This window comes from Fundulus heteroclitus, chromosome 13, assembly GCF_011125445.2.
Source record: "Fundulus heteroclitus isolate FHET01 chromosome 13, MU-UCD_Fhet_4.1, whole genome shotgun sequence".
NCBI classification, from domain to species: Eukaryota; Metazoa; Chordata; class Actinopteri; order Cyprinodontiformes; family Fundulidae; genus Fundulus; species Fundulus heteroclitus.
Window position 1 is genome coordinate 11290657 of NC_046373.1, and position 128804 is coordinate 11419460.

At 41.9% G+C, this 128804-nt stretch overlaps 4 protein-coding genes across 7 annotated transcripts; 2 read left to right on the forward strand and 2 right to left on the reverse strand.

The window, feature by feature from the left end:
• Positions 1-377: 377 nt before the first annotated feature.
• cpne4b (copine IVb) lies at positions 378-51607 on the reverse strand. The gene is made up of 16 exons (XM_012878907.3): positions 51216-51607; positions 42806-42996; positions 36677-36856; positions 31821-31892; positions 31492-31566; positions 30893-30976; positions 29652-29741; positions 24173-24274; positions 23898-23984; positions 19321-19380; positions 19092-19225; positions 17472-17526; positions 17174-17225; positions 16510-16643; positions 15867-16103; positions 378-2259 (listed from the first exon to the last, which is right to left on the reverse strand). Exons 2-16 carry the CDS (start codon positions 42974-42976, stop codon positions 2128-2130), a joined length of 1665 nt encoding a protein of 554 aa, XP_012734361.1. The 5' UTR covers positions 42977-42996; positions 51216-51607; the 3' UTR covers positions 378-2127.
• A 12712-nt stretch (positions 51608-64319) lies between these two features.
• Positions 64320-79646, forward strand: dync1li1 (dynein, cytoplasmic 1, light intermediate chain 1). 2 transcript variants are annotated; one of them, XM_021324707.2, is made up of 13 exons: positions 64320-64462; positions 64721-64794; positions 68099-68215; positions 68313-68543; positions 68984-69138; positions 71877-71970; positions 72739-72874; positions 72955-73066; positions 74295-74354; positions 74491-74535; positions 74648-74735; positions 74831-74914; positions 78945-79646. In XM_021324707.2, exons 1-13 carry the CDS (start codon positions 64359-64361, stop codon positions 79058-79060), a joined length of 1416 nt encoding a protein of 471 aa, XP_021180382.1. In that variant the 5' UTR covers positions 64320-64358; the 3' UTR covers positions 79061-79646. The 2 variants fall into 2 exon arrangements, with proteins under 2 accessions (XP_021180382.1, XP_012734370.1); XM_012878916.3 differs by having other exon boundaries at positions 64321-64462; positions 74831-74950.
• Positions 79647-83920: 4274 nt separating this feature from the next.
• LOC105937542 (catenin beta-1) lies at positions 83921-95160 on the forward strand. 3 transcript variants are annotated; one of them, XM_012878899.3, is made up of 17 exons: positions 83921-84090; positions 85167-85216; positions 87430-87639; positions 87734-87984; positions 88090-88328; positions 89852-90053; positions 90142-90286; positions 90403-90506; positions 91479-91613; positions 91714-91917; positions 92011-92169; positions 92265-92384; positions 92480-92630; positions 92722-92843; positions 93605-93665; positions 93886-94081; positions 94165-95160. In XM_012878899.3, the coding sequence occupies exons 2-16, from the start codon at positions 85204-85206 to the stop codon at positions 94074-94076; spliced, it is 2307 nt and encodes a 768-aa protein (XP_012734353.2). In that variant the 5' UTR covers positions 83921-84090; positions 85167-85203; the 3' UTR covers positions 94077-94081; positions 94165-95160. The 3 variants fall into 3 exon arrangements, with proteins under 3 accessions (XP_012734353.2, XP_012734354.2, XP_012734355.2); XM_012878900.3 differs by lacking the exon at positions 83921-84090 and adding an exon at positions 84205-84281; XM_012878901.3 differs by lacking the exon at positions 83921-84090 and adding an exon at positions 84952-84975.
• An 8752-nt stretch (positions 95161-103912) lies between these two features.
• LOC105937554 (forkhead box protein H1) lies at positions 103913-113676 on the reverse strand. Its single transcript, XM_021324699.2, has 4 exons — positions 113077-113676; positions 104849-105099; positions 104638-104736; positions 103913-104523 (listed from the first exon to the last, which is right to left on the reverse strand). The coding sequence occupies exons 2-4, from the start codon at positions 104990-104992 to the stop codon at positions 103930-103932; spliced, it is 837 nt and encodes a 278-aa protein (XP_021180374.2). The 5' UTR covers positions 104993-105099; positions 113077-113676; the 3' UTR covers positions 103913-103929.
• Positions 113677-128804: the final 15128 nt, after the last annotated feature.

The following is a 128804-nucleotide window of genomic DNA, read 5'->3' on the forward strand; positions in this document are numbered from 1 at the left end:
GGCTCTTGTTCAGGCTTTCCCACAGCAAATGTTGGGTATTGTTTTTTCGCTTTCTGTACTTGCTAGTTATCTTAATAAGGTAGAAGTGTCATTCCTTTCAGTGGGATATGGTCAGACTACGCATGCCGGTTCTGAAGACTGTTAATATTTCTAGAAATACATTTTCAATATACAGTATATAGCCATAATTTCCCAGGAGATGCCATTGTGGCCAAACATGCAATAGTTATCAATGGAGTAGTTCAAACTGCTTTACCATAACAAGCTAATTCTCTGAGCTAGACTACTGTTTGTTGTATTGTTGTGTATATATGTATTTGTTTATGTTTTGTGCTTTTAGACATGTGTATATATATATATATATATATATATATATATATATATATATATATATATATATATATATATATATATATATATATATATATATATATATATATATATTACACAGTATTTGGATGTAGTTTACATAACTTATAGGGGGTTTAACAAGATCTTGTCACGGGTTCTCACAATATTAAAACACTTTGATTTTGATTTTACTTTAGTCCTTTTGGTTGATGTAAGGTTTGTGTTTAGTCATTTTCCTATGTTTATATGTGCAGTTACTCTTTTGCTCCTTGCTTTACTTAATACCTTCCCTCAATGCCTTTTTTTACACATTCCCACAGTCGTACCTTATCTGTTAATTTACTTAAATTCATAGCATTCAGTTACCAAATACAACAGTATAAACACTCCTTGGTTCAGGTACTCAGTTGTGAGATCCTCTGTTGTCCTCAGCTTGCAGTGGACTGTCCGTTCTTGTCTCCTGAGTTGTGTTATTCAAATCCTTTTGGGTCATCAGAAAAACCAATACATGACACATATTTTTCTGCCGTTATCCAGTTGGAGTCGGTAGATAACTTTCTTGTGGTTGAGTAAATGTAAGCCATTATCGCGAGGCCTGGATATGACTGCGAGTGCTTTAAGTTTGAAACCCTGTGATGTCCATATTTGAGACTTAGAAGTAAGAGAAGGAAGTAGTTCATGAAATAATATTATGTGTTGACAAATAATAAAGACTCCTTGTTAGACTTGGCATTTGGTTACAGAAGCAGTGAAAATGCCTTAGCGTCTTGGTTACTCAAAAGAGAGGAACGGCGAGAGACAGGGTCTGAACAACTTCTATAACCACTGAGTATACTGTGCCTGGTTAACCGCCAGTTGTGATGCTAAAGTCGGAGCCTACTTTACAGGCTCCCAGTGGAGCTAAGCCTAAAACCCCAGTCACACTATTGCTTAAATGCCTTGTATTCCAATGGCACAGGATGGTGCACTGCCCAAGGTAAATAACTCTCCAGCATTGCCTTCTTACACATGTAACTCTGCAGTATACATATTTTATTACCAGCTAAGCCAGGCTGCCGCAGATCTATATAATAATAACAACCCAATAATGACGTTACTAAATCTCACACAACAACCACTTTCTGATTGATGCGGCTGATATTTATCTGGCCACCTGGGGGCACTTAAAGAGCATTAAAATGGAATTCCCAGAGGGTCAATTTATATAAAAACACCCCACACCTCCACAGGATGTCACGTCAAAAGTAACGGACCGCGTCGTATTGCAGATGAACGCTGTAAGTTCCACACTCTTGATCCCAGTGCACATGCTTTATTCGAACCAGAAGTGCATCAAACATGCATACTAATGCAATGTTAATATTCCACAAAGAACTAATTTTCTCACCTTCAGACCTGCATAAGACGCATATTTCAATACCTAAACATACGCATCGAGATAGGAAACTGTGAGACTAGCAGCTAAAGGATCGTTTCGGCATTTTGAGGAAAACACAGACTACAGTTCAGCATCTCTAGTTTAAAATCAAAAACACTTGAGTATTCAAACCTCAGTTGGATATCTCTACACTCAATGGAGATCCTTTAAAACATAATTTGGATTAAATAAACTTTTATTCAAATGTAAAAACGCAAAAAAAATTGCCATTCTTTGGAACCCATCATTATGTATTGTCTGGCCTTGTAAACTGGATGTATCATTACAGCCCCGTGACTTATATACGTATATAAGAGTGTTTGTTTAGAAATATATCCATGTGTGCATGTTGTACGTTGTCAGGGGCTGAAGGTTCTTGAGGACTCATAGTCCGATATACACTTGGGTTTGATTCCTTTCGCGTTGTAGTAATCCACCACTTGGTTAGGGACTTCTGCCAGTACGCTCTTAGCCAAAGCAGCTGGAGAGGCCTAAAAAAAAACAGAGACAAAGAGGAGATAGTTCAGAAACACGCTTAGACACACACACACACACGCCGAGATGCCCCCACACACGCACACATCACTATCCAGCCCCAGTTCTTGGAGGGAAGAATGTAAGCTTCACTGTGTGTATACCGCTGAGACTGATGTGATCCGACAAGATCGTCTGACAGCCTCTAAAATATTCTTGCTTTCCTTTTTTTCTTCTCTGGTGTCATCACTTGATTTTTGTGCATAACATGTGTGCAGGAAAGTGGCCTGGCAAAATAAATAAATAAATAAATAAATAAATAAATAAAAACTAAAAATTGCATCACACTCTTTTAGTTCCTGTCATGATTCTGCATAAAAGTGCCGTCTAAACACACAGCATGAAAGTAAAGGACTACACACTTTAATACCACGCTGCAGACTCCGCTGCAATATAAAGCATGCAGTTAATATTGCACAGTGCTGTGATTACGTTCGTTCCTGTTTGCTCAGGAGATATTATTGTTTGATCTTCAGTTTGAGTGGGCTGACACAGGTAGGTTTTTGAAGAAGGTTATTTTGAAATAGCGTGTTTTCCACAAAAACGAAAACCGAAAGCTGCTACTTTGTTTGACCTTAAGTCGTGTCAGTGTTTCGCTGGGATGAGCGATGTAGAATGAAGCAAATCCAGTGTTGTCGTCGGCATCATGATCTCAGCTATGCTAACTTTATTATTTTATGCGTTATGATTTATTAAGATCTGTGAGCTACTTAACTGAAAGTCTGTGTGTTTAACGGAAGCAAGGGACAAGTAAACCAAATACTACCTCTCATTGAACGGCATATTCGCCGTCCTAATTAATGATAAACCAGGCATGCAGAAAATGGATACGTCTTCAAGTATTTTTGATGTGGTTTGGTTTGTTGGTGGAAACTTGGTGAGTGATTCAGGACCAACATTATAACACTATTTTGGCATTAGCCCTGAACTAAACCCAAATATGTAATGTCTTCCTTTTTTGTAGCATCTACAATAAAATCCATTGCATGTCATAATATTTTGGTAGAATTGACTTTCCTTTTATGTGCTCACACACTTCTCTACGTCTGCAAAGGCATGCTGCTTTGATCTTGCTGGCAACCACAGGCTCATATTCCTCCTAATTTTGTTGTAGACAAGCGGTTTTGACTACACCCTCACACAGAGCAATAACGTGTAATTTCTCAACTCTCTATTCAGAAAAGATGGAAAGAACAGAGAAAAGGCTGGTGTCTCGCCAGCGGATCACTGCAGTTTTTGTTTTCTTTATTGTCCCACAGGGATAAATTGTCCCAATAGGAAAAAAACAGCAAATCTCTCACTACATTATTTATTGAAAACTAGCATCATTGTTGTGTTTCTGCTCCTAATCTGAGTAGTGATTTTTTTTTTATCTGGCATGTATTTATTGCCATCGTTTGAATGCGAGGTTTATTGATGCTGTTGGTGCGCAGAGTGTGTGTGTTGCAAGAATTGGATGTCTATGGTGAGTCCTAGAGAGAAAACCTGAGCAGGATGGTTGACAAAATGTACATATCATGTCATCTTTGCAGCCAAGCAAACAGTGGTGCAGAGTGTAAGGTTAGGTATGAGTTTGTACTGATAAAAGCATATTTCCTTTTTTGATCATATATAATGTAAGCCACAGGATATTTGGCTTCAAGCTGCCCAATCTTTCTTGTAATATTTTTGTAGAAGTGGTGTTTAATAGTGTTGCAGCGAAATATCAGCTGGTGACTGGAACTGGGTTATTTTCACCTTGACCAGCCCTGACCGGTGGCTGGCTGAGTGGAAGCTCAAAAACCTGATATTTTTCCCGATCGGTGAATCCGTTACGACAAGTTGCTAAAAGGTCATGGCTAAAACAACACTTTTCAGTGTGGACACTGTTACTGAGAGACATTCATCTGTCATGCACTGTAGAAACAAATGCAGAGTCGAAGCACAAAAGCAGTAAGCGGCTATTTAAAAGGAAACAGTTTATTTCTATGAAAAGATTTCAGCTTCTGGTTCTGTAGATTTGAACTTTTGCATCTGAGCTTTTTAGCTATGAAAAGGAACTGTGTGCCACAGGATGCCATTTTTTTTTTGTTTAAACCTTTATCTTAAGATCCCATTGAGGTTAAAAAAAACTCTTTTTCAAAGGAGTCCTAGCCACCAGCAGTATACTTAAGTTAAATATTTACACACAAAACCCCATAAGCATTAAAAGTATATGAGATGCAACTAACAGACAAAATTAGGTAAAGCATGTACCTATAATAGAATTAAGCCTGAATCTCCTAAATTTCAGCTCTCGAATATATTGTCTCGTAATTTCCAGTCATTCTGCAATATAGTGCATGCAAAAGGTTCAAAATAAAAATAAAACTTTTTACCTATTTCAGTAAGGGTAAATTTAAGTCATGAATGGAAAGAGTAAGGAACTTTTCTGTGCAATAATGTTACACATGGAGGAAGGCAGTAGTCTAAATATTATATTAAATAGTATAAAAACAAGCATATAGAAAAACAATATTCCTCCTAATGGCCAGAGCTGATCATCCCACAATTTGTACAGGTATTTGGGACATTTTGTTGAATTGGCAAAGGAGCAAAATGACCAGCAGCTGACTTCAGCAGATACCAGGAAGGCTTAACACATTTTAGCAAAGTTGCTTTGTTTTATTCTTTTGAACTTTTATCCTCCTGTCTGTTTGTGGAACATGCTGAATTAGGAAATTCTAGCAGCCTTTTGAAGATCAGAGTTAAGACAATGGTCTAATTATTCTTAAGCTAAATAACAAATTAAACAGTTTTGTGGTGGATAACTGTGGAGCAGAAACAAACGTGTGTTGGCTTCTCTGTTTCATTTACCTTTGAAGTTAGAACCTGGATCTGGGAATCACATAAAAGAAAACAGAAACATATTCTAGTTTCAGCTTCAAAATGCAGATGGATTTGCTAATTGATACGCTGAATGCCCACGCTAACTAAAATTAGTAATAGAAGGTAAAACTATGCATTTCTCTGCATTTTCTACAATAAAGCTCTGCAGCACCATATTCACTGGAATGGTGTTGTGTGGTGATGTGTAAAGTAATCAGTTTTAGAGGCAATGCTGCCATGTAGGCTGTTAAGGTTGTGGTTGTGCTTGCTCCATAAAACATTTGAGAACCATTGCTCTAGGTCAGGGGTCTGCAAGCTGTGGTGCCTTTTAGCCCCCCCCAATATGTGGCTCTGAATGTATTTAATCAAACATGACAAATAAACATGCCCACATTTTTTATTAGTTTTAAATGACTGAAACCTAATTTTGTAGGAATTCACCCCTATTTTATTAATGGATTTCCCATGCTTCCTTGATGCCTTTTTAAGATTTCTTTGGAATTTTACTACCTATCTTTTTACATGTATCAATTCATATTCAAGTGTCTATGAAAAATGGTTCAGACAGCACTCATAACATCAGACTTTACCACTAACAAAATGATTATTAAAAAGGACTTTGCTGAAAACTATAAAGATTAGTGTTTTTTTCTGGATTTTCTGGACATGACGTCCATATATGGTTCATCTGCTCTGAAATGTTCTCTTCAACCTTCTCCCGTCAGCTCATTTACACACTGCACAATATACTCTGATAGTAAGGTACTTGGACTGGACAGAAAATGAGTTAAAAGCTGCAAAAGTCTAAGAAAATCTTTTAAAATACCTTCAGAGGGTATAAAAAAAATCGTATTTAAGGCCAAGTTAAAACATTACAACAAAGCCTGTGTCCTTGTAAGCCAGTGCTGTATTAAGAAATGAAAAAGGCTTTAAAACTTGTTCAAGTAACTGTCAATTGAAATTAAAAGCAAATTTTAATCAAAGCTGAAGTCTTATAAATCTTTAAAGATGTGACAAAAACTCTGAAAACAGAGATTGAGAATTCAAGCCATTGGCCCTTTCTTCAGTGCTTTCAGGAACACACACACCAGCCACTACACTCAAATAGACAGACACACGACTTCTGAATCCTCAAAGTCAGAGAGACCGTCGTACTCCGTCTCACATAATTCCATGAGACAATGCATCATCAAAGTGCCTCCACCTCAGCCTTGTCACCCTCCTTCTCCTCCTCCTTTCCTCTCCTCTCCTTTCCAGCCTCTCTCCTCCTCTCTCTCCTATCCTCCTGCCTACCTGTTATCCCCCACTCCGCCTGTCACCAAGCAGCTCCGTCCTCTTAATCCCTTCTGAAAAGAGACGACGGAGCAGAAAATCACCTCTCCACCTCTGTCACACACTCCCTCGCTCTCTTTTGTCTTTAGCGCTGGTCTCCCGCTGACCCCCTCGAATGCCATCTCCAGTGAGCTGCCTCCCTCCCTCATCTCCCTCCACTATATTCATCACCTCTCCTCTCCGGCCAATTCCCTCTCCTCAAACACTCGGCACGTGTCCCCTCTCCTTAACTTACTGATGCGATGGGATATAATTGCTTAATTTCCTAGCTTGTCACAGGCCAAACTCACCATAACGGACCCCGCCAAATCCATCTGGTCAGAGCCAAACAAAATTAATGCCAGCGGAGAGGAAACGACGTACACACAAATTAACATGAGCACACAAACACTCAAGGGAGCAGAGACCTGATGTGTTTTGAAAAGCACAGTAAGTATATTACGCCCCTTTTGGGAAAAGAATCCCTGTCATTTCCATGTGTGAGCGCAACAATTGTCCTCAAAGATATATATACTATGCACACAAACAATACCAACAAGAATAACAAATGTATACAGTAATGTATACGGCACTGCTTTTGAGTTGACACTAATTGAAACAGAAGAATAAAACATAACTTTTATGTCTTTTCTGAACCTAATCATGTACTGATTCTTTCATGTTTGAGTAGTTCTGGTTCCTACATTGATGACTAAGAAAATAAATGCCCAAGCACTGCCAACATATACATGTGCAAGACTACTACATTCAACAAAAGAGCCGGCTTGTGTGTATTCACACACTTATGCACCTGAGTGACATCCCATTCTTAATCCACAGCGTTTAATATGATGCCATCCCACCTTTCCTGGCTAAAACAGCTTTGACTCTTCTGGAAAGGCTTTTTACAAGGTTTAAGTGTTTAACTGAGCTCTTGACCATTCATTCTAGTTATGAAACTATTCAATATGATGAAAATTGCGATGGGAATATCAATAACTCCCATTTTCCAGACAATTCTCTTTCCTAATGATTCTACAATGTCTTATTTGCTCTCCTTGAGTTTTAGCTTCTCGACAGGTAAATATATACATCAGGTGTGGGGATAAAGGCCAGTTAGTGTCCTTCTGACTGACCAAATATCTTAACAGGATGCAGACAGCGAATGAATGAGGTTTGAACTTTAATATGCAACTAACATCCAAAAAGCCCTTTGCGAATGTGATCTTGGGCACTTTGGAGCATCTTCTCCCACAGAAGAACTATCAGCCCCCAAGGGGTGTGTTCTCCCTCCACTCCTCTTCTCTCTGTGAAACTCCCAAAGGTCACAAGTGACATCACTGTTCTTGGTCTTATCCAGGACAATGAAGAGTCTGCGTACGGACAGGATGTGGATCACTTGGTCCACTGGTACGGTCAGAAGCTCCAGGATCTACACCCTGATCAAGACAGTAGTGGAGATGATAGTGGACTTCTGGTGAACAACGCCCACATTCCCTTCCCTCACCATACACAACAACACTGTGTCTTCTGTGGATCACCTCCGGTTTCTTGGAACTACCTCTTTTTGGTTAGCCTCAGATGTGCTCACACATAGACGCTACTTGGAAGAAGGCACAGCAGAGGCTGTAGGTACTGCGGAAACTCAAAAAGTACAACCTTCCACATGACCTGCTGGTCATCTTCGACACAGCTCTTATTCAGTATTTACTGTGCACATCCTTCTCTGTGTGGATTGGCTTGTCCACAAAACAGGACAGGTCCAGACTACAATGAACAATTAGGTCTGCAGAGAAGGTCATCAGGGCTGACCTTCTTTCCATCAAGGACTTGTACGGGTCTAGGGTCAAGAAAAGGAAAGCTAACATCTCTGCAGAACTCACACATCCTGCATACAAAATGTTTTAAAGCTTTAACTTCAGGTTGACAGCACAGGGCTTTTTGCTAAATCCAGCCACCACTAAGACATTTTAAATAAGAAAATATAAAATTATTGATGGGAAATAAAAACTGTAAAATCTGCATATGATAGATAGATAGATAGATAGATAGATAGATAGATAGATAGATAGATAGATAGATAGATAGATAGATAGATAGATAGATAGATAGATAGATAGATAGATAGATAGATAGATAGATAGATAGATAGATAGAATATGCATATTTATTTTTATTTCCCATCAGTTATTTTATATTTTCATATTTAAAATGTCTTCATTCAGATAAAGTGAAACCCAATCTTGGCAAGAGAAGTTGATTCTGATTCCAATTCAAATTCTGATCGATTGCACAGACTAAACATTGCTATTTAATACACACAGCTCCAATTCTTTCAGATCACATTTGTAGGGTCAGAGACTGAGCAAAGGGACCTGGCTTGTTGTCTTCCTCTAATTCATCTCAAAAGTCTTCAGTCACGTTGTGTTTAGGACTCTGTGTTAGCCAGTCAAATTCTTGCCACATCAAATTTCCTCAGTCATGTCTTTGAAAACCCACCTGAGGTGTTTGGCCAATTTAAAACAAACTCTGGTCCATTTCCCCCCTCAGTGTGGTTTCTTTTGTGCACATAGATGTGAACAAAGCAGTCACACTAGCGTGCCTGACCAAAACAACCCTACCGAGACCGTTTGGAGGAGAAGCTCTCGGATCGGTTCCCAACAAGCTCTAGAGCAGTTCATTTATGGTGTGAATGTGATCTAACCTCACAACGACACAGATACCACGGGAAAGCTGCAAGCTCAAGCCACACGCCTTCCAGCATTGCAGGATCTGGTCAAGCGAACAAACTAAACAATGGCAAGGCGTTTTTGTCATAAAGCATAAAGCCCCATGCAACTTCTAAGACATCTCCTCAAAATCATTTGCTATATTGGTCAGATAATTTAGCATGAAATAGTAACAAGAAACAATGTGTTTTCTACTAACTCATAACACAGTATCTGCTTCATGCCTTTACATTTGGTTCTCCCACCTCAGAGACATCTAACCAATAAACAGACTGAAAGTTGTTGCACGGTTTGTAGTTACAGATTTTTGCTCATTTTGGTGACGACATTGATATTAAGGACCACTATTGCAAACCATGAACCACGCCTGAAGGTTAAAAAGAAAAAGGACACATCAGCTTTCTATACCCAGACGCGTTGCATCAGATCTGTGGATTTATCAAAGCTTTCTCTAATTTTACACCGAAAGTTGTTACGTTTTGTCTCTGAAGCGTCTATCCATCCACCTCTTGCAAGGCAAGGCAAGGCAAGGCAAATGTATTTGTATAGCACAATTCAGTACAGAAACAATGCAAAGTGCTTTACATGATTAAAATTTAGGAAAATAAAACAGAATAGGAGCAAGTAAGAATAAAGTGTAGAAACAAAAATAGAACATCAAAAACAGTTGGACTAAAAAAGTTGAACTAGTGATGTTTCAGTAGAACAGTTTAACCAGAACAGTCGAAGGCAGTCCTAAACAAATGTGTTTTTAATCTTGATTTAAAGGAAATCAGGCTTTCCGTACTTTTATAGTTTTCTGGAAGTTTGTTCCAGATAATTAGAGCATCAGCTTATTTAAAAAAATCTGTTTAGGAGGTTCCTCTCCTCCTCCTCCTCCTTAGGTTCCTCTCTATAACACATGCCAAAGTAGCCAAAGTCTGGGTTTTCAGTTCTCTACAAAAGTTGTAGAATCGTAAAATTGTCTGTCAAACGCGTCCACTGATTTTCTGCCAGCAAAGGCTTGACGGAGTACTATATAACCTATCCAACCTCCCTCCCCTGATCTTTATCCTTGTGACTAATTCTCTTCTCAAACAGGCTACACACAGAGAAGAAAGGAAATTTATCTTTTGAACAGTCTTTAGGGATTTATTTTTGCTTGATTGTGATCAGATCACTGAACTCTGGATTCCATTAATGTAGGGCACCGCAAAGGTAAAAAAAAAAAAAAAAGAGGGAGATAGCTAATTGAATTAGTTCAACAACATGATTAATTCAGTGGAATCAGTTTTAAAGAACCACTCTGCCTGTTTCAGTATTAGACAAATTACACAAAAAGCCATTATTGTTCAAGTGATAATTTACCAGAGTTTCTGTTAATAACTAACCAATTCTACGTTTTTAGCACAATGTGCATGTTTGGCATATTTTTTAATTATGAGCAGAACATTATCGCAATCAACACAAATAAAACATCAGTCTGTGTCTAATTGATCTACATTTATAATGGATTTCAATAATTGAAATAGGTTACTAAAGTAAATGAACTTTGCAGTGACATTCAATTTTTCAATATTGCACTCTTCACCAACCTTTGAAGGCATGGAGCTCCACTGGTACCATCATTAGACACACATCAACTTGCAAAATATTACACCCCATGAATCTTTAGGTATTTTGACACATACAACAACAATGCATTTTATTACGATTTTATGAGATACAGACATAGTAGCCTTTAATTGTGAAGTAGAAGGAATATGATACATTTTCAACATTTTTCACAAATGGAAATCCGAAAACTCACAGGCCAGGAAAGAAGTGCAAGATAGAAAAAATAGGAAGTCCCAATTTGCAACTATCATGGTGTCATGACTTCTATTAGACATTATTGAACTAAAACTATTGTCTAGAGAACAATTGGCTCAAAAATCCAGTCTGATGAGCAGAGCTGGTCATACCCAAGGCATGTCCAAAAAAGATTGGCAGGAAAAGGTGGTTTTACACATGTTCTATTTTCTTTCTATGTCGCATAAGTACACTATTTAGAGTTAACCAATCATATAAAAATTTTAAAGCAGAGATTCAAGTTTGTGGTTGTAATGTGACTAAATGTGGAAAAGGTTCATGGGGTATGAATACTTCTGGTATTTTATTAATTTATATCCACAATTCTCATAAAAGTTATATGCCAATGGCACATCTGAAAACTCTCTTAACAATACAACTCACACATTTAGTTTACTTTAACAATTATTAGGGAGGCTTGCTCCCCACCAGTAGTAGCTTATACTGACACACAGAAAAAATAACGTACAGGCTGTGATCAAGTCCCCTGATCACTGCTGTTATAAATAATTCCCTTCAATCTGGTCATGTTCCCCATGTCTTAAAAAATGCCATTATCACACCATTGCTTAAAAAACCCATTCTTGATCCGGAAGTCCTATCCAACTAGAGGCCCATCTCAAATCTCCCTTTCATATCAAAAGTACTTGAGAAAGCAGTTGCCACTCACCTTCAGGACCACCTCAAACATAATAACCTCTTTGAAAAATTCCAGTCAGGCTTCCACTTTGCCCACAGCACAGAGACAGCCCTAGTCACAAACGACCTCCTCATATCATCCGATGCTGGCTCTTCATCCCTCCTCATCCTCCTTGACCTTTCTGCTGCATTTGATACTGTCGACCATGGCATTCTCTTAAACCGGCTCCACTTCACTACTGGACTAAATGACACTGCTCTCAGTTGGTTCAGATCATATTGTCACAAACCAGACAGAATACATCTCCCTAGGACACTCCAAATCAAATCAAATCAAATACACACACAGTTACGTGTGGTGTCCCCCAAGGGTCAGTCCTTGGCCCCATCCTCTTCATCCTTTACCTTACCCCCCTTGGCCAAATCATCAGCTGCCACAATATTTCATTCCACTGCTATGCTGATGACATACAGCTCTATGTTAACGTCACAGCTGACAACCCACCCTCACAGTCATCCCCATCAAAACTCACCACCTTTCTGGAGGAGATAAAGGTATGGATGGAGCAAATCTTTCTTCAATTAAATAGCTCCAAAACCGAAGCCATCCTGGTTGGAACTCCTCATCAAACCAAATCATTATCCATAACCAGCATCACCTTTTCTGGCACTAACATCCCGCTCTCATCAACAGTTAGTAATCTTGGTGTAAAAATGGACTCCCAACTCACTTTTGAAGCCCATATAAATCACCTATGCAAGACCTCTTTCTACCACCTCCGTAACATCTCCAAACTCCGTCCCATTCTTTCCCTCCCAGATGCAGAATCAGAATCAGAAATACTTTAATAATCCCAGAGGGAAATTGTTGTTTCAGTACAATCGCCATATTCAGGGGGAGACGATTTACTGAGGCCTTGCTGCCAAGGTCACCACACGGTGCCCACATGGCGCTGCCATTACTCTGTGAAAAGATAGAGGCCACAAAAAAAAAGGAAGGTGGGAGGGAAAAAAACATAACTCAAACTATATCCTATAACAGGATACAGTTTGAGATATAAAAAAAAACCTCTTGCACAAAAAGCACAAATAAGACGAGACACATATAGCAGAAGGTAAACATTTGAGACCAGTCGCGTGTAATTTCATCAGTTTATATGAGCATCAGTTATGTGTTTCTGTTTGGGTGAAAGTGTTTATATTTCCATGAACACTCTCCAGAGGCCATTGTCCTTGATGTTATCAGCCGGCCAACAGTTCACAAAGCATCCGCATGTGTCAGAGGGTGAGGGGGGGTAGCAGGGTACAGTTCTGAGCTCTCTCGCCATAACAATCCAGGAGTTTGGCTGATATGAAGAAAGTGCTCAGAAAGACAAGACATAGCAGCAGGAGAGGGGGATGGGGGGGGATGAAAGCTGGAGAGGAGAGAAAGACACGGCCGACCTCGAAGAGAGACAGAACAAGAAAAGCTGGTTCATGCCTTTGTCTCCTCCAGACTGGACTATTGCAACGCACTTCTCTGTGGGATCCCTAGAAAGAGTCTGCAGAGGCTTCAGTACATTCAAAACTCTGCAGCTAGGATCCTGATGAGAGTGCGGAAACATGAGCACAGTACCCCCATCCTTCATTCACTACACTGGCTTCCCATCTCCACCAGGATTGAGTACAAGGTTTTCCCTCCTCACATATCAGTGCATCCATGGACATGCCCCTCGCCTACCTCAAATAACTTATCAACCCACAAAAGACAACCCGCTCCCTTCGCTCCACTCAATCAAACCTCCTCCACATTCCCAGAACCAGACTCAGGACAATGGGAGATAGGGCATTTTGTGCTGCTGCCCCACATCTGTGGAATGCCCTCCCTGAGACCTTGAGGGCACCTCAATCCACTGAGTGTTTTTAAAAAGGCCTTAAAACATTTATTTTTAGCAAAGCTTTTGGTCCCCTTTAGATGTTTATCTCTCTTCTAAAATAGCTTTTCTTTTATTTATAAATGTATTATTATTATTATTACACCAGTTATCACACCAGAGAGCATTGTGTACAAGCCAAGAGAATTGTGAACTTGTACCACTACAATCATAAATAGTGCCATTTTAGGCTACACAGCAGCCTTTTCCTAATTCCAAACTCATGTCATGATTTAAGCTTTTCTTTGTTTAATTTGGACTTGAATCAGCCACCATAATATCAGCCTGTCGCCTCTCAGCCACCAGCCACTATCCAATCAGCTCAGTCAGCAGTCAATTACACCAGATCAACTCCACCTGCTGCCAGTAATTACTGTCAACTCTGCTCACCTGTTCACCTGCCTGCATATGGCAAGGCAAATTTATTTGTATAGCACATTTCAGTACAAAGACAGCGCAAAGTTTTTACATGATTAAAATATAGGAACAATAAAAACAGAATAAAAGCAAGTTGGAATAAAATGTAGAAAAAAAATTAAACAAAATAAAATATGGGAAAATGGAAACTAAAAACAAATATTCAAAACATTTGGACAACAAACTTCAGGCAATCCTAAACAAATGTGTTTTTAATCTTGATTGAAAAGAACTCAGGCTTTCAGCACTTTTACAGTTTTCTAGAAGTTTGTTCCAGATAAGTGGAGCATAGGAACTAAATGCTGCTTCTCCATGTTTAGTTCTGATTCTAGGTATGCAGAGTAGACAGGAGCCAGAAGACCTGAGTGGTCTGGATGGTTGATACACTGATAACAAGTCTGTGATGTATTTAGGTGCTAAGCCATTCAGGGATTTATAGACTAACAGAAGTATTTTAAAGTCTATTCTCTGAGATACGGGGAGCCAGTGTAAGGACTTTAGAACTGGGGTGATGTGCTCTACTTTCTTAGTCTTAGTGAGGACGCGGGCAGCAGCGTTCTGGATCAGCTGCAGCTGTCTTATCCACTTTTTAGGCAGACCTGTGAAAACACCGTTGCAGTAATTAATTTGACTAAACATAAAGGCATGGATTAGTTTTTCCAGATCCTGCTGAGACATTAGTCCTTTAATCCTGGAAATGTTCTTCAGGTGATAGAAAGCCGACTTTGTAATTGTCTTTAGATGTTTTTTGAGGTTCAGGTCTGAGTCCATCACTACACCAAGGTTTCGGGCCTGATCAGTGGTTTTTAGCTGAAGCGACTGAAGCTGTGTGCTAACTTTTGATCTCTCCTCTATTGGTCCAAAAATTATTACTTCAGTTTTGTTTTTCTTCAATTGAAGAGAATTTTGGCACAACCATGCATTGATTTCTTCTAAGCATTTACTCAGTGGCTGAACTGGTTCATAGTGACCTGATGACATGGTGATGTAAAGCTGTGTGTCGTCTGCATAGTTATGGTAGCTGATGATGTTGTTTTGTATTATCTGAGCTAGAGGGAGCATGTAGATATTGAATAGGAGGGGACCCAGGATGGACCCTTGGGGAACCCCACATGTGATTTTTGTCGTCTTTGATGTAAAGTTACCTACTGATACAGAAAAGTCCCTGCCTCAGTCATCAACTCACTGCCAGAACATCTCATCTCATCTCATCTCGTGTGATGTGCTTTGACTCTACCAGTTCCTGTGTGCTCAGCCAGCTTGACTCTTCTGTTCCCTTCTCGGATGAGAGTTGCCTGTGTCTGCATGCTGCGCAAGTCAGTCTGAGTTCCAGTTTCTCGCTCTGCCTGTTCTGGGGGTTCCCCGGTCCACATCACCCGTTCTGGTCTGTCACTACCTGCATCTTCTGGTCTCCTGCTCATCCCTGCCTGCCTGCACCTTCAGCCATCCTGCATCTGGTCAAGTCTGGTCCTGCTTGCCTGCCTCGTCATCCACTACTCATCATTTCAATGAACTTTTTTAAAAACGTAACTCTGTGTCCGGCTGAATATTGGATTCACCAGCATTAATCATTACACCTCATGAGTAAAAACGTAATTGAACCTAAACTAAATCATCTTTAAGGGTTGTGGGTTCATGCCAAAAACTGAAAGGCCTTGTCTTTGCAGAGAAGTTTGCAAATGCATTGCTACAAGCAGAGACATGGTAGCTATGACTTTAAAAATTATCCAGTAGTAGTACTGCAGCATTTGATCTTTGAGTTACATGTATCACCTAACAATGGCACGTTTATGCGCTAGACCCCAGCTGTTAGATAAAACAGCAGTGTTTGATGCGCTCGGCAGGAGTGCGTTAAATGTGTTAACAGCGTACACCTACGTGTTTGAAGTCCTTGAAGGGGACAAACTGGACGATGTCCCGGAGGACCGGCTCGCCCTTGGGGGAGCGCAGGATGCCGTCGTCGCCGTCGAGGATCTGCATGTCGGTGAAGTCGGCGTTGCCCACGCCGACGATGATGACGGACATGGGCAGGTGGGAGGCGTGCACGATGGCCTCCCGCGTGTCCGCCATGTCGGTGATGACTCCGTCTGTCAGGATCAGCAGGATGAAGTATTCCTGGTGTGACGGGTTAAAAAGGGAGGGAGAGATGTTTAGTGAAACTGATGTTTTAAAAAGTGGCCCCGCTGACAGGGACTGATTTAAATAAAACTCATTCTAATCCACTGGAGAGACAGAGAGAAGCAGAGGGCATTACTGCAGAGAAAAGTCATGCTCTAAAATTTATGACTGGAATTTAATTAATATCAGTAAACCCTCTTCGAACACACACACACACACATAGGCATCTCCTTTTCCCGTCTATTACATTTAACTCATCCCCGTCTGATCTATCACTTTTATACTTTTTCTTACTTCTAGTACCTTCCATCCCTCCTTGTCTGTCTGCAGACAACAGTCACAGTAATAACAAGAAACTACTTTTTCTTTTTTATTATGTCCTCTTTTCCATTCTCTCTCTCACCATGGCCTCTTTGGTGTGCATCTCCTCGGAGGCAGAGGAGGCCACTTTGTGGATAATTGGGGCGATGTTGGTGGGCCCGTACAGCTGGATTTTAGGAAGGCAATTCTGGTAGGCCTCCACCACGCCTTGGATCCCTGCAACACAGACATACGTGGGTATCTTGCCGCTTGTTTATTTGTTTCTACCGGTGTGTACGTTGCACCGCACCGGCCTCACGGAGTCGAAGTTCGCCTACTTGCAAACGTGTTTGCTAGAATAAATCAGGCTCTCCGTGTGCGATTGTGCTGCAAGGTGACTGAGCATTTTTCGAAAAGCGTTCCCTTATGGTCCGCACGAACACACGAGGATACACGCAAACACACCTTCGCAGCGGGGACTGCAGCTATGTGCGGAGAGGAGCACAGAAGCCCATTTCACACATACAGATTAGTGTTGTTTCTCTCTGTGTCGTGGAGCCTGAAATACATCCTGCAGCATTGTGACAAATCTCTCAGCTGCATTCGTCTGTGCGCGCTAATGCGTGCACGTGTGGCCGTATGCATGTGTGCGTGAGGGGGGGGGGGGAGATGAGAAGGACGGTAAGAGAGGAGAGGCATGCTTCTTCTGTCGCTCTGTATTGGTGCATTCGAAGTAAGTTGTGTGCGTTTGAGGCGCGTTAGCTCACCAGCGCATTCTGGATTTTCCTCATCAAAGTTCACAGCAAAGTCATGTGAAACCTGCAGGCAGGACAGAGAACAGAGAGAATGGGGGTGGGGGGGGGATGTCTTTAGCAGCTTCGACAAACTGATCGCTCAGCACAACGGTCCAAGACCAGTTTACAGGTTTGACGCACATGTTTCTGCTTTCATGCTGATCAAAAGCAAGTGGCATCTCCAAAAGATGTTTAAAATTTAATCTGAACCATCCGGAGCTCCCTTTGCTTTCCCCCCCGAGCACGCATGTGAGCGACTCGGGTTTCTTACCTTGAAGTCCGGAGGTATCAAAGCCCCGAAGCCAAACGCAGGGAACATTTTATCACTGTAGAAAAGAGGAGAGACAGTGGTCACTGAAAACCATGGCAGGGAGATATGCTTGTATGTGTCCAAGCTTTTCATATACAACATTTTCTGAAAGAATTCATACTTTTTGAATGTGTTCATATTAGCATTTATTGAGCTACAAACTTACAAACTGTTATTGCCGTTTTATGTGGTGGACCGACACAAAGTAGCGCATTTGTTTTTTTAAATTTGTTGCAAACGAAAATCAGAAGAATGAAAAGTGCATCTGTATTCAGCCCCATGCACTCTGATACCCCCATGATAACCAACCTTCATTGCTCAAATAAATACTAAATCCAGAGGTTTGTTATAAAACATTAGTGAACAAACAGCATCAGGAAGAATAAGGTACACAGGTCAGACAGGTCAGAGATAATATTGTAGTTCAATGCTGGTGAAGATTCTCTGTCATCCAGGTCATGGTCATTCCAAAAAAAGTAAAAAACAAAGCAACTCGACTTGTTTTCCGTAGTTGAAGACGTTTCGCTTCCTCTCCAGGAAGCTTTTTTCAATTCAAAAGCGTGTTATCTAAGCCATTACAAGGCCTTTGTTTGGGCAGTAGTATAAAGCTTGATACTCATCATTACTCTAGACCTTTTGAATTGAGAAAGCTTCCTGGAGAGGAAACGAAACGTCTTCAACTACGGAAAACAAGTCCAGTTGCTTTGTTTTTTTTACTTTTTTTGGAACTGTAGTTCAATCCATCATCCAAAAATTACAGAAATTAAGAGCACGGCACACCTGCAAAGCAACCACAATATGGCCATCCAATTAAACCGACAAGCCAGGCAAGGAGAACCTGAACCAGGAAAGCACGCAGCAGGTGCATGGTGCCTCTGTCAGAGCTGCAAAGATCTACAGCTCATGTGGGAAAATCCTGTTTGTGTTTGTGTGCCCTCCTTTTATCATGCCACCCTACAGAAGAGCCCATGTGGCCCATATCACAAACCACCACTAATCCCTACAGTGAAACTTGGTCATAATGACTTGATCATGTGTGGGGATGCGTTTTTTTTAGCAGGGACAGAGAAGCTGGTCAGAGTTTATTGAAATGTAAGTGAAGCCAAATACAAGGCAATCCTGGAAGTCAATCTGTCAGAGGCTTAAGAGTGAGCCGGAGGTTTACCTTGCAGCTGGACAATCGACTCTAAACCTACAGCCAGATCAGCAATGAAACGGCTGACCAAACCATGCTCATGTGTTGGGAAGTGTAGACCCAAATCTAATGGAAAATATGTGATAGTCCTATAAAGCTGATACCCTCTATCCAATCTGAAGAAGCTAGAGCTAATTTACACAAAACAGTGGACAGTCGGGCTGTTGAAGCTTGTCGGCACATTCCTCAAAAGGCTGGCTGCCGTTATTGCAGCGAAAGGTGGTTATATAAATTATTAATGGAAAACAAATACACCCCACACCTTTTGGATTCATGTTTTTTTAATGTATAATTTTTATGCTACTTCATAGCTATGCACTTCTTTTTGTCGGTCTATCACAGGAACCGTAAAAAACTCTTGTGTGAGACTGATGGAGGTAGTCTACCTGTCATAGTCCTGGCAGATCTCCCCTACAGCCACCAGCGCTTTGAGGTACTCATTGGGTTGGTAGGGATGGATGTAGTGGAGAGAGCAGCTATTTCTCGGGTCCCCGTTGGATGCGGTGAAGTCTATGGCCACCTGGGACAAGAAATCCACACCCGCGTCACAAAGCAGCGATGGCACACACAATGCAAACATCAATGACTTTATCCAGTAGGTGGGAGCGATCTTACCGTGAACTGAATCTGGCAGCCTCCCATGATGTAATCCAGGAAGGAGTACATTTTGATGGTCTGCCGAGAGAGATCGCTTTAATTAAGGCTGTGGGTCATGAATTGTTCGTGGCTTATGAAAAGACAGATAAGATAGCGGTCGCTGTTTCGGCGGGAGATGGGCTCCCATAACTGGCTCAGACTGGCTTTCTGCATGAGTCGTGATAATGAAATACGCACAGTACAATGAACACATGGTCAAGCACAAAAGTCTATGCCATTAAATTCATTATTAGGAGTGTCTGGCTCAAACAACGAAATTGTGTTTTATCAAAACTGACAAATAAGCAGGCTTAGTTTCTGCTGACTGGAACGAGATGGAGATATGTGTGGAAGAGGGGAATCAGCCCCTTTAACAGTGCCAGCCACAATTACTGGTACTGCTGGCAAAGATGTGTAACGGCCTTGAAACAAAATTCATCTTGTATTGTAGTAGCACAACGACACTGCAAAATGTAGAGCGATCTAACACAGATAAAGGCGTGTTAAGAACAAATGTTTTTTTTAACAAAATCACTAGTTCCTTTTTGCCAATAGAACAGCACTGAATCTTCTTCTATAAGATTTTACAAGGTTGGAGCATAGAGCGAGAGGGATCTCTGGCCATTCCTCTGTGCAGAAGGAATAGCTAGAGAATATCTCTAGATGGTCCTAGAGAGTCCTGGGCATGCTCTTATGCTCTCTTCTCTTCAGCTCACCCCGTAGGTTTTCTAAACGTTCAGACCTGGGGACTGAGAAGGGCATAGCTGAAGGTTTAATTTATGTATGACAAACCCTATGTATGCTGATATTTAGGGTCTGGACAATTATTCTGCTAAATGACCAAATGTTGACACCTTTTTGAGTTTTCTGGCTGAGGCCTTCAGAAGCTCATGCACCCTAAAAAGGTTCCCAAAGAGGTTGAAAGAGAAGCAGCCCCACAGCATCAAGGCTCCTCCGACATACTTAACAGTGGGCCTGAGATGCTTTTGTTAATATTAATCTTTTGTTTCACACCAAACACAGCTGAAACTTCTGTTGCCATTCGATCACAACAGACACCGTTTTAAAGCACCAGGAGAGGTAAGGTAATTCTTCATGCTCACGTTTGTAATGGTAGGGCAGATTGTGAGAGAATTCTTAGTTTCTGCTCAACAATTCGCTCTGTTTCCCTCAGTTATCTCAGTTTTCTGGTTTCCCGCTCAGCCGGTGGAGAAATTAAAGTGTATCAACAGCAAGTAAGGAAAAACATTCACAAAGAAAAAAAAATACTCTTCAGTTATTAAAAATGGCATTCAAACTAAATGAAATCTACAACGGATTGGGGTGATATTGAAAGTGTACAAAATGTGCACGTATACTTGAGCATTAAATAAAACAGGCTATTTACAAAAAAAAAAAAAAAAGAGAAACTGCAGCTAGCAGCAGGAATGTAAACAACGTATTGAGTCTGTTGGGAACATTGATGGCTATAAAGTCTACGGCTTCTGGGCGGAAAGATCTGCGATAACGCTGCTTGGTGCACCAGGGGTGCAACAGTCTGTCACCAAAGGTGCAAAGTTGTTTTTTGCTACAGTCCTTCTGTCTCTCTAGGACATCCTAGGACAGAGCTCGCCATCCTGATCAGTTTACGCTTCCTGTCAGCTGAAGATAACCTGCTGCTCCAGCAAGCTACACCACAGAAGATGGCATGGTGCCACCACCGAATCAAAAAAAGGTCTCAGGGAGTGTCCCTTGTTCTCCTTTCTGCCACCAAGTAATAATAAACACATCACTTAATGCTACATCTTCTTTTGCTGTCTATGCCTTCTCCACGTTCCAGAGCCTGTTTTTTTTACTTCATTGTTTTTGGCTAGTTTTTACTACTCATGTCTTATATTTGCACTTTCACTCTGTTTTCAATAAGTTTGAATTTTGTTTTATTGAACCCTACGTTTCTATCAACATGCCTTTCTCCACTTTTGCAACTTCCATGTAGTTAATGCCTAAATAATGACAGGGTCGGATTGTGCTTCAGCAACAACAGTTCAATTGAAAACGTTTCACACATCTTTAACAAGGGTGCTATAAAACATGTATGTATGTTTTTCTCATGTAGGCAAGATCTGTTATGTTCTGTATGACATGATTGAAGACCTCCAAACTTCAAGCCGTCCAGACCCCACATACCTTTCAGATTTAGTTTGCAGTGAACATTTACGGAAACCAAACCATTGCAAGCTGACACAATGCACCAAGCTAGCTGACCTAAAGTTGATTTTGGGAACAGATACATGTTGGTGCTGCGTGCACAAATCTCATGTGAACAGCTAAATACCAGAAAAGGACCCTGAGGCTATTACTGGCCTAAACATGCTGCAAAAGAAACACATCCTTTCTTAGAAGCTAGCGACCGGAACATAATATTGACACTTAGCAGGTGCAGTGGTAATTTCCAAATGTTATCACGAGCTTGCGTCAGCCAAAGCAACCGCTCATTCTAGCAGCTCTACGCTAACAAGCACACACACACAAAAAAAAAAAAAAAAGAAGAAGAAGAAGAAAAAACGTGTTTGGATCGGAGAGCACTAGCATGTCGCTCCAAGGGAACATTTGGAGATCTCCAACTCTGCTGACATGCCCTCAGGCTCCAATGCCTAAGCAGTCCAGATGGGACCCCATGCCGGATGGCTGCATTCGCAAGACCAGAACACACGGAGAACAGTCAAGGGATTCAAAGGTGTCTGCTGGGTTTACAACACTGGCATAAAATGTGCTTTTTTTTTTTTTATTTAGCCTCCTTACAGTATATTACAAAACACTCGCACATAAATTATCATCTCTAATTATTATCTTTCTATTCAAAAGGATGGGATAACAAATAACATGTACAACAGATGATGTTAGAAAATGACGGGATTTCCGGAAGCAAAGAATAAACATCCGAGCTCAAAAATAGAAAACCAACTTAGATCCCTTTGAGTGTCGTGTAGATTATCTCAACATCCCAGAGCATGCTTGGCTGTGGTCACTCTCTTTATATGAGCCAAAAATGCAGGAAAAATCTGCTTGTTTGCCTAATCTGGACCGCTCACTCCTGCATTAATATGCAGTGGTGTGCCTGAAATTCTGTTTAGTACACGTTGCAGAAAGGACATGATCCTCCCGAAGTGGCATAAGATTATACAGTAAAATGTGCTGTGGAGTGAGGATGCTTTAAGCCAATGGTGTATACCGTGCCTTGGAAAAGTATTCACACCAGCTGAACTTTATTACATTCTAACACATCACAACCCCAAAATTTAGGGTGTTTTATCAGGATTGTGTGTGTAAGACCAACACAAAGTAGTTCATAACAGTGAAGTGGAAGAAAAAGCATATGTGGTTTTAGAAAATTCTTACAGGTAAAAACCTAAAGAGGTGTTGGTTCCCTCAGTCACCTTTGTCGAGCTAGCTTTCTCTTCTTTCGCTGTGTGCCTCAACCAGCTTTGGATATCTAGAGAGTTATTCCCTGTTTCTCTCTGCGAAATAGCTCTGTCTCAGTCAAAGGGGATGCAGAACACCAGTAAACAAGGATTGTCAGGCTCTTACATGCTGGATTCGATTTAGCTCTGGACTTCGCAACACTTCTGACCAGCTTTCCTGTTCCTGTTAAAGGGTTAAAGGAAAGCGTCCCCATAGCATGATGCTGCCACCACCATGTTTCATAAAGGGGAGGGTGTGCTAAGGGTGATGTTTATCACAAAGAACATTTAACTTGTAAGCCAAAATGTCCAGATTTGCTGAGTGGATGACTAAGAGTTTTGCTTTAAGCAAATGCTCCTCTGTAAGCTATAGATCTATGCAACTTCTGCAGAGTTGCAGTGTTTCTTTTGGCTGCTTTTCTAACTAATGTGTCCAGTCTGAGTTCAGGGAGAAGACATGTCTTGGCAGATTTCCAACGTACCGTACTGTCCATTTGTGCACGATGGAATGACAAATGCTTTGTGAGTTCATTGTTCCTGAGATTATTTTATCACCTAACCCTGTTTTTAACTTCTCTACAAATGAATTCCCTGACTTGTCTGCTGTGTTTATGGGTTTTCATGATGCTGTTTATTTTGAAATGTTCTCTATCACGGCTCGGTGGTCTGTGTTTGGCTAGAGCTTAAATTATACACAGGTGGGCTCTGTTCATTAATTTAATATATATAAGGCAGTCGATAGCACTGGATTTTATTTAGGGACATTAAAATAATAGAGGCTAAATCAAAATGAAAGGCCACTCTTTTTGGATTTTTATTCATTGGCAAAGAAAATTTCTAAGCCAATTCTTAAGTCAATTTTCTTCCACTTTATAATTTTACACTCGTCTGTGTAAGTCTATCACATAAAATCCCAACAAAATACTGTATAATAAGTTTGTGGTTGCAATGTGAAAAAATGTGAAAATATACATATTTTTGCAAGGAAATTTGGATTACATGGTATTTTAGAAGCACAACTAATCAGAAAAACAAATCTATAAAGATTTGCTCTTGTTGTGTCTTTCCATTATGACTAAAGGGAACGGATCAATGGATCATGCTGTGTAACGTTACCTTGAAGTGGTTGAGGATGACAGTGCCCGAGTTTCTGTAATTCTTCTTCTTCATCTGATATTTAGGATTAATGCATTCCCACTGGATCTGAGAAAAGACAAGAAGGCGGCGGAGGTGGTGGGCGCTTTGCACTTGAGGGCGTTTTAAGGCACTTTCTGTATATTGTTGCACAAGAAATTATTTAAATATGGACGAGCACAGAGGAAGCTGCGCTCCCAATTAGACACAGAGCGCAGACGAGCCGAGGCATAGAGTGCGAGCGTGCATCTTCTTACCTGCTTGCCCTCCTGCTCTGCCCTCATCATCTCCTTAAACGTGGTCTGGAACGCTCCAATAAAGTCGTGTTTGCCGTTGGAGTCCCAGTCCCACACCGTGGACTAGGGCGGAACAGAAACACACACAGGAGCACATGGTGAGATGAGCTACCTGAACGCGCGCGCACACATGCAACCCACAGGCCCGCAAAGAAATGCCATGCTGAATGATTGATGGGGCGGTGTTGGTGGGGGGGCCATGGAGTGGTGAAATATTAATCTCAGGATGCTGAGAGGCTTAAGAGACAGCTTTATGAGAGTCAGAGTTTAAACGTAATAGTTATTCTCTCTCTCTCAGAGGAGCCATTTTGCAACATAAATATCTACAATCAAAAAAACGGGTCGGAGGACAAATCATCAACGCGTCACAAAGAAGCAGTCTCATCATTTCGGAATATGAGAAAAGGCGTTTATGTATAAATGCACACAGGCCACTCTATTAGGTACAGATTGTTTACTGTTGCATCAAACAGGCGACTGTAGCACGGTTTGGAGGAGTGGTTGTCTTACAACGCAAAAGCTGCGGGTTTGATTCCAGCTGCCCCTTGCTAATATGTTCCCCTGGTTTTTCAGGGAGCACCTTGCCTTATGCCCAAAACTTGCAAGAGATTGGCAAAAAAAAAAAAAAAAAAAAAAGAGTGCGGCCCATGTCCTTCCCTTTATTAGCACAAAAACGGACTTGTTTCTTCTGATGCCTACTTCCAGTGGTATAACGTCAGAGCTCAAATCGTCTAAAACTGGTTTCTTGAACAGAACAACGAGTTCACCGCTGACCTCTACAGGCAAGAGATCTCGTGCTGGAACCCGAGATCTCCATCATGGGTGTGCGGCCCAAAATCTCCTGCAACCGTGTGACGTAATCATGTCAGTATTGATCAAACTATGCAACCGGGAATAAAGTCACCTCTGAGAGCAAAAATGGAGTCCAAGCCTGCACTGGCAAGGTGTCCCTAAAAAACGCTGCCTTTGAATGTGTGCATGTGGGCTTTTCCATTGAGCCACTGTGCTCAAAAAAACATCTAAGAGGGTAGAATTATGATTTAACACTTATATCCGGATGAATCTCATGTCTGTTCTGGCGTAGTGGGCTAATTTACTCTAAATCCCGTGACCCTCTTGCCTTTAGGTCAAACCGTCCACCGGCAATCTGAACCGGTCCAACAGCGGTGATTAAAAACAAAGACCAGCATTAATCCTCTTATTTCCTGTCTCCCACTTAAGCAGCAGAGAGCCAGCTCCTGAAGTGTGTGTGTGTGTGTCCTTTTTTCGTCTTTACATGTGTCTTAAAATTTCTATATAGAAGGGAAAAGAGTGCTTGCCATTGGAGCCCCGCTACCACTTCAAGAGGCAGAGAGCCTGTGCAAAGGACTAATGAAAGAATGAAGAAGCTCTGTTCCATTCACTGAATACTAACCGGCAGTGAGAGCGAGAGACCAATGAGAGGGAGACAGAGAAGGAAGAGTAGGGAGGTGAAAAAAACAAAAAAAAAAAAGCCAGTAAGGAGAAGTACAAAGGAAGAGGCAGCCAGACTCCGCAGAGGAGGGTTATGCATTAATGCATTGGTCAGTTAAAGACCCCGGTGAAAGCAAAGTCCTGGACTGAATAGGAATCTCTGCCCTGCCATTTCTAACTATCTATCACTCTGATGCTTCAAACAGGTAGCCCAGGAAACCGTGGCCGGTGGCGTCCATGTGCGTTTGTGAGTGCGCGAGCCCTTTCTCCTGCTGTCAGGAGCCACGCGGCGTTAAGAAGTCTTTGAATAATTAATGAACAAGTTCATGTTTATTCATGAGGCGAATAAATGTTCACAGCTGATGTGCAGCTCGGCACACACACACACAGAAGCACAGGCAAGGGAAGGTGAGAGTTTAAGATGACCACTGAGCCCTTTAAATAACATAGTCGCATCACGAGGCTCTCGGCTCATAGCTCTGGAGAGAAAGTGGAAAGAGCAGCTTGACGACTTGCAAGCATCATTATACTCAGTTATTATAGTGGCTTGCAGAGGTTTGTACACCGTTGTTTAATATATAGACACACTGTATGACAAATTGGTATGAGATAAAAAATGTATCTCCTTTTTTTTTACAATCACTAGATGAAAAGAGGAAACAATAAAACAGAAAAAGGAGCTTAGTTTGCGCTTCATAAGACAAGTATGACAGCTCGTGAACCCCTTTTAAAGACATCTAAGCTTCTTTAGGTTTTTGCTCAGATTATTTTGTCCCTGTAAGTGGCTTCAAGAATAAAAACTCTTCTTTTGAGATGTGTCTACAAATTAGAGGTAAAACATAGTTGAGGGCGAGGGAAAAGATCTTTAGGAAAAGGTTTGACTCCTGTCTTACGATTGGGGGATAGTCTAGGCCTCAAGCGAAGGAGATCAAATATCTTAGCATCTTGGGATATCATCACTTGATCACAAGCGGCGGTATGATGGATAGGGAGATTGATAGAAGGCTGCAGCAGGCAGTCGATAATAACCTGAGCCAAAAAGCAAACCTCTAGAGCTACCGCTCTGTCTCTGCTCCAACCCTCAAATATACCCATGAGGATCAGGACAGAAAGAACGAGACCCCGGACACAGGCAGCGGAAATGAGCTGCCTTTGCTGGGTGACTGAGCTCCTACAGAGATACGGGGAAGAGCTGCATCATCCGGGGAGGCTGCTGCTCCTTTGCAATGAAAGGAGCGAGATGAGATGGTTCTGGCATCTGATCAGGATACCTCCTGGGTGCCTCCCCTTGGAAGCATTCCAGTTATGTCTTACTGGATAGACCCAGAACTCACAGGAGGGACTGTATGTCCCTTCAAGCCTGGGAATGCCTTGAGATCCCCTAGAATGAAGTGGATCATCACCCGGGTTTCCCTGCTAGACCTGTTAGCCCAACAACTCAATCTTGGATCAATGGATGGATGCAAAACCTTGTGACTCCATACTGAGAAGGTATATACCTATGTCAATGGCTATGACCCTGTTCTGGGGGCTTTTTATTAGTGTTGCACCGATACCGATACCAGTATGGGACAAGGCTCCGATCCAGCACTAAAATGGTGTTATCGGTATCGGCGAGTACCAACAAATAGGGCACGATACCATTTTGATGTTTGTATGTCACTTGAACGCAGCCTTCTCTCTCCCGACTAGTATTATACATGTTATAATTTTACAAATGTTGCACTATTTTGGCCTTTGAGAACCAAAAGTTTATTCAACTATTGTCACCCATTCCAGGTAGGCAATAAAAAGTTCCACTACCCTAAGTAGTATTTAGTTCTTCATATATACGCACAAATCAATTTGATAATCCATAACAGATGGTATCGGTATCGGCCAATACTGCACAGCCAGGTATCGGGTATCGGTATCGGATCCAAAAAATGGCATCAGTACAACACTACTTTTTATTTTATGTGTTGACGTCTGCTGTTAGCCTCACTACTTTGGAGTACCATCGACCTTTTTTCCCCACAACAGCATCAAAAAAATGACTAGGTAATTCAACGAAAATGATCTGTATTTCAAAGGTGATGAAGTTGTTTGCCGTGTGATCCATGGAAAGTGGTTACAAACTGGCAGCAGGGTAGTTTCTATGGAGCATGTGTCCCTCCCACATGGCACAGCTGAGCTGTGAAAAGCCCCCACTACAGCGTGCATGTGCAAGCTTGGTGAAGCTGCAGACTGAGCAGAAATTCTTATTCAGAATCCGAAACGCCTTTATAAATGCCCATAGGGAAATTCATCTTTGCAACAATGCTCCAGAATGGAGAAGAAAACAGCATTTCAACAGGTTTAACAGAAAATCTACTGAAATTAAATATAGAGGGACTAAAATATGACTAAAAAATAAGCAACTTAGGCGACTGTTACAGTGAAATTAAAACTGAGAGCTAGTATTGTTTATACATTAATTGCAATAGGTGGAATCATAGGTGTCATGAATCTCTACAGATAAATTTGAACTTAGGATCCTGTTTTTGCCTACATTGAACAGAGCTCCTGGGGTTCGTCAACAGTTCTTAATTTGAGAGGGGCTGAAAGCTATAAACTGAGAAAGCTTTTGGGTAAACTTTAAATACTTAATGCAGATAACAGTTGCAATATTTTTTCTCAAAGGCAACAGCCTTTGAGAAAAAAGCACGGAAGCATGCTGGCGTAGTTCAATCCAATGCTAACAAATCCAGCCTGTCCCTCTTTTCAGGCGCCTGTTATGGATTATCCATGCATCTTCCCTTGATTTAAACTTAGAAATATATAATGAAGCCTAATACTTTAACTACTGTTAAATAGACTGTGGTAAATTCTGCTCCTAATTCTGTTGTTACTCTGCAGAGCCTGCTGAAGCAGGGAATGAGATCGGCTGTGGGTTTGCAGGTTGCAGAGGATGGAGCTGCAGTTTAATGGTATTTTTGCAATTCCTGGTTTGTTATTAGACCATAGAAGAGAGAAATATAACATAAGCAAATATTGGCAAAGATTTTGTCCTTTGGGGTGAGATGTTTATACAGAATCAATAATTTACTAAAAATGTCACAGTTTGCAACTGGTGTACTGTGCATTGATAGTTCCTGCAAATATAGATGTAATGGAGCCCTTTTGACATATTGCTTCCTGTTAATTAAAGTAGGGAAAAAAGTGATTGAGCGCAGCTTTATTTTTTGATTTAGCCTTATTAAGATATAGCCAGCATTATTAGTAAACAAATGACTAGTTCCTGTTGGAGCTGTGAATTTAGTTAAGAAGTTACTTAAGAACATTTGAAACTCAGTATGAAAATAAATTAATTCAGTTTTAACCCTTCCGAACTGAACTTGCACCACACTGTTAGGGGTGGATGCTGCCCACGGGCCCAGAGTTCAAAGCACACAACTTTAAAAGTTATCTCGATCTTCAGGAAATATGACCTCCTCTATTTTTGTTGACTGGAAATTCTTGATTACATTTCATACTTGCAAAACAACAGCCTGAAACAGTCTTTCTCACATTCATTTGCAATCAACTTACACAGTTTCCTGATTTCCGAGAGAATAAATAACTTATGCACTGCTGATTGGCGGCACAGGCTATTAGGAGTGAGCTCGTTTATTAAGCTTTGAGTTTTGCATTACTTGAACAAGCCATGGCCAAAAATATCTAACTGAGTTCTAAACTCCTTGTATGGACGCACAGGCTTGTGCATGCCATTTTATGTGCTATGTTTCTTAATAAGAATTCAACGTTGCAAGGAAAGAAGATCGCATTAAAAGGAAACTTCAAGACCTATTCAAGTGCTGTTTGGCCTCGCTCTTCTAAACAAGCCTTGTGTCTCACTAAGTCAACTTACGTTATGAGAGGCTGTGTCCAAGGTTTTCCACACAGAGTATGGCAGATTGTATTTAAGATGAAATAAAAATTTTCTCCTACGATTTTCCCTTTGCTCAAACAGCGGGACTTTCCAACTCACCTTGAGCTCCCTGTCATGGTCTCCACTGCAGAGAGTGTTCAAGGAAACTTTAAAGGATTTCCAGACTGGGCTCAGGTTGTTCATCACTGTCTGTAAAAAACATAAAAAAAAGGAAACGACATTTTTCTTAAATAGAGCTATACCTATTGACCACAAAATTACAACGAGAAAAAAAAAGACATTTTGTCTAGTTTTGATTGAAGTAACCCTTTTCCATTGTAGCTCTGCCTCAATGTTGAAAGTGACTGTCCTGTAAATCTTCACTCCAGTTTCAATTGTTTTTGAAGCTTCTAAAAGGTTTTCTTCCTGGATTGCCCTGCATTTGGCTTAGTACATCTTCCCATTCACAAAAAACAACTTCCTTGTCTGTCTAAAGTGAGATCTTTCCCTATTTCTATGCAGAAATGATCAAACATTCATAATCAAGGAATTAAGTATTCACAGCCTGAGGCTGCAGTGACTGAAAAGATGCCCAGCAGGGCAATTAATTAATTCTCTAAGTTTTCTTACAGGATTATACCTGGAGAATTATGAGTATAACAAGATAATTACCGATGATTTAACCAAAGAAGTGATCATTTGTCTAATTGATTAAACTAAAGAGAAAGGGATTATGTTAGTTGTTGAATAACATAAGTGGATGATTTTACTGATAAAGAATAACAAATTGGTCCTGATTATAACAATCTCTGGTGAACCTATGTATTTAAAAATAAGATAATCAGTAAATTACCAACAATGCAGTATAATAAATGTTAATTGTCGTGATGCATAAGATACAGAGACAATATGAAGTGGTTTTAATCTTAAACCCCGACTCCTGTTGATAGGAAACAGATGGAGGTATCTATTAGAGGAAGGGTTGTGAATGTAGATTACTCTAGCATAGTTTTAATGGTTGTTTTGTTATTGATGTCGGTCTGCTATCACGTAATTCGCTGGCTCTTTTGGCCATATCTCCTCTTTGAAAGATGTCTCAGTGGGTCTTTTATCTGGATAGATAAAGGTTTAATAAAAATTATTTTTAAAACCTGTTATTTTTTCATACTGAACATATTGTGAAGAGGTGGACTCTGTTTTACTGGGCCGCAGCTGGTTTCACCGGATTAAATAAGAAGTATCACGCTTAAGGGGACATCGGAGTTGTGGTTGTAACGTGACAAAATATGGAAAGATTCAGGCTGCGCCAACGCCATTAAAGGCGCCATACGCGTACGTGTGCGTGAATATACTCCAGTCACCTCGGTTCGGTGCACCAGCGACTCGGTACCGTCGTCGTTCACTCTGAAAATCTCCAGGAAAGGGTCCGACTTGCTGAAGAAATCCTTGACGGGGAGAAAAGGAGAAAAGATTCACTTTGATCATAAGCATAAATCATTCATACACATATCAGAGCCATCATTTCACCTCCTATCCCTCGCTTTCTTTTTGTTTCAACCAGCCATCCCTCTCCTGTCCTCTCCAATTTATCCACCCCTCCCTTGCTTGTACTCATTCCTCTTGGGCACAACTTGTTTGGATTAGTCATCCGTGGCTGTGGCTGTGGGTGAGGGTGTGTGCGCGTGTGTGAAGGGAAGCCAAAAATTAATCTAGTTCTGTGTGTGTGTGTGTGTGTGTGTGTGTGTGGTCGGAAAGTCGAGATAATGGAGGGTTATTGTAGCAGGGAGGTGCCCACCTATCTCACCAGGTCTTCTTTCGTTCTATCATGAGCCCAGATTGCACCCGTGTGTGTTGCATGAGTTGCTCCATCATCAGATCTCACCGGCCTCCACCTCCGAGCGCACTTCACACACATAAAGCTCACATTCCCAGACGTGAAAAAACCAACAACTGCTCAAACCTTGTCGTCAAGTTTCCGAGCGCTGAAAGCGAGTTCGACGTAGTCGTCATTGCCCGACAACTCCTCTGCTGTCACCTTTACAGATTACGGAAGAGGGAGGGAGGATTACGGTGGCAGAGAGGGAGACGGACACAGAGGTGAAGGAAGGAGGTGAGGGGAAAATGAGATGGAAATGAGGTACAGTGCAGAGCGAGGGGAGGGAGGGGGGGGGAAACATCGTCAAATTAATTATCTTCAGAGCTTCAAGGTGCGCGACGTGATGATTGTGACTTGTGCACGTGTGGGTGCGCTGAGCTGCGGCGGCGCTGGCTCTGGAAGCCATGTCGTACCATTATTGAAGACTTCCCAGCAGTGTTTCCCTGTTTGAGCAGAGCTTTAGTCAGTTTCCTCTGAGAGACGATCTGAAACGAGCAATAAAAGGGAACGGAGGTCACAGCGCCGGCCCACATGTTTCATCATGGTGTCACTTTGTTGTACGACACAGCCCATACAAAGACATCAAATAAAAGAATCAAGCCCATTAGTGAGAAGATAAAACAGAAGTCTACAGCGTTAATGATACATCTCTATCTCAGTCTCTTGTCCTCTCATTCTTGAATCCAGATTGTAAAAAGCAAAACCCCTCTAAAAGGTGGAGGGAATTTGCTTGGAAGTACCTAATCAGATATTTTATTAAGCCACATATTATAAATAGACAAAGAGGAGAACAGCAGCACTGTTGAAGCACAGGAACGTCGATCACTCTCACATATTTTGGTCTTGGCCAAAGTTGGCACCATTCTGGGACGGTAATAACGGGCTATGTTGTCCCTAGGGACCCCAAAATCTTCTTGGTGGGACTATTAACTGGTGAGATGACTCAAGAAGAAGACATTTATCACTTTAAAATCGTATCGATTGCAGGCAAAGAGGTTATCACACAGGCTTGGCTTATGAAACACCCACCCCAGGGGGATCAATGGTAAGAAATCTGTTTCACTACACTAAAGTACAGTGCCCCAGGTTTACATTTGTTTTGGTGTGCTGTTTTGTAATAAAGAAAAATGTTAAATAAAAAGTATTAAAAAAAACTTTGCATCATTTTATTTTCGTGCATCTGTTATAAAATAAATATTGCACTCTCTCAAGGAAGATAGGAAATGGTAGATGTGTCTTAAAAATAATAAAACAATCTAATTCTGTTTTATGTTGATTATTCTAACAAAGGTATTTCCAAAATTATAAATATCCTACTTGTTAATCAATCAGAAAATCTTTATTTGCCGCTCATCAGAATATTGGATATTTCTAATTGGTATTTTGACAATTTATCTTAGATGATGTGCTCCAAGGATGAAAGGCCTCCTTGACATTACCTCCAGAGTTACCCATGGAGCTATTAGCTGCTTCTCTGATTAATGCCTTGTCAATTTAGGCCGATGAAGAGGTCTAGGTGGATTTGTAGTGGTGCTGAAATTAAAGCTATATTTGGAAATCCGATCAGATACACTTTTCATTATACTGGGTAAAATGGTTGTTCCGTCCTAAAACTGGTCAATACATTATGTATTCAGAAAAAAGAAAAAACTCTAAAACGCACTCTATACTTTTCAGAGTTTTATTTTGTAAAAAAAAAAAAACACTTTTGCTTTTCCGACACAAAAATGTTTTTGTTCCACTTTACACAAGTGCTGCTTTGTGTTGACGTGTTACATTAAATCCCAATAAAATGCACTGAGGTTTAAAGCTGACCTATTATAAAGAATTTCACTTGAGTCTCTACTGGTTCTACAAACAGTAGCGCTAAAATAATAATAATTAAAAAAAATAATACAGCCATCAATAGTGTTTTATTGATGTCTTAAAATGAGCCGTTTCAAAAACCTCCCGATTATTGCGTCACAATCGGCGCGGGCACTTTTTGCCTCACCTAGCAACTCAAGCTGAGCTCCTTCCACTTATTTTTAAAAGAGGACCATGTTTCCCGGTGAACGCGCTGCACAATGGAAAAGACAAATGTTTTATTGTCGGGTGCGATGAAGAACACGTGTCCATTCACATTCTCTCAGTCACAGAGAACAGAGCCGCGTGGCTTTATTTGATTTTTGATGGCAATCTCCCAGCCAGAGGCAACCTTCCTTAACGTTGCCAACCCGTTTTGAAAGCCACCAACAGTGAGCAGCAGGATTAACCAAAATACTTTTACTGAAGGAAAGTTCTGTCCCTGCTATTTGCTGGAAATCTAAAGATGGCAGAGATGTAAGTACTTGAGAATGATTTCTCTTGCGTGTTAGCTATCAAGCTAACGCTGATAGCCTCGGGTTATCCCGGGAGACGTCCCCGATTTCCGGTAAAAGTCTCCGTTTTGAGCGACCTGTCCACGACAAAAGCTGTTCCTGGACATTTCCCTGTTTTTGGTGTTTTATGAATGATTAAAACATGTTGTGCTATTGCGGTAGCTGAGTAGACAGAGCGAGAAAACTTGTCTCGTTGATCGTGCCGTTGAAAGAGGGCCGAGTAAAAAAACAAGAAATAAAACAGCGGAGTAGGAGGGAACTGTGCAGTGATATTATGGGTATGTGTGAATTAATTAAGTTTGTTTTGACGGTGCTGATCCTTGCTTGATGTGCAGGAGGCTACACTTCCGCTTCGGGGTCTGACTCAGGGTCAGAGATGTACAGCTGTACCATTGCACATCTGCTTGCAGCCGTGCGCGTGTACGTGTATGTGCGAGTGTAAATGTTAAGCTGGGGGGGAGGCGCGGCCAGCTACAGCTTATTTGCATAAAATAAAAACAGCGCATTTTAAGTGAGCTCAAAATAGGAGGAACTGGGGAGGGCGAAATCTCATGATCTGAGAATGATTTTGTCCAAAAGCAATGTAATCAACATGTTTGGTGTAGCCCATAGACCTGTCCTAAATGTTTAAAGCAAGCATAATAGGTCACCTTTTAGGTTATAATGGGACAAAGAAAGTCAAGGCTATGAAAAGTTGGTGGCGGGCCAGTAAAGGATCTCCTGCTTCAACTCCTTTTTTTTTTATCTCTAATACAGTTTCGGCAGCAACAACAAACTATGCCCACTGATAATGGCTTTTAGAGCTGAGTTCATACAGCAATTTCCACTACAGAGTTGTGTCTCTCTTTAACACGGCGCCAAATGCTGCCCCGGTAATTGCAGCTTTCATACGTTCAGCGTGATGAATTACAGTATTAAACCCCTTGCGTAATCTTGGCACAAAACTTTCTAGCGTCGCTCTCATTTTACGAACAGATCGGCTATTTGCTACTGGCTGATATACCAACGCACGACGCTGTCACATTCTAAACCAAACCCTGGATAAACAGCGGGATATTGCGCCTAAAACATTGGCACGGTGTTATCTCATCAAGCTGCACCTCTCTGGCATTATAAATCCTCCTCCTCCTCCTCTGAAGCTGCTATCCTATGTCTAGCAACGATTGTAAATCCACCAGCTTTATGTTGCTGATAACATCTCTCACCAGAAAAAAAAGGTAAAAGCAAATACACTCCACTCATCTCCGCTGCCAGCCGGTTCTGTGAGAAGCTGTTCTGGCTATGTTCTTATATTCAATATGACACCAGAGGGGGGGCTACTCCCTGAAAAGAAAAAAAAAAATCAAGCAACTCACCACCTTAATGAGCACTGAAGCAATAAACGTTTTCTCTTTAAACGGCCCCGGATGCTGAGTGATTGGAGTAAATGAAGAGAATCTTTAAATATTGATTGCAGAGATCAGCGGGAGAGGCTGCGCGGATTAGCATATGCACATGTACATGCACGGAAAACAGTCTGAAAGAGCTTTTTTAAAGCTCCGTGTAAACAGAAACCAAAGACGCTAAAATCGCGAATGCAGACGTTGCTCGTGCAGCTGAACTAAAGGGACCCACAGTTAAGGCCGGCCAAATAAAGTGCATATCATCTATTACAAAGTGCTAACCTGCAGACGCCTATACAGCTGATTATAGAACAGAGCGCGTAATCTTATCTTCAAACACTTTGCTTCCATGCAGCGCCGGCGGAGAGACGGTCTACACTCGCAAACAATCACAGCGCCTCTGCCCCAATGTAGAAAAGATCAGTTTAGGTGAGCTGATCTTTAAAATGCGTTCAGATTTGAGCCATGTAAACATCTCTTACACGCCCCAATTCACTTATAGGGACGACCTGCCGAACACCGTGTTCTGCATTCAAGCTGTATGATGCGGCGATGATAGGCTGCAAAAAAAAAATCATGGCCATGCTTATAAATCATGTATAAAACGGAGTAACTGTGGTCGGAGCTCTACAGAGCCTGTTAAGTCCGTAAGAGTGAATTTGTTACATTTTTAAAGATCTCTATGCAAAATTCGAGCGGGCTGATGGTGAGTGGGTTTCGTCATATTGATGGAGTGCAGTAGGAACTTGTGGATCTTGTGGATGATTCTCTTTACTCCACAATAGAACATCGAAGCCTCCCCTTAGTGAGAAACAGGTTCTCGGTCAGCTCTCTGATCAGGTCACGTCTTTCTACGATTAGTCGGTTCGGTCAAGCAGGCATCTGAGGAAGGCCAAACTTCAGTAATCAATTATTGTAGACCGCAGTGCTTTTTGAGGCATTTGCTGCAGCCGTTTTATTTTTCCTAATTGCTGGGTATCTGCTCTGACAAGCATTCAGCTGCCCAATCTTAAACAGACGAATGTGTTCCACGCCAAAATGTCTGAAAACATGTTTGCACTTCATCATTACAGGTTGTTTTGTGTAGTCTGTGTGGCTGTTGTTGTTGTTTTCTTAAAGAGAATTGTTTTTAGAATATGTCTGTAAGGTAAAAATGTGGACATTTCGAAGGGCTGCAAAACGCTTCTGGCATCAAGTTAAGTGAGATTTGAGCATTTGAGTATTTATTCTCATAGTTTATCAAAATCTTTAATTACAAAGAGAAATAAAATGATACGGGGTTTACTACAGGTGCAAAATGGCACTAAGTTGGGGGTAAAAAATGTTATTGCAAATGTGCAGCACTCATCTAAATGGACCGGTTTCCCCAACTTCTGTTTTTATTTTGCCAGCTTACACTAGATAGGTTTCGAAAACAGAAAATGGTGTATTTCTTTTTTTTTTTTCAATTTATTTACACATTTCACAACAGCTCTACTTAATAAAAGGTATTTCGTTAGACAAGTTTCTCAGTTACTGTTTACTGACCTGTCCCAAGGTGCACTCCATGGCTCCGAGGAAGTCCGCGTCGCGGAGGCCATTGTTGCCAGAGCTGATGTCGTGCAGCTCAAATCGAAGCCTCTGGACCTCCTCGAAGTAGTAATCAACCAGGAAGACCTTAGAGAAGACCGGACCGCTGCTGCTGCGGATCACTTCGGTACGGTCCACCTGCAAACAAACATGCATGCGGAAACCTGGGTTAGTGGGCTACTTCTGCAGCATTTGAAAAACAATGAAGATGGCCGATGGAATGTAAAGAAAACTGACTTCTCTTTTATGTAGAGTGCTTTGGAAATGACAGGCAAACATGTTCCAATGAGCTTAAAAACCTTGAAAATGACTATGATATATATGACCCTGATTGTGAGTGTTAATTAAGCAACTGCTGGTCATGTTGGTCATGTTTAAACACCCACAAATACTAGTGGGCAAAGAAAGGTACAAAAAAAGGCATGTTAAAGTTAACTATACTTAGAAAAAAAATGTGTGTGTATGTGCGCCTGTGTGTGTTGGTCAAATATGTAGAGCTTTTTATTCACTTAATGATATGTCCATTAAAAAGACAAATAAATTCATTTATATATTAATACTTTTTATTAGTCCTGTTTTATACAAATTAAAGACACCCGGATATATATTTGGGGCATTGTTTGGAAAAAAAAAAAGCCTTAAGATGTTCTGTTTAAATATTGCCTCATTCCATGTAAGAGGAGCGACAAACATAAATCTTTTAGCCTTATTGAAGAAAACACTATTTGCAGGATAGCTAAGTACAGGATATCCTGAAAGTAAACCTACCAGATGGTGTAAAACATGTAAGCCTAAGGTCAATTTTCACCATCTAGCAGAACATGACGTTATTATATGACCAGAGTTGGAATGGTTTAGATCATGCATTAGAATGGCCTAGTCAAAGTCCAGATCTAACTCCAACTGAGATTTTCCTTCTTAAATAACATAGAAAATATAATTTCTCCTTCATACGCTGTAATGTTTATTAGGCTTCATTTCCTGTTATTTATTATTACTACAGTCACTTTAAATAGACTTCTATATTCATATCAAACTGTGCTGAAGTATGACACTCTCACTGAACACCCAGCAACTTTGCCTCGACGGTGAACTTTGGAAGACTTTTCAGCACGGCAGCAATTACCACAAATAGCCATTACCACATTGTTTATACTTATCAACTTGAGGACTGCAAACATTGATTTTTCTTGATGCCTCAAAAAAAAAGAAAAAAAATCCCACTAGCTGTTTGACTACACAGAAATCTGACTGGAGCTGCGGCATTGATCTCAGATTTTCCTCTCTCTGACTGCCTGACACAGAAAGGATCACAGTGCCAAATTAAAGTCCGTCACAGTGCTGACAACAAAAGCTTTCGAATGCTGGCAGAAATGAATGCCGGCTTGCTGTTTTTTTTTTTTTTTTTTCCTTCTTATTGTTGATAACCCCGTGGCTCGCGCGTGAGCACAAAAAAAGAAGGAAAAGTGGAATACAACAGAATGTACACCAGATGTTGGCCACTTTTTTTGTGTGTGTTTTTTTTTTTTTTTACTCTCACCTCAATGGGCTGGCAACTCATTAAAGCAAAAAGCAGCCTTTAACACATTAAGCACGCACAAACACACGCAGCTGCTTCCCAACAATGATCCAATTAAGCAAGTAAATCTGATCGGCAGAGATTGTCTATTCTCGTACCCACACGCACACATATTATGAGGCACGGAGTAGCTTTTTGTGGACTCCCCAGAGATACAGTTGCCTAACGCTGCACTACTTTCTGAGCACTTGATCTCGAGCCCCTGTGGAAACAGAACTGCGATTTGCGAGTATGAGTGAGAAAGTCTCTGACTTTTTGTGCAACGCTTGTGTTTGAGCGTTTGCACGTCTGTTAAACTGCCGACTATTGAACAACAATGTCACCCAAAACAAGCAATGGATATGCGCAAGATGCAAATGGCAAATACATTCCTCTTAATTAGAGGATCCTTGGAAAATCACTTTCATCTTAAGAGAGGATTATGTAACACTGAGCAACAGCCCAGTCCTTTATTTCAGGTAAGCCTGTCTGATGTTGTCTATGGTTCTGGAGCAGCTTAACACAAGTCATGCGACAGCATTCTTAGAAGTTTTCTCTCTTTGTCGCTTTTTCTTTACTATTTTTTATTTCTGAAGTTGCTGCCATTTTAGTTTATACAATTGTCGATTAGGTCCTCGGTTCGTTCTTGTGTTCGTTGTACATTTTGAATTATTTCTGTTAGATTTCTTCCGTGTTGTTTTTCTCTGTTCATTACCCTCCTCCCCTCAGCTCCTCTTTCTTTGTTACTATCAGCTGTTCCTCGTCTCCACCGGATTGCTCTCACCTGAGTCTGCCTCGCCTTTCTCTACACTCCCCTCTGTATTTCAGCTCCAGGTTTTCATTACTCCATCGTGGTTTCTTCTGTTATTATTAAAACTTCCTTTTTACCGCTGCCACTCTCTGTGCTTGGATCCTCCTTCAGCCACACCATGACACCCTGATATGGCTGTGTGTGACCGCTGTTTAAATAAGAAGCACCATGTACGTTTTGACCCAAGTATTAGCTGGATTTGAGATATATTAAATTATTTTTTCAGGTCAACCTATAGCATTTGGTGCATGTGGATGCTTAGTGCAGGCTGTCCTTTGCAAAAACTGGACAATGTAACTTGAGAGGTGCAGACCCAGCTCTGAATGGGTCACATGACCTAGAGTGCCACTTTACAGCAGTCTGAGCTCCCCTAAACACGAGAGCTAACCTTATGTGCGTCTACTTTTCTCATCCTCAAGTCAAAGATTTTCATGGCCATGGTTATTGCGACAAAATACAGTAAATATAGTTCAGAACCTGCTCAGCTCTTTTCCAGCAGGCTTTCCAGATCAGAAGATTGAGCCTGTTGTCTGCCCCCATCCTTCTCTTCCACGGCTCCTGGAGCTCCCCCTCCCTCTCCCCCTGGCTCTGCCTCCTCCTCTCCTTCTCTGTTTCAATGAGAGACTCTGAGTATAATCTAGAGGGGTGAACGTGGCCTTGTCTTTAAAAGTAACTCGATAACTTCTCAGTCGGCTGATCCATAGTGGTCTGCTATCAGATTCCAAAACACGGAGAGAGACTGTTTAATTTTGAGCTGAGCTGAGCTCAACCTAAAAGTTGCAGGTCTAGTGCCCCCTACTGGCTAAAAGTTACACAACGCTGCTTTAAGCACTGACTTCAGATGTAGTCAACATCTTGATATTTTACCCCCAGTCCCCCCCTCCCAAATTCATGCTGACTGTACCTTTTTCTGCCAGTTTGTTCTTCCACTCAACTTTCCATTAATTTCCTTTGATACGGCACTCAATGAGCCGTTGAAGGGTGTCAGTCGTGTTTGGTGGACAATGCACAAATCAGTTTTCCCCAGGATTGCTTAGGCCCTAGCATATAATTTTTTTACGTTAGATATCATAATATTTGAAATTAAGTATTAAAATGTGACAAAAAAATGAAACATGTCTCTCTTGGTGTAATGAGCTTATACGGTATGAGATACACTTTTTTAACTCACTGGGGAAAAAAAATATTTTTGGATCACGTTCTATTTTACTGAAATGAACCCGCATTACCTACGTATATTAAAAAGAAAAGCAAAATAATGGGTCTCACTCTGGGTCCTGTTTATATCAGTAAGAAAAATGGATGGAAATTTGCTTATATTAAAAATTTGTTAGGATTTATCATTCTCCAAATGTTGGACTTTAATTATGGTGAGATAGTCTTTTGTCTAGTCCATTAGAAAGGCCTGGGAAAGCATGTGTGCCCCACTGATAATTGGAATTGAAGTGGAACACTTTAAAGCAGCACCAGTTATCTATTTCCACTGCCAAAACAACCTACACAGAGAAGATGTTTTCTCCATCTATTTGGGACCTCTTTAGCTTAGAATGAGGCCAATAAAAACTGAAAACGTGGGTTGAGGGTCTGATTGTTTTCATTACCGAAAAAAGCATACTTTGCATCTGATAAAAGGCGTTTGATAGATAAACACAATTAACACCATGCTTGCAGCAAAGGTTTGGATTTCAGCTGAGCTGCATGATAATTAGGATCCACAACTCATTCGAGCTAAAAGTAAAACCGCACAAAACAATCACAGTCTGGCATGAATGCATGAACACCTGATTAAGTGCCATCATTTAGTCAAACATGAACTCAGCGGTGTGCTTGGATAATATTAGGCAGCTAGGGTTGCTTTTAGTGGTAGTCAAAATAAAATGTTGGTATCATGTCTTTGAAAATTAAATATCAGAAAAACAGCCCAAACAATATGTTTGAGGACTTTGGAGGAAACATTGGAGGAAACTTTGAAAGCTCCAGGAAACACTGAAGCGGACAGCAGTGAACCAGGAATGAGCCCTGGGGGTTAAATATGCTGGATTCTCGTTGCTTCTTAAGTCAGAACCTTGATTTGGGAACGGCTTCCAACCCGACTTAACAGTTTTCCAGTTCCACATTTGACAAACATTGGGATTTGCTGACCGACAGGGCCGCTCAGATCAGGCTAACTGATGCTAGCAAAACAAGCTATTAGCGACACAACAAAGAAAATATGCCATAGCAACAAGTTTACAAATTTAGGTTGCTTCCTACTCGGTTTGCAAAAGACTTTATGAGATTTGAGTTATTTCAAGAGTAAGTTGGCCATGTTGGATTTTGATGTAAGATAAGCTCAAGGAATGTTTCCTTCACATAGGCCTACACAGTTCTTGAAACTAGGAAATCTAGACTTATAAAAAATAAAAAAGCAACAAATCATGCAGTGTCAATGGACAGCAACAACAATTTTTTCCCAGTACCGTTTGCTTTTGAAATGTATGCTAGAATGGGGGTAGTTAAGAAACTTAGTATTTACTGAGATTTGTCACAAAAGATTTTGGACTGTCTGACACAATTTAATAACCTTGCCAGCCAGATTGATAATGTATAGCACTCTGCGTGCTACACATTATCAACCTGCGACTGCTCTATGTGAATCTGTTGGGGAAAGGAGGGACATCCAGCAGAACTCTCCAAGCTGATTGGGCGAAGTGACACATTTTGTCCCAGCATTTGTTTTTGTGTTTTCTTTTACCACTTGGCATTCCATACTTTAATCATGTCTAAATCAAACCATTCTGCTTCTGTTAAGAACGGTAGAGAATCTGCACCAAAGCTAAGCTACACTGATCAATCTCACATGTGGGATTTGAGGGTTTTATTGGAGAATTTGTTGATGCTTCCTTTGCCCCATACTGTAGTCCCAGTACATACAAACATTTACTTTGTTTTTCCAGGTCCTACTGTACTACTTTTTGCCTGTCTGTTTACTAGGAAAATTCAGTGTTTGCTTAGGTGGTACTTCTAAGAAAATGTTTGAGATGCACAGCCGTAGAAAATGATTATAATCCGAAACCTATAAAAATTATTTCGACAAAAGATTCCAGATGAAAATATGAGCTATTTTGTAAAAGCTCCTGGTGGATGTCATCACCTCATGAAAAAAACAAAACTCCTTCTGAGTATTAAGGAAAATAATACAACATAGGCTACCACACTGATATTATACACGATGTAATGGAAAAAAAATATATTATTTAAGATGCTTTTTAAAAGTCATTGAAATCAGCAATTTTTTTAACTGTTTTTCATGCTAGAGCTACATACTGTTATAACTCTAATTAGTTCAGAGCCTATTTCCTGCTACACACAAATGTTATATATTGCTTTTATTCAAATAACTTAAAACTTTATAATAATATTAAGGCCAATATTATCTGGATAAGGATATTATTATAATATTATCCTTAGTAGAGAAACATTAGAAAACCCTGTTGACAATCAGACTGCACCTTCAAACATTCAGAGTCACCGGCACTTCAGTTAATATCCAGGATGCTTCATAACAGCTGAATGAGTGTCATATAAAAGGACACTTAAGAATGACAAACTCCTGATTCACTAGGCTGCCCTGACCATTAAACCTTCATTTTGTGAATATGAAACAGCCTTTCACAACTGGAGAGTCATTTACGCCGAGCGGCATCTCTCCTATTACCTCTCCCCATTATCACCGTACCTCGAACCACTGGCCGTGCGACTGCATCTTCAGCACCACGCACGGGTCGGGTTTGGAGAGAGCGTCGCGGTCCGAGATCCCCCGGCAGGCCACTCTCAGCTCCACTTTGGTCAGGCATGGGGAGCTGATGAAGCCCAGCGTGGCCTCTGCAGACTCATAGATGTTACTCATGCTGAACGCGCAATCACACACTGAAAAGGGAAGAGAGGCAAAGGTGGAGTTCGTTTATACAACAAGACACAGATTGGACAGGAAGAAGGACAGAAACCGAGCTTTATTTTATTGGAATTTTATGCGACTGGCCGACTCAAAATTGTGTGCTGTTGCGTATATAAAAGGGGAAAGGAAGGATGGTTTTCAAAATTAAAAACAAATCTTACAAGTGGGACATGAATTTGCATGCAGAAACCTTGAGATTCACCTTGCTCTCCAATTCAAGCTGCAAGTTATTTGGGGACACATCTCTAGCAGCTTTGCACATCTTGAAACCGACCAGTTTTTCTTTAGGCAAAAACAATAAATAGAAAATGCTCCTCCACAACACGGTGCTGTCACCAGGGACCAACATTGACATAGTGTGCCAATACATGTAGGGAATGGGCTCACTATTGATGAAAATGAATTGGAGCTACAGACAGGCCTGTATTAAGACAATGTGGTGCCCCTGGGCACTATACCTCAAAGCCCCCCCCCCCTTACCCGTGCTGTCCTCCGGTCAAAAACATCAGACATAATCAAGGGGATTTCTGTAATGTAATTTACTATTTACTAACTTACACAACTACATGTAGGCATATGAGCAGTGAGCAATATTCAAATATCTCATTTTAAAATGTTAAAATCAAATAAATCTTGATTAATTTATCATTTATTATTATTGTGACATCAGTGTTCACAAAACGAATAATGCATGGTCTTTCAACAATTTCAAGTAAATAATATAAAAATTTATGAAAAAAATATTTTTAAAGCAGGTGTCATGTGGTGCCAATTTGAAATGATTTTGTTATTTAACTGCTTTTGCTGATACTCAGCCCAACTGGGTGGAACGGATGGATGGATGGATGGATGGATGGATGGATGGATGGATGGATGGATGGATGGATGGATGGATGGATGGATGGATGGATGGATGGATGGATGGATGGATGGATGGATGGATGGATGGATGGATGGATGGAGGGACAGACAGACGCTGCAGCAGCACATCTGAACTGTTGTCTGTCTGGGGAAAAAAAAAGCAGATGCAGAGGACCTGACTAAGCAAACAGCCCTCCGACTGTCAGGACAAGGTCAGGACTGTGAAGCTACTCGGTTTCAGGCACAGTGCTCGAATGGACACATAAACACTTGTAACATAGGCAATACACCCACATGCACTTGCATGCGCACATAATTTTAAGTCTGTTGGGTTGCTGATGCTGATGATTGCAAATACACACACACACACACACATAAGCATACAGTAAGCTGTGCTGAGTCTCCGGGACATATCCCTCATGTCTCATCTCAGGTTTCCGCAGACTGCATGACGTTTCCTCTATCCCTAAATAGCAAATTCTAAAGAATCCAATCACAGCAGCAACACAGACACCATTCAATGATCTTGTAGATTGTTAATAACTAAATCACATTTCACAGTCAAGCGTGGACAGAGCTAATTATGATAAAGCCTATCAGAAGCTTTTAATTTACTCCATCATAACTGGATTATGTCACGTATGATAAAGTCGATAAGATATAAATAAATCATTATCAATCAAGGAAACTGATGCGGCATGATAGTCGTTCACACACACACACACACACACACACACACACACACACACACACACAGAGTATGTACATGAGAACAAATGACTAATGGGTTAACAGGGATCACATCTACCATCTGCCCACACAGGTGTTTTCAAACATTCTGCTTAATAAGACCTTCTCTTAGGACTGTGTGGGTGCGTACAAATTCACCTCCACATTCTTCTGCGGAGTTGCTGCCCCTGTTTTTTAGTGTTTGTGCCTGTTCTACAGTACAGCGGTAATTCCCAGCATATCCTAAAGCGCCGTCTGCAGCCTTCAAAAGAAGGTGCGCAGGAGCTTGAAGGGATTAGTGCGGCGCGTTGGTGCGACGTTTGTAGCACCTGCTTTGAATGTTGGCAGTCCGCTTCACGGTCCATTTCCGCGGTAAGGCCGGAGAAATTGACACAGAAGCAAAAAAAAAGAAATATTTGTTACGACTTGTGTTCGGGATGTGAGATTTCTTTTGTGTGTTGGGCTCAGCTGCAGCTGGGGCACAACTCATGGCAGAAAGATCTATTTCACTGTAGGTAATTTTACCACTTCGTCCACACCAAACGGCAAGCTTAAAAGGGGGGAAAAGGCATTAAAAATTTTGAGCTGGCCGGGAGAGAAGAATTTGAGTTTCAACCACACAAAGTAAAGTGGACTTTTTTCCACTTTTTAAAACACTTCATTTAAATGGACTAAATTTAGAGAGTGCTTTCCTTCTCATACTGACCACTTAAAGCACTTTGCACCAAAGCCAAATTCATCCATACTAACATTCATACACAAATGAGTGGCCAACTTTGGGTGAAGTCACTTGCCCAAGGGCACATTGACACAAAACAAGGGGAGGCTGGAATCAAATCCACAACCTTCTGATGGCAAGGCGACTACTCGACCCATTAAGCCACAGTCGCCACTTAAGGCAGTTTCAAGAAACCCAATGAGACTTCCTTCCTGAAAAGCTACAGCATTATCAGTAGTGAAGTTTCCCCTATAAAACATTTAATGTCATGCTGTGTGGAAGAAAAAATATATGTTTTTTATTTTACAGACAAAAGACTGAAAAGTGTTAGGTACCTTTGCATCCATTCGTCTTATTCTGTGATTTTACTGTAAGTACAACTGCAAGTGTCTCTTCCAGCTTTACCCAGCGGGAGACAAAAATCTCTGCGCATTCTTCTTTGCAAAGTAGTACAATATCAGGATATCCTTTTTTTTTTTTTTTGCACAGATTTCCCTGTTTTTAGCTAAATCTAATTCAATTCAATTCAATTCAATTTTATTTATATAGCGCCAATTCATGAAACATGTCATCTCGACGCACTTTACAAAGTCAAAATCAATCATATTATACAGATTGGTCAAAAATTTTCTATATAAGGGAACCAGTTGATTGCTTCAAAGTCCCGACAAGCAGCATTCACTCCTGGGGAAGCGTAGAGATACAGGGAGAGTCGTCTGCATTGCTCATGGCTTTGCAGCAATCCCTCATACTGAGCAAGCATGAAGCGACAGTGGAAAGAAAAACCACCCATTAGCGGGAAGGAAAAACCTGCAGCAGAACCGGGCTCAGTGTGAACGGTCATCTGCCTCTACTGACTGGGGGTTACAGAAGACAAACCATCCACTCAACGCTCTCTTCAGCTTCTATGTCCCTTGGGAAGAAATGCCTCCAACATTATGATGCTGCCATCACCATGTTTCATTGTTGGAATGGTGTGTTCAGGTCGGTATGCTGTCAGTTTTCCACTATATATGGAATTTTGCACGTAGAGCAAAATACTCAATTTAGGTCTCGCCTTACCAAACCACCATCTTCCGCATGTTTGCTGTCTCCACACCATGGCATGTAGCAAGCTTTAATAATTAGTAGTTGTTGCTTTTATGTGAACAAAGGCGTTCTTCTCGCCACTTTTCTGTTTTAGGCCAGGATGGTTGTCCACCATTTGTCCTGTGGACAGATTCTCCTCGAGTTGCCGTGGGCCTCAGCAGTTTAGGCGGACGGCCATGTTTGTAGTTGTGTCATACTTGTTCTGTTTTCAGACGACGGATTGACCAGAGCTCCGTTAGATGTTCGCTGACAGGGATAATGTTCCTTCACCTTCAAACTGATGCGCTACTTTGTGTTGGTATCACGTAAGTTCCCAGAAAAATATATATTAGTTAAATAAAAAGTAAAAAGGTTTGAATACCTTTGTATTTTTTGTTTCTTTTTTGCATGATTTACAAGAGTCCACTTTCTTACAGCCACAACCTGCTGCCTTCTTAATTGGCTGGTGAGCACGCTACAGCTCACAAGTTATGCAAACATGAAGCATATTCATAGGAACTAGAGAAAATAAATAGCCAGCATTTGAAGGGATGAAAGCTATGAAGATGGTGGTAAAGAAAAAAAAAAATGCATAAATAAAAGTTTCCCTTGTTACAGATATGAAACTACAAGCGAGAGTGTTTAATTTCAACCAGGAATAAAGGCTGGCGCTAGAAACGAATAACTCAGCTCAGTTCTGGCTTGTTGCTATAAAAAAATGCAAAATTAGCAAACCAGATTTTTCTCAAAGTCGCAAATTAATAAGTCATGTTGAATATACGACTGTGCCACATAGCCGGGTCCAAAAATGACAACGTGTTAATCAGTGGCCTGTAGAGGTGTTGATAGGCCTGTTTTTAACATCCCGACTGAGATGTATCCGGGCAAACTGTTCCCTCACTGCAGCTCTTCGTTTAGCTATTGGGAAGCTAATAAAGCCGTTTTCCTCGGGGGGGGAGAAGTTAACTCCTAAAATGTTCAACTGTTTTCTTTGTGAGCCCCGTGAATAGCATTACATTTTCCAGCCTTTAATGTAAAAGTCCAAACCCTTCTCTGACCCGGGGTCCAGTTAGCCCAGGCCAGAGGAAGAACGCAGGTCCGGGCGTTCCGGATGATACCAGCTGAATTTTAACGCTGCGGTCTAGTGGTATCATCCTAAGGGAGCGGAGCTCTTAGAACTGGGTCTGACTCTGACCTGAATGTCTCTCCCTCTCGTTCTCCATCCTCCATAATTCATGTTCTAAGTGTGTGTGGGTGATTATTTTTAGCGAGGCACAGCGAACAGGCCGCGTACAGACAAACGGACGTGGACAGAGCCACGCTGCAGGTGTATGACATACAGCCGACCTGTGAAGGAGAGGAAGCTTCCCTGGTTGCGGTTCCACTGTTTCGGGCGCCGGCGTGGAAGTGTGTGTGTGTGTGTGTGCGCGTGGAAAGGAGCAGATGCCTGTCTGTTCTGGTTGACAGCAGATGACACTGATAGTGAAGGGAGATGTGGAAGATTTCCACATTCATCTACTGGCTGCACAGTCTGCCCTTGCAGCCCAGCAAAGCATCAGCTGTCACGTGCGTTACACACCACTGGAGGTGACAATTAATTTTCACATCGCACTTCATCATAGGATCTCACACTACCGTCAGGGCTCCCCGCGAACTTCGTCGACTGCTTAACTTTGACATTTATGCGCCGTAATACTCATCTGGGGTGCAAAAAGACAACTACAACACAAATGGATCATGTGCAGTGACGGAAATGAGGAGACACATTTGAGAAAACTTAACAAAACACATGGACAAAACCCTGAAGCCTGAACCGCTAGAGAAAATAATGGAAGCTCAAAAAGGACAAGCAAGCTGAACATAACAGAAAAAGAGGAAAAGCCCAAGATATTAGGGAAATTTGATATAGTTTAAAAGGTTTCTAAGATACCGATGTGCAAATTGGGCCAATCTGAGTTTATGCGTCTTTGTAATTATGAAAGAGGACGCAAAGGCGGATTCGCTCATAGAACAGCCCTGCCAAGCAAATACCGCTCCCTGCACCGATGCAGTTTGCACAGTTTTAAAGGAGGCGTAATGCATGCATTTAGGTTAAAACCTGCCAATATCTATCTGTATTTATATAAATTAGAGTGAATGTCAAAAACTTTGCATTGTGAAAGACAAGAGCTGGGTGTGTTACTCTGATTGCACTGTAAAAAAAAAAAATACTGCCTGCTGAAAGCGGGAAAGGATTTTTTTCTATTTTTTTACGAGAATAACAAAGGTGAAAAGCAATTGTTTTATCTTTCTCGCTTATTTGGTTTTCTGTCATCCATCTGATAAATTATTTCTCACAATAAAAATAACCTCTTAGCCCTCGTTCCCAGAACACACAGGTCAGCGCTTAGTGTATCCCTATTGATTCTGTGGATAAGGTTATAAATTCTGATTTTACAGAAGCACGCCTAAAGCGAAAGACTATGGAACGTAAGAAAAATACTTAACATATATTTAAAGGCAGTCTTCAGATCTATTCTACATCAATGTAAATGATTTCCAACATCAGAAATAGTAGAAATGTTAATTTTACCAACTCAACAACTACGATCCTGTTCAATTTGACGCATACTGATTTATTTTATTTGTTCATCTCTGCTTCTTTTCATCATGTCAAAACAAGGAAACAGACATTGTCGTGAAAAACCACAAATAAACTCTCTGTAATTCTATACATCCTAAGATCCTATTATTTTAGTCAAGAATGTGCATAAGGTATATAAAATATGTTGACTTTAGTATATTTCCAGTCAGAATAATCGTCAGTACATTTCAGGTAGGAATAAAGACTTGTTTGTGAAAGTAGGCTATTTTTGAACAATTATTTCCTGGATAGACTATTTAAGTCAAAATTTTAACAATTTATAATAAGAAATCCAAATACAATTTAAAAACATCCAAGTGAATTGATCTATCACTCAGGTGCATTTGGTAGTATACATATTATTTATGTCTTTCTTATCAGCCATAAAAAAAATTATGCATAATGACATCTGGTGCAGGATTGATAGCTTTTTATATGACACCTTAAGGCATATTAGGTCAACTATGCGTTTGTGGAAAATAATCTCTAGCCGTTCAACTTCTTAAAGTAGTATTTCTCTTCGGGGTATTGCAACCGCTACCTGAGTTGAATGCCAGGACAGATAGTTAATGCTGTGGTATAAAAAGTAAAAGTGCCCCCAAATGGTCAAATAATTGTGTGACAAATCTCAGAAAGTAGTCTAACTCCCCCGCCACCCTGACCATTCAGCACAAGGGAGGTGAATCTTCTTTGGTGCAGACAGAGTATGTGCATCGTGTAGCATGAGTTTTAGTAATAATATAGGTCATTGTAACCACACTTGAAAAAGTATTTCGTAGATCTTGTAGCAGTGGTAAGGTATATTTTGTTTTTCCTCAGTTGCAGCGTTCGATCATACCATTGAATTCATTGACATGTATAAGAAGTTCACGGCAGCCTGGCTCAGCTGGATATCAAAGTATGTATGCTACAGTATTTCACTTGTAGACGGGGGGTGGGGGTGGGGGGGCAGACGTGAATGTCATATAGTGCAGGTAAAGCCAAATATGTTCACACAACATGGAAGCACAAGGCGGATAGAGAGTCGGAGGTATCAAGCAATGAAATTACAGTAAATACAATTAGACTTATCAGAATCAGAATCAGAATCAAGTTTAATCGCCAAGTAGGTTTGCACTTACAAGGAATTTGACTTGGTATTGATGGTGCAGACAAAAAATAAGTAACTTATACAGTAAAACAAGAAGTAAAAGGATATATACACGGAAGCTGTATACACTCAGCAGACTGTGCGTCAATGTAACGCAGAAGCTTGTAAGTCCTGAGCGGGGGAGAGAGACAGTGTCCAGATTCACGGGTGGCTCTTATTTGAAACATATGGAGCAAATTGTGTTAAGACCCTGACCTTTTTTTTTTTCCCCAATAACTATCAAATTAAATCTTGGCTGGTTGCAGAGTCGGGGTTAGAATAGCCTAAGTGCTTTTCTGCACACTGTGGCAATCACCAGCTTCCCTGCCTTAACCCCGGACGTATCGTGACCACTCACCTTCACCTATAGGCGCAACAGCAACTGTGACAGATTTTGGCATCAACACTTCAGTCACAGGAAGGTGAGTGACACCATCTATAATTGCTTGGTCACATATTGACTATCAAACAGATAGAGGGTTCCATTCACAAGCGCCTTGTCCTGAAGGAGGAGTGTGGCATTTACCGAAGAGCTGACATATAACAAAAAAATTTGACTTGGCTGGAGAAAAGCACAGGAGGGGGGGGGGGGGGGGGGGGGGGGCATGCAAAGGAAACTTTCTGGTGAACTTTCGATGGTACTGGAGCTGACATATGGAGATGAATGAGGAGAGCTTGGAAGAAAGAAGGGGGATTAGTGAGATTGAGTCAGAGAGAACAGAAGGAAAACAGGGAAGAGGGGACGGATGAAGCAGAGCAGACCGAAGTGGAGAGAAAAGGATGGAGAACTAGGTGGGTCTTCATGGAGCACATCCTTTCTTAAAGATTATTCTAATTAAAGTTATTGTTTTCTAGTAAAATTTTATTTATAGGCTTTACAAAGTCACTCAAAATGTTAAACAGTGAAAATAACAATTATCCCCTTCTTCTCTTAAGGCATATTCACATCATAAGCCGTGAGTTTTTTTTTTTTTTTTTTTTTTTAAATAAGAATATACATTTAATTATCCAGAGAAAAAAAGCAGTCAATTGCCTTAGATCTATTACAGAGGGGGGAACTCACCTCGGGGTCCTGCAGGAAAGATCCGAGTGGAGCAGAGGAACTTCACCGCCCTTCACTCAGCAATCACGAATACCTGACCGCCTCCGGACCCATCTCACTCTTGTTGTGTAGATATGTCTTCCCCACACACACACACACACAACACCGCCACCCTTACACTCACATACGCACACTCTCCCCCTCCTGCACTGCAGAGCTGGAGCAGGGTTTTTTTTTTTTTTGGGGAGGGCGCTGACTGACGAAGCGGGGCTGAACTCACGGCTTGCGGCTTCCAGGACGGAGAGGATTCGCTCCGCACGCCTGACTCTGGCTGCTCCGGGCGCAGGATGTGGAGGAGGAGGGACGGTGCGCCACTTAACAGGAGTTTGTAATCCGCTGGCTCCATCGGGGGCCGCAGAGAGCGCGCCGTGTGCCCGGGGACCGGCGGGTTAGCGGCCGCGGTGTTTCTACGCCATCTAGCGGCCGCCGCGGGGAACGCTTCCTCTGAGAGGGGAAAAAAAAAAAAAAAAAATCAAAACTCGGCGTTTGCTCAGTGTTGATTGGCTCCGACGCGCTTCAGCGGTTTCATAATAAGCACTGACCACACACCTGAGGCCGCCTGGCAGCTAAAGTTCACGCTGTTCCCTGCAGATTCTTCCCATGGGATGAATTTAATGCGCTCGGAAGTGCATGTGCATGATGATTTAGCCGCGTGTAAATAAAAGTGACTCAAACGGCGCAAAAATAAACCTTTTATGTTCCTTATTTGGGCTATTAAAACAGGCCGGACCTGGGCCAGCTCAAGCCTCCATGGGGGCCCTGAGTGAAATTTGATTATTTCCGCCAATAATATGGATTGCTGCAATCAGTCACATGATGCGATCATCCACATGTCTGCTGTAAACTCTCGACAGTGCTGGCTGTGTGATATTATAGCTAAAAATGAATTACTATGAAACTATAAGGCAGGTTTTTCCCTCACCTGATGCATTGTCCACAGTTGAGCCTGAGGATGTGAGCCAGCGCTGGGCTGATTCTGTGGCTCCAAATAATTTTAATAGGGCTCCTGGTGAAGTTTAGCAAAACTGACATGTTTGCTTTTTAAAAATGTTTATTTTAAGCATATAAGTTACTGGGCTCTGCAACAAACAATATATCTCAAACTGTAGTATAGCTAGTAGTAGTAGCCATGTAGCCTGATGCAAAAACATTTTGCTTTCAAATGTCAAACACTGTGATATTTTATCATTTTTTGCATGTATAAGGAATTGTTTCTAAAGGTACAAATATATATTATTGTAAAAAATGCACAGTTCTTTAATGAAGTTGTGTATTTTGTTTGTTCGTATAATCATGATCAAGATGAGCTTTATGGATGGAGTTAAAAAATGACATGAAGGCAGTAGGTGTGAGTGAAAAAGATGGGGTTGGGTGGAAACCGATGATTTCCAAGAGGGAAAAACGGAAAGAAGATAATTTAGGCTATTGAAATGTGCATGTGTGCAGTTGAATTATACTGTTAGACTTAAACCGATAAAATGGGCATAACATGTTGAACACATCCAACCTTCAAATAGGTATCTCTTACTAGAAATGACTAGAATAGATTCAAATGTAACTTCCACCAGCTTTTTAAAATGGACTTACAGAGCAAAATTGGTTTACTTTTCAGTGTACGATAATTTTACTCCCATTTAATTGTTTACATAAATTAGTATATTTCTATAAATCTTCCAGTGATTTGAACCTTAGGGAGGTAATTTGTTAAACTATGCTTTACAAGTTTATGTGACTATCATCAAGTTGACTTATTTCAGTAAAACTTCTGTTTTCATATTCCAAAGTATCTCCATGTACTGTGCAATGGATACTTGGTCAACAGTTTCCGGATCAGTGCAGTTTAGGAGGCGATCAACCCGTGGCCCTGTTGAGGCGTTGAGGAAGCCCAATAGCCGGCTTTATCTGATTTATTGCCTCTAACGCCTCTCATCTTCTTGACCATTTTTCCCAGCTTCTCTGTGTTGTTCGGGTCAGTTTGCTGGCTAAATGATCATACCATGCTCCTTAAAGCTTGCATTGGTACTTAGGGAAGGATGGGCAGGTGCCCTGTGTTCCTGGAAAATGAAATCAGCATCTCCAGCTTATCAGCAGAGGGAAGCACAAGATGCTCCGACTTTGGACTTGGTGACACTAGCAGATTATATGGCTCTCTAAAATCATCTGACCGTGAAATATTCATACAGGACCGCAGCTAGCTTCTGTGCCGCTCCATTCTTCCTGTACACCAGGTGTCTGCAGCCTGCGGCTCCAGAGCTGCAAGTGGTTCTTTGGACCCTCCACAATGGCTTCCAATTACTTTGGCTTGAAACGAAACGGCAGAAACTAATGTTCTAAAGATGGACGTAATAACAAATGTAGTTTTTTCATGGAATGATTGCATTCAGTTTCCGTAACAGAATGACAGAAACAGACCAGTAATAATTTGCTTTTAAAATCTATTCTTGTCTTTAGGTTGAAAACCAAGTGCTTTTTCTTTTTTTTTTTGCATAATTTTCCACAATTATCAATAACAATATATGTCTTTTTTTTACGTTTTTTTTTTGGGGGGGGTGTTAATGAGTAATTTACTATAGTTGATGTCAATGATTAGAGGTTGTCCTTTTTTCAAGAGGTAATGTAAGACCTGGGGCTCTAAACAAGATTTATTTAGCTGGACTAAGGCCAAATGTGGCTCATTGGATTGTAAAGGTTGTCGTCCCCTGCTCTAGACTCTGGGATCTTGATACTGAAATTAAACTAAAGTGTAGTTCCATGTGAATACAGGACTTGGTACCATTAAATCACAAACCGACCCTTTTTCCTCCTCTGCCCAGGTAAGAATCTCCTGATGCTGCCTCTGGTTCAGCAGCTGTATAACACATATGATCCAACGGCTGTAACTCAATCCTTTCAAAGTTGGGGTTATACCATTCTTCTGTGCTTCCTTTTTTTTAAACACACTTTTTCTGTTCGCTCAACCTTCGATTAATGCGCTTGGATAAACGCTCTGTAAAAAGCCAGCCACTGGAGTAATGACCTTTTGTGGCTTTCCCTCTCCGTGGAGTGTATCTGCTGAAGTTTTCCCAATGACTGCGTTGTGCCTTAGCATGATGTTTCTGTGAATAAATCCTTTTTTTATTACTTTTACTGTTACACTGTAAACCCCTGGAGGAACAAGATTTTTTTTTTTATTAAGGGTAAACCACAAGTCCACGTAAATAAACACTTAAAAGTGTGTTATATGAAGGTAATTAAAATTTGTAAATTGGGTAACCAGATAAAAACACTCAGATGGTGTGCCTTTGACTCCGCCTTTAACCCAAACAAGAACGATGGGAGATTTAAAGGATGGATACAAAAAGCATTAACCACTTACTATTCATTTACCCAGAATGGGGTGTTTCAGAGTTTTGAGGAACTTCAGAGATCAAAGGGATTGGAGAGAGTTGACTTCTTCAGATACTTACAGGTCAGGGCCTATTTCAACCAAAATATACGCGACAATCGGGAAACAATCAAACCAGGACTTTTTGATGTGATCCTGTCTCTGTTGAAGTCAGGTTCATGCAAAAAACTTGTCTCCATACTGTACAATGGTATTCTATCCTCGAAACAAGGCGACACAGATTACATTAGAAACAGGTGGGTAAAAGAAGGAAATTTATCTCTCTCAACTGAAGCCTGGGAACAGATTAACAAATTACACTGGATGACCTCCAGCTCCAACACTTGGAGACAGTTTTGTTGGAAAAACACTGTTCGATTTTTTTGTAACTCCAGTTCAGAAAAAACACCGGGGAAGCGGTGTTCCTGCTTATACTTCCCTTGTTGTGGAAGCTGGTTTGTCATAAGTAATAATAACCTGCCTTTCCAAATAAAAAATAAATAAAAAAAGTGTGTTATATGATTCTGTAATAGGTAATACATGAGTTTAAATAATTACATATTTGACGATGTAAGTTATTGAAAGGCGTGTGTAACAATCCAACTGAAGTGGAAAACATCTGCACATTCAACCTTACATATAAAAAAACAGCATGCACTTCAAACATCTCAATCCACAATTATCTTCCGTCGTGTAAATTTAAAATCTGCGAGCTCTAGTCAATCAGTAGTCCCCTAGCTGCAGGTGGTGGCAAAATGAGACTTAAACGACGAGAATCAAGTGACCAAACCTTCGTGAACCAATTTTTTAACCCGTTAATAATCCTAACCTTGGGGTCAAAAGGCCACATCTATTTTTGTAGACCTCCGTAACAGGCCATAAAACAAGGAGGCATCTACAGACATACACAGTTAAATCAACCACTTCAAGCAGCTCCCTTCTTTGATGTCATCCTGGACAACTGCCCTGAGGTCCATATCAAATACCTCCACTGGTCTTCTGCTAGCCTCTGCACATGATATGGGGCTAATAGCTGACTGAACCCTATCTTCACTCCAAATCTTCACACAAAGTGTTGCTAGAATTTATCACCAAATTAACTATTAAACATTACATTTGTAACCTAATGTGCTGAATTAAAGGTTAAAAGAATTTTAATGGCTCACGTTTCTCTCCACGCAGGATTTCTTTTTATGGTGTAGCTTACAAAGGAATGTGGGACGGGGCCCAACTATGTCTGTTTGAAGTGCTTCCAAATCCTACATGGAATTATGGCTTTATCTCCTTACAAGCTTAGGCCCAATGCCATTTCATTCACAAATCAGTGGCAGTGATTTAGAGAGGGAGCAAATTTAAGGGGATAATTTGTCTAAAACGGATTGGCGTTGACAACCCGTTTAGCCTGATTATTTTAGGGGGGCAAGTAGGCCAAACCTTCAACAACACATTTTGTTATAGTCCTGTTGTGCTTATATTCCTTAGGTGTCTGGGTTTCTTTTACGGGTTGTCATGGTTGTTCCTTAGTGTTCAGTTTCTTAGTTTATTCTTGTGTTTTGGTCTTTGTACATTTGGAATAATTTTTGTGTTATGATATATTTTTCTGGGATGAACCCGGACACAGCACGCACACACAGAGTCAGTTCTTATGAGTGAGTTTTTATTGAATAGTGTGGAAGATGGATGATTAGACCAGAGTCTTTCAACGGACGGAGGTGAAGGGTGTAGAAGCTGGCTGGCAGGAGGAGTGTGGAGAGACTGACCGGGAGGAACTCTGGAGCCGAACACTGGAGAGCAGGACCTCTGAGCAGAGCCGTGGAGCGCAGAGCATCAGAGCCGAGCAGAGCATCAGAGCCGAGCAGTGGCGAGCAGAACGTCAGAGCCGAGCAGAGGCGAGCAGAGCATCAGAGCCGAGCAGAGCATCAGAGCCGAGCAGTGGCGAGCAGAACGTCAGAGCCGAGCAGAGGCGAGCAGAGCATCAGAGCCGAGCAGTGGCGAGCAGAGCATCAGAGCCGAGCAGAGGCGAGCAGAACGTCGGAGCCGAGCAGTGGCGAGCAGAACCTCAGAGCCGAGTAGTGGAGCACAGGACGTCCGAGCCGTGCAGTGGAGGGCTGAACGTCCGAGCCGAGCGGTAGAGGTCTGAACGTCTGAGCCGAGCGTTGGAGGTCTGAACGTCTGAGCCGAACGGTGGAGGTCTGAACGTCTGAGCTGAATACTGGAGAAAACAAAACTGTCGGAAAGTCTTTGGGCTGACTGAAACAAGACCAGGTGAAAGGAGTCTTCAGGCTGACGGGTACAAACGGAGCTGACAAGAAAAACTGGCAGGGACTGAGCGGGAGTGAACGCTATGGACCGGCGACGGGAACAGAAAGAGGTGAGTCTGATAAAGCGGTGGGAACAGGTGGAAGCAGTTGTGGGTTAATTGCAGCCTGCCAGGTGAAACTGATCAGGCTGCGCAGGAACAAGAGAGAGGGAGAGAGGCTCAGCATGCAGCCAATAAGCTGCATCCTGACAGTACCCCCCCCCCCCCCAAGGCCGGACACCGGACGGCCCAGAATCCCCACGCCGGGCGGGTGGAGGGGGCCCAGGAAGGCGGGCAAGAGTCGAAACCGAACACTGAGGGACCAAAGAGCCTGCAAACACAAAAGGGGCCAGAGAATACGGGGAACCAAAGGGGCCAGAGAACACGGGGAACCAAGGAGCAAGAGAACACTGATGTGCCAAAGCACAATCAGGGGGCGGCACATCAGGGAAAGGCACGAACGCTTGACTGCGCCGGGGGAAAAAGCGAGTGCTTGACAGCGCTGGGGAAAGAGCGAGCGCAACACAGCGCCAAAGGGAAGGAACGGGCGCAACACAGCGCCAAAGGGAAGGAACGGGCGCAACACAGCGCCAAAGGGAAGGAACGGGCGCAACACAGCGCCAAAAGGGAAAGAACGGGCGTACACAACGCCAAAAGGGAAGGATCGGGCGTATGGAAACGCCAAAAAGGGAAGGATCGAGCGTATGGAAACGCCAAAAAGGGAAGGATCGGGCGTATGGAAACGCCAAAAAGGGAAGGATCGGGCGTATGGAAACGCCAAGGGGAAGGAACGGGCGTATGGAAACGCCAAGGGCAAGGAACGGGCGTGTGGAAACGCCAAGGAGAAACAACGCCGAAGCGTGAGAGGAGCACTGGGGCCCAAGGAGCGAGATCGCCGGGGCGTGAGGGAAACGCCGAGGCGAAACGGACGCATGACAGCGTCAAGGGGAAAATATAGGCGTACGAAAACGCCAAGAGGGAAGAACGGACGTACTTAACGCCAAAGGAAAAGAACGGGCGTACAAAACGCCAAGGGGAAAGAACGGGCGTACTTAACGCCAAAGGGAAGGAACGGGCGTACTTAACGCCAAAGGGAAGGAACGGGCGTACTTAACGCCAAAGGGAAGGAGCGGGCGTACTTAACGCCAAAGGGAAGGAACGGGCGTACTTAACGCCAAAGGGAAGGAACAAGCGTACTTAACGCCAAAGGGAAGGTACGGGCGTACTTAACGCCAAAGGGAAGGTACGGGCGTACTTAACGCCAAAGGGAAGGAACGGGCGTACTTAACGCCAAAGGGAAGGAACGGGCGTACTTAACGCCAAAGGGAAGGAACGGGCGTACTTAACGCCAAAGGGAAGGAACGGGCGTACTTAACGCCAAGGGGAAGGAACGGGCGTACTTAACGCCAAGGGGAAGGAACGGGCGTACTTAACGCCTAAGGGAAGGAACGGGCGTACTTAACGCCTAAGGGAAGGAACGGGCGTACTTAACGCCAAAGGGAAGGAACGGGCGTACTTAACGCCAAAGGGAAGGAACGGGCGTACTTAACGCCAAGGGGAAGGAACGGGCGTACTTAACGCCAAAGGGAAGAACAGGCGTACGAAAACAACAAGGCTCAACAACTCCTGCTGGAACACGACTGGTGTACAGAAACGCCAGGGGAAAACCCGCCGGGGCGTGAGGGAAACACCGGGGCTTGGGGAAGAGAACGCCGGGGCGTGGGGAGAACGCCGGGGCGCCAGGAAGAAGAATGCCGGGGCGCAAAGGGAACGCCGGGGCACAAGGGAAACAGGAATATCTAAAACACCAGGGAACAAGAACGGAGGGCGTACTAACACGCCGAGGAACCGAGAAAAGAGGGCGTCCTAACATGCCGGGGAACCACGAATCAGAGGGCGTCCTAACACGCCGGGAAACCGAGAATCAGAGGGCGTCCTAACACGCTGGGGAACCGAGAATCAGAGGGCGTCCTAACACGCCGGGGAACACTAAATCTAAACGCCAGGAAAACAAGACCTAAACACCAGGGAACTAGAGGGTGAGCTAGGCAGCAACAGGCCAGGCGCGCCAGAGGGCACGGACAGCGACTTAAGCACCGGAGGGCTCTGGCGGCGACCTGCGTGCACTGGGTGGCGACAGGCTGGCACACCAGAGGGCTCAGCCGGCGTCATAGGAGCACCGGAGGGCTCTGGCGGCAACCTGCATGCGCAGGGCAGCGACAGTCTGGCCCACCAGAGGGCTCAGCCGGCGACATGGGTGCGCCGGAGGGCTCTGACAGCGACCTGCATGCGCCTAAACAGGGGAACAACACAGAGACACTAGGGCAAGACAGAACAAAACAACTACGGAAGGGAACTAAACTAACCTAAACAGGGCAAAACATACAACGAAAACAGGAGAAGGGTGTAGGGACCTAGAAAGCGTAGGGCCCTTAGAGAGCGCAGGGACCTTAAAGAGCGCTGGACTCCATCCAACGCAGGAACCCATACAGCGCAGGAACCCATAAGGCGCAGGAACCCAGACACCTAAATACTAAGGGGGAAGAAAAAAAAAAAAAAAAACAAACAAAACTAAAATAAAGAAAAAACAAATACAGAACAAGACTAGAACTACCGGGCTAGGACAGAAACTACAGAGGCTAGACTGGAATTACAGGGGCTAGACAGGGACTACAGGGTCAAGACAGGGACTACAGGGCTAACGAAACTACAGGGCTGACGAAACTACAGGGTCTCAAACTGAAAAATCAAAACAAGACTGGTAAACTAGGAAAGGAACCAAAAGCTAAAGCAAAACTATGAAACAAAGCAGAACCGGGAGATGAGGGCAAATACAGCTGAACTGATGAAAAACTAGATAACTAGAGCTAGAAATAACACAAACCAAAACAGGAAGTCTAAAAAAACTGGAACTCAAAAACAAAAACTCAGAAAACTAACCTAAAAAAATAGAACCGAACTGGATAAACAAAAGCTAAATAAAACTCTAATACTCAAAAGCAACATAAATCCCAAAAAATTCTAAGTAAACCAAAATCTAAGGTTGAGCCAAAACAAAAGAACAGAAGGCGGAAATAAATCTTCTAAAACAATAAAAAATATACAAAAAGACTAGAAACTAAAGCAGATCTAGAACACAACACCAAAAAATAACTCTAAACAAAAACCAGAAGGCGCTGGGCAGCAAAGTCTGAATATGCTGGGCAGCAGCAAAAGTTAGCGCTGGGCAGCGACGACGAGGAGCGCCGTCCTTAGTGCTGAGCAGCGGGGAAGGCGGACCAGGAAAACAGAGTCAGAGGCGGGGCGTCGCAACTCTGCGACCCGGGTGGCGTCGCAACACAGCGACCCAGGCAAGATGAATCCAGAAGCGTGGCGTCGCAACTTTGCGACCCAGGCGAGACGAACCGGAGGCGAGGCAGATCCTACCAGCTTCTACACCAGGCTCTGTGCGTGCTCGGGTTCATCCCTTGGCCGGTCCATAATGTTATGATATATTTTTCTGGGATGAACCCGGACACAGCACGCACACACAGAGTCAGTTCTTATGAGTGAGTTTTTATTGAATAGTGTGGAAGATGGATGATTAGACCAGAGTCTTTCAACGGACGGAGGTGAAGGGTGTAGAAGCTGGCTGGCAGGAGGAGTGTGGAGAGACTGACCGGGAGGAACTCTGGAGCCGAACACTGGAGAGCAGGACCTCTGAGCAGAGCCGTGGAGCGCAGAGCATCAGAGCCGAGCAGAGCATCAGAGCCGAGCAGTGGCGAGCAGAACGTCAGAGCCGAGCAGAGGCGAGCAGAGCATCAGAGCCGAGCAGAGCATCAGAGCCGAGCAGTGGCGAGCAGAACGTCAGAGCCGAGCAGAGGCGAGCAGAACGTCAGAGCCGAGCAGAGGCGAGCAGAGCATCAGAGCCGAGCAGAGCATCAGAGCCGAGCAGTGGCGAGCAGAACGTCAGAGCCGAGCAGAGGCGAGCAGAGCATCAGAGCCGAGCAGTGGCGAGCAGAACGTCAGAGCCGAGCAGAGGCGAGCAGAGCATCAGAGCCGAGCAGTGGCGAGCAGAGCATCAGAGCCGAGCAGAGCATCAGAGCCGAGCAGAGCATCAGAGCCGAGCAGTGGCGAGCAGAACGTCAGAGCCGAGCAGAGGCGAGCAGAGCATCAGAGCCGAGCAGAGCATCAGAGCCGAGCAGTGGCGAGCAGAGCATCAGAGCCGAGCAGAGGCGAGCAGAACGTCAGAGCCGAGCAGAGGCGAGCAGAGCATCAGAGCCGAGCAGTGGCGAGCAGAGCATCAGAGCCGAGCAGAGGCGAGCAGAGCATCAGAGCCGAGCAGAGGCGAGCAGAACGTCGGAGCCGAGCAGTGGCGAGCAGAACCTCAGAGCCGAGTAGTGGAGCACAGGACGTCCGAGCCGTGCAGTGGAGGGCTGAACGTCCGAGCCGAGCAGTAGAGGTCTGAACGTCTGAGCCGAGCGTTGGAGGTCTGAACGTCTGAGCCGAACGGTGGAGGTCTGAACGTCTGAGCCGAACGGTGGAGGTCTGAACGTCTGAGCTGAATACTGGAGAAAACAAAACTGTCGGAAAGTCTTTGGGCTGACTGAAACAAGACCAGGTGAAAGGAGTCTTCAGGCTGACGGGTACAAACGGAGCTGACAAGAAAAACTGGCAGGGACTGAGCGGGAGTGAACGCTATGGACCGGCGACGGGAACAGAAAGAGGTGAGTCTGATAAAGCGGTGGGAACAGGTGGAAGCAGTTGTGGGTTAATTGCAGCCTGCCAGGTGAAACTGATCAGGCTGCGCAGGAACAAGAGAGAGGCACTGAGCTATATAAAACACTGGAGTGCTGATTTTGCCGAAAAACTGAAGTCACTGGCCGCCATCTTGCTACTCCCTACTCTCACAGAATCCCACAGGATTTGGTTGCAACAACAAGCAGTTTTCTGGCTGTGTGAAAACGTTTCACAGGTAATTCTACAGTCAGTTGATGTACTAACACTATCAACTACTAGGAAATTAGGTGCTGAAATATTTTACATGTTATTCATATTAGATATATATATGTATATATAAGTATGTGTATATGTATATATGTATATATATGTATACACATATGTAAATATATGTTTTTGTATATTGTTATTTATATATTTATAAATGTTAAACATATATATTTAAATGAATAAAATGCAAAATATTTCAACACATGACTTTCTCAGTACTTGATATTTTTAGAACATAACATAAAACTATATGGCATTTGATATTTTAAAAGTCTTAATCCCCCCCTGAACATGAGAAAATCCTCGTTATTCAATGCTGTAGCGCACATATTCCCTGGTTACTGGGGGAAAATGGGGAGTACCAATATGGCGGGTAGTGGCTTCAAAGTGACTCGTTCAAACAGACGGTGATTAGCACTCCAGTGTATAATATAGCTCAGTGGAGAGAGGGAGAGAGGCTCAGCATGCAGCCAATAAGCTGCATCCTGACATTTTGTGGTAGATCTCGGTAGGTTCTTTGCATCTCGGTTCGACTCCGTTCAAGTTTGTTGGCCTCCCTGCTCCTCTTCTGGCTCAGCTGCTCTCCATTCTCCCCCGATTAACATGCAGCCAATGTCATTGTCCTTTCTTCCCTCAGTATATATGTGTACCGGTTCTTATTGCTCATAGCTGGATTCTTCTGTTGTGCTGTTTCTCATTCTCTCCCAGTGTCTCTCCATGCCCAGTGCCTTCCTGTAAGTGTTGTCTTTTGCTAACAAGAAATTAACAAGAAATTTATTTCTTTCAACAGAGGTTGAATGTGGGTCATGTAGATGTTCAATTAGAGTTATCATTTTAAATTCTTACATTTTGATGCATTTTGTAGCCTACTACAGATGGTTTTAAATGGCCCACTGGTACAAATAATTGAAAGAGGCAGAGGCCCCAATCCATCTGTCCATGAAGACATCAAGATTGTTAAACTCCTCCATTTTGGGCAGATAATGACCCTCGGTCAAGAGGGAGTAGTGTTCTTTCTTTTCTTTTTTTAACCTTTAACCATGTCACTGTTTATTCATTCAAGTGTGGTTCAAACATTTCTTTTTGGTCTACATACAAAAACACTATATGCGAAGAAAAACTGTGGCTGCTCATCTCCCTTAGCACCATCCGCACAGTAAAACATGGTGGTGACAGCATTATGCTGTGGGGATGCTTTTTCTTGGTCAGGGAAACTGAAGCTGGTCAGAGTTTATTTGAAGACGCATGAAGTTAAATACAGGGCACTTCTGGAACAAAAAACCTAGACTGCATTGGAAAATCAGTTTCAAGCAGGACAATGGCCCTAAACATATACCCAACCCTCCAGGGGAACATGAAAGTGGAATGGAAGTTTTTATCAAAGCATGTGTCAAAATGGCCCAGTCAAAGTCCAGAGCCCAAATTCAAATGATTATGTAGAGAAGAAAACTTTTCAATCTGTAGTAGTACAAAACTGGCAGAGGCTTGTACAAAAAAAAAAAGTCAATTGTGAGTCTACAAAGTATCAACACCAGGACTTAAATACAAATATGTGCCATACTTTCCATGTTTTATTTGTAAAACTGAAACAGTAAGTAAAAAAAAAAAGTAATCTTTCAAGTTTGCAGTTATGATGGACTGTCACACAAAATTACAAAAAGCACAATTGAGTTTGTACTTTTAACTTGACAAAATTGAGAAAAACGTCCAAGGGATATGAATGCCTTTTCGAGACCCGGCAATACATGTATACTGTACATCAAACGTTTATACACTAAAGTTTTAGATAAAATTACATTTTCTTTTAGGTCAGATCATTATTTCAGAATAAGCGACACATAGATACTGCTGTTTGACACAGGCACATCCCCCCCCCCCCCTTTTTTTTTTTTCTTTTTTTTTTTTGTAGCCTCTCTTTCATTTCTATGTTCCGTGTGGAAGTTCAGACCAGAGGGGACGTCGCTGTCTCATGTCTGTGGCGAAGCTGGAGCTTTGTGCCGGCGGCGGACCACGCCCCGGCCGCGGCGTGCGATGCTTCTTCAACGAGCTGGGGGGAGCTCACTGCTGCCGCTGCTGCTCACTGCAAGGTGTTGCGCCGCAAAAAGTAGCCCCTTCAACCCAAAGCGCATCAACCCCGGAGAGCACTTTGGTTTCAATGACTATTTTTTTTATTAACCGTCATTTTAATAAAATAAAGTATATTTTATAAAAAAAACAAAAAACAAAAAACAAATCCACATACGTTATTTGCATTGTTTTTAACTTATATTATTCATTTTCAGGGGTGCAATGATTTAAAGTCACTGACATTACCAAAGCCATCTATATATTTTTATTACTTGAGCGGTGGGGTGGGGGGGAACTTCCTCCAAACCGCGGCGCTTCTAATGACCGGGGGCGCATTTTTTAGCGCAACACCGCGCGTCCCGTTAGGTTTCCAAGTCCTGCGAAGATGGCGACTACAGGGAGGAGTGCATTATTATCCTCCACATCAGCTGGACCTAAGAGCACACTGGAGAGCTCCAACCCAGACGAGGAGGACGGGCAGGACCTATGGTGGGCCATTTAAAAAAAAAAAAAAAGCTGTATTTTTTGTTACTGTGCACGGGTTTTTGTGGTCTCGGACAGCCACGGTGCTGGGATAAGGATGGTTTGACAGCTAGCCTGCTAGCGATGCTAACTAGCATCAGCACCAGACTGAGTGGTGACACAGCGGCACCAGCTCGCCAGTCATTGTTTATGTATGAGTGAACATACATCGTTTGGTTGCGTTTTTTTTTTTTTTTTTTATTAACGGGCCTGTTCTGTCTGCAGGTCCACCATCCTGAGTGAAGTGTCTACCCATTCAAGATCAAAGCTACCGTCTGGGAAAAATGTCTTGGTCATGGGTGGGTATCTGTCTGCAGTCTCCTGGCTTAGCCAATGGGCATCGCTAGCTCGGATAGCCCAGTAGCCGCTGATCACATATATCTGCTCTGCAGCTAAGCTAGCTGGCTCTTAACGCATAAGATGAGGATGGGCGACGGGGCTTTTTGTGTATGACTTTTTTTTTTTTTGGGTGGGGGGGCTGGAGAGATGGAGACAGGTGTATTTTCCCCCCTCCGACACATCCGCTCGTTGCCATGTTGTGAGAGGAACCCTGCAAGTCATTCTAGCTTCCAGTGATGCTAGTCGCTGCTAGGCAACGGCCGTTCTAAGTTAACGGGCGAAAAAAAAAAACGCATCAGCGCGCACAACGCAGCCAGTTTATGATTTATGTTTTATTTTATTTTGTTGACGTGAAGCAGAGAGGGTGCCTCCCGGTCCACGCTAATGTCCGCACACACGAACACCACCCAGCCGACACATCCGCCTGAGCTAATCCTCCCCCTGCTATCCGTTTCAGCTAATCAGCCACTTGGTTACCTGTGTATGGAGTGCTGTGCTGTGTGTGTGTGTGAGGCCATTTGCTTGTTATGCTGTCCATGACAACATCAGCAAGCTCAGCTGTAGGGCACCGAGTCCCCCTGTCGGTTGCAGCCGGTATGGCAGAGAGCAAGAATGGATGCAGAGCTGACCTCATAAACAAACAAACAAAAAACATTTTTATGAAAAATTCACAGCAGTGTTTCACCTGTTGATTCTTTAGTTTAAATATCATTCTCTGTCTAATCAAATGGACTGAACTGGCAAAAAAAATGATTATTTACTCTGAGAATTGACGTGCTTGAAGAGCAGTAGGTTGTTTACGTGCGCCGTTTCTAATCATATCTACAAATCAGTGATCCTACGAACGAGTCATCCCATATGCAAGCATACGTAGGATCAATTCCACGCTCACATGTGAAACAATATTCATTCTAACCACCATAACAAGCTTTCCGACACTGCATGTAGACGCACAGTGCTTTGTAAAAGTATTCACCCCCTTGACCTTTTTAGCCCATTTCGGTACATTCCAACTTGCACTTTTAAATGTCGTTTAATCTTGTCTCGTGATGGATCGGCACGAAAAAAGAAAAAAAAAAGCTGTTGAAGTAAATTGCTACAAATATTTAAAAACTATTAAAATTCTGGAAATGTTGCGTTTGCATATATATATCCACGCCCTTTTGCTAAGACGCTCCTAAAAAAGTTCTGGTGCAGCCAATCACCTTCAAAAGTAAAACAATTTGTGAAACAAAGTCCACCTGTGTGCAGGTGTCACATGATCTGTCAGTATGAGCACACCTTCTCTGAGAGGCCCCACAGGCTGCAGCACCACTAAGCAAGAGGCATCACACCATGACGACCAAGGAGCTCTCCTCATAAGTCAGGGACAAAGTTGTTAAGTACAAGTCAGGGTGGGGTTATGAACAAAATATCTGAATATTTGATGTTCCCTCGAAGCGCCATCAAATTCATCATCTTCAAATGCAAAGCACGTGGTACCACGACAAACTTGCCAAGAGGGAGGTCGCCCACCACAACTGACAGACTGAACCAAGAGGGCATTAGCATTAGAGGCACAGAGACCAAAGATAACCCTGAAGGAGCTGCAGAGCTCTGCAGCAGAGACTGGACGATCTGTCCATAGGACCACAATAAGCCGTACACTCCATTGAGCTGGGCTTTATGGAAGAGTGGCCATAAATAAAGGCATTAATTAATGTTAAAAATAAGAAGACTATTTTTGTGTTTGCCAAAAGGCACGTTGGTGACTCCGTAAATGTACAGAGGAAGGTGCTCTGGTCAGATGAGACTAAAATGTTACTTTTCAGCCACCAAGGAAAACTCTACGTCTGGCACAAACCCAACACACGCCATCAGCACAGGAACACCATCTCCACCAGTGAAACATGGTGGTGGCAGCATCATGCTGTGGGGAGGTTTTTCAGCAGCAGAGACTGGGAAACTGGTCAAAACCAGGGGAAAGATGGATTGTGCTAAATACAGATATACTCTTGAGCAGAACCTGTTAGTCTGCCTGTGATTTGAGACTGGGGCGGAGGTTCACCTTCCAGCAGGACAATGACCTGAAGCAGACTGCTGAAGCAACACTAGAATGGTTTAAGGGGAAACATTTAAATGTGTTGGAATGGCCTAGTCAAAGTCCAGACCTCAGTCCATTTGAGTTAGTGGTTCGACCTGAAGTTCGCTGTTCACAAGCGAGAAGCATCCAGCATGAAGGAGCTGGAGCGGTTTAGTCTTGAGGAATGAGCAGAAAGCCCAAAAGGCAAGATGTGGTAAGCTCATAGAGACCCATCCAAATAAACTTGTAGCTGGAATCGCTGCACAAACTATCAAAGTACGGACTTTGGGGGTTAGGTGAATATTTTTTCCAAGGAACTGTACAAATACTCTTTCTGGTCATCTAAATACAATGCAACACTGCACCACCCTAAATGGTATTTGCACGCTTTAAGCTTCTCAGGAAGTGTGTTTGGTCACTGCAATCAACTGATTTAATTTAAATATAAAAAAAGTGGAAATATTACGTCTCGTTTTGCCTGCGTGTTATGTGTTATCTGTTTACACCCATGAGCCGGTGTCTGTCTAAAGAAAAATGTTTACAATGGTAACACATGATGACGATAAAGATTCTTGATTCTGCCCCATGCACCTGGACAAAACTCCGGTCTTTCTCTGGCGTCTCACTGCAAAAATGGAACTAGAAGTAAGTAAATTGTTCTTAAATTGAGTGTATTAAAGAACAATTTACTTACCTGCTCCTGGATTTGAGCAGGTAAATAAGATTTGTCAGTGGAATAAGATTTTTGCACTTAAAACAGGAACAGTTCATCATCATTTCAAGTGCAGGATATCTAATCATCTTATTTTAGGGGTCAAACTACTCATTCCATTGGCAGATAATCTTATTTACCTGCTCAAATCAAGGATAAATACACTACCTTTAAGAACATTTTACTTACTTTTAGATCCGTTTTTGCAGTGGCTCATGAAAAATCATGGGGACTTTAAACCATGGGGGCAGCGTGACGGACAGCCGGTTTAGAAACTGGATCCTGTCAAAGGTTTGATATAATCTTGATACGGCCCAGTGAGAAGGTCTTCAAATGACTTGGCCTGTTCTTGGCCGTTTTAAACCTGTGTGATGCTTTTTTTTTTTTTTTTTTTTTTTAAATGTCACGTCTTCTCAAGCTGAAACCTGTTGAGGTGTGACGTCGCATGTCGTAATCGGCCGTCCACCATTCACGTATTTTCTGTGTTCAGGCGAGGTGGGCTCGGGGAAGACCACCCTGGTGGCGAAGCTACAAGGCATTGAGGAGTACATGAAAGGACGTGGCCTGGAATACCTCTACTTCAGTGTTCACGACGACGACATCGACGGTAACCAGGCACCCCGGGCTGCGTGCCTTTCACGATATAAAACCAGCTGTCAGAGCTCGCTTTCCCCAAATCCTGACATCTGTGTGCGTTCGTGTAGATTACACCCGGTGCAACGCGTGGGTCTTGGACGGCGACCTCTACCACAAAGGTCTGCAGGGAGTAGCCGTTCCGGTGGGCTCGATCGAAGACACCCTGCTGCTGATAACGGTGGACATGTCACGGCCGTGGAACGCCCTGGACTCCCTGCAGAAGTGGGCGGCCGTCGCTAGGGAACACATCGACAAACTCCGGATCGCTCCAGAAAAGCTGCGGGAGCTGGAGCACAAGAGTGAGTCAAAGGAGCGTTGGTCAGGGATGGGAGTGGGGGGGGGGGTGCTGTCCTTTTTAACGAAGAACACTGCAAAAACACTGTAAAATGTTCTTAAAGTTAGTGTATTTATCCTTGATTTGAGCAGGTAAATAACATTATCTGCCAATGGAGTGAGTATTTTGACCCCTGAAATAAGATAATTAGACATCCTGCACTTTAAATAAGATAATGGAGGTGAGTTGTTCCTATTTTAAGTGCAGAAATCTTATTCCATTGGCAGATCATCTTATTTACCTGCTCAAATCAAGGACAAATACACTCATTTTAAGAACATTTTGCTTATTTCTAGTTCCGTTTTTGCAGTGAAGTTTTTATCTTGAGAACATTTGAGCAAGTGGCCATGTTTCAAAACGTTGACCTTCCTTCTTCTTCTTCTTTTTTTCTCCTACGGTCTGTAGTTGTGAAACAGTTCCAGGAGTACGCGGAGCCGGGCAGTGGAGAGGACGGCACGCCGCAGAGGAGGAGCGACGAGGAGGAGGGCGTGCTGCTGCCGTTGGGGGACAACACACTGACGCACAACCTAGGCATACCAGTGGTGGTGGTCTGCACCAAGGTAGAAACCTTCCCAGGGGCATCCATACGTCCCGCTCCGCTCAGAAATTTCCATACACTCACCCAGGGGCACCGACGTTAGAAGTCATGATTCTTTAAGGACGCGTTTGGACTCTTCCGCTTTTAGGGCGGAGCCATTTAGCAAATAAGCTGGATATGCTTTAAAAATAGGTGCTGTATGAGTTTCTCATGGATTTTCAGATTGCTTTTATCGGCGTTGTACATCACTGCTGAAGGGGACAGATGTGGCTGCCTCTGTCACTGCAACGTCATGCATCTTTGCTAATAAAAAAAAGTAAAGCCGATAAAGCAAATGAGGGCATTGCAGATACTTATTAAAATGACACGGCTCACGTGGGGTCGTTGGAAGAGTTCTGTTTGCCCCGTGTTCACAAAGGTTCTCAGAGTCCCGTCAGAGAGCTCCTATCTTAGCCTAAAAATCCCTTCCTAGGAGCCAAAGATTAAGAGTGATTCAGGTACCGGTAGCCGAGTAAGGAGACGGCAGAAGGTTTTGTCTTAGCGAGGAGGTGAGGTTGAGCCCGTCGCTAGGTGTGACGCTGTCTTTTAAGAGTCGTGATTGGTTGATAGTGAAAGCAAAAAAAACACACATACACAAAAATGCGCTGCCAGTGATCAAAGGAGAGGAATTAGTGACTCATGATGATAAACGCTAGCGACATTTATTGACTGTCACACAGCATCAAAATGTCTTAAATCACCTCATTGAGATAGATGCTCATCTTGGTTTGCTTCTTTTTGTATTTGCTCGCCAGACAATTTGCTGCCTTTTGTCTATTTTATATTAATGCGCAATCACCTGTCAGCATTTTACTGGCACTGCCAGTATATAAGGGGTCGTATTTGGTAAAAATGACCGACATGAAATGGAGCAAGAAAAGATAAAAAAATAAATAAATAAAATCAAAACATGAACAGCAGCGCATCTGTCCGGTCATCTCTGGGAGGAGAAGGACTGCTGAACGTTAAATTGGTCCTTGGATCACGGTGGACTTTAAATTATGTTGCCTCAGATCAATGCGACTTTTCCTCTGCGCGTCTTGTTGCTTTTACGCGCCAGCTTGGAAAGTGAAGCTCTGCGTACAGCGATCAAAAGATGGCATGACACGAGTGGACTTCTAGATGATCATTTAGGCTACTGACATCAGGCAATACAGAAAATTTATATACGCTTTGTAAATTTCTCCACCTTTTATTCTTGATTATCCAACATTCTTCTTATTTGTCCTCTATAAAACAACATTAAGTCGAGCAGAGTTTAGCTAGTCGGGTTGCTGAAACTAATTAATTTCCTTCTATGGGGATGAAAAGGGTTATCTTATCTAAATATTATAATAGTATGATAAAGGAAGTTTATGTGCTCAGTTCCTCCACTGTTCAGATGGTGGATCAGCCAGACAGCTCTCTCTGTTTCTACCATCTTCCCTATTTCAGACACTAGTCCTCCTCACTACTCCTGACATTTTGCCACTTTAGGAGCTCTCTTAAGGCCTAAGATGCTTTGTGAATACCTTTTTATCGTACCCCAAAAAAAAAAAAATCTTAGAATTTAGGAAGATGTTTTTTTTTCCTAAAATGACGCCACTAACAGCTACTTTTAGTCTTAGGAATCTTTGTGAAAACAGGCACTGATGGCCCTCGGATAAAAACCGCCCCTCAGCCTTCTCGTTTTGCGCTTCACGGACACAAACTGTCCCCGCAGCGCTCCGCTGCGGCAGCAGGAGCCGGCCGTGTCCTCCGGCCGGGGCAGAGGGCAGTTTGCGCTCTTTTCTGCAGATCGGGTAACCGTCTGCGGAGCAGCGCTGTCAGCAGCGGAGCAGGCGAAGGACCACGAGGAGACGCTGTATGACTACGCTGGAGCGGTAAAAGGACACCAGCAGGTTCTCCTCTAGAGGGTTACCCTCCAGCCAGTGCTGATGTGTTGAAAGTCCAGGTTGGTCCTGAGAGACGTGCGTCTCCAGGAACCTGAAGGAGGCCACCCTCAGCTTCTCCACCCTGGATGTCAGGGATGAGGGTGTTGAACGCCCCAACTGTGGCCAACTGAGGCCAAGTTGAGGAATTTGGCGATAGATCTCCTGCATCAGCCCTAATAAAGCTGCCAGCTAAACAGCCCCACAGCGTGATGCTGCCACCGTCATGCTCGGCCGTTGGCGCAGCGTCCTTTGGCATCGAACCCAGAGTTTGGCCCCCTGATATCCCCGTCGTTGTCTCCCCTTACCATAAAACATTTCTCTAGAAGCTGTTTGGCTTTAATATGAGGGAGAACAGGCTTCTATCTTGGTCGACGCACTCTCAGTCAATGTTGGCTTGCAGTTTATGACGGGCTTCCACCGCAGTTAAGTGTTAACGGAGGACAATGATCTCAAACGCACATCAAAACTCCCACTAAACATCTGGACCGGCTGAAGCTGTGGATGGCAGCAGAGTCCGTGCCAGAAAGCCAACCATTTTCAATAAAGCTCAGTTCTAATACGAGCGGCCCGATATTTAGCCAGAATTATAAACGCATAACCGTCACCCACTATGGAAGAGAGTAAATCCACAATAAATTCAAACACCCGTGGCTCAGGTTTAGGCCCCACATTACCATGACGCGTCAGACTGGGATGAGTGCGTGTAATCTTCTCTCCAAAACCTTCCCCTGCGGGGTCAGACGCTGATTTATTGCATCCGCTGGAGACGTCTCAAACGGATTTCTCTCACCTGCTTATCTGTCCTCAGTGCGACGCCATCAGCACGCTGGAGAAGGAGCACGACTACAGAGACGAACACTTGGACTTCATCCAGTCCCACATCAGACATTTCTGTCTGCAGTGTATCCTTGAGCTAACCCGTACGCCCGTACAGCGGGAGGGACGGCTCCTACGAGGCTGCTACGTTGGTTTAGATGAACTCTCTGGTCGTTCAGCAGTTTACCCATATAGGGTAAACTGTTGTTGTTTTTTTTCTTCTCAGGGATATGGTAATAAAATGTTGGGCCCTTCTATGTGTTTGTTACTGGGATCTGGTCTGTTTAAGCCCGTGAACCGGCTTCAGATTGTATGTTTTTTTGTTTTTTTTTCAGCTCTGCTTTATCCCGTCACGGCTTATAGAAAACATGTTTTTAATGAGTATTAAGTGAAAATTGTCCCTAAGATGCTTCTTCCTGTCTGAGCCGATTTTAGTGATCCCGACCTCCAGTCGGTTTGTCTGAAGGGCTACACTGCAAAAAGCGAACTAAAAGTAAGTAAAAATGGTCTTGAAATTAGTTTATTTTTCCTTGATTTGAGCAGCTAAATAACCCTATTTGCCAATGGAATGAGTATTTCTACCGCTAAAATAAGATAGTTAGATATCCTGCACTTGAAATATGATGATGGAGATGAGTTGTTCCTATTTTAAGTGCAAAAATCTCATTTCATTGGCAGATAATCTTATTTAGCTCCTCAAATCAAGGGAAAATACACTGATTTCAAGACAATTTCACTTACTTTTAGTTTCCTTTCTGCTGTGTACCCCCTCCTCCCCCCCACCTCCCATGGTGTCGGGCTCTCTGTTAGCTGAAACTCTCTCTGTTGGGGAAAAACCTTGACGGTGCTCGCAGACGGCGCCTCCTTGCTTTACACGTCGGTGAAGGAGATGAAGAACCTGGACGTCCTCTACAAGTATCTCGTCCACAGACTCTACGGCTTTCCCTTCCGCTGCCCCGCCCAGGTGGTGGAGAGGGACGCCGTCTTCATGTAAGCGCGCGGCTCGCCTCTCCAGCCGGCGGTAAGCGTCGTCCGTGGTGGAGCTGTAACCCTCTCTGTCCCTTTGCCAGTCCGTCAGGTTGGGACAACGAGAAAAAGATCGCCATACTTCACGAGAACTTCCAGGCGCTGAAAGCGGACGACGGCTACGAGGACGTAATAGTCAAACCGCCAGTTAGAAAGGTACGAGCTGTTAAAAAAAGGAGCTTCATGGCTTCCAATGTACATCGTTTTTACAGCTAATAATAACACTATGAACGACCTGATGTGCCTTTTTATGAGCATGAAACTCCTCCTGACCTAACGTTACGGACCAATACAAAGTGGCACGTAACGTTAAAGAGGGGAAGGGGATTGATCCCTGGTTTGCAACGTTTTTGCATATGTAAATCTGAAAAGTGTGGCATGTGTTTGCATCCGTCTCTGCTCACTCGATACTTTGCAGAGCTGCCTTTCACTGTACTTAAAGCTGCAAGCCTTCTGGAGCATGTCTCCACCAGCTCTTATAAAGGTTGCTTAGTGGATGAAGGGCGTCTGTGAACGTCTAAGTCAAGTGTTGCCATGGTTTCCTAGTTAGATGGAGGACTAGATCTCGATTCTAACACAGAAATAGACTGAACTGAACCATTTTTTTTCTATAGCTCTTACTCTACGTGTCGTTGTCGACAGGGAGCTCCACTTCTGCAGCTTCCAAGAGGTTTTCTCCAAGTATTGACCTTGGAAACTTCAAGCAAGGCTTCTCGGGGGGGCTTTTCTTCTTTCAACTTCTCTATAAAACCTAGATTTGTGCTTCCCACCAGTAATTCATCTTCCCACCTGAGCTGTAGATCTCTGCAGCTCCTCCAGAACCACCGTGGGCCTATTGACTGTTTTTGTCCTTTCTGGCTAATGCTTTTCTTGCACAGCCTGCGACTTGTGGACGCCCATGTCTTGGGTTTTCAGATGCACAGCGTTCTTTTTATTCAGGGATGGTGAGACGTCCAAAGCTTTTTAGAACCCAGCTTTAAACCTCTTTGTGGCTGCCTGTCCCTTTAATCTTCTCTAACAAACCTCCCGAGGCCTTCGCAGAACACCTGTAACCACGCTGATGTTTTAGCGCGCACAGGAGGGCTTCGTTGACCAAGCAGGCGCCTCAAGGCATTCAGTTGCGCTGGATTTTATTTAGAGGTGTTACGGTAAAGGGGGCTAATGCAAATGCACACTACACGGTCAGTTTTTTTACACTTGCATATGATATATCATGTTCCTTTCACTTGAATGAATACGGGTCGAGTTTTTCTTCATGAAATCAAAATAAAACCCACGGAAGTTTGTTGTCGTTGACCAAACGGGGGGGAAAAAGTCAAGAAATGCAAAATAAAGTTATGTAGCAAACTGCAGCTTGAACGGTTCTCCCTCCTGTTTTCTTTAGATTGTCCACGAAAAGGAGATCCAGGCGGAAGACGACCAAGTGTTTCTGGTAAAGCTGCAGGTCAGAAAACCTTTCCGCTGTGTTGCAGCATGCCGGTCCGCTGCATGTGAGCGCATACGTTAAATCCTCCCGAGGGTCTCTTGATATGTTATTTAGGTGCTAATTGCAGCGACTGTGCATATTCTCTGATTTGCAGTCACTTCTTGCCAAACAGCCCGCGGTGACAGCGGGACGACCAGTGGTGAGTGGCTCTTTCGTTTTATTTTATTTTTTTAAAATTCAGACGAACAAATCCACCTAAATGTGTGTTGTCTGTTTTTTTTTTTTTTTGTTTTTTTTGCTTTGATCTACAGGACACCACCAGCAGGGCACCCACAGGCTCCCCGAGGACGAGCAATCGCTCCGCAGCCGCCAACGTAGCCAACGCCATGCCGCAGTCGGGTTTGTACTCGTCTGCCTTCACCCTTCTGGCATTGCCTTGCCGTCGGACGAGCGCCCTGAACGCCGTCTCCCGTTTTTTTTTTTTTGCGCCGCAGGTCAGACAAGCGAGGGCGTGCTGGCCAACTTCTTCAACAGTCTACTGACAAAGAAGGCCGGGACGGGGGGGCCCGGGACACCAGGTGGGAACAACACTCCAGGAACTGTACGGAAGTCAGGTGTGAACACGCAGCATCTTCCTTCTGCTGCTTTTTTTTTTCCATGAGTGTCAGATAATTGTCGAGGTCGACGCCTCCATCCTCAGTCACGCCTTTTCACTCCGGCTCCCGTTTTGCCGTCTGTTGTCTGTACTTTCCCCACCGGCCCTCCGCTCCATTCGTAATGTCTGAATGCGCTAGTCAGAGGATGCTGGCCACGTTAAGGTGTGTGTGAGCAAGATATTTCTCGTTTATCGCTGCTCGCGTTTTGACCCCTTTTTTTTTGGTTTTGTTTTGACCGAACCCACCACCTCGCTCATCTGAGTCTCCATCTGCAGCGTCTTTAGAGGAACGTTCACTTTATCAAGACGTATAGGTCACTTTTATGAAATCATCCCTTTGTTGTGGGGTGGTAATTAACTGGTCTTATTAGCCTCTACTTAAAACAATAAAATCTAGAGGTTCCAACTAAAGTAATATATTTTTTTATTTGCTGATTGGATTCTACAACAGAGCAGATGCAGTGATTCCAGATTAGACTGTCAGCAGAAGGGCTTGAATGATGGCCGTTGCATGTTCTCCATTTCTTGTGCCCTGCCCATCTCCCACAAGGAAATATTTTTCTCCCTTTTACACCCCCCCTCTCCCCCCAAAATCTCTTTTCTGCATGTAGCAATGCCTTTCCCGCCATTAACGTCTGCAGCAGTCAATGCACATGATTCTCACTAAGGCTGGATGCGACGTACAGTGTCGAGAGCAGCTTGTTATTCACTGCAGAATGGATGGATCAGTCGGGGCCAATTTTCCGGGCCGACGCTGGGCCTTTTTAGTTGTATTGACATCCTGTAGATACTATGAAGGAGGAACGAGCCGAACGAAATGGCCGAGAGCCCAGATGTAAACACGTTTGGCCTCTACCCTGCTGTTGTCGGATGAAGAAATTGATCGGTAGCAGATGGCCTCTTCTGCAGCAAATATCCTATTTAAACTCCTCCCATCCATGGAGCAGACTGAATCCGTCTTATTATCATTCTCTTCATTAGGGCGAGGCCGTCTCCTCTCCGCAGCTCCAGAGTCTGCAAAGTTTTTTGTTTTTTTTTAATATTCTCTTGGTCTAACAGGCTTCAACACTGCAAAAAGAATCTAAAAACAAGTAAAATGTTCTTGAAATTTGTGTTTTTGTCCTAGATTTGAGCAGGTAAATAATATTATCTGCCAATGGAATGAGTATTTTGACCCCTAAAATAAGATAAATAGACACCCTGCACTTAAAATAAGATGCTGGAGACGAGATGTTCCTATTTTAAGTGCAAAAATCTTATTCCACTGGCAGATCATCTTATTTACCTGCTCAAATCAAGGACAGATACACTCATTTTAAGAAAATATTACTTATTTTTAGTTACGTTTTTGCAGTGAACTTGACCTTCACTATTTCTGATCCTGGGGTTTCTCGTTCTTATGCGACACAAGGTATTTATTTTCTTACCTGAGCTTCGAGGAGTCGGTTGTTTTTTTTTTCAGAATCAGAATCAGAATGAAGTTTAATCGCCAAGTAGGTTTGCACTTACAAGGAATTTGACTTGGTGTTGATAGTGTGGACAAAAAATAAAATAATACAATAAAATAAAATATATATATATATATATATATATACAGACAGAAGCTATATACACTCAGTAAACTGTGCGTTAATGTAACACAGAAGCATGTTACGCTGATTGTCGAGAAAGCTGATGGTCTTAAGACAACAATGAAATGTACATAGTAAGAATGTAAACAACCCGTCATTCTAACAAGCCGTTTTGACTCGCTTTCAGTGCTCAAGCCCTTAAATATTGTTGGATTATGGGTAATTGCACTAATCAAACAACACTGGTATCCCCAAAATGTTTAAAGGATATATGGAAGGCCTCCGCGTTCATTTAAACGTTTAAAGTAGTAAAAATTATAAACCGGGGATGGCCAAAACTTTTGCAAGACCCCAGAAATGAAAAACCAACGCCTTTCCTTTTTGAAATGAGAATAAAGCATTGAACGTGTTGTTGTTGGATCCCATCAAGGACGCCGCCTTTCAACAGCGCACGCACCCTTTAAATGTTTTCATTTTGTCGCATTACAGCGTCAACCTTGTCTGGATTGGTGGGAGGATGTCATACAATAGTCTATTGAGATTTACCGTAGCCGTGCATGACTGTAACACTGAAGGAAAATCTTGTATTTTTTATTTTTTTTTTCGAAGTCGCCTAATAGTCCAGCGGTGTGTAGTTTATTCTCGCTGTAAATCCAGCTGTTCTGTGAAAGCCTCACAGGTTTGTTGGGGTGAACAAACAGCGTCTTGAACCCCAGGGAACACAGCAGATGGGTCGGGGGGGGACGTTGGTGCCGAGGGGTTAGGGCACAGGTGTCAAACTCAAGGCCCGCGGGCCGAATCCGGCCCATCAAGATAAATTATCCGGCCCTCAAGAGCCAAAAAAGAGGCATATCATGTGATAAAGTAGAGGTATATATCCTTTTAAAGTGTATAAAGTGGCTAAAACTGTGCCTCCTGTAAGTGTAACTCACCCCAATATTAACCTTTCTTGCAGATAAACTGTATAAACTGGGCCTAAGGTTGCTATTTCTATGTTACTGTGCATTTTTTATACTTCTATGTGAACTGAAATGAAATTATGAAATGAAAAGTATCATCTATATACGTGCAACCGGCCCTTTTAATGACTTCATGACGCCAAAGTGGCCCCATATAGAAATGAGTTTGACACCCCTGGGTTAGGGTATAAAACACACCAACGTCTCGCAGAGCGCTCTTTAGTCCATCATCCTAATTTGCACAAGGGCTAATTTACGAAAACATGGCCGACCACCTACGCTGACAGGCTGGGCAAGGAGAGCGTTTGCAGCCAGGAGGCCTGTGGGAACTCTGGAAGGGATCCGACGTTGGGGTTGGAGGACATGCGTCAGCTGTGCGCGCCATGAATGTATTTATTTACCGGAAGAAGGTCCGGTTTATGGTTGGCCAGCGAGTCATGTAGCGGACACTGCAGAAACGTGTGGAAGAAGGCGAGACTAGATGGAACATTTTGGCCCACACTCAACACCCCGTTTATGGCAAAAAGCAAACACTGTGACATCCCCCTAAACATACCCTCTGCTCAGAGACACGCGGCGGCAGCGCCGTGCTGCGGAGATGCTTTTCTTCTGAGGCGAAAGGGACTCTGCCATGGACCAGTTTTTAGAACGGTGTTTGTATTTGGGTGTTAGAACGGCCCGGTCAAAGTCCAGACCTAAATCCACCCGAGATTCTGGGGCAAGACTCAGAGATGCTCTCCCTCCAATCTTGATGAAGTTTAAGCTGCTGTGCAAAGAAGAAGGTTTAAAACTTTCTTAAACATTTTCAGATGTGCAAAGATGGAAGAGGTACCTCATACGTCTTCCTATTGCATTGACTTAAGGGGGGTCTGAATACAAATTTGTGATAAAATAGTGAAAAGGCTAAAGGGTTGTAAATACTCGACTTGCTTGGCACTATAAGTCTAATAAATCAGACTGGGATTGATCGGCCCAGCTTCTTTGTAACACTCTGTGGCTTCCTATCGATTCTCCGTTACCATTCTGGGTTTATTCTTGTCGGCGTCGGCCGCCGTTATCCTCGGCTGCGGCACCACAACAACAGCGGCGGCGGCTCTTCCCTTCCGCTAATGAGTTCAGACACAATGAGACCACTGGAAGCGCAGCAGGCTTCTGAGATGTTAGCGTGCATTTGTGAAAACGCTCCAAGCAGCGACGCTAAAACTGCGGCGGTGCCCATAACCATCCGTGATCCGCGCCGAGGGAGAATCAGGGTTAGAGAGCTGAACTAGGATATGCTAACCCCGCCCTGCTTTCACCCAGCTCTTATTTTAATCATGTGCATTTGAAACGAGGCTTGTCGTATCGTGGATTAAAAGCAGAAATTGCGCCGACGTCCCCAGCAGTGCGACGCTTATTTTTTTGCATTTCCTTTGTGCTGCAGGTTCAAAGCTGGGACTGAGCGACGTCCAGGCAGAGCTGGATCGCATATCTAACCGGGAAACTGACTCGGACTTGTCCAATGCCAACGACGCCGCCACCGACGGCCCGGACACATGAACGGCAACGCGCTCCCCACCCCCCACCTCCCCCCTCACACTCTGCTCTCCTCCTCCTATTCTCTCCTCAGCACCTCCATCCACCTCCCCTCTTCCCCCCCCTCCTTCACCCTCCACTCCATCATAAAGAACGCGGTGGGGAGGGGGATCGGACGGGCGGACAGGCACCGTCGTCCTCATCACTTTCTACTCGAGGAGAAGAACTCGCCATCTCTTACTCCTTCCCTCTCCGGCACTTTGTCCCCGCCTCTGCCCTGTTTTTTTTTTTGTTTTTTTTTGTCTTCTCGGCTGTTACACCAAGGACAAGTTTGTGTCACTGTTACATGCAAGTACGCGTCTGTGGGGAAAGGGGTGGGGGTGGGGGGCTAAAAAACGATTGACTGACAAAAATGAAAGCGAGGGGGTTTCCTCCATCCATTTATTGCGATGGTACCGTCTGTGTGTTTTTACAGTATAGGTGCTGAGGGCGCATGTTGATGAAACTGCACTTGGGTAAAGCAGGAGCGATTGTGAGAGGCAACAGATGGAGGACAAAACAAAAAAAAACGAAACAAAAATGCAAATTGTCTTCTTTTTTTTCTTTTTTTTTTTAAGATGAAGGGAAAAAAAACATACCAGTATTTGTGTGTATGTATGTGAGTGTGTATGTGTGTGTCTGACTGTGAATAAGAGAATAAGAATGTGGTAGCTAGAGGGTAATTAGGAAAGTTTCAACCTGAAGCCGTTTTTGTCGAGAGACTTTCGGGGGGTGTCCACAACCAAACGGGGAGACATCTTCACCCTGTTCATACACTACAATTACACCAGCTGCATCTGTTCCACTACCAAACATAGTTCAAACATACAAAGAAAAAGAAAAAAATCTACTTTGGTACTCGAACACTAAAGTTCCTGCATCTACAAACAACTGATGAGGTCCACCTACGGCCAGAGGTGGTAGGTCAAACTGGAAGGGTGATACACACTGGTTTGGGGAGGGGGGGGGGGGGGGTTGAGCTTTACTTGTACACACAATAAAAGCAAACTGCAAGTTTAATAACTGCTCCTGACATGTGGGGATGGATGGTGGTTAGGGTTCAAGGGGAGGAGGGGGGGAGGGGGTCACATCCAGAATGTACAGTCATTGTCTCGCTGATTGGTCCTGTTATTTCAGAGCTCCGTGTTGGCGTTTGTATAATCAGACATGTCAATCAGTCAAATAAAAAGGTGTATTTATTCGGATTCACCGTTCTTCTCCTTCGTTTTTGTTCGTTTGTTTTACAGTGTGGAGGAGCAAGGGAAATTAAGAATGTGTTCTCTGTCCCAGCGGTCCAAAGTTCTATCCTACCGTCTTTGTCTATTCGTTTATCAGCCAGATAATCTTCCCGTCGTCTATCTTTGTCCATCATTTATCCATCCATCCCGCTGTCCATCATCCATGCACCCCCCCGCCCCCCTTGTCTATTGACAATTCATCCATGGTCATCCATTCACACCCTGACCTCAACCGAGTAAACTTTCATTAGAGTATAAGAAACGATAACCCTTCTTACACGAGTCTGGACAATTGCAGAACTTCTGGAAATGACAAATGTGCAGGAACCCTGTTGGATGTTCACATCTCATCTGCCTGATTAAATTATACGGATCATTTAGAAATAAAACACTGCTCAGCTGAACTCTTTCAAAGGGGCTTGCAAGGAGTACCCAATGTGGTACTGATCTGTGTTCCAGTGTTGTTGTTTTATACATGTAGGGGGCATGGCAGCGGGATGCTGGATGGGGAGGCAGGAGAGCCAAAAAATATTTGACTCTAGACTGGGAAAAATTTACCAGTTCGATCAAATCCAATGTAGCACCAGTGGTTTGTGGTGTACAAAAAAGAAAAGGATCCTTGGACGTATTGTCTCACAGCTTTCAGGACTTGTTTGCACAAGACGGGAGCGTTTAGCTGCAGAATCAATAACCGAAAGTGTATGAGGTGGAAAGTGATAACCTCATGGCTGATTGATGAATTTACTCAAATTTTCCCATTTGCATGAACAATAAAAAGAAATTTCAACTGTTGATGTCACATTCACAGTTTATATATATTTATATTTATATATATATATATATATCTATATATATCTATATATATATATATATATATATATATATATATATATATATATATATATATAATATATATATTAGATATATATATTAGATATAGATATATAGATAGATATATAGATAGATATATATAGATATATAGATATAGATATAGATATATATATATAGATATATATATAGATATATATATATATAGATATATAGATATATATATATATATATATAGATATATATATAGATATATATATATATAGATATATATATAGATAGAGATATAGATATATAGATAGATAGATAGATAGATATAGCAAACTTGCAGATGGGGCTTTTAGATTTTAATTTCTCTTGCACAGCTGTACTCCAGATCTAGCTAACTGATTCATCCACCGTAGTTTTATTCCAGAGGGGTATTAGCTGCCTGCTGCCTGACGACAGAAAGAAAACAGATCCGTTTCCTACATTAAAATATAAATGAAAATTTATTTCTCTAACTCAAGTCTCTTAGTGAAACTCGGTATATAGATTCACAACACACCAACCGTTTTCAAGACTTTCTGTTAATTATGATGGTTTTCTGTTTACAGCAAATAAAGTCAAAACAAATAATTTAAGGTTTGAATGTGCCACCAGACCGTTTTTAATACAGAAATGTGGGTTTGACGAGAAGTACATTTAATATCTGCTTATGGGTTGATGTTGCTAAAAGGTTTTACTCTGACAAACGAGCCTCTTCTGAGCGCACATTAACTTATTGAGCAGCACCGTAAATCTGAAAGTAAACGATTTCCGCTGTTAGGTGAGATTACATTTGGAATGTGTGAAAAATGTTGTTTCTCCTCCTGTGTTACACACCCTTAGCAGACACATTTCACACTGCTGTATAGTTTCCTGATGCATTTCCTGCTGCTGAGACGATGTGTTTCTCAATAACCCTATCTGGACTTTTACCTTTTGAGGTCTGTGGCGGCATGCTTCGCACACATGGCCATGCTCTCTGTGCGTGACATTTGCTTTTTGTTTGTTTTGCTTTCATCATCAGTGGCCCGTTTTCTTCCTTTTCCAGTTACTGCATAAACCTTTCGATGCATCCGATATATATATATATATATATATATATATATATATATATATATATATATATATATATATATATATATATATATATATATATATATATATATATAAATAAATTTTTTGGGGCCCTTGTCAGTCATGGGCCCTTTGAGTTGTCCTAACTTTTCCACCCTATACGGTGCCCCTGGGTGGCGTATAAACCACTTGCCTACTTGTAAAATGTAAACCTTTTCAAAAACAAACTTACTTAGAAAAAAAACATCTTTAATGACTATACAGATTTACATATTATATTTATAAATTTGAGTTTCACTCGCACAGATAAAGTCCCATTGTAACACTGACTTGTGCGATAATTGTAGCCATTGGATGCCTGTTGTTGGTTTGGGGCGCTAAGCAGCCACTTTATGCATATATTTATCCATTTATTTCTCTATAGCTTACAGCTTTATCAGTAAAGAAAAAAAAAAAGTGTGTGTATCCAGATGATAATCGATACTCTCATTGGAGTGTTTAATTAATTTACACCAACTGTATCTATAGACTTCCACTGTAGGTGGGTGTTGCTTTATTTAAAATCACATTAAAGCAAGAGAAAATGCTTTGTTTTCATGTGTGTTAGGGTCGATGGCATCACAGAAGGCACAAGAATGCTTAAACACTTTTGAGGATTTCCATGTAGATACTAATGCATTTGAGTTTTAAAGGAACAAGAAAAATACAAAACGGATGAAACAGACTTCAATCAGCTACCTTATGTGGGCATATGCTTGGATTGGAAGCTTGGTTTTGGGAGACACAAATTTATTTCAGATAATGTTTTATTTCAAAGTTATCTTAAACAAATAAAAAAACAAACAAACCATAGCATATTAACGTACAGGTAACAAACCATATAAAACGTAAATTTGAGGTGACAGAAGAGTCTAGTTTGTAGATCTAAGTAAGGCAATCATCTCATTTATTCACAGTTCTTTTTTTTTCAAATGAATCACTGGATTTTGTAATTCAAAGGTTAAAACCTAATTTATTTATAATAAGGTTTAATGCTATGAGGTATTTTAATATATTTCATGTTCATGCAGGCAACGACTAATCAACTGTTTGAAAGCAATGAAGTCCTAGCCCAGGGACAATTAATGAAAAGTGTATACTCTACCCAGCTTTCTTTGTATTATTTGGTATATTTAAGTAATTGCATTAACTTGCACAGATATGGACAAATTTTTTTTTTTTTTTGTTTTTTGTATTTTTTTGTATGAAGGAACACTTAGAATTTATGGTATGTTTATATGAAGTTTTTTTTTAGAAATGATAAATACAAAGATTGTTAGGGAAAATTTAAATTATTATGTGAACATACCGAATAAACCACGGAGTTGATACGTGCTATTAATCTCTATTGTAATTTCCATCCTAGAAAAAAATGGTCGGGGGGCACGTCCTCCAAAATAAGGGCCCTGAATGCAACTCATCAATCTCTAAACTCAAAACGCAGTATGTACTAAACAAAAACATTAGCTTAGAATGGGAAAGTCGGCCTCGGGGGAAAATTAGCTATTTAGAGATAATTCTGAATTACAGTCTATGTAAAAAAAGAAAAAAAAAAGAAAAAGTTACTGGAAAACGCTCTACTTTTTGAAGCGCGGCAGGATACGTGGATTCTGCCCTCTTCGCCATCTTGATGTTCGACTCCATTGGCGGAAGCAACATCTTCGACCGAACAGCTAGCGAGCGGGTGCGGTTTGGACCAGGACGGGTGGTTCACCTAGCAGTCCTCCTCTCATTTTTTTTCTTTACTATTTTCAGCAAAGGTGACATTTTCGACCCAAGAGAGACAACGGAGGAGCCGCTCGACTCTTGGTAAGGACCGCATGTTTAGCGCAGGCGTGGCGCGGTGTGCGAGTTGCATGCTTTAGCCATGAAAAGAAAAAAAATCATCTTTGGCCGATCGTAGGGGAGGGGAGGGCGCTTTCTGATTCGGCTGGCAGCAGCACGGCAGGTTTCCTACGGTGGCGCCTGGATCTACTTTTCGTACGTCTCGCCTGGCTAAGGTAATTAAAGCTGGATTAAATATTTGAGGCATTCCCCGCCGGTGTCACGGTTAATTTTTTTTGTTCGAAACAAAATAGTCCGGTAAGGCTAGCCACTGGTCACGCCGACTGCGCCCCGGAGCGGGGGGGCTTGTTGCTGGGTGTTTCAGCCACTCGGCATTGATTGTTTATGTTAGCGGGCTAGCTGGCTAGCTAACTAACGGTGCGGGTAGCTGCGCACGTTAGGCGGCTAACGCTCGTTAGCGCCGCCGTTCTTTTTTTTTTTTCTTCCCTACTACGACCAGAAAAACCGCTCCGCCGGTGTGGCGGACGGGGTCCGGGCGGGTGTATGTCGATATTTAGTCTGCTTGTTTGTTCTCCCATGGTTGAACCTCCATGAGACGAGAGAGAGGAGGAGTCGTAGAAGTGATTGCGGGCGGAGGGACGAGGGAGGGGGGTTGCGTCTCTCGTTGGAAACCCAAGCTTCGAGGTCGGAACTTGGTCGTGGTAAGGGGGAGGGGGAGAAATATGCCTTTGATGTTGTGTACCGCTGAATGGTGAATTGTGTTCGTGCTGGCCTGGAAATACCCACCGCTTCGCTCGCGCTCTCTCGCTCTCTCTCTCGGTTTGAGGTGGAGACTCGGCATTTCCCCCCCTCTCTCTCTGTCTGCCTCCTGGTCCTATCGACGCTAACTAGCCAAACAACCTGAAGAAGGTAGCGCAGCTTGTAGGGGGAAAAAAAACCCACCGAGCAGACGGTGGTTTATTAGACACATCAGCTAGGGAGGAAAAAGCCCCACCAAAAACAACACGGTTTGGTTTGGGTTTGACAAATATGACATGTAGTTGAGACTCTGTTGTCTTACTTTTCCGTGTCCCTTTTTTTTTCTTTTCTTTTCCCTCTAGACATTTTTGCTGTGCGGGCTGAGGGCAGGCAAGAACAATGGCGACCCAGTGTGAGTATGGCAAACTTTATTTATTATCTGTTTAGCTCTTTTTTAAAATAACAGCATTTTTTTTTCTTCCCCCTCTCTGATAGCTCTCTCTGACTTTGATCTGTACTTATGTTAATTAGTTACTGTAAAGCTTGATGCGTTGTGGATTTTTTTTCCCTTTTTATCAAGACGTTGAGGCACGGGGTTAAACATGCTTTTAGTGGGTTTTTATTTTATTTTAATTTTCTCTTTATCAGTTAGCAATTTTAAATGAAAGAAAGTATCTTCATGTCAATTGCTGCAGAGCACAATGCAGTGCCAGGCCCCTCCTTAAGAGTCAGACCTGGCATTAACCTGCGCTGAGTCAGGCTAAAGTTTACCAAGTGAGGCTGGGTCATCCACACCTGGTATTTAACCCATTAACACCCCCCCCCCCCCCAAAAAAAAATAAAAATAAAATAAAAACATGAAAATGCCCATAAAATGAACTGCAAAGTGCGTTACCAAAATAAGTTGCATGCGGTTCTTCAACTCCTTTGGAGCCCCTGAAGAAGCTGAGCCACTTTTGTAAAGGTAAACTGATAAAGATTTAACCTGAGCTGTGAGACTTGCACTACGTCAAAAAAAAAAAGCCGTCCAGCGCCTCAACTTGGATGTTTGTGGCGCTCTGAGGAGTAATACCCTGCTTTTATCTGAAATGCGGGGAAATATTTACCGTTTTACCAGTTTTGATAACAAGGTCCTTAACTGTTTCTGTAGTGAACGCTCGACTGATCATATACCGCTCAGATGCTTGAAATCTCTAAACTCGCCGTTGGAGCCGTCCACCATAGGCGTTGCATGAAAACCAGACGCTAAAATCGCATTTGATCTGAACGCAGCAGCACTGTAACTATTTTCTAGTTGTTGAAGTGGAATTCCACAGAAGTGCCACTTCTCGTCTCTTTATTTAATGTACCTTTTATCAATGTATTTGATAAAAGTCCTACCTATTATGTTCAAGTTTGATTAAAGTTTAAAACCCCTCAATATATGAACGTCAAAAAGTTGTAATTGCTGAACTCTTCAGTCATGCAGTAAAGTCCAAAAAGGGGCAGAAGTAGGTCCCGTCTCGGTTCGTGTGGGTAAGCAAAGCTTTACACACACCACACACACGCAGAGGTAAGCACAAAAACGAGTAGAGGCGAGTAATGCGTGGCGGCCCGCCAGGCTTATAATGCGGTCGGGGAAACCCTGATATACTTCCACAGCGCCGTCACACACGGTTCCGTTAAAAACGCAGCTTGGTGTTGTGGATTATCTCATCTATATTGGAGGAATGTGATCTGACCGTATGGTCAGACTTTCACTGTGAGCGTCGGTCTTGACGGGTGAAATTGTTGAGATTGTTGGGGGGGAGAAACCCCAATCACTGTCAGGATGAGGATATTTCACATTAGATGGTGGATTTCATTTTAATTGTTGAAGTCTACAACACTTTGATTATTTTTTGCATTGCCGAAATCATCAGATCTTACAGTCACATCAGCAGGTTCAGGTTCACCTGGGTCATTTTTTTGTGTGTTGTAAATTCAGGCTTAAAATTTCCTGATTTCTGATTATTTATGGGGCTTCTTGGGCAGATCAAGATGGAAGATAATGAGAATAAATGTATGAATTTACTGAGCTTGGCGTCAACACACAGACGTCCTAGATTTCAAACCGTAAACGCCTGAGAATAACAAACTTGAAGGGGTCATGATGGTAAAGTCCAAACACCGCCATGTTGCCCCTTATACCGCTCCCAATATACACGCGTTTTACAGGTAGAGCATTGGTTGGTTTGTTCTGGCTTTTGTTCCATGCAGTTCAGTTTTCTTTGGTGTATTTCCAACAGTGTCGGCTGATTAGAAGCAATTCAATGTGACAAACCCTGAAAATGATCTTAATGTTCTGCTGGTGGGGAAAAAAAAGCCCAAATATTTATCAGGCTTTCTATTGCAGAACAGTAAAGCCACCAAATGGCTTCAGTTTCCTAAGCAGTCTCTGTTTTTCAGTTTGACTTTGGATAGTTTATAATTTTGAAATGAAGATTTCTAGGTGCCGTGATTTTTACATCTGGTTCTGGAACAAGTCGCTGGTATTTATTCCAGGTGTTTTCCCCCAGAAACAAACCATGTTAAGCTGTTGCTCCAACCTAGCGGTGAAGAATGTGCGTGTCGTTGAATGATTGGCTCTTCTTTATGCTCGTGCAGCTGATCTGATGGAGTTGGACATGGCTATGGGGGACAGCAAGGCGGCTGTGAGCCAGTGGCAGCAGCAGTCCTACCTGGATTCAGGGATCCAGTCTGGCGTCACCACCACAGCCCCGTCTCTGAGTGGAAAGGGGAACCCCGACGCCGAAGAGGACGACCCAGCTCTGTACGACTGGGAGTTCAACCCGCCCTTCACTCCTGAGGCTGCAGGTGGGACAGACGGACCTGGCTGTCACGACCACACACACAACGAATACCATTGTTTTGTTATAGTGTTTTTTTAATTTTTCTTTTTTTCTCCCAGACACCGAAGGTTACGCCATGACCAGAGCCCAGCGCGTGCGTGCTGCCATGTTCCCCGAGACTTTAGAAGAGGGCATTCAGATCCCGCCCACCCAGATGGACGCTGCCCATCCAACGGCAGTGCAGCGTCTGGCCGAGCCCTCTCAGATGCTGAAGCACGCCGTGGTCAACCTCATCAACTACCAAGACGACGCTGAGCTGGCCACCCGGGCCATACCCGAGCTCACCAAACTGCTCAACGACGAGGACCAGGTTTGCCAACAGCTATCGCTCAGCGGTTACCCCGCTACCGTAGCAATTATTTAATCCACATATCCACAGTTTTGGCTTCCGTTCTGAGCAAACCTCTCGCCTCAGGTTGTCGTGAACAAAGCCGCCGTGATGGTGCATCAGCTGTCAAAGAAGGAGGCGTCGCGCCACGCCCTCATGCGTTCGCCGCAGATGGTCTCGGCGGTTGTTCGCGCCATGCAAAACACCAACGACGTGGAGACGGCCCGCTGCTCCGCTGGCACGTTGCACAACCTCTCCCATCACCGCGAGGGGCTTCTGGCCATCTTCAAGTCCGGAGGCATTCCTGCCCTGGTCAAGATGCTGGGGTAAGGCGCCGATGAGCTTTTGCTGATTTCTGGTGTCTGTCGTGTTTCTTTGAGCTACAGTTGGTTTATATTAGGAGCGGAAGAGATGCGCAATCATAAGGAGGAAGCAGTAGCTCTAAAAAAAAGTCCTGGTTTGATCTATGGATGTTTCATGTTGTGGTGAAATCGTTTCCTTCTGACAGTGTCGTTATATCTGTGCCTCTTTGTCTGTTTAACTCACAGATGCTGTTCTTCCTTTTAGTAACTGAGGCCGAAGGGATGAGTTGTTTTCATTGCCGTGATGTGGTAGAGCTTAGGTGTGAACATGGAGAAATGGCGTTTCTGGCTGGGGGCGCTGATTGGCTGACTCCAGTCAGCTTTTTTTATTTTTTTTATTTTTAGTTTCAGCTCTAGTTTAAACTAAAGTTGGAGTCAATGTGATATCTGTGTGCGCGCTGATGATGGAGACGTGTTCAGATTTTAAATCGGGGTGAGTCCCGCTGATCCTGACTCCATGCTCCTTCGCTACTACTAAGTCGTACTTTGCCGGATTATTCGCTAATCTAAAGGATGGATTTGTTAGATTTGCCAGATTACTGCAGCTGTAGACATGCAGTCAGGCTTGTCACAGTAGGACGCTATTGGCAGCCTCCTCGCTGCTCCTAGCTTATTTTACTGTTTAGAATGACATTTTTTTTTTTTTTTCTTTTTTTTTTCCCCCATGGTGGTTATGAATGTTTGTTGCAAACACTTGGTGTCAAGCATTCGTCAGATTGCTGCAGTAATATAACTGAGACAAAGCTCAAGCACGGCAGCAGACATTCAAGGTCTGTACTGGCAATAGTTGCTGGATCCGTCTTCCTGCCGACTGCGTTGTTTTTGTCCTCCTGCTGCTTGCTTTTGTGAAACACAGCAGAACTCATCTGCTGTTCCCAGTTTGAAAACGGAGCAATTTTCAAATGGAGTCTTTGCATCATGTTCTGTGTGTGTTTTGGCTGAGGTTCCCCCTCCAAACTGTCATATAGTGTAAAATATTGGTGAGCAGCTAGTGTGGAAAAGGCGCGCCACAAAATGTCCTCCCCAGCTCCCGAACATCGCAGGTGTTTGTTTGAAGGCTCATAAAAGGCCTGGACCTGCAGCCAAAACACTTGGCTCCATGGCAAGTCTAGACCTGCTGGATCAGCACCTGTGTTTGGCTTCTTCTCTTTGTTTGCTGTGAAAAGAGAGCTCAGTGCAGCTTTCTGTTTGCTTTAAAGAAGTTGCTCTGATTGTCTTCCTGCCGTCTGATTTGGCTCATTTTCCCCGTCTGATCTGGCCGTGTGGACCTGCTGCCCTTTTAGGGGTCATATTGTTTTTTGTTTTTTTTAAGTAAATATTCAGCGTGCTATGTGTTGCCTCCGTTTTGTAATGGCTGAAAGCTAAGCAACGTGTCTCATGCAAATCCTGGGACTCAGAATCTTTAGAAGCATTACAGTCACTTTAAAATGAGCAAAGCTTCATTAACTTCCTGATCTAAATGTGTTTTTAATCTTTTTGTCTTTCAGCTCACCAGTGGACAGCGTGTTGTTCTACGCCATCACTACACTCCACAACCTGTTGCTGCACCAGGAAGGGGCCAAAATGGCGGTGCGCCTGGCTGGGGGGCTGCAGAAGATGGTCGCCCTGTTGTCTAACACCAACGTTAAGTTCTTGGCCATCACCACCGACTGTCTGCAGATCCTGGCATACGGCAATCAGGAAAGCAAGGTGCACAAAGATCTGTTTAAGCTACAGCTGCTTTCAGCCGCTTTGTATTTCAAACATGTGATAACCATGAAGCCATGTGTGTTTTTAGCTGATCATTCTGGCCAGCGGTGGCCCTCAAGCCCTGGTCAACATCATGAGGACTTTCACATACGAGAAACTGCTGTGGACCACAAGCAGAGTGCTAAAAGTGCTCTCTGTCTGCTCGAGCAACAAGCCTGCCATCGTAGAAGCCGGTACGCATGGCAGACATGAGACGGGATGATTAATCCATTACCACTGCATGCATTTGACAGGTAGGGCGATTAACGTTGCTCATTAATCGCAAGATCTGGTTTCGTTTACTTCCCAGGTGGCATGCAAGCTTTGGGCCTTCATCTGACAGACCCCAGCCAGCGCCTGGTTCAGAACTGCCTCTGGACTCTGAGGAATCTTTCAGATGCTGCCACTAAACAGGTACTCTACTATTGGACGATATTCAATAGATGCAGAAAAACAGCTGCTGACCCATGGTCTTTCCAGGTTTATGTGCTCACTGTCAACAGTGCTGTCTGTGTGGAAGTTGTCCCTGAGTGAAGGAGACTGATGCTCATAGCCACTTGTTCAATAAAATATTGAAAATTTAATATTGAAAATATCACTTTATATAGACAAAGTACACAGACTGATGTTTATTAGCCTTTCCTTTCTATGGGGGATTATTTGTGCATGTACATTTGTCCCAGAACCTGGAGGGTTTCATTCAGCTGGTATGTTTGCAGTGATGTAGACAGAAGCAGCTTTTGGACCTTTAGGGAGGTTTTGAGACATTTATTTCCACTATAAGCATTTAATGTCCAGAAATTCAAATAAAAAACTGTTTATTTGATCTTTAAAGGGGCAATAAGCAGAACTTCGTTATATTAGATGGAACACAAAAATAGCTTTGTGAAGATCTAAAGGTACGTTTTTTAAGATGGACTATGGTCAAACGTCCCTCTGTGTTCTCCAGTCTCTCGTTTAAATAGCCAGGCGGAGCGTACAGCTGCCGCTCAGGGCTTAGCCACTTCCTGTCAGGCACAAAACGGCGCAGATTACGCCCCTCGGATCAAAACATTCTCTTGCTAACAGCGTTATAAAGTTATGAGTTATAAACTTCTTCACTAGACATGTTCCTCTGAAATGTGATGCTGTTTTTCTGTGTTTTTATCATTTGCAAACATGAGGCAATGGGTGAGAAAGGGAAGTGAGTGCCGGACCACTTAGAGAAAGGCGGGGCTTGATACACATCTTGTTTTGGTCTACAGACGGTGCTCTAGCTCCACCTAGTGGTGAAAATCGCATATTGCTCCTTTAAAAAAAAAAATCTAGTAAAATCTCAGCAGTGGTGCAGTGTTTATATTCAGAAATCGGCCATGAACACTTCTGCTTGCTGCATGTTGTCTGTAGGAAGGGATGGAGGGCCTCCTTGGTACCCTGGTCCAGCTGTTGGGCAGCGACGACATCAACGTGGTGACGTGTGCTGCTGGCATCCTCTCCAACCTGACCTGCAACAATTACAGTAACAAACTCATGGTCTGCCAGGTATGGACCATGTGACTCTCTGCGTCCTGATTTGGGTATCACCGGGATGCCGCCTTGTTCCGTTGATCTGCGGCGTTAACCGTGCGGCCGGTCTTGGCAGGTCGGCGGCATCGAGGCTTTGGTGCGGACCGTGCTCCGGGCCGGCGACAGAGAGGACATCACAGAGCCGGCGGTGTGCGCCCTGCGTCACCTGACCTCTCGCCACCAGGATGCCGAGATGGCCCAGAATGCAGTGCGCCTTCACTACGGCCTGCCGGTGGTCGTCAAGCTGCTGCACCCACCATCCCACTGGCCGCTAATCAAGGTCATTATTTATTCCCGTCGCCATCTTTGGAATTAATCACACAAACTACGACGATTTTAGATTTTTAAGAAGTGAACCTTGTATTCTGTTTAGGCAACGGTTGGTCTCATTCGCAACCTGGCCCTGTGCCCGGCCAATCACAGCGCTTTGCGGGAGCAGGGTGCCATCCCCCGACTGGTCCAGCTGCTCGTCCGGGCGCACCAGGACACCCAGAGACGCACAAGCATGGGGGGGAACCAGCAGCAGTTTGTGGTATGCACCATGATTTAGTTTTTTTCTGATATTTAGATACATTTTCCCCTCATCTGTGTGCTTAATTTTCTTCCCCGCCCCTCGAACCCATCCAGGAGGGCGTGCGTATGGAGGAAATAGTCGAAGGATGCACAGGAGCTCTGCACATCCTGGCCCGGGATGTCCACAACAGGATTGTGATCCGAGGGCTCAACACCATTCCACTCTTTGTCCAGGTAGAACCACAGAACCTCTGTGAACTGTGTCACATCTGGGCTTTACTTTCAGAAATATGAATGGCTCAAAACCCGTGTTTCTCTTTTGTGTCCAGTTGCTGTATTCTCCAGTGGAAAACATCCAGCGGGTCGCAGCAGGCGTGCTGTGTGAGCTGGCGCAGGACAAGGAAGCTGCCGAGGCCATTGAAGCCGAAGGGGCCACGGCGCCGCTCACCGAGCTGCTGCATTCTCGTAACGAGGGCGTCGGTGGGTACAAAGACGCAGTTTACCCGCTCCTTTTGGTTTCGGTTCCCCCCCTCTCATGTTGCTTGATTTGTCTCCTTGTTTTCGCCTTCAGCAACCTACGCCGCAGCCGTCCTGTTCCGCATGTCTGAGGACAAACCCCAGGACTACAAGAAGCGCCTCTCGGTCGAGCTGACCAGCTCGCTGTTCAGAACCGAGCCCATGGCCTGGAATGACGTACGTGCACAAACCGACTAATAAGCAAAAACAAAACGGGGCAAGCTACAAAAATGAGTTAACGGAACAAGCATGATGAAGCTCACTGGAAGTCTGTCACATTCTTCTGAGCCATTGATTAGTACTTCTCCCTTTTGGCTTCTTCTGAAATGCTTCCTGATCTGCTAAGCTGAGCTCTTTGAATCAAGTTTATTTTAAAACGTTAAAAGCCGTTAGTATCTCGTGTTGCCGTCCGGGCGCACCAGGTAGCTCTTCATTTATTAGAAGTCTAGATGGGGTTCATCCCAGAGGATGAAGCTACTGCGCTGGACACGGTCTGAAGTGGACTGCCCCATGCTCATAAATATCACAAAAGCTTAGCAACCTTTGGAGGGAAAGATGCAAAAAGCCAAAGATGGTGTGGAAGGAAAATGGCTGCAGACACGGCGCACCACCAGAGGTCCTTCTGAGTCAAACACAGACTGGGAACAGAACATCTTCCCCTTCTTTGTATTTTTTCAACTTCTGTGCAAACGTGAAAGTTTTAAGGTTCATACAAGAGCATTTACAAAAATTGGGATTTTATAGTGTTTTTTTTTTTTATTGAAGTAGATTTCGGTGGTAGGTGTCCACTTTGATGCCAGGGGCCTCTTAGACAAACTGTTGGCGGACTGATCTGGATTTATACTGAATGAAGATGGTTGCAGAGTGAGCCGTTTGTTGAGGATGCTGAGACGGCGCTCTGCTGTTGCCTGTTATCTAATCTGTGTTTGGTTCTTTAGACCGGAGACCTGGGCCTGGATCTGGCAGCACAGGGAGACCCTCTGGCTTTCAGGCAAGACGGTGAGTTTTTAACATTTTTCCCGCTTCATTCGTTTATTCTGGACGTTGTCTGAGTGTCTACAAGTTGTACGTTTGTTTGTGGTGATCTGTGCGTTTCTAAATATCCAATAGCTGAGACGTTGCCCTTCCTGGCAAACATGCCACGGCAGCACAAAATAAACCGTAACCTGCAGTCCCATCCTGGAGCTGAACCTTTCTCCTCCTGTTTTTGGCCTTTCAGACGGAGCATATCGGGCGTACCCAGCAGCTTACGGCCAGGACGCGCTGTTAGACCCCATGATGGAAGGTGCAGACTACCACGCTGACGCGCTGCCAGACCTGGGCCACCACACCGACCCTTTGCCGGACCTCGGCCACACCCAGGAACTGATGGACAGCAACCAGCTGGCCTGGTTCGACACCGACCTGTAGGATCGGTAAGGCGGGCTGCAGATGTCTGGCGCCATCGGCACGGGAATGCAACGTATTGATTACATCCTGTCCTGTTTTTTTCTTGCAGTCGTTTCCCTATAGAACCTGCATTGTGACTGTCCTGTATTGTCTGAAGCAGCATTACGATTGCCCTGTACAGTGTTAAAGGTAAAGAGAGAAAAAAAAAAGGGATCATGGGAAGTGCCTGACACAAGAAGAAAAAAATCAAATCAAAGATGGTCGCCACAGGATTGTTTGAGCAAGTTGAAACGGGGGCTGGGTGGGTGGGGGGGGGGGATTTCAAAGATATCGGCGTGGAGGTTTAAAAGCAGGTTATCTACTGGATGAGTGCACATAAGGTTGATCTTAAAAGCGTGAAACACATGTTTTAGCCTTGCCTGTATTAGGTTTTTTTTTTTTTTTGTTTCTACTTTTCTTATTCAAATATTTTTTATTTCTTTTTGTATTACTCATTATATGTTAAGGTACTGACTCAGCTTGCCTTCGCACTATCCATTTTCATTTTCTCTTCAATGCTAATCATGTATTTTTCTTTCTTTTTTTTCTTTTTTTTTAAGAACGTATATTACATGTAGTGTTAAGTTATAGTGATATTATACAATGTTCCTTTGGTTATGGTCGAACGTGTAGAACACTAATAATCAGTTGAAATGTACTCTGACTTAAAGTGTAACATTGTGTAGTTTTTCTTTTTTATATATAATCTCAAAAACGGAGAATTATGCACTCTTAATATGTGCTTGTTTAAGCATAAAATTGTCAATGTCAAATGTTCTAAATGGGGAAATGTTTGAAATCGAGGGTGGGACGGAGATAAATCTACAAACAAGTGTTTTATATACAGTATCACTGTTAGGGTAACAACTATTTTGTATGCCATCATTGGATGTCTGATAGGCTGGGGGGGGGGAAATAACGCTATCGTTGGTGGTCCGACAGAACCCGCGTTTTATGTCCTATCAATGGTAGCTAGGTCGACAAGCGGCTGTAGTCCTGCTGTGTTTATTTTGGAGACAAGATTCTGACACGGCTGAACAAAATAAAAAGCATTTTATTTCATCCAGTCTTCGTCCCGTGTCTTCTGTCTTAGCTTCATTTGTGCGGTTCAGTCCAGGGATTTTCATTTAGAGCCACGGTTCTAACCCTCAGGGAGATGCTGCTGTAGAAGATGCTCTTTATGACCTTGTAATGGTGGCATATTTAAACCTTCATGTCAGTTATCCTACATTAAAGACCACCCCCCTCCTAATTTGTCGAGAAATACTTTTTTCCCCACAATGCTTTTCTTGAAAGAGGAAGAAGATGTCAACACAGCATTTCTTAACTACATTTTGCTTTAGAAAGCTTATAGTCTTAGTGGGTTGGTATATAAAAAAAAGAGTTATCCATTGGGAAAAATGTAGGCTGGAGACTTTATTTATTTTTTTAAAAAGGATAAAGCACTATTGCTCTTAAAAAAAATAAATAAATCTGCACCAAATGTTTTATATGCCAGCCCCTAAATGACTAAGTGTAATTTATTTCTAAATGAAGCTGAATTATTTACCAGATGTCTTTTTCTTTTCTTTTTAAAAAGCAATGAAATGGTGCTACACCACAACCTAAAAATGAGAAGTCAGTTCCAGTGTTATGGTATTTCAGAATTTCTAGAAACTTGACTATCTGATCCCTGTTCAAGCAGGTAAAAGTTCATGTTTTGTATTTGAATCTTATCAAAAACTAAGAAAATAAATAAGTAGAAGCTTTTTTTGCCACAACGCCCAGTTGGTTGTGGCAGATGGCCGATCACTCTGAACCTGGTTCTGCAAGTTCCTCTCCACTGTCGCTATATGCATTCTCTGTATGAGGGATTGCTGCGATGTCAACGACAGTTCAGGCATCTCTCCACTGTAGCTACACGCTCATCCAGAGGAGTGAATGCTGCAAGTCAATGATGCTGGGTTTCATTAGAAAACACTTTAACCAATTTGATTTTATAGAATTGATGTAAAGTGCCTTGAGATGGTGTGAATTGGTGTGACCTAAATTTGATCAATAGCTCCTAAAGATCTGACTTTTTTTTTTTTTTGAGCAAATTCACCAACTACTGTTGCAACAGTGTGCCTAAATCCTGTATCGCTCACAGATAAAATCAAGTAGAAACAGTTTGCTTCTGGTTTACATAAGAATTTCAGTAAAGGGTTGAAAAGTTCTGGCAAAAACTGGAGTGAGTGGTATCAGGTAAATTCAAAGAGCCACATGTATAAAACAAGCCTGGGCAGAGGCAGGAAGTGAAGGATTCAAGGGACCCTGGAAAAGGGGACATAGCAAGAAATGTCCGAAGACCATGAGAAAGACTGGCAGGGCACCAGTGCACGACTTCAGCCAAGCCAGGAAGGGTAGTCTCAAAGACCAGTCATTAAAACGCTTCATGAGAATGAACCGTGAATCAGACCACTAAACTTGTGATGAAATCTCCAAGTCAGACCAAAGTATTCTCTTGTCAACCTGGAGGAAGATTATGGATACAGGAAGCAAGTCCACACTGCAAAAAGGGAACTAAAAGTAAGTAAAATTTCTTGAAATCTGTAATTTTCCTTTATTAGAGCAGGTAAATAAGACTATTTGCCAATGAAATACGATTTTTGCACTTAGAATAAGAGTGCAAATATCTAATTATCTTATTTTAGAGGTAAATATACTCGTTCCATTGGCAAATAGTCTTATTTAGCTCCTCAAATTAGGGAAAAATACACTAATTTCAAGAAATTTTTACTTTTAGTTCCTTTTTTGCAGTGCGTTGGTCAGAAATGACAAAACTGCAGCTCTTTGACTGTAAAGGAAATGCCCATATTTGGAGAAAGAAGGACCTTAAAACAAAAGAGCTCTTTTCTGACCCTGAAGCACATTAATGGTGGTATTATGCTGTGGTGGTTCTGGGCAAGTGGGGAAGAATACCTAAATCAGCTGGAGGCTTGCCTGGGTGTGGGGCGTGATGATCACCTTCAACATGCGTTTCTCCTGGTTAACTACCTCCAGAATACCAAAAGGATCCTTACTGACGGATCTGCACAGAATCGTGACTTCAGTCCCATTGAAACTCTTTGGGGACGAACATCCCCTGTCGACGAATTGAAAGAAAAGCCCAAGAAAAACACGTTATGGACAGATCATCAGTTTGGAGAACAGAGCAAAGACGGTTGCTCATTTCTCTCAGTATAAACCATAACAGAAAACTTTCAATACCGACGTTGCCTTCGCTGATTAAAAACGGATTTACCCGATTCATTATTTATTATGGATAACTAATTGCCTGTCTTGTCAAAGATTGGCTGCGCCTCTGAAATAATACATGGAAATATGGTTTTAAATTATTCAGTTAATTGCATTTAGATAAAAAGGATATATATTTCCCACAGTTTCCCAGACGAAATAGGATTTATTTTCTTTTAGCGTCATGTGTCCTCATCCTCTGGAAGACATTTTCATAAAAGGGCCTTTTCTGGGAAATCTTAAAAGTTGCTCACTGCTGGTGTTTATTATCTGGTGGTACTTGTAAATATATGGTTCTAAGGGCCTGCAAATAGTTTGTGTTGTTCTTTTCCACAACACTATATTGTATCTGAAAGTTATTTTGGATCATTTTAGGAAAAGGAAACAATTTTGCTTGCAAAGGCTCATTTTATTTTACATAAAGGACCATTATTCTGTAAAATGTAGATGTGTGTGACTTAAGTGTGTCACACACAGGTCCATCCATCTGTTGTCTATGCCGGTTTATCCACGCAGGGTTGGGGGGTGAAAATGTGTACTGGACAGTAAGGAGCGAGGATGGTTTGATGTTAAAGAAGTCTGACGGCTTGGGTGGGGTGAGGCCTGCATGACAAAGGGTCTTGTCCAATAGCTTACAGGAATGTTTTTTTTTTACTAGCAGACCAGCAAATGTGGGTTAAGGGCTCCATGCAGTAGCAGTAAGAAACTCATCAGTCTAAAGGCAAAGGCAGATTTATCTGCATAGCACATTTCAGTACAAGGACAATGCAAAGGGCTTTACGTGATTAAAACATAGGAAAATAAAATCAAGTAAAAAATATATATAATAAATAAATAAATAAATAAATATATAATACAATGTAGAAAAATGGGAACTAAAAGCAAATAATGATGTTTCAGTGAAACAGTTTAACTAGAACAGTCGACGGCAATCCTAAACAAATGTGTTTTTAATCTTGATTTAAAAAAACTCAGTCTTTCAGCACTTTTACAGTTTTCTGGAAGTTTGTTCCAGATAAGTGGAGCATAGGAACTAAATGCTGCTTCTCCCTGCCTGGTTCTGGTTCTGCAGAGTAGGCTGGAGTCAGAAGACCTTAGTGGTCTACAGTGTTAATAAACTGATAACAAGCCTAAAATGTATATAGGTGCTAAGCCATTCAGTGATTTATAGACTAACAGAAGGATTTTAAAGTCTATTCTCTGAGATACAGGGAGCCAGTGTAAGGACTTTAGAACTGGGGTGATGTGCTCTACTTTCTTAGTCTTAGTGAGGATGCAGGCAATAAATAACATATGTGTGTTTGGAAAAAGATACCCCATTAAGTCTTCATCAGGAAATGCACAAATATTAATGTCAAATCTTATTATTATTTAGCTGGCCAGGTCCAGGTCTACCTCCAGCGCCATGTTACACAGCTGGTTTGAGGTTCATTCATGAAATAATGTGGTTTCTGTTCTGGTTTATTATTATGATTATTATTTTATTCCAGAAGTCCTGGTCTTTGTCTGAGTTCTCCATGGCAACTTTTCTGTCTGGTCTTCATGTTTTTCCTTAAAGAGCGCATCTCCCATGGACTGTCATACTAACATCTGGACTCGCCTACTGTGGGTTTTTTCCCCAGCATCTCGGGGATGCTGCATTCAGGGCGACTCTGCCAGAATGGCCAGACCTGGACACGCTGACAGCTGTTAGTAATGTCCTCCGCTTTTAGATTGTTTTACATACTGTGGGATAGCTGATTTTAAACGATGAGAGACCTCTTTACATCCCTTATTTAAGGTGCTTCAGTCTTCTTTCTGAATGCTTCAGGCAGCTTCTTTGGTTTTAACAACTCTCACTTCAATAGGAGCACACCGAGGTAAATTTAAACAGGGATAACCACGTTGAAAATTGTGTTTTACACCTGAGTCGGATTTAAGCCCAATTATTTATTTTGTAACATTTCTATCCTTGTAAATGTTCAAAATTATTTTAAAGCCCCCTGTCCAACTATGTAAAACACATTCGATCTTAGTGTGTGTTCATTTTTTCACAAGTTTTTTTTCCTGTCGTTTCATTGTTTCTTTTATAGGATTATTGTAAATTGTAACGGATATTGATTCTGTCCCTTGTGCTGTTTTACTAAAGAAGTAAAATGCTTTTTGAAGTAAAGATGCCAGTATCTGCAAAGTGTACTCTTTGAATTTGGTCTGTTTCCACACACAAATAACATTTGAGGTGGGCACAAAAATGATGGTTTGTTTGAGACAATGGGTAAAAAAAAAATCTAAATCCCATCGTAAACATTGGGGATGCGGTTTGATAATTAGGTTTCCATCAGACTGCAAACCTTTGCACATTGCAAAGCAAAGAAATAAAAACACATTTCAGCCAAACTGCTGTAATGATCCGAAATATATTTTATGTAGAAAGAACCAAGGCTGATGCAAAAAGATGATTTTTAGAAACTGATATAGTAATTGAGGTTTTCAATGATGCTAACATACTTTGGTCATTCCTGTCAAAATATAAAGCTTAACATCTGGAATTACCTAATTTAAAGGTTGCAATAAAGGTATTTTTGCACACCAAAAAGCAATTCTTCTTATCCGACCAAATATTTAATTTCTGATAAAATTTGTTTGACTACTTCAAAAAGAAACAGGACGCAGAAAGATTCAGATTTGTTTGGAAAATTCCACTTGATGTTTGTTTTATCTCTTCCTATAGGAAACTAATTGAAGAAGCTGCATCTGGGATGAATGGGATGACGAACTAAACAATTCTAATGTTGGCAATTTAACGAGAACGGGGTTGTTTGTGGGATTTTTCTAATGTAAATGTAATTGGCCGCATTCCAGTGCTTTACACCTCACTAATGAGAGCATAATGGACTGATGGGGCAGGGCTGTTTCTATTCAGTTGTTTTCTAATGTCCTGAACTACTTGTGACCAGGACAAAATCTTTAGGAGTGTGCCTCTAAAATTTGGTAAGTGACTGCCCCCCCCCCCCTCCCAACCCCCACACCCAACTTGGCTTTCCCAGTAAAGATAGAAAAGCTTTAAAATAAATAGATATTTACTTGATTTAGCACCACCTCACACTGAAACTTGTATAAAAATTCTGGAACCCTGGAAAAAAAAACACCAGTGTCAGAGTTTCTGTCCAATAAGTCTCACAAAAGCATTTTAACTGATCTAACTTCTATGATCTTTTAACACTAGCATTACCAGGGTTTTCGACCTCCCCCCTGAAGTCCCGAAAGAGGGTCAAAAGACCCTGAGTCCAAACTGACGACTCTGGTGGCTCAAATTAGCATCCCTTGTTCAATTGTCAATAGGGCCATTGCCTGAGGAATCAGCAGGGGGGGAGGAGAGCCGAACTCACAAAAGCATTCCACACTTCTGTACTGTCAGGCCAGAAGGTACGTGTGAATAGTCCATGTTGGGGGTGTGTGCGATCTATGATGGAAGCAGCTCTACAGTAGAAAACTAACCAAATTAGCAACACGGGTTGGCGTTCAAAGTTACTGCAGGACTATCATTGGATGGGGTTAAATAATAATAATAAAAAAAGACACATTTTACTGTAGGCATCCCGTGTTTACCTTACAAGTTTTCCTTGAAAATTAAGGAGCTGTTTGCTGATTTCATACATCAGAACACCCAAGAAAACAACTTTTATTTCATTAGATTATAATTGCACTGCATTTAACAAGGTCCCCTTTTTTTACTCTGACCAGTTTCCCTGTATCTAGTGAATATAGCATCCCCCAAAGAATAAAAACAACCAACACCATCACTTTACAACTATTACCCTGCAGTGTGGATAAAACTAAATACTATAATAATAAACAATTGTTTGTTTATGCTGCAAAGTGCAGCATAAACAAACATGCAGCATAAACAAAATGCTGCAAAGTGCAGCATTTTTGGGATACAAAATCTCTAAAACCATCGTGTATGGTTTATTATGTATGTATGTTATATTATAAATCAACTAGCTGCTTCGGAGTCAGGGTAGAAAAATAAGCCTACTCTGTGCTACCATCACAAACAAGGTAATTCTGAAAATTATTTTAAAGAAGGAGATGTTTGTCTGAGTGATACCCTGTCAGTTTAGGCTGATGACCATGTCCTGGTCATGTCTAAGTATGCCCCTCTCTTTCCGATTTCAATCGAACAATAACAAGCTTATTGTTTCAATCGAACAGTAAGTTTTGTGTTGACTAGAATTTAGTAATAAAGCAATTTTTTTTTTATCTAGGATTGTGAGGCCCTGAATACAAATGCAGTCCACACTTTTTCAGATTTGCCTTTGAAAACCACTTTTTAAACCACAGATCCTTTTCTATTCACATTACAATTATGCACTAATTTGTACCAGTCAATGTCATAAAATACCAATGAAATACACTGATGTTTGTAATCATAATTTAACAAAATGCAAAACAGTTCAAGTAGTACGAATACCAAATTGTCCAAATTGCCATTGCCTCTTATACGTTTGTATATTTCTCATGCTGGAATTTCAGTCCTCTTGACTTAGACACAAATACTTCTGGTCATTGCTCACAGCTGTACCTGGCAGTTAGTAGGGAGTTAAGCTTCCCCCTTCCTTTGGTGCACCAGTAATGGCCTTATTTACAGAACAAAAGCACCGGTTCACAACTGCTTATAGGATGCTAATTAAAATCCTTCAGGTCAGTCGACCCGTCTCTGGGCTCCAAAGGTAGAAATGTTAAATGACCCTTCTCTGGTAATTCTAGTGTTAACAAGTAGTAAATCGTGACTTTATTTCCCTAGTGCAGTGGCCTGCAACCTTTACAGTCTAAAGAGCCGTTTTGCCTACAGTCCACTTGAATTAAACTCGTTCAGAGACACAAATGTTACCTGGCCTTTTGAAAAAAGACAAGTTACAATTTTAGATAAAGATCTACTGTAGGAAATATGTTGTTATCGTAAAAGAAACACCCTTTTATGTCTCTTTTGAGGTTTTAAAAAAAGAGGATGGGTGGATGTTGATATTTGTGGATAATGGTGTAAAAAAAATCATAGTTTCCAACATAATGAAAGAAATTTTTATTTAAAAGTAAATATTACTGGCTTTTTCAGCATCATCTTCTGTTGTGAAAATTAAAAGCAATTATTCCAACAAAAAAAAAACTGCTGAAACCTGCATTTACTATCTATATCACATTTAAATACCATAATAAAAATATAATTTGTGGCTAAAGTTAAGAGCCACTGTGGAAGGTCCAAAGAGCCACTTGCGGCTCCAGAGCCACAGGTTGCAGACCCCTGCCCTAGTGTATGTCTACATTATGATGTGACACAGACCCATTTCTCTTAGCAATTCCTTTTCAACATTTCATAAAAGTAAGGCCCGAGATTGGCAGAGTTTTACATGTAATGATATACCTGACAGCCACTGTGATGTGTGGTGGAGAATCTGTGATGCTGTGGGCCTGTTTCTAGTCCAAAGGCCATAAAGAAACCTTGTTAAATCCCAGAACACTTTAATTAAAGATCTGGTGGCCTCTGGCTGGGAGCATAAAATGGATCTACACTGATTCTTTCAGCAGAACAATGGTCCAGAACATCAGCGCAGAAATGGTTCACCACGCTCAAAAACATCCTTCTTCAATAGCATCAGGCCCCATCATTGACTCCTATAACGAAAACCTGTGGGCTAAATAAGGGGGGGGAAAGACCAAAGACTCTGGATTATCTCAATCTAATCAGTGATCTCCTTTGTTGGGCTTGTAAATTTAGGTGGACGGCCTTGTCTTGGTAGGTTTACAGTTGTGCCATACTCTTTCCATATGCGGATGACGGATTGAACAGAGCTCCATCAGATGCTCAAAGCTTGAGAAATCTGTTTATAACCTAAGCCTGCTTTAAACTTTATCCCTGGCCTGTCTGGTGTGTTTCTTGGCCTTCATGATGCTGTTTGCTTCCCAACATGCTCTTAACCAACCTCTGAGGCGATCACAGAGCAGCTGTATTTGAACTGAATTAGATTAAACTCTATTCAGTCATAAGCAATCATCAGGCAACTTCTTAAGGCACTCAGAGAAAAGGGGGCTGAAGGCTTTTGCACACTGCGCTTTATTTTTATTTTTTTTCCACTTCACGATTTTATACCTTTCTGTTGGTCTTTCACATAAGATTCCAATAAAATATGTTTGTGACAACATGTGAAAAAGGGGGTTTAAATACTTCTGCAAGCCAACCTCTGAAGTTCAGAACACATTTTGTTCTTTGAGGTTTTACACTCAATGCTTTTACACATGCTAACAGTAATTGCAGATCACTAGCCTTGCCCAAAAACGTATTTTTTTTTTAACGGACAACAGGAAAATAATACACTGATACATTTCAAATAATGTCCACACTGTACTATTCTTAGCAGTGCTCATTTTCAAAGGCAGCGCGTCACCTTGCAAGAATGTAGAGGCAACATCTGGGATGCCTTAAGATAAAAAAAAAAAAAATAAAAAAAGATCTTATATAGAAGATTTTGTATCTCTTAGTAATCAACTAGGAGAAGAAGAAAAAAAAAAAAGCAAGAATCTGGTAGTTTAGGTGTGAAACTATTTATTGCCATCCCTGAGACGTGTTTCGTGAGAACGCCGGTACAGAATAAGAGACGTAACTGTGCTGCGAGCTGGCTAAACGAGGAGCAGACGAGGGCTCGGTGTGGACAGGAATCAAGAAGGACCCGACAGCTCTGGGAGCGAAGGGCCCGGGATGCGGGCACCCGCCACCGCAGCAGATGTGAGAAGAACCCGTTGTGGTGCGAAGAACGATGGGTGGCGAAGGGTAGGAGGTGAAGCCTCTTTTCGTGTTTGTGAGCTGAGGCCGCTGCTCCACGCCGGACTGATGAGGAGGCCCGGGGGTCCGAGAGGACGGGCCGTCTCTCTTCAGGAGGGATTCGATGGAGAACGGGCCGCTGAACTTCACCTCGCAGCTGACCTGAACGGCTCTGCAGGCCTCAGCTTCAGGAGACGGGGGAGCCGAGCCCTGCTCCGAGGGTCTCTTCGGGTTCTCCCTTTCCAGCTTAGAGGCCAGCTCAGGGAAGAGCTGCAGGAGTCCTTTAAAGTGACGGCGCACCATCTTGGCCGTGATCTGACTGCAGTCCAGTTTCCAGTAGTTTTTCTTGCTGTTCAGGGAATCCGGGATCATTGGAATCTAAACGAAAAAAACAACAACGATCGGTTCAATAAAAAGCAGCCGTGGTCACAAAATTACAAATTATACAAGGGCAAAAATGAGTTAGGCAAATAAATATTAACAGTAACTTACTTTGATGAAGCACGTATGACTTGACAAACATACTCTGATGTTGTTCTCAACCCTTTTTTTGTCATCGTCACCTGTCCGCCCAGTCAGCCTCTCCCTTAACTGGAAAAAAGAAAGAAAGAAAGGAAAACGTTTTAAGATCCTCCTGCCACAGTTGAAATCTTTTCATTTTATATCCAGCATATCCATTTTAAAATGCTTCAGCCATTCTTACCTGAGAACAAGTGAGCATCTGGTTCGGAGCAGCCCGGAGGACTAGAGCAATCTTGGCCAGGCGAGTTGTAGCCCTCTTGAAAACTGCTCTCTGAGCCCTGCTGGTTGGATTGGGACGAGAAACCGCCGCGTCAGAACGCCTCATCTTCCTCTGCTTCTCCACTGCTTCCAAACTGGACACGAAAGAGGACGATCACAGACTCTACTCCTGACCTTCTGTTCAGTCCAAGTGGGCAGCTCTGGATATAAGTCCTGTTGGAACAAAGAGATCAGATGGCCTCCGTTACAAGGTAACGAGGCGCTATTCACAAGATAATTGGCCCCATCAGGGCTGGAGGTGGAGCTCACCTGAATTTACATTTTCCAAAGCTGAAAGTATACATTTACAGACATCCCTGGATTTGTTTCCTGACTCTTCTTCATCTGAAACTGGCTCAGATTAAGTTCTTAGTGTTTCAGATAATTAATGTATTTGTTGTTAAATCTTTTTTTAACCAGGAAAGTCACCATTGAGATTAATAATCCATTTTTCAAGGAAGACCTTGCAAAAAAATAAATAAAAAAATACAAAAAAAACCCCAGTTACATTACATGTAAAACATCCAATACAAACAGCATCCACAAAGACTATTTTAAAAAAATTTAAACTGTAAAATGATACATGAGACATAATTTAAAACACTTAAAAATGTAAAGAAGTCATCTCTAAGACCATCAAACCAGCTTTAAAATCACTCAGAGAGATCAAGCTGTAAAGCTAGACAACATTTATGACAACAAGGCTTTTAAATCTGAAATGAATCCTTTTCTACCATTTATTATGTCTTGGAAACAATGTACAGAAGGAATATTTTTACTCTGGGAGGGATCAGTCATCACCTTACTGGAGTTTGAAGAATTTCAAGTGGACACTTTGCAGGATTATGTTGTTTTAAGTTTTACCCTGTACTGAAGAAATTAACTTTCTCGACATAATAGTAACCAAAAGAGGCAAATATCTGTTTGTCTTTCTTTGCTCCAAACCTACTGGTCGGAGATACATAATTTCATGCAGGAAGTTTTCATCCTATCCACCCTTTAAAAAGGTTTGCTGATAAACCAACTCACAGGATAGACATTCCAGAACAATACTTTAAACCAAAGACAAGATGATTTAAAAATAAAGAAATTACAAAGAGGACTGGCTTGGATCTGCTAAAAATAGGGTGGACTGAAAAAGAAGGAACTTTTATTTAGAAACTGACAAATCTCTAAAACCTAATTGAGATCTTGTTTTTTTTTTTTTTTTTTTTGCACAACCTGTACATCAAAAACCAGGAACAAATCATTTAATGCTTTAGCACATCATTCAAAGTGTCTGTAAGTGACCCAAGCTTACAACAGATTTTCAAACAAACCCTACTGATAATCTAGCAGAGGTAAAAACATTAGGGATAGGGTTGTTAGGGCTTTCCAGGAAAACCCCAAGAACAACATCTCTTGTGTAAACAAGAGATCATTACACTAAAAATATAAAACCATTTTAACAACCTATTAGTGACAAAATCATGGCTGTAAAAGGGTATATGACCTACAAAACCAAAAATTTGGTTTACATGATACTGTACCCATGTAGTAAAATGTTTATAGGCTCATTTATAGCATCAATACTTTGCCAAAAATATAGATGCTAGATCAAAATTGTGATTTCAAAATTTTGACATTCATTCAACATTTCAAAAATGCTGATTACAAGTCATGATGTTTCAGTTTGAGAGATCAAACATTAGGACTTAAAATGTTAATTAAAATTGTTTCATTAAAAAATGATGAAACACAAAGTAAAAAAAAAAAAAAAAATACATAAATTCACATTTGTCCTGATTTTATTTTTAACAAGAACTACCAAGTTCCATTGAAACCAAAGCGAGCATCAAGGCAATCACTCATTTTCTTTATTGTATCCTGAATTGTTTCATAGTAGAGGGTCACTGCTGACGTTTTGGCCTCAAAACATGACATGTTAACAGTCATGAAACCAAACACATCAAATAAATCTGCAAATTGCTAATATAAATCAGTCTAACAGCAATTTCAGCTTGTCTTCCAAGAAATTTGTCCACTTAACAGTATTCGTCACTGTTGTATTGACAAACACCCGTGTGCAATTTTTGTGTTTTTATTTTATTTTCTATACAAAATTAAGCCTGAAATAGCTGCCAATTCTTAATGTTTTTTTTTTTTCATGGCTTCGCTTCTCCAGACCTAAATGTGCTCCATTCCACTGGCATCGGCATTTAAAACCTGCAATAAAACCAGGCGTCTCTTTCACATTTTAATCCAAATGTCATATCATCAGGTCTAAAAGTCTTTATTGGTGCACTAACCCTGACTCATATATTTGCTGTATTACTAATACAGAAAGTGTATTACTAGTCACAGACAAGTGAAATCCGCTGGCACGGAAACCAGCGGCCTCTCAGCCCCATCAAAGTTGGACAATTTGTTTTCATTCAAGGCCTTTCATGCAGGTAATGCGTTGATGAATTTAAATGGGGATCAGTCATGTAAATCAGTGCAGTTCCTATTAGGGATTAAAGGCAGGGGAATTAACTGAAAAGGTGAGCTAAGTGATGTGTGAAGTACTGGAATGTGATTGGATCGGTCTCTGGCAGGCCACTCTCGACCCCCCCACGCAGGCGTGGCATCTGCAAAGTTACAGGCAGGAAAAACATTGTTAATTTATTCCTTTGAACTCTACTATGTGAGTCACAAGGAACAAATGGTGAGATGAAACAAAGGTCTCCATGGTTTTATTTTTTTGTAGAGAAACTGTTACAAAATCACACAAGTGCACTTGTAAAAGCAGTTTAAAATATCCCTAAGTGAACCATCTTGAGCTTATAAATGTATGCCTTAAACCACACAACTGTTTATTTTTATCATAGGAGTGGGGATGAATTTACTTTTACTCAAGACCGTTGAAAAAGAAGGAATATTTTTTACTGAACAGCTCAGTTTCATTGTCACACAACTATTTCTACAACCTCCTGATCACTGATTTAGTTAATGACGTGAAGACGTGGCTTTGGAGGATTTCTAACGGTGCTTAAGGATTACTAGAAAAGATTATAAAACCTTTGTGTCTAAAATAAAGTATTAAAACTATTTTTGTAATACATTGCCATGTTGAATTCAGCTCAGTTTGGCAATGTGCTGCAATCCAGAGCAATAATTGTGCATTCAATTCAAGCTTTACAACGCTGAGTCAATTTCTGCTTGTAAATCATAAAGCTTCTCCCTGAGGCCGTAGAAATCGTTTTAATGGATCTAATTGGCTGAGTAATGATATGACGCACGTTTCAAGGTTCATTTATTCTACCTTTCCATATAATTGCTCATAGAATCAAAAGTCTTTATTGTCATTACATAGTCATACTGAAAATGTACCCAGAACTGACATGGCAGGTGTGCAAAATCTTCTAAGGTTTTCCCCTAATTCAATTTGAATAAGCTTAAAATAAAACTCTAATAACACTAAGATGATGTATAAGTTAAAATTAACAAGGCAGCAGCATGTGCTGTGTTTTTTGCTACAACAATGCTTCAAAAATAAACTAAAAAGGATATTAACTTTTATTGCTACTCCTTAAAGGTTTAGATGTTTCTGGATGACACATCCAGACCTGAATCTTAGCTTTTTAATTATTCTTTTAAATGAGTAGACATCCTAACTGCCTCCTTTTGTTCTGATAAATGAGAGGTGCATAAAAACGTTTCAAATAAAGGAGCCCTTTGTAAAAATGCAGATGTCTTTTTTTTTAAGCTGCCCGGCTCTCCTGCGATCGTAACCTCATGAAAAGATACCCATTACCCTGCGGTCCACACACCCTTTACAGTCCTGTACCTCCAACAGGATTTGCAACCAGACCCAACAGCTACAGCAGCTCCACACTCTCCGTTTGAGTGAAACCGGATTTTCTGGCAAACACGATGAAGAAGTGGACAGAGAAGTTTGGGACTGGGCTGTTTGACTTTGATCAACCAGCTGCTCTGAGAGGAGCCCTCAGAAGAGGCACCACATATTTGGCAAAGATTGCCTTGTTCTCCAGGATGCTCCTGTCAAGATGCTCACCTTAACCCAGGTAGGATTTCAAAGGCATCTACAATTTCAGCTTTAACATTGGATACGCAACTTACAGCCGTAAAACATTCTCAATCTGATGTTGATGAAACCTCTTAACTCACAAGACAGATCTGCTGAGAAGGTAATCGGTTTGTTTATCATCCCAGATGTTTTGTTAAGGTATATATATTTTTACTTGTTTTATTTTAGTATGATCTGCTTGGCTGTCTCACATCAGCTAGCCCACTCTGTCTTTTTCTCCCCCTCCACTCCAGACTCCAGTGATCCCATATTCAAGTTACAGCGGGAAAAAACTACTGGAAACTGGACAGCGGCCAGATCACAGCAGAGATGCTGCGTCGTCACTTTATAAGACCCCCAATGATCTTCCCTGAGTTTGCCTCTAAGCTCGATACGGACAACCTGCAGCCTGCAGAGCTGTTCAGGTCAGATGTGAGGTGAAGTTCACTGATCCTTTCTCCAGAGCTTCTCCCCCGTCCAGCGTGCAGATCAGCAGCATCCTCGGCCCATACGCTCAGAGAAAGGGGCTCCAGCTTCTACTCTGAAGAGGATCTGCTCCTTCAGACTTCATCTGGATGCTCCCCCATCTGCTCAGCAGGGGGCAGCACATATCCTAGAGCTGTCGAGCCCAGCCCAGGCTGTGGTCTCATCCTCCATCTATCTAAGAGTCGGTTCTGCTTCCCGTTTCACCAGCTCACAGTTGCATCACATACGCTGTACCGACATTTACACCAGAAACCTTTGCTTTTAATTGTTTCGTATTTTCCTCTAAAAATTGCACTTTTTGTCGTTTACACAATCTATAGCCAGACCGATCTGATTGGCTGCCCTTTTCTTTTTTTTGTGCTTGGCTGCTTGTCTTGCTTTTTTTTTTTAGCATCAGCCCAAATATTTTTTTCAAAAATGGTCAGAGAGACACAAGGTGTATTTAGCAACGAATGTATCATTTTGTTAATGTGGCCACACTTGGTTTTAAAAGAAATGTCGCTTCGTTTTATGTCGGCATAATTTGACCACAAGATGACAGTATAGTAATTACATTTGTGGCAGGGATGCATCATATGATTATACAATAAAATCTCTGTTGGACCTCTCTACCTTGTGCATGTGTTTACATGGTTTGGTCAACTGTAAAAAAAAAAAAAAAAAAAAAAAAAAAAAAAGTCACTTTCTCTGCAAGTTCTTTACGAAGTGATCTACCTCCTGATGTTGAGCCAAAATCGTAGGCATGCTGGAAACTCATTAGCCTTTTTAAATGGACTTCAAACCCTTCAGACTCACCCCATTTGACTGAGTGGTGACATAATGCAGAGTTGAAAGACCACTGTGGTGAGATCTACTTGAGCAAATGTTTTGCAATCTGAAGCACATTTGAGTCCCCCAGTAACAAGTTTGAACTCAGTTTATCATACGTCGTCATTCAAAACGGAACAGGATCTTCTAACCTGCACAAGAGGAATTTAAAAAGCAAAATGGCAGGAATTCAAATTCAATGATATCCTAAACGGGTCAAACGCTTCAGTGGCACGGTGCGAATACATCCTATAATGTTGTTAATTTTGTCACAAACGTAGGTATATTTGCCTGTCTGTCTCAAAATAAAAAGCACCACCATAACTAGTGGTGATCATAAAAAAAAAAAATCTTGATTGATTCTTGATCCGGAAACTGAAATAAAATCTGGTGCGCTACAATAAAGTGAAAGGGGGGGCTGAAAGAGAACTGAGCAGAAAAGCAGCCAGATGGGCCATGGTGTCTGGAGGAGCTACAGACCTCCATAGCTCAGGTGGGAGAGTCTGTTTACAGACAGTTGTCCACTTCACAGATCTGCCCTTTATAGAAGAGGAGCAGGAAGAAAGTCATTGTTGAATAAAAGCCACATAGAGCCTGGTTTGCAGTTTGCCACAAGTAATACAGAGCAGAGAACGTGGCAAACCCTGGTCAGATGAGACCAAAACTTAACTTTTGGGATTAAATGCAAAATGCTAATTCGTTCTGAACGCACCCTCCCTGTAGTCAACCATTATTGTGTCAGCGATAAACTGTAAAATCATGTGTCGTTTTCTTTCCACTTCACAACTATGCACAACTTAGCGTTGGGCCGACACATCACAACACAAACCAAAATAAATGAAAGTTGGCGGTTATAATGTTGCAAAATGTGACAAAGTTCAAGGAGTGTGAATACTTTTGCAAGGCTGTGTGTGTACGCTACAGCTGCAGGTCAGGTCTTGTTGAATGTTCTTGGTATGGAGCGGTTCCTATGAAGGTAATTAGGGCTATTGGCATGACACTGAATGATGTCATAACACAAATACCTGTCTGCTATGTTGTAAATAACATGTTTGAGTGTTTTCCCCTTTTCTTTGACAGGAAAAACATAAATGATTTAGTGTAAAAGTCAAAGAGTCATGCGTTTTAGGGCCTGGTGGTGGCAGAGTAATTTAAACAGATTTTTAGTATTGCTGAAAAGAGCAAGATTAGCAATATTTTATTGGAGGATTAGAAAGGCGCCATTAGTTATTGTTAGCTTTAGAGAAGTCAGAAGTAGGATGGGGCGAATACTCATGGGAATATGGGTGTCAAAGAAAATAGAAATACGCTAATTTCAAAAGCACTAAATGTACTTTTTACATCAGGAATCTAATATAAAATGGTACAAGTTGATATAATACATTTAAATTGAAGATCAAAAGTTCTTAAAAAAATCAATCAACCTCCATCAGGACCATAGGAAATTCACTTCCTTCTGTTCAAGAAGTATAATTAACAATTTTCCCAACTATATTGATCCATTAATAATATTTTCATGTCAGTTATAGTTCTGGCCATAGGTGCAGGAGTTTTTATATTGTTTTCTTCAACCTGAAGAAATGGTAGTTGACCAATTAACTTTGACAAAGAACAAAATCTTCTAAATTATCATTTGTTGGTATGGGAAGAGACCTGGAATTAAAGGCTTTTAAGCATTTATTTTTTATCACTTTGACTTTAGAAGTTTACATTTATTCTGTAGTATTTGGTCAGCTTCAGACGGTGTCACTGTGACAGAACACTTTGAGGCTTGGCCACTCCAAAACCCTGACTTTCTCGTCATTGAAGCACTTTGCATGTGCTCAGATTGGCACAAACGTGTCCTCCAAATGGACATGAAGGACACATTTGTGTCAGGGTCTGGGAGACTTTGTCTCCTCTGGGTGGGTGCAGTCTAGTATTCCTCCACTAGATGGTGTCAGCGAGCATGGTGGCTGGGTGAAGCGGCAGGTGTGATTAATCGAGCCTCATCAGGATAGCAGTATTTTAGGAGCCTGCTGTCAGCTCTTCTTCGCCTGACTGTTAACCAATGTGGTTAATACCCTTTGCCCTGTGATATAATTGCAAAACAGCAAGTCTTTGTCTCTGAGAGTATTAATAAACTGTAATCTAGTTTATAAATGTTACTTTTCCATTTATGGCTTCTTCGCTACTGAGTGGCCTTTTAGCCCACACATCCCATTTCTTTCCTAAACAGTTTGATCTTCCTTGCGTTTTTTTTTTTAACCTGCATATAACTGTTTGAAAAGATGAATGACTTTGGCACTTTCAGGCATCGGGAAAATGAATCAGACTTTTGGAGGTCCAAAATTGTCTTTCTGAAATCCTGGCTGATTTATTTAAAAAGATTTTTCCATGTGATCACGCAAGGAAGCAGTGCATATGAGGTAAAAAAAAAAACATCTACACTAGGTCTGGTCTTTCTGAAATTGTCTGCTGGTGTATGTAAAAATTGGAAGACAGTAAGAACATAATTAAAATTCTCATGACCCTGGCATTAATAATAATTAATTTAATACTAACAATTATTTAATTCTAACTGATCTTCATTAGGCATCTTATTTAACCTCTAAGAAAAAAAAAGGTTTTGTGTGTTTTTATAACGTGTAAATATCTGGTTTCAACTGTACAGTCATATTCACAAAATTAGAATATGCATTTCTAGGAGCCTTGTTAGTCAGATTAAAAGTATCTTTTGAAAAAAACAACAACTTTAAGACAACTATGATGTGCAATTTAGATGAACGAGAACACGACCTAAGGCGAACTGTGCCAGAGCTCATACACACCTTCATATCTCCTGATGGATGTGATTTCTTCAACCCCCTCCTGCACCCCAAACGATGTCCTGTAATAATCAGGTGAGCCTGACATTCGGCCCAGTTACAGCCAGCGGTTGGTTGTGCACCAAATTGTTTTCTAGAGCTTGCACAGCAGCCTCCTGTACTTTGCTCTTTAATGTTTGCACATGGCGCAAACATTTAACTGGACATGAATCATGAAACGGGGGCTGTGATGTGAGGCCAAAGAAGACAAAGGTTCTGCTGAGCTTCCCATCAGCGCATCAGGTCATGAACGCATCCAGGACAGCGTGCAGCTTCCAGAGAGTCTGTGAAACAGAGAAGCATCGTTTAAGGGTCAATAAGGCCGTTTCTGAAATGCTTTTCTTTTCTCTTTACAAATAAGGACTAAAACGCAACAATAAAAACAATAGAAAAGTATTAATATGCAGGTCATTTGTTAATATAGAGGAAAGAAAAAATGTATGCAACATATAAAAAGTGTCAATAATTGGTAGTTCCTCCTTTTGGTATCTTTTGGCACACCCTCTGGTAGTAATGACCAATGGCTCGATGTTCCCGGCAGCTACTGATCAGTCGTACACAGCAGATTGGTGGGATTTTAGCCCTGTGCTTTGTCCTGAATGGCTGAAACTCAGGAATCATGATGTATTTCCTCACATGCACCCGTTACCTTCCGGCCCTTTCACAACCTTCCTTTTGGATTGAGGTCACGACTTTGACCTGGCCCCTTTAAAACATTAACTTTGTGCTTTTTTTAACTATGGTTTGGCTGGATAACTTGTGTGTTTAGGGTCATTCTCCTGCCGCGTTACTCACTATCTCATCAGTTCATGGACAGATGTTCTCAGGTTATTCATCCATTTTTTAAATATATATATATATATTCTACGTGTGGCTTTATGGTCATCTCATTAGATTAGAATATTGTTAAAAAGTTTGTTTGGGTAATTTAATGAATTAACCAACTCATTAATGGTCATTTAAGAAAGTGAAACACATACTGCACACATTTATTGCTTTTATTTCTTTTCATTTTTAATATCTTACATCTAATGAGAGCAAAACGTTCAGTTTCTGGGACAGTGTGAATATTAAATAGGAGTAATAGAACATATTTTTTAAAACAGAAAATGTAATGTTATGGCCTATGCAATCACCGGTAAGACTGCTGAGTTGACAGTTGTTGAACAGACGGTCACTGACACTAAAAGTCATTGCTAAAGAAGCTGGCTCTACACAGGACAGTGAAGCGAAGTTCAAAGGTTTGGGGGAGATCCCCAAGGTGCAGCTAGAGCGAGTGCATCCAGACCCTCGAGAGAAATACCCAGGATATTAGCAACAAATGTGGCTTTTTTTGGGTGTTAAATCACTGCCCTTACCCAAACCCAAAAGCAGAGATAACATCAAAGAAGGTAAGGAGACAAAAGACTCTACTGTTGCCCAGTGGTCTAAAGTCCTCCTTTCACAATAAACAGAATTTTGCCTTGTATTTGGAAAATCCCATTGTTACTCAATCTAAGTAACTTCTAAGTAAAGAGTGGAGGGGTACAAAATCTAAGTGCCAACTACAGATGAAAAATTATGCTTAATGTAAAAATTTACTGCGACTGGAGTTTGATCAGAAATCGTGCATATGATGTCAACATAACATGTTAGGATGTTAGGATTATTAGGAGCTCAAAAATTTACCCTATGCCCTTATCGGTAAGTGTTTTTACCCAAGGGTGTTTGCCTTGAGTGTCTCCTTGTTGTCCTTTGATAGCTGGTGATCTCTTCAGGGTGTACCTCCCCTCAGGGTCAACGACTTCTGAAAATAAGCATCCCCACCGACAAGTAAGTAAGTAAGGTAAATGTGTATGAGCGTAATACTTAATGTACATCTTCTTACTTTAACACAACTTTGCAAACTTCGCACTCTCTGGAATATTGTCAACTTTGCTGTTTAGTACTTTCTTTATCCATCCAGGAAAAAAATACATTCTCCAAAGATTTTAAGCAATTGAAAATGTTGTTTGTTATAGTAACGTTAGAGAAATCGGTTTTAAATATGGATTTGGAAATATTCCCACTGGATATCATCAGATCAAGTTCATCACAAAACAAGAAGTTATTAAGCAGAAAGGAGAAGAATAGGCTGAGCTCAACATTTGGCCCTCCGTGGCCACGACATGCTTCCATCCCAAAGGGATTACTGGCAGACGACCTAGATTACGGCACTGGCCTCCTGTCCTCCCTTCTTTTTTTTCCTCTGCCTCCCTCCCTCCCTTCTTTTTCAGACTGATCAACAGAGATTACACACAGAGAGCTGTGAGCCTGGCACTCAGACAGAACCACAGAGCATGTGACTCAGTGACACACTGAGGAACAGACACCAAACAAAACAAGTGTTTTTCTCTGTCCTTTTGTCGCAGCGTCTCGTTTTCCCCACACATTTCTTTCCCCTTATGCTGCGTCAGGCACATTTTAGCCCCCAAAGCAAGATCTGTGGCGTTTGTCAAATGTCTGTCCCAGATAAGGCATTACATCATTTGTTTTTTATAACAGTGTCAAATTGTCCAAATCAGCAGTTGTAAGATCGAGGAGAATGAAATTCTATCTGCATATTGTTTTGTATTAACTCACTGGTTTGTATTAAGTGAACTGATTTAGGGATCAATCTCTTGTTTGCTGTACAGGGCTGCCTCTAAATATCAGTTCCTGACCTCATAATGGAGATAAAATAGAAAATTAGTACGAGCACAGTAACATTTAACATGTCTAAACCCTTCATTGAGTTTTTTTTTTTTTAAGGTATTAAAACATTATTTTGCATAAGCATTTGCATACTTGTATCAGGCCTCTCTACAAAACCTGTTGTCCCACTGTTAGTTTGAGAGCTTTTTTCCCCCCAGTTTAGTTGTTATGCAACTTAAATAAACGAGTAAATAAATAATACTGACATAATAGTGACAATAAATAGGCTAATATTGTCACATTAATTGCTTAATTGCTTATCATCTGACTTGTCAATACTCTTTATTAGAATAAATAAACCTACGTATCAGAACATTAAATGATTTACGTGCACATACACCGTCATTGTCCTTCTACAGGTGGGTTTATAATGTTGTGTTTTTTTTTTTAAAGGTACAGTGCAACATAATGTTAGTCCTGAAAGTCTTATCTTTATTTAATACAGTAAACACCGTGTCAGGGCCAGAGGTTTCATAAAAGGCGTGTCACGCCGACGTCAGAGGAATAAACCCACAGCACGTAGCGAACCAAAGTGGAAGCCGTCACGTCTTCCTCGTCGTCCTCGTCTGGCTTCCCGCCTCGTGTCCCGACTCCTGCACCGCCCACGCAGAAACTACTGTGTCATCATTATAACTCGGTCCAGGGCGTGCTGCGTTCAAGCGCAGCGTGAAAAAACAACAACTTTATATGCGACTTTTAAGAGTTCTGCTGATAACATGTCTGTATTCTTGACTGTAAAAATGTAGGCCTACTTTCTCATGCTCAGAATACTTAAGAATAATTTCTTCGCATACTTTGACTGCAACAGTGATAAAAAAAAAATTGGATAAATATTTTCAAATTGTACAGAAATACAGCGTACTCTAACAACAACAACTACTACTACTCTAACTTTAATGCACTCAAAATAAAGTATATTTTCTCAGAAGTATGTTCAATAAGCATTCAAAATACAGCAAAAAACAACAATAAATAGTTAAATTTTAAACAGATTAAGTATGCAGGGTAATAAATATTATGCGATGCACAACTATTATTATAGCATTGTAGACTTAAAATTCAACCAATACACTTTGTCAAAATTCTAATCAATAGTTTTGAGTCTAAGTTTCAGTGTAACTACTTTTTAAAAAATCTGTTACATTCATAGTACTGATAACTTTCTCAGTTAAATGACCACTTATTCTTAAAATAATTTGAGCTTTTTTCCTCAATTGTGGAAAAAAATTAAAGAAGAAGAATAGGTTTGTGATTAACAGAGGTGATCCAAAGTTGTGTGTGGACCTAGGCTGAGTTTGATTTATAAGGGCCCACTTCCACTTAAGATTTTTGTCAACCAGCCAGCACAACAGCACTAAAATCTTGTTGATCTTCTTTTTCAAATGGGATTCTGTTGAAGACTGACGACCTGTCCAGGGTGTACCCCGCCTCTCGCCCACTGAATGCTGGAGATAGGCACCAGCACCCCTCGCGACCCTATGAGGGATAAGCGGGCATAGATAATAGATGGATGGATGGATGGGATTCTGATGGGTACTGCCATCAGGAATAATATGAATAAAAAAAACCAATAGAACCAATAAAAAAGAAAAAGAAGAAAAAAACAACTCCTTAACATATTGAGGCCAAAACAGGCTCCTAAGAAAAAGTGGGCCAGGACATACACAGACATCTTCAATAGTAAAATGAATGCAATCTCAAAAATATCATTGCAGTTTCTGAGAAAGTTATTTTATGAACCAATAAACCACAGTTATTTTTGCATTGTGTCTTTACAATCCTCATTTCAGCAATAACAGTAAACTCTTACAACCTAGTCTAACAAGGAGCCGACTGAACCTTTTTCCTTGGAAGCCACAGCTAATATGTGCTTCTTATTCGAAACAGCTACCTCAGAGAAGCTAAACCTCCAAGTGAGGGTTTGTTAGTGCTAAACTAATGAAAGGTGGATGCGAACTTAAATTCTTGATCCAACAGCCTCAGAAGGCCACGTGCTTTTTAAAAAAAAAAAATACACAAGAATTAAGTGATGAGTAATGCACATTCAAATGTTTAAATAGTAACCACGTTTACTGCTAAAGGAAAACAAACGTCTCCGTGCAAGCAATCAGTTGCACACCTTTTGAATGGGCCTGGTCGTATTTCACATCATAAGACTGTTTTATGACCTGCATCAACAGAGTCTGTCTGCAGGTGGGACAAGGAGGAGCTTTGATCTGGAGCGGCGATATCGTGGAATTATATTACAGGCCTTTGAGGAGGGCTGTTTGCTTACCCTCACTACAAGGTTGATTAGAAATCATTGACAGCTAGCCTATTTGGGTCAGCGACCCATTTTTTAACTATTAACAACAACAGGGCAGTAAAAGTTGGCGAGACAATTTGTTTTGGCAAAACAAAACTGGCAATCATTAATTTGACATTATGATCAAGCAGCACGGTTTGGGTTAATTAGTGCTGTGGTTTTGTGCTGCTGTTACTTTGAAGGAATGTGATTTATTTATCCCTCCACATGAAACTTTCCCCATGTGTCACTTCTGTGATATCTTTTTCACGCAGGTTTATTATTGTATCGTACGTGGTTTGACGCCAATATATATGTTTGCCTGGTGCTTGCAGCTTCAAAGTGTCGTCTCCACTGGAGAAGATTCACGCTGGGAAAGTAAATAATAACGATTTCCTGAATAACCAAAAACGGATCTCCAGAGTTTATATGACCTTGTCTTTTTTTTTTTTTCTGGGACTAGTGAAGAAACAAAAATGAAGAGGAAAAAAAACAAGCCGCCTGCCACAACCTGATTCAGTTTCTCTTTTTACTAATCCACTTCCCAGAGTAGTTCTTTGGCCTTTCTCTGGTCCGATACAAAGAAACCATACCACCCTTTCCATTACATTGTTTTATGCATCAGGACGTGATAAAAAAGGATAAAATAAATACAGGTTTAAAACCTATTCAGCTTTATCATTAAGTATACAAAACCAAACAGATTTTGTCAAGTATATATATATATATATATATATATATATATATATATATATATATATATATATACTTGACAAAATCTGTTTGGTTTTGTATACTGCTGTGCAGAAACAGCGCTGAAACATAGCTTGTAGAACTAGCTTAAGCAGTAGCAGCTTGACTTTATCAGATTCTCACATAGCTGGTGATACATTTTGACCTCTCCATTACTTAAGATCATTAATGTCTTTGATCAAAACTGTCCAAAAAAATGTTTTTTCAGCAGATTCTGGAATATTTAATAAAAGGTTTTCTCCAGAAAGCCCTCCCCAACAAGGAATACTCATTTGTTATGTCTTCTCTTGATTATAGTCTGTGAAAGAGCTGTTAGTTAATTTGCAGCTTCTCTGAACCTTGCATGGTTGGATCTTGAATTTGCTCATTAGTCTACAGGAGCTGACTTAAATGTTTTCCCCTTGTGATGAATCTTTCCTAGTGAAGCATGATGGACTTTAAGTTGTTTAGAATTGGCCAAATGACCCTTTTGGGGTCATTTGGCCAATTCCTCCAACATGCACAGGCGGTTCCTTCTTTAAGGTCATCGCTGATGGTTTTTCTACCTTGGTATTTTGTTGACACACATCTCAGTGCTACAGACCAGCAAGCTGCCAAAATTCCTGCTTTTATAGAGGTGGTCATATTTGCTGATGATTGGTTATTAGAAGGTATTTTATTAACGGCGCCTGACTGCAACATTCTTAGGCGTGAACTCGGGTTCAACTATTCATACACAGCTTGTTTTGTTTTTATTTAATAAAATCCATGCTTCAGGTTAGATTTAACCATGTTTAGCACAACATAAAAAAAGTAAATACTACGTTCGTTTTATCATGTCATGTTTTTTGAAAGCCTTGAATTGAAGACGATGTGTTTTCCTTTCACAGCGACTTTTCGTTTGTCCTTTTTAGCTTTTCCATCAGCGACCCCTATGACCACAATCCAAAAAAAAAAATTCAGATGGCGATGTCCCATATTTATACATAAACATCAGCAGATTTTTGTTTTTTTTCCCCACATGTGAAGGGTGAGTAAACACAAAATCTCCCCGCAGTTTAGCTAAGTATGTCATTTACCGCCAATGGTAGTAGATTCTCTCCTCCTTTGGTCCTCATATTAAACTCATACTTTAACTGAAAGGAACCACATTGTCCTGAGCAATGAATGTCTGCCCAATGTTCCGCGACCATGAACCTAAATGGGTCTCAGTCTCCTCCCACTCGCTGGAGCCCTGGCAGTTTGACCTCACATACTTTCTTGGGGGAATCAAAAGGAAGGGCGGTCAGGTGAAGTTTCCAATTTATCGACCGGTTTAGCTTTATCTTGCTGTTCCTGGAATGTTTTGCTAATGCCAAGCATTAAAAGAGAAGAAGGGGAAAAAAAAAAAAAAACCATCATGCCACTTAAATGGGATATTAACAATACAGCATTAACAAAATGAGGGTGCAATGCAACAAACCAAGACAGCATGTAATCAGAGAGGTTTCTGGACGCGGATCCACCCCATAGCACCTTGTAAACAGCCGCTGAGAGTGCTTGTGCTTAGCTTTTGATGTTTCTGTCAGCCGCAGCAGCACCCACTGTTCCCTGGCATGTTCGCCGTGTCTATACTTGGCAGAGGTGATAAACATATTAGCGTTTCGATAGAGAACCTGACGAGCGGTGACTGTGGCTTTGAGGGGATTAGGGATAGCTCCGGTGGTTGTCCACTCACTGCTTGTGTCTTGTCTCCTTATGCAACCCGCGGTGAGCTCACCGGGGTGAATGCGCTTGCATTGCTGCACGGTGGTCGTTTCAGTCGCTCTTAATGAGTTACTCAGTGTATAACGTGCAGCGGAGGGCGCAGCACGCCGTGGCCTGCACTTTGACAGCGTGAAAACACGAGTAAGCACACTTTAATCTGTTGCTAGTCTTGTGCCCATGCCTTGTGTAGAAAGTCCCTAGGGTTGTTGATGGTTTTATAAGATAAGAGATTAATAATTGCACGTCCATCCCTCGTCAGCTGACCGACACTGTGAGCGTGACCTGTAAAATGTGACTGTAAACACTGTCAGCTTATGAATCAACAGGCCCCAGGGCAACCGCTTAAAGGTCCCCCCCTCCCTTTTTCTTTTTGCGCTTCAGAAACAAGAGACGATAAATTAGATCTCATCAGCAACAAATTCCACTTTCCTAACATCTATGCCCCCGTTGCCGTTGCAAACGTCTTTAATGGCAATCATTTTTGCGTCTTTTTTAACTATATCTGGTTGATCGTTTTCCCTTTGTCATTGTTTTGGAACGTTTATGTTTCTGTTTGAAACCCCTGAGGCATGTTTTGAGTAAATTTGGGGCATCTCCAAAATTGTTTTTGGGTAAATTTAAGATGAAATTTTGAGCCTCTTTGTGGTTGCTCATAATATTTGCACGAGTCGGTTGCTCTGTGACATTTTAAGCTCGTTTTCATCACGTCTGCGTAGTTTGTTTTCACTCCTGTCCGAGCATCACGGCAGAGTAACCGTATCAAAGCTGACCTAAACGTTTATGTCATGAGTCATCAAACTTTCTTTGTTTTGTCCTAATCTGAGTGAAGTTTCACGAGTGCTTTTGACTTCTTAGGTTTTATTTTGTGACATTTTAAGTATCTCTGGAGTTTTCTCTTAGTCTCTTTGTTGTTTATTCAAATACTTTTGAACATTCTCTTTAGTTCTTTTAAGTTCTTTTGAACTTGTAAGCCTGTTTCTAATCATTCGGACTCTCCGTGGATTTTAAAATCATTCGCTACATATCTGATGTTAAGTTCTAATAAACCTTTGAAAATCAGCACCATTTAATTTTCTTGTATTTGTTTGAGTCAGGTCATTCAGTCTTCAATCTTACATCTTTTCTGTTTAATTTTTGATTCTGTTTAAGGCCATTTTAAATTTGTTTTGTCAATTGTAAGAACCGGTAAAGTTTTCTCTTTACTGTTCATTTCATATTTCGGGTTATTGTTTGCGCTTCATTGTAATTGTTTCGATTAAATCTGAGCATGTTTAAATTGAGTCTTTTGAGTCAGTTTCAAACTATTTTACATTTTCTTTCAAGTCGTTTTAAACTGTTAAGTCCCCTGCTAGGAGCTCTTTGTAGTCATTTTTACTTCATGTGAAATTCTTCATGGGCCTGTCATACCATATATGAAGTGGAGTTTTTACAAATGCCATTTTATAAACTTTGTTGTGATTTGAGACATCAAATGTAAATGTTATGTGAAACCTTAATAAGTTACACCATTTAATTTATTAGTTTTTCTGATTTTTTACAAACCATTGTCATTGCATTATATTTCATTGAGTTGCATTTGCTATGATTAAATGAATCCTGGAAGACATTCTAGCCGATGCATATAATAGACAAAAAGTGCTTTGTGTCACGTTGATCTCGACTCTTGTCTTCGTATGATATGTTTAGCAGTGAGAAGCTGTAAAACCTTCTTTCTCTTTGCAGTTGTTGTAGCTCTAACCTGTTTCCAGGTTTGTCATTTCCTGCCATTCTTCTTCCACTTTGTCCCCTTTTTCTTTATCATTGCATGACATTTTATTGCTCTTGGTAGTTAGATAATTTAAGTAATCCTAACATTGCACCAGATTTCAAGTTTAACTAAATATTTAATTTAACACTTAATTTGCATTTATTATGGGGATTATGACTTCTGATCAAACCAAAATATCAATGACGCTATTGTGGAGTCAAAAATGAGCATTTCTTCAGAGTAGAATATATGTAGATTATGAGAAATTACTTTAAATCATTGCCTGTCAATGCAACTATAATGATTGGTACAAAATAGCAGATGGTTTCTTTTTATACACACACACAAAGAAAAAACTTAATAGTTAATTTTTCTAACTACAGTGGTTTAATGAGAAACAAATCATGTCACAGACAGACTGGAGTCCAGGGTCCCCTTAAATTTTATGGCACCAGGAGCCAGCTCTGTGTTGGTGTAATTAGTAACCTCTCCTCAGCAGTTTACTTGTAGAAATATCTGAGAACCAGCCTTTCCATTTCTTACATGCGATTTGACTAATCTCATGTGAGTAGCACTAGTCTCAAACTTGTACCTATAGTTAATGTAACCTTTGCACCTTGCAGCTCACCGACCCAAACCAACAGTTTTATTGAGATTTTATTGGTCATTAAAGACGATTATGTATCAGACACATTACAAAGCCTTTTTTGGTAATAAGTAACAATCTTATCAGCATCAAGAGAATAGAAAGCAATCTTATCATAGCAGTTACTGGACCTTATTAAGACAATCGGTAATGAATACAGGTTAGGCTAGAGGAAATTTCCAGCTCAAAAGGTCCTTTACAACCTTAAACCAAGCCCCCTTTTTTAACCAGAACAAACACATTTATATGAACAAATTAGTAGCAAATGTCATTGAGTGCTGTGAGAAATTTGCATCAAAGCGATGCTTATAGTAATCTTTATTAAATCAGAAAAATAACTTTTCCACCTGCAGACCTTCGAGAATGTTCCTGACCTTCAGAAGGCAAAACCTGACCTCAAGCTACAATGATTTATCTGGACGACACAATTCTGGAAAAAAACAACAACTTTAAACATTCCTTTACTAGTTAACAGCGTTGGTAAAGATTTACCACTCAAATCCTCAGACAAAGTCAGCCTCAGCACTGTCACGGAAACCAAAGGAAAAAAAAAAAGAAAAACAATGCACACATTTCTGGCTGTAACAAGTTTCCTTCCTCTTACACACCTCTCTTACTACGTGACCTACAAACAATACTTGTCATGTGTGTCTGAATCATACACCCCACTTACAAGCCTGTTGCATCAGTGGATTCATGACGAGTTCAGTCTAGTTCAGAGGCACGCAGCGAAACTAGGATGGGCGTGTGCAGGGGTTAAGTCACAGGAGAACAACGGATTTCAGGAAAGGGATAGGATTTCATCTACCATAAATGTTTCTGCCAAGCAGCGGCTGTTAAAACGGACTCAGACCTTCAGAGGTTTTCATTTAGACAACACAAAACCAAGTCACAATAGGGAGAGATAACAACGAAACAAGACAGCTGTACTAAAACGTTGCACCGAAGCATGGGATGAATAAATTACGGCAAAGTAGGGCTGGACGATGTAGAAAAAAAAGCATATCGATATAATAGAAATCATATTGATCGAGATCGATAATTATCAACAAATTCAAAACATATATTTTAAGTGCAGCCCTGGCCATTTTATGCTGTTGCTTAGTGACCTATTTCTAGATAACGAACAGACAAACACTGAATTCAAACTCAACACTTTATTCAACCAACTTTTTACCAAAACTGCAAAAAATTTAAAAAATGGGAAAAAAAAGAAAGATCGTGTGCTCTCTGAACTCTTTGAAAGGGGCGGAGCTTGGTTCTTGGGTCTGCGTTTGTGATTGGTTGGGAGGATGTAGCGACTGTAGTATTAACCTACATGATTGGCTAGCATGCAAAAAGAAGGATAACTGTTATTCTGTTGAATTTTTTATTGACGCTTTTGTTCTATCATCGATATACGTCTATCGATCAATATATATTGTTGTTGAATTATCGTCCAGCCCTACGCCAAAGCGTAGATAAATAGGAACGGTTGCACGTAACAGCACAACACAAGGGCAGAAATACTGGAACCGCAATAACGAGCATAAAAAGGCTAATAATATAATAAGTTAATGTAAAAGTTAATTAATAGATGACATAACGACATAAATAGTTGATAGATAGTAGTAATGTACATAAAAAGCACACATACTGTAGATAGACATCAACTTTTCAGAAGATCCACTGATCATGATATTGAGAGAATTCCTTCATCCCTTTAAGATTTGCTTACACAGATCTTCACACACATCATGCAAAAAGAGCCCCAAGCTGTTTTCCCATCTGTTTCACATTAAATCAGACTAGACTTTTTTTCTTATTTAAGATTACCAAATTTATTTCTAGTGGGTACCGAATAGGGAAAGAAAGAATGTTTTAGAGGTTTTTTCTTTACGACCTTATTTAATTTCATCAGTTTACATAAACTAAGACTGATATGCTTTTAAACTATTTGGGGAGACCCCAATGGACAATATTGTGGCTTTTTAAGGTTCTGATCGGCTCCTTCACATTTTGAGTCAAATGGAGGCCGAGCCGTGAGTGCATTTTTAAACACGTTGCAAAACCAATCCGCCAAGATATCATGAACATAGCTGTGGACCTCCCCAAGTGAGGTTCATTCATGGGTACAGTTTCCAGATGTCTGAAGGTACGATAATCATCTGCTCAAACAAAGTATAAACAGCTTGTACATAATCCACCAATCCCACTGTCAGTAAGGACGACGGGTTCTGGCTCTCAGAAATAAACGTGAGTTCGTTCGAAATGTGCAAAACAAAAGGTGCTTGAGGGAAACAAAGTCAGTGATTCGGAATGGTCATCGCAAAGCTGTCAAGGTTTTGTTTACTGATGAACTCAGGACGCACACACGGGACTAAAAGTTTGAGTCTTTATTGAAGGAAGTATGCTGGGTGGTGAATGATGAAGACCGGAGGTTCAGGACTGCAGAAGGTCAGGGATGAATGTGATGGCAGGAGCTGACGGCCCGGAGACAGAGAGCCCACACTTGCAAGGTGCTGCTCGGCTAGCAGGCCTCATAGCACTCAGGTTAGCCGTTCATTGGAGACACCAGGGCACAGAGCTGAGCTTCACCAGGGCGGCTAGTCAGGTTAGCAGAACTTGAGAGACACCAGGGCACAGAGCTGAGCTTCTCCAGTGCGGCTAGTCAGGTTAGCAGAACTTGAGAGACACCAGGGCACAGAGCAGAGCCTTTCCAGGATGGCTAGTCCAGTTAGCAGTTCTCTGGAGACACCAGGACACAGAGCAGAACCTCTCCAGGAACAAACAGTGAACAAACAGTCTTTAGAGTGACTGACAGGACTAACCTTAACAACAGGAGCAAAACAAAGCTTCCAGGGCAAACCGGGGACTGGCATGGAGAGGTGTGGAATGATGACGGCCCAGTGCTGAACTGAAGGCAGAGGGAGGTTTAAATAGAGCACTACACAGGTGGAACAAGGATCTGGCTAATTGACTGGTAAATGATAACAGGTGTGACTGACTGCTGAGGAGGTGAAGTGAAAAATGACAGAAAATAACTGATGACTGAAAACTAACAATAAAGTCAAACCTAACCCAAAAGAGATGAAAAAATGAAAATAACAGAAAAACAAAGCCAAACCAAAACTCAACCATGACAAAAGCCCTCATCTCAGTCTCACTGAAAATTTGTAGACAGAGCTTGAAAAATATGCCTGCCCAACGTGGCCCGCAAACCCGACTCAAATACATCAATTCTGACAGGACTGGACCAAAAATACCAGCAAACTCCTGTGAGAACCTCGTGGGAAGAATAATCCCAAAATGATAAACCTAGTTTGAGGAAATATATGTCAAGTTCTGACTTTGAAAAAAAAAGAAAAAAACGTATCCCCTCTCCCATCAGCGGACAATCCATTTTTTACAGTGTTTTGTCCTTGCAAGGTTGTTGGGGCAGTTGGTAGGGAGAGAGGCGAGTTACATCCTTGATAGGCCGTCTGTCAACCACAGGGGAACCAACCATGTATGCATGCTCAAATTTGATGGCAGCTTAGGGAAAGTATGAATATTTCTGGACTGTGGAGATAAAGCCAATGAGAGAACAAGCAAACTCCATGCAGAAAGGTTTCTCTGTGACGTGAATCCATAACCGTCTTATTGCAATGCAACAACTGTGCAGCCAGTGTTTGACAGATAAAAGTAGTTTTTGTTATCCTAACTGAGCCTTTTGATTTATTTTTGTCAGGCTTGATGTCAGACAGTAGAATGAAGAAAGGTTATGAGTATTTTTTTATACGGGTGTGTAAACATTTGGTTTCAAACGTATCTTTTTTTTTTACCCTCTGTCAAAACAAAGTACAAAAAGAACTGCAAAGGCCACTGCAAAGAGAGATGAAAAATTATTCAAAATGATGTTATGCTATGACACAAATCATTTCCACTTTAAATGACCTTGTAGTCTAGCAAAGTGTGTCACTGTGCAGCTCAGACCCCTGAGAGACGTTTTGTATTCATTGCAGAACCCGGCGGTCTTTCCGACACTTATCAGCCAGGCTAAAGTCCACCTGCTTTATCAGGTACTGAGAGAGCCAGCCTGCAACCCATAAATCCGGCTTTCGGTTTTCCGGCAGCCTGCAGAAGTCAGCGGCTCATACTGATACTTGGCTTGCAGTCTTGCAAACTCACCAAATCAGATAAATAGAAACTTGAATGTGTGTTTTGCTTTGACTTCTCTCCGTTTTTTGTGCAGCCTGCGATGCCTTGTGAAGTAAAACATGAAGTTAGTCTGGTGGTCATATCCCCCTTCCAATGCTCCCATTGTTTGATTTATTCCTATTGAAGGCCTCACATTACAACCTCACACTGTGCCCATTGTGCCCAGACAAGGACCTTTCACACTCCCGTTGCCAATACTAGCACTTATTGGCAGATTCTCTGTGGCTTTCTCGCAGGTGTGGAAATTTCCACGAAGAGTCCTCCACTGCAGGGTCCCTCAGTCAAGAAAATTAAGGGATATAGGTGGTAAACAAGTGAACAAATGCTGGCGTATTCAGAAAAAAAAAAAAAAAAAGAGGTCAGCGCTCAGGTTTCTGATGACCTCGCTGACCTTTGTTATCAACCGCCAAACTGCCTGTGAGGGCATTCTGCACAGGCACTGCAGCGCCTGGCGCTAGTGCTCACAACGCTTAGACTATTCTGAATTTAGCCACGTCACAACCGCGTTTTCTATGTTTTCACTAATAAAAATCTGATGAGTGAGCATGCATCTCCATTCAGCCCTTGTGAGGGAACGTGTAGAACCAGTTTTCACTGCAACGACAGCTTTCAAGGGTCTTTCTCAAGCACTTTTGTACAACTTTTTGCCTTTCCCCCTCTAAGCAAAATAGCTCAAAGTCATACTTAATGAGAGACCTTGTCACAAATTTTGTATTAGATTTAGGGTTGTAGGTAGACCTTATCAGTGTACAAGATGAACCTTCATTTCATTTTCAACTATTACTATATTTTTGGCCACATCAAACAGATTTATTTTCAACGTTGCTGTATTTAACCACATCCATCTTCCTAGCAACTCAGACCAGCTCCCTTTTCCCTGCTGAAAATCCACGAATCCCTGCAGCATAAAGCTGACTACCATGTTCACAGCGGCAAGGGTGTTTTCAAGTTGACGTGCAGAGTATTTATTTATTTTGTACAGAAGATCTTGTTCAAGTTTGATTTTTATCTGACCAGAGCCCCCTCTTCCACAGCTGTGTTGTTTCCCTAAAAGGATTTGTGACTAACGGCAAATTACTTTTTAAATTCGTCTTGGTCTGTCAGATTATCAGAACGGTTGTCCGGTCAGCAAGTTGGCCCACCTGAGCTGTAGATCTCTGCTCCTCCGTCAGAGTTCAGTCCTTTTGACTGCTCCTTTGAATAATGCTTTCCTCGCTCATTCGGCCTGTCCAAGTTCTTGAGGGTTTTTGCAGTTGAGCCGTTGATGGATTGCACCACACTGTGTGAGATGTTCAAACCCGGGGGATAGTGTTTTATAACCCAAACCGGCTCTGAAAGGTCACTAACCCTCTGCTTGTTCGTGAATGTAACTTCAACAAACATACCTCAATAGAGCAGCTGAGTTTGTTCAGAGATTACGTTACAATCAGGCCTGCGTTTTTGCAATAAGGTGACTTCTGGGGGCTTCTGTCAGAGTTTGGGGAACAACAAATGCAAACCACACCTTTCAGATTTTTGAAAGGCATTAAAGACTTGAAAAAGTGTGGTTTTACCCCCGATAAAGTGTGGAAGAGTGCGTAAGAAATTGATACTTTTGCAACTGTGCCTCCAGATTGTTGGATGACACTTGCGGAGGGGGAAGATTT

Excerpts from the sequence above, each read along its gene's own strand:
- cpne4b (XM_012878907.3), bottom strand. The coding sequence starts at position 42,976 with ATGAGTAACATCTATGAGTCTGCAGAGGCCACGCTGGGCTTCATCAGC. Across the intron at positions 16,644-17,173 it reads GGAAAATCCAGAATGCGCTG|GGATCCAAGGCGTGGTGGAG; the intron begins GTGAGCTAACGC and ends TCTGTGTTGCAG. Across the intron at positions 16,104-16,509 it reads TGCACACCAAAGAGGCCATG|GAATACTTCATCCTGCTGAT; the intron begins GTGAGAGAGAGA and ends CCGTCACACCAG.
- LOC105937554 (XM_021324699.2), bottom strand. The coding sequence starts at position 104,992 with ATGAGGCGTTCTGACGCGGCGGTTTCTCGTCCCAATCCAACCAGCAGG. Across the intron at positions 104,737-104,848 it reads AGATGCTCACTTGTTCTCAG|TTAAGGGAGAGGCTGACTGG; the intron begins GTAAGAATGGCT and ends TCTTTTTTCCAG. Across the intron at positions 104,524-104,637 it reads GTCATACGTGCTTCATCAAA|ATTCCAATGATCCCGGATTC; the intron begins GTAAGTTACTGT and ends TTTTTCGTTTAG.
- dync1li1 (XM_012878916.3), top strand. The coding sequence starts at position 64,359 with ATGGCGACTACAGGGAGGAGTGCATTATTATCCTCCACATCAGCTGGA. Across the intron at positions 68,216-68,312 it reads TCACGACGACGACATCGACG|ATTACACCCGGTGCAACGCG; the intron begins GTAACCAGGCAC and ends GCGTTCGTGTAG. Across the intron at positions 72,875-72,954 it reads GAGAGGGACGCCGTCTTCAT|TCCGTCAGGTTGGGACAACG; the intron begins GTAAGCGCGCGG and ends TCCCTTTGCCAG.
- LOC105937542 (XM_012878899.3), top strand. Across the intron at positions 90,054-90,141 it reads ACGGCAATCAGGAAAGCAAG|CTGATCATTCTGGCCAGCGG; the intron begins GTGCACAAAGAT and ends GTGTGTTTTTAG. Across the intron at positions 92,170-92,264 it reads GGAACCAGCAGCAGTTTGTG|GAGGGCGTGCGTATGGAGGA; the intron begins GTATGCACCATG and ends GAACCCATCCAG.